We start from the raw sequence: 144,179 nt of genomic DNA on the forward strand, positions 1-144,179 counted from the left end.
CAAAGACAAAACTGAAAAAGGTTCAATAATTTACCTATTGGTCTTATCTAATTTAATTGGTCTCAAACTCCGGCATCTGATTGCTGCAGTTAGAGGACGACAGGGAAAGTTTTGCCACTGACTGTTCCAATGTTGTGTCCTCCCGTTTCCCTTTATCATGTATGTCTGCGTATGTTGGTTACCTTTGTGCTATTTTTGTATTCATTTGTGCTTATATATGTATCAACTCAGTCGCTGTACATTAGTATACATTTATACGTATCCCTGTTTTAATACAGAGTGATGTATTGATGGCTCGTTCTTTGAATGGGACCTTTAGCTTTTCCTCGTATATCTACACACATGGACTTATTCTCATGGAGCCTTTGTTAGACATCAGATCTCTGAAGAGACAATCTTTAGTTTATCTTTAAAGTTGCCTATATATGTGTTCAGTGTGTTTCTAATCCAGTGGTGATCGAATAAAATTGTGTGTTGTACTTGCTACTTTATTAATCATTTGAGAAGTACTTGTGCTTAGACCATAAAGTACTTCTTGTATCAGACAAATTTCCTTTTGTCTAGGGACATGGAGTGTGTTCAGAAAGCACATCATGGATAACAGTATATTCAATTATATTTCTGACAGATTGAATAAGTTAAGTAATGTTTTGTCCTTAATCGATCTACTGGTGTAAATCTGTTTTCCTTAGCGGACATATGCAATTGATTTATAAACTGACTGTTAATGCGTCTTAGGAAGCTGATTATATTCAGGCAATACGTGCAGAGAAAAACATAGCCAGTCCATAATAATGTTACTATTATACAAAGAAAAGGTTTTACTGGTAATGGATATTTATTCCTAAACAATTACCAGTTGCTTATTTAAGTTTAATAACTAACGATAAATCAGTACCCGGATCTCTTTAATATCATGATTTTATTTTCTAGCAAATATGTTCCATTCATGACTCTCGTGCTGTAAATGACGTATAATGAATTGCGTTTGTGTAGTAATTTCGTGCATTAACTATAATTGTTTTACGTAAATCCGGATAAAAATCAAATAGACCCGCCCGCTTAGCTCTGTAGGTAGAGCGTCGGTCTACGGATCGCGGGGTCGTGAGTTCGATCCTCGGGCTGGGCGTATGTTCTCCGTGACTATTTGATAAACGACATTGTGTCTGAAATCATTAGTCCTCCACCTCTGATTCAAGTGGGGAAGTTGGCAGTTACTTGCGGAGAACAGGTTTGTACTGGTACAGAATCCAGGAACACTGGTTAGGTTAACTGCCCGCCGTTACATGACTGAAATACTGTTGAAAAACGGCGTTAAACCCAAAACAAACAAACAAACAAAAAATCAAATACCTTAATAGTTCCTCTTTGTTCCTTGTAATATATTTCTCGATTAAAAAACACGTTATTTTACAAAATAAAACACTTAGCGTATCACTGAAGATAATAAAATAAACTGGAACTTTTGTCTTTGTTACGTCATGACGTACTATCTGTTTTCGAACGTAAAGTTCGCCTGCTTTGTTAATACGCTAATGTAATATGTTGCCTATGGTATGCAAGAAAAGATTCTATCACTGGTTGTAGGTGCACATATGAATATTCAGCTCTCGGGTAACTGTTCACCTGGTAACTCGGCAGAGTCTCGTTATCGACTAAAAAGTTACCCTCGAGCCGAATATTCCCATCTACATCTACAGCCAGTGTAAGAGTTGGCCTATATTCACGTTCGAAGAATGTCATTGTGGTTACACCTCTTTAAAACCATTTGACGTCATCCATATATGAAAGGTAATAAAGCGCAGTACAAACTTTTGTCATGAATGGCTTCATCTCCAGTCTGAAACAGCTGTATAGCCGGCCATATGGAGGGAATGCATTAATATATAAGTTGGCGGTTATTTCATTTATTGTCTTCTTGCACGCAATACAATATACCAATACTTCTGAAAAGTAATCATATGTCATGAGCACTGGTCCAATGTAACGGTGGATATGTAAAATGATTAGGGCTTCAAAAAGTTAGATTAGTCGTTTTGTTGTTACCGTTTTATCAGAGAAAGAAACCATAGTTTTCCATAATTATTTTATTTAACTAAATGAAGCTGGGAAAGTAGCTAAGAAAACGGATGATGAAAGTTATGAATAAATTCTTGATATTCATTAGAGGTCATTTCTTATTTATACTATATATCTAAAAAGAAACACAATAACCAATATATTGACTCGATAGCAGAGACAGCATATATTAAATACCATCAATCAAATGTTGGCTTCGCATTACTTGTCTAGTTTAACATCATCCGATTTCCAATATCATTAAATTGTGTTTATTACTCTTTATGAGATGTGCTTTTTCTTACTAAAAGGGAGAATGTTGAACGGAAAAGCATTGGAGAAAATTTTTATCGATGTTTCATTAAATTAATCTGTCATTGTTTGCTCCATTTTTACATCCTGTTACAAAGGGTTTAATGAAACAGGGTGGAGAAAAGGTAAATTGCGAAGTGACAGTCCATTCTTTTTATCACAGTATGCATTATTGTAAAGATAAATTTACTGTATGGGTCATTGACATTCATAACACGACAATAATGGATGTCTTCACCTAAATACATCCACACATATAAAAGGTTTGCATTTACCATAAGTTGTAGGAAATAATTGATAATGTTCGGGAAAACTCTAAGAAACTATAATCGTTATGCCGTCATATCTGATGTTATGCTGAGATGTTGTTTATCAGAATTGGATATTCATAATTTCAATATTCGAAATTGTTTCTATTCTATGATGTTTGTAAAGTTCTAAGTTCGTCCATTTTGTAGCAACAAGATGTGTACGTTGTTTTTCTTGAATGGAAATTCAGCTTAGCTATTCATGATAAGAAGATACCATTGAGCATATGAAAACTGATTATACGAATTTCTAAAATGATGTAAATTTTGAAATTTAATCAACATTTAAATTTACTGTCTGACACGTCAAGTTGTACAAAGTTAAGTCCTTAACTACAATATTCATGACTTGGCCAGATATGAGCTATTTGCTCCTTTGTATCCGAACTTGTGCACACTCATACTCTCGAAATCTTCTATTCCAATTGTGTTTCAGATGTGTGTATTTACTGATTATTTCATTTCAGTCAGGTTGGCTTGAATAAGAATTCGTACTTGCAATTTCAGGTTAAAATTGTATAATTTCGATTTTTTGTGGTGTTTTCCCTTTTAGATAATGCTTCAAAAGTTTATCTGCAATACAGTATTCAAAATATATTATGGCTATTTAGAAAGTGGTGAAAACAATAATTCCCATTCTGCCTAAGCGGTCCGTCTTTAATTACATATGAGCAAATACAAATTCTGGAGCGTAAATTACGACTATCAACTCTTCATAAAAAGAAGAAATATTCGTGTCCTTCAACTTAAATTCAGATAATATCTATTTTCTAATAAAATGTTCTTTGTTATGATAATACAGGTACAACAGAAAATACACAAAAAGAAATAAAAGAAATATTAATATAATCAAAATCTTAGTAAAAGTCTCTTAGTCAGGTCTTTATTTCAACTCATTTAGATTTGAAGATTGAATACTGCTTAAGCCGGTGCTAGGGGGCGTGGGCAGTGTTACATTTTCCATTACTGCTCATGAACAGACTCAATCAAACCGAGTCTGCAATTTTCACTGTTTGCCTAGTTCTCGGTGCTTCCGATGGATCTACTTTCCAGATTTTATTTATTACTGAGTATGTCTAAAGTTGAAATGAGCCATGTGACTGCATGTTATAAAAATATTTTTTTATGTCAAATTATGCTAGGAATTATTCAATTGACCATCTACAGATTTTAAAAACTTTCTGTATGAATTAACAGTCCCAGTAAACATATATGCTGCTTTGGTGATTTAGAGTCTGAGACTGCATTTAGGCTCGCTATTTAAAGCATTGTTGCTGTTAACACGTGTGTGTTTTTGTATTTATGCAACATTATGCCGACGTGTTATTTCACTGGCCATCTTATTTTGGGGTAATAATAGTTGATAAACGAAGATCAGGTTTATTTACAATTGATTTAGTGATGAAAATGTAATTGGTAAAAAGGAAGCAGATGCGATAGAAGGGTCTGTTTTGTTATTTTAGGGACATTTACACCAATTCATTGCCTGTAAGTAGAAATCTATAGAGGCAGTATCTGTATAGATCCCTGGTTAAGAGAAACGTCGATGAATAATACTTATCAGGCGCTAAAATACTTGATGCCATGTTTTGAGATAGAATAATTGATATTTGGGACTGGTTACCGTTTCCCCAGGCCCATTCCGTATTTATTTTATTTGTACATAGCATTTGGTGGCATGATACTATGCTTCATGAATTCTTAACAGCTAGAAGCATTTAACAGATGTGCAATTATGACAGGTTTAAAATCAAATACCAAATACTTTGCTGACGACGGAACGCATAATGGAATAAAATAGATGACAAAATAATGAATGTCCTTTTACATAAAATATAGCCGTGCAGAAAACATTAACGCAAACCAAAGATTTTTCAAATATGTTGAAAGCAGATACTATTGATAATTTGTTAGAGCTATATCAAGAAATTATACACAACATAACAAACAATATTCTTGTATTCGGTAAATAATTGTTAAAAAAAGTTCAGGCTGAAATTTAACTACAATGAGAAATAGCTAGTTTGACATCTGCGTCCTCCCGGAAAAATGAAATAGTTTATGCAGCCTATGTAAGGGAATCAAAGAGTTGTCTCGGCTTTTATCCACTGACCCTTCTGCACGTATTATGCATACTATTTAAACTGATATGGAATACTGAAAAATGACTGAAAACTGACCTAAACTCTTTCAGAATTATCATTTAAATGCGTCTGGCATAGAAAGAACATTTTCAGAAGCATTGTGACTTTTCCTATTCACAGCCATACCATGTTAAATTAATACATCATCATCTTCCTTATTGCTTGAAGATGTCAATGTCTGGACATTGCTCTTTCAACGCTCTTTCAATTTAATATGAATTTAAATCTCTCTTTGCAAGCTTTTATTTCAATCCTATGTATGCCTGTTTTATAATGGTAATGCATTATAAAATGTTTTTATCTTCTAAAGGAAAGTTTGCCCTCATGTCACCTATTGCCCTCAGGAATATTCCTCCTCTCTGCTCTCTTTTACATTTGAATTTTTGGTTTTTATTACGCTGAAAACGGCAGACATAAAATGTCCATGAAAATAATACTTGCACTTAAGCCTAAACAACAACAATATAGGTCAAGCTTTTATTTCAATCCTATGTATGCCTGTTTTATAATGGTAATGCATTATAAAATATTTTTATCTTCTAAAGGAAAGTTTGCCCTCATGTCACCTATTGCCCTCAGGAATATTCCTCCTCTCTGCTCTCTTTTACATTTGAGTTTTTGGTTTTTATTTCGCTGAAAACGGCAGACATAAAATGTCCATGAAAATAATACTTGCACTTACGCCTAAACAACAACAGTATAGGTCATGCGCATCACTTACATCTTAGATGAAAGCGACGTGTAGTTATTCAGCCAATGCAACAAAAAATATAATAACAAATGTCTATTGTTGTAAAACTCATACAATACACGCATCAAAAACAATCGACATGACCTTGTTAAAGGCAATAATGTTAAACACCTAAGAATGCATACCGCAACTTGATAAAAATCATATAACAACAATATACATTTCAATTAGATTTTAAAGCGGGGAAAGTCACGTGCTACTTTGGAGACTTAATTGTAATAACATTATCTTTTGACCATGCCAATTGTTGCATTAGCAGAAACATGCCACATTGTGATGTAGGAAAAGTACTTTTACAGTAAGTGTCAGTATTATACTTTAATACAGTGTCAGTATTGTACTTTAATACACTGTCAGTATAATAGTGTTATATGTTTTATACTTTGTCGTTGGTTGCCCTGTTAGCTTTAAACTTTGCTGATTTATTAAATTAGTAAATTAAATGCATTTGATGTGCATTTTCTACATTTAAAATTATTGCATGTATCTAAAAGTAAACTATTTTAATTAAAGATGTATATTGCATATCTTTAAACTCGACTGACTTTTCTAACACGAATAAACCTATTCTTTTCAGTTTTGCATTTTTAGTATATAAAAGGTATTTAAAACTTACTTTTGCCTTTATTTCGTTTCGCGTAATTTATTCAATTTCTATAAAATGACGTCATATATGATTGACAGTTAGACTCTTCCTTCATTTCCGTCAATATACTAATACAGTCGGGTTTCCAAGTTGATTTCCCTTCCTAAGTTAAAACCTTTAAGAAGCAACGGATTAATATTGGTCAAGTCATTTACAGTAACGATGTCTTGAATATGATTATTTCAGATATTATTTATTGACAATTATTTTTGTTTTGTATCTTTTTTCCTTCCTACTTTTTTTCCTGTGGTAACGAATAACTTTTCCTGCTTCGTCTTGTCCTTAATGTTGTTTCCTGTGGCGCTCTAGCTTCTGCAAACTCATCGAGTACATACATTTACAGTCCCATGAGTTTTGACTTATATTTCTTTACATGAGAATAATTGTTTTTACAATGAGTTCTTCTGGTCACGTTATACATTTTGTAGTTACTGTTACTGTGAAATCATTAAATTTCGTGGGCATGAAATTTCGTGGTTTTAGTGGGGATATGAATTCGTGGATTTCAACTTCTGAACATTAAATGAATGGGAATTTTACTTGTTCGTTGGGATTAAATTTCGTAGATTGACTCAACCACGAAATCCACAAAATTAGTTCCCCACGAATATTAATGATTTCACAGTATGTGTGTAAGGGCTACAGCTTGCACGTCACACTGTCTTGTAATAAAGAAACATTATAGATTCTATAGTGAAGCTTTGTGCGTGTAAACTAGTTTAAACTCCTCATTGGTGTTTTAGCCCATGAGTGTTTCATTTGCGTTAATGTGTCCATTTGCTCAGCCGCTATATAACTACTGTATATACATTAACACATTCCAATATATCTGTGTGGGTGTCGTATGGCGGCTGCGTTCTTTGAATGTGGCTTTTCCTGTTGAACTTTTGTCCTAGTACAAGTCCTGTTTTACGGAATAAAAGATTTCACTTACAATGGCGCAAATCTTGTTAAGGAACGTGGCTTTCCCTGTTGAATATTCATACTTCCCCCTATATCCGACCCTTTTATCTACCCCTTACCACCACACTCATTCCCCCTCTACCCCATTTTTCTGTACTTTGCATATAATTAAAATGTATTTGTTGATGGATTTTTGAAGCAACATGTCTACAATATTTTTTTCCGTTACATATTCTTTTTGTTGTGGGCATACTTTGCGATGCAGGACTCGATCTATGGCTGTGTTTGGGGTGCTCAGTGCTTCCGGAAAATTTACCCTTACATTTTATCTTTTATATATTTTGAAAAGTTCACTGACTGAAATAAATATATGTATATAAATATTGTTCTTAAACTGTTTGTTTCTCTTGACAGGTTTTGTGTTTATTGTTTTAAATATAATTGTTGGTACTTATACGTTGTATTTGACAATATTTGCCAATCCTAGTACAATACGACCTTGTTAGGTAAACCGACGATTTTGTAATCCTTTATCAATATGATAGCCAACAGTTTTTTCCTCAAGAAACTATAAATCATGACGGCTTTGTGTGTTTCAAACCCAGTGGTGATTTGATATATTGTGTCTATTGTGCTTAAGTACTATATTCATCCATTGAGATGAGCATGTGATAAGATCATAAAATTCTTCCTACATTAGATTAATTTCCTTATGTCCTGGGATATGTAGGCTATTCAGAAAACACACCAGTGATAACAGAATATTCAGTTATGTTTCTGACAGAGTGGATAAGTTACTGCAAATAGATGTGGTCACCATCTACTGCTATAAATCGGTTCTGGTAATGACTTGATCAAGTGTGTTCCGTGTGTCGTTGGAAATTCATATTGTCCAGGCAACAACTGAAAGAAATCCTAGTCCGATCGTATGGCCACGATAAAGCTATTTATATTCCGAGGTAGTATTTTACCGGATGTAGTTTTTGATTTGTTACATATACGCATTGTAAGCAGAGTCAAAACATCTCTCTCTCTCTCTCTCTCTCTCTTTCTCTCTCTCTCTCTATCCTCACTTGATTTTTCCTAGAATCTTACATATTTAAATGTTACCGATTGCCTACCTGCTTGGTGCCTGGCATTAAAATAAATGGGAATCGGTCAATGTATGTAGGTGTCTCATAAGCCAACTTGGCTGGCCTTTTCAGTAGAGGTGACACTATAATAAACAAACACAGTACTTTACTTTTCGACCTGTCAGTTTTGCGGTTATACATTGTATACTCGCCTTTAATGCAACTTCAGTCTTCATGGAAGTTACTAAATAAACTTTTTCCGTGAGTAGAATTTTCATCGTACATTATTTAGGGCATTTCCGGCAGTTGTTACTGTGCACTGGTCCATTACTTTTAGATACAGTTTTTCGTTACCTCTGGTATGTAAGAATGCTCAAATGTAGAGATTCATGAAAACATTTGTTTTCATGTAAATGTTCGAATCTATGATTAATTATAATCTATTTGTGTCAATTATGCAATATTTTATGTACCGCAGACAATATTTAAGAAAATGAAACCATGTCATGTTTATTTAAAGTGTGCTTCAGTTTCTTGGTTTTTATCTTTAAATACCAATTACAAATTGTTTATGCACCTATACTGTTCGTAACGAACTTACGATGGCTGAAAGTGACAGAGTACATACAGAAGTAGATATACTTAGAAGTTTTAAAAAAAAATCTGTTCATAAAAAAATTCTAGGAATTTTCTCTATAAGAAAGTGTTCAAGTGATCGAAGCAATATATCGGTAGTTTTTGTTGTATATAACCAAAGTTAAATTGTAATTCTACGATCAGATCAGATCAGTATACATATTGTAAATATATCAGCTAATGACGTTCGTTCAATTTCTAGTTATAGGACAAATATGACAATACTTAAAATTGGAGCGTGTACTCTCGAATTTTTGCTGCAAACGGTGGTTGAAAGTAAAGTAATTTGTATCCTTAAATTTGATTTCTCGCACTTCGGCTTGAATAACATGTCATGATTAATGACATTTGATGTAAAAGTAATCATTCTTGTAATATAAACTGAAAAGAGGATTAATTAAGAAATAATATCTCATTCAGTGATTTGTCGCTGAATAAATCATTGTTTGGAGTTCAGATGCGAAGGAATTATATCACAAGGGCGCAGCCCGAGTGATATAATAATACGCATCTGAACGACAAACAATGTTTTTATTCAAGAGCAAATCACTATATGAGATATATTTTTCCGATTCTAACACGTTACCAACGACTTTAAAGTACATACTTGACGGCATTCATTAAATAGATGCCCGTTTTCAATTGGTTTCTTTTCCAGCGCGCCGCTATGCCGTTTGACGCTATGACGTAATAATTGTGACGTTAGAATAGTGAATTGTTGTATAATAATTCACTGTTTTCAGCCTTCTTTGTTTAATAGGAAAATGAATCGGATCGTGTTAGAACAAGCAAATTCGATGAATTGGTATCCCCCACCGAAAGGGTTTGTGGTGAGGAATGGCAAAAAAATGTATCCGGCAAAAAGTTGAGGATGTTATTAAAAGAAGCAAATAATTTCATAAGTCAAAATCAATTTAAAAGAAAATGAATGTTTTAAGTGTACATAATAAATGTATGTTATGTTGATCCTGGCTAATGAAATTATTTTGAATGGAATATGTTTACTGTAATAAGCTAAGCTTTTAGAATTAAATGGAGTTATTTGAAATTTGAGCTTGAAGTGTAACTAGAATGAAATATTGTCTTCGTGTAGTTTGGCACCAAGTGCTGCTATTAAACATGTACATTTGAACTTAAAAGAACAGATCTCCTTAAGACAGCGCAATCAAGTAAGATATATTGAACATGGCTGGCGGCGGGGAGGGTGTGGATGTTGAAGGTGTGAACATTTGTTTTAAAAAGGAATGGAAAAAAAAAATTGGCGGGGTGGGGGAGCGGGGAAGACCGGGTGAGGGTACAAAACTTCACATGTTGATTATAAATATTGATGGAAAATAAAAAATGAAAGAAAAAAAAAATTTGTGGGGTGGACGGGGGGGGGGGGGGGAGGGGGTGTGACCAAGGCAAGGGGGTGCCCAGGTGTGGGTATACAACTTCACATGTATATAATAAATGTTCAAGACAAAGAAGTTTAATGAAATTCTACCAATATGGCTCCGGACGTGGAATTTTCATTAAATCAAGGGCAATAACTCTAAGGAAAATTGACCAATTAAAAAAAATGACGGGCATCATCGAAGTATGTTGGTTCATATTTATTTCAAGTTTCATGAAATTCTACCAGCTTGTTACTGGGAAATGGCTGCAGACGTGGATTTTTCATTAAATCAAGGGCAATAACTCTAAGGGAAATTGACCAATCCAAAAAGAACTTGACGGGCATCATCGCAGTATGTTGGTTCATGTTTATTTCAAGTTTTATGAAATTCTACCTGCTAGTTACTGAGAAATGGCTGCGGACGGAGAGACGCACGCACGGACGGACGGACGCACGGACGGACAACGCCATTTCAATACCCCCTCCCGATTTCATCGGCGAGGGATAATAAAGTATACATTACACAGCTAATTTGTTCTCTAAAATGAGTCACACAAATGAATTGGTGCTCGGTATAAAGAAGCGTTATATATGCAAAGCAGCAATATTTCGATAGCAGATATTTCGCAAAACTTATTCAACACCATGCCTATTTTACAGACATATTCATATTACAATCCATGCACCATTGTTTTATACATACATACTTGCCACGTTTAACTAAAATATTGATCCAAGAAGAGCCATGTGGCAAGCATGAAGCAAGCCCTTCAATGACATGATAATACAGTGCACCCGACAATAAAGTACGTTTTCATAAACCGTGAAAACTTCTCCATCAGTCATCATTCGTTTTTTCTCGTGAAAATAGCTGTTATCTCCAAACTTTTCTTGAATTACTATTAACAAAATAATCCTACGTTGTACTTCACAGTGCTTAATTTTGTACCGTTTTTGCTGATTAATGTAATTCGCTTGGAACTTTGTATGCCATGTCAATGGTTTATTCAGAAGGCCAAAGCAAACACAAACGAAATAAAACGACATTCATCTAGCCATTAAATGGAGATTTTAGTCTTACTGTCGCTATAAATTATGTATTACCCAATTAATATTCAGTTCCTCTAGCGTAAATATATCTATCAACTGTTCATCTAGAGAAATAATTATTGCAATATCATCTGTGCCAAAGGACATAATTGTCACCTAAATTCAATTATTTTCGTTACCATGGACACAGTGAATACAGCGGATGTTATGTAATTGTTACTGTTTATAAGTATTCTGTGTTATGAATTTAAATCTAAATATGAGATACAAAAAGTAGTGGAATGAAAATGCGTGAAAAGACTTATACATAGATATTTGGTCATTAAAATCCTAAGCGTCAGATCTTCTGTCAAGTGATGCTTAGTATATCATAGTTTTAATGACTTGAAAAACACCCTATGCTATAGCTCAAAGTGTATATTATAGTCGCTCTGCACGAAATATACAGACAACTATTGTTTTTACTAAAATGCATTGAGTGTCATTTAAATATCTTATTCTGCTAGACAATTATTTATCTGAATATAGCGGTTAATTATTTTCCAAGTGTTTTGGGTCTGAGAATCCCAGACAGCTTTCCGTGTAATTCAAATTGATCTTAGAAATGACAACTTAACTATTTGAGGAAATATAGGATCTATTTCTGAAAGCATTATTTGAGTCAAACAGAAATAAATATAAATATTACTGGAAAAGCTGAGACTTTATTGAAAGCTTAGGCGAATAGTTATTCTAATCTCCAGTAAAAAGAAGCACATTTTACCTTTAGACATGCAAAAAATAATGCATAATTGCTAAGATGGATTTAAGCAGAGCATTTAATCGGTTCGTGATCAGTGATTTGAATATGTGAAGGTCAAATCAAGAAATTTTAACATTTTCTGTAGCGAAATTTATCAAGTTCCAACCCACGTAAGTTGAAAATTGTTGTAAATGTCAAGAAAATCCAGCAAAACAATATGACGACTGTTAGATACATGACATAATTATATTGCATATAACATAAACAGTGTTTTTCACTCAATACTATATTCAGCAAATTTTTTGTTATGAATGAATAAATAAATTTCTCCATTGTAGGTTGATACTTAGCAATTGTTTGGTTCTTTCTGGACTTTTATGAAATATCAACATCGATCTGATTAAACACGTTTCAAAAATCTGCTCATAACATTTTGATAAATGCTCTATATATCATTTGTAGAGAGAGTGCTAATGATATTGTGAAAAAAAATCACAGACTGTTTAATCAAGATCTAAACCATTCAAAACTGGCCATGCAACAGTTTGATCCCTTCGGCCTTTATGCTTCGGAGAATACGATCAAATATTCGATATTTCACGGTTGGCTATACAGAAAGAAGAGTTCAAGAGAGAGAGAAAAAAAAGAAATTAAAAAATTTAAAACATACTAATGTCGCAATAATGGGAGAAACAGCAAGATTCTTTCTTCCTCAATTAGTCCTTAATTTATTGTCTCTTTGCATAAAACAGACATTTCCGCAAAACTTCTCGTAACTTCTAAGAAACAATTACATGATAGAAACATTGGTCGTAAGATGTCCGAGAAATGTAATGAGGGGATAATTAAAATGGGATTCCCTTTTGGAATCTAATTTCTTGTGTTTTTATTTCTTGGACACGTTGCTTTAACGGTATTCGACCTTATTTCTTGTTACTGCGTTATCAGAGAAAAAACTGCCCTTTGTTTGTTTCTGTGGAATAAATGGCGCAAGGGACGTAATGAAATATGAAATTAAATTTCAAAATGTTTTCAATATATTCTTAAGAAATTCCTTGATAATTTAGATTCTCTCAAACAGTGTACAGCTGATATCGTAGGTCTAGAATTGTGTCGTTTAATGTCTGTAATCACCGTATCGTTACTGCTATGTACATGTATTTTTTCTTTACCATGGGTTTCAGCTGAAAAACACTTACATCTATTCATATTTCATATCAGGCATGCCTTGTTTCCTGTAACAGACTAGACGAACTTCAATTTGTTTGATAGGTGACCCGGTGTTCTAGTGGTAACAAGCTTGACTGTCAATCCAGATGTCCAGGCCTCGAATCCCGGTCCAGGCACTGAAAGTTTCTGAGATGCACTTGACTGTCTCCCACCTTAATAAGAGGTCAGTACTGGTTCTTCCCGGGAAAGACGGCTTCGCCTGTATCGTGCTTTACACCGGGCACGTTGAGAAACCAGACTGGCTAAGAGCTAAGCAAAGTTAGCCGGACAGGCTTGAATTTAAAGGATTTCGCTCCCTGTATTCCGGGGGCTTTCTCTCGCCCTGTCCCTCTGGTCATGCCAGATCGCTCTGTGTCTGTTCTAGAGGATGAATTAACTGTCGTCAAAGTTATCGAAATATTCAGATACATAACAAAAAACGCGAAAATATGTATTTTTCAAATCATTCGGAAGATGAAGAATCTGCAGGTAAATCATCTCTTTCCAGAGACCATTTTATATTCTAATGTGTTTTTAGTGTATCATCTGTTGAAAACAGAAATAAGTAATGCAATTTAGAGAATTATTGCCAATGTACCACTTGATGGTCACATTACCGGAAGCAACAGTATATCTGATATATTGACTTGCTTTACAGTGTTTATATGTTTCATTTTAGTGCATTGTTGAAAATAAAAACAGTACAATGCAAAGATTATACATGTACCTGGACGATAAATCTTTAATTCTAACTATTAAGAACGATTCTCTTTGAAAATTGTTACCCTAGCTCTAAGCAAATAGATTTGCGTGAACACATGTCTCAAGCAACGTTATACTAAGCACTATCCAAATATTGACTTCCTATAAAAGGCAGAATTTATAGAAATAAGTTCATTATTCACCATCAATCATTCTCCTTAGATCATAAGTTGACTTCTCTTTTCCTATCATATTTTAAATTATTCAATATCAAAGGTTATTATCTGTATGATGAGTATATATCTCCAGGAAGTTTGCTTTAAAGGAGTTTAATGTTGAAAGGAAATGTACGGTGTTCTTTTAGGATCATCATTGTTTACCCCTTATCCATATAGTGCGACAGTGCGATATGATGTAGCAAAGATACGATGCGATGGCACGATAATACGATGAAAATACGAAAAGAAGGATGCAAAACTGAACTAGGCAAGGGTATGTATTTATCTTCCATGATATTTGCCTTTTATTCAGCATTTTAGAGTTAACGTCAGTACAGAAAATGTATCTGTTATGATGAAAACTTTATTAGTTAATTGTATCTTTTAAGATCTAATAAATTGTTTTCAACTATTTCCTTTTACATTACAGTAAACATTTACAAGATAATCCCAACTAAAGACCTCACAAGGCTTGCAAAGACTTCTGCAATAAATGCGTAATGACATTATGTACATGATTAATCAAACACAAATGAATCTGTGAACAATTTGATAGATGGTTCATTAAACTTTTCAAAAACGACCTCCTACAGATAGGTTATACATCCACTAGAAAGTTTACATCGTAGCATTATAATGTTTTTGGTTTTATTTTTTATACTTCAAATTGAACCTTATATCTTCATCTTTTATATAGAAGAAGATTCTTTGAAGGGTAGAAGACAACCAAGCAAATGATAGCAAACTCGGACTGATTGAGCCTTTTCATGATAGGTAATGAAATGTGCAATATTCCACACGCCCCGTAGCACCGGCTTAATTGGAACTCTGTTAACATTGCATTGAATGTCATTGTCCAGACTTGCAATTATATTTTCCCATTATTCAATACACTGCTTGTATGTTTATCGTTAACAGATCTGGCCATTATGCTATGCAGAAATATCCATGTAAATATTATCTTAGTCAAACATTTATTGACTTACTTGATTTAGTCAAACAATATCTCTTCCGACAAAAAAAATCTTATATCTGCATAAAGCAATGAATAAACTATTGGTTGATCTTCAGTCTAGCTTAACTCGTTACTTTAAATAGGTTGTCTATCTATATCTTCATATAGTATTAGTAAAATAAACAAGATCTTAGATACCATTTCATCTTATAAACTTTTCTTGACAATATTCCAAATGTTCATTGAACAGTAAACATTGTAACGACATGAGGTTTAAGATAAAGCAACAAAAAACGTAAGTCACAAAAAATATGTACCGTAGAAAAGTAAATTGTTCAGTTGTTCATAAGTAGAAATATGATTATCGTAGAAGTACGGACTATGGTAATACTATACAACATCAAACTTATAGCCAGTGGTGAGCTTTCACATAAAGAACAACGATTTAAATAGAAAATAATACGTCAAACTTTATATATACGCCTTCTAATAAAAAACTGTTGAAACAAAAACAAAATGTCTTATGTAATGCATAACTTACAGAACAGTCGCTATGTTGAAAATAAGCATAGAAACACTGTCTAGAATTTTATTCATTGTCCTTCTGCACGCACTATACAGACCATTGTATTTAATGTTAAAGACTGAAAACTAGCCTGAAGTTCTCAGGCCATGGAGTGCAAAAGTGATAACTTTCAACAAGTACCGAGACATACCATTATTAGGAGATTTTGCTATATACTGACCGAAAAGGAATATGACCGATGGTCATACAGCATGTTTTTGAGCTGATTGTCTTTGTTGTTCAAAGATGTCATTCAGAAGTGGCTGATATACCGTCTTACAAATCTGTCATGGAATAAATTCTCCACCAATTTCAAATTGGTACTTTACTATATCATGTTATGTTATGTTACGTGATATTATATAATATTATTAAATATTATATCATCTTATATTATATTTTTTCATGGCAACATGTTAAAAAGTGAATTACATAGAAAGACAACCACCCTAAATGCTAAATGCATTCTTTACTAGTGCAGACACATAGCCTTCTGACCAGAGGGACGGAAGGAGAGAAAACCACAAGGACATATTATGAGAGAGGAATCTGTTCGATACAGATATATACAGTTAACTTAGGCTAGCTGTTTGTTAACAGACAGTCTGGTTTTTAATGATTCCGTTCTATAGCATAACCAGCCCTCTTTCCTGGAGAAAACAGAACAGGAAGCTTTGTTGGATAGGCTATACTGAAGAGGTTCTCGGAAATTTCCAGTTTCCTCTTTTAAGATATCTAAATATCATTAACCTTCTAAGGTGTCTATTTCTTCTTCTTAACCCTTAACCTGCTATATTTCTATAATGGACTGGTCCATCTTTCAATTTGGACAGTACCACTTATTACTCAAAGGGGTTTTCACTGAAAATTTACTGACTGAATAGCGAACAGTGCAGACCATGATCAGACTGCACGGATGTGCAGGCTGATCTTGGTCTGCACTGGTCGCAAAGGCAGAATCATCTGCCGCCAGCAGGCTAAGGGTTAAGGAAGATGTTTTTCTGTGGTAATTGTACAATATGTGATAGTGTTGTTGTGGAAAAAGGTGTGTTTCTGTTGTAATTGTAGAAATATGTGTTTGTATTGTTTTGGGAGAAAAGATGTGTTTGCAGTATGGTAGAAAAAATTGTATTATTGTAAACGAAAGGTGTGCTAATATTTGTAGAAGAAAGATCTGTTTGCATTATTATAGTGTGGAAAGGATTTGTGTTTGTATTGTTGCAGAAGAAAGATGTGTGTGTATGGTAGTACAAGAAGGATTTGTTTGTATTTTGTAAAAGAAAGACGTGTTTATATTGTTGTGGACGACGATTTTGTATCTTTGTTCTGTTTGTAGTATTTGTATTGTTGTGTTAGAAGGAAGAAAAGGATGAATGTATAGGCTTTATTTAAAGGTGCATAAGATCAATAGACATGAACTGCAATGCTCTTTACGACCAACACGTTATCCAGTAACAGATACTTATCTGGGGTTATTTTACTTCCTTGTAACGGTGTGTTTGTATACATATTGAAGACAGATGTATATACTGTTGTGGAAGGAAAATGTATTTGTGAGACCCGTTGAATGTTAGCATAGCATGTATAGAAAAACTGTTTGAGAGCATAAAGACTATACTTACAATTCATTTGAATATGAATTTTCACATTATTTGCTTTTATAATATCTAATAAAACAATCGTAAAGGAACACTCATGTTTTCGTGCATTACCTAATGCGCTAACCTAAAACCTTGGTGATAGTTTACTTATCAAACACAATTGTTATATATCAATATTAAAGAAGAACAACAGTTTACCTGTTAGTCAGACAGAGTGTCTGATCAAAGATGGATAATATTAGATAAATTGAGAGACTTGTGCGGTAAATGCCTCTCGTTACTAAAAGGCTTCTGTTAATGCAACGGAACTTCAAACCAACATCTAACTAAGAAATTTGTATGTAGACGGAACTATCTGGCTGTGAAAGTTTCATTCCTTCGCTTCTAAAAGGTTTCGGCTAATGAACAGAAATCCATTTCAATATTAGTACATACACTGTACTCTTGCTATTAAGATAGCGGTAAATTCACCTTTACAAAATGTTCTTTTCATAAATTATTGCCGAATATCAGTCCTTCTCTAAAATGACCTAGCTTATACAAATTGATAGCAAGAAATTTTCAGACAAATTACGACGTGGTAAAGTATGGCGTTTATCACACTATGCAACATGGTAAAGTATAATGTTCTATTTAATCCTTTTGCATTACTGACTGACAACTGTTACATGTCTCCAGGAACATAAATCACTGTGATTTATCAGTGTTAGATATAAAATGCATTCTAATATTTTCAGCTTATACATGAATCCTCCGGGATGAGCATGTTCTGAGATTCTAAATTTCTTCTTATAACAGATTTATTTCCTTGTCTCTAGAGATATTCCGAGTGTTCCGACAATGCCGCATAGAGAACAGAATATCTTATTCTCTACTAGACAGACTGAATAACTTTCACTGCTAGACAATGAATGTCTTGACCTTGATGTAAATCATTTTACCTTAAACAGACATTTGTAATTGAATCCTAAAGCTAGTTTTCATTTGTGTAAAAATTGGGTGTTTGGAAAACATCTGACTTGAAATTGAGTACTTAATTATTTATCAGTCACTTTTGTTGTTTGTAAATGGATTCCATCGTGTTCTTTATTTACATAAAGATAATTGAAACTGTCCCAAAATTTAGGTTCCTCATGTGTTACGAAATTGGAAAACGTCTTAGAGAACCAAATATATATGGGACTAAGATATTGTGTTTTCAATAAACATATAGCTATATAATTGAAAACATTTGCTAATAGAATGTTGTTTTTAACGTTCCATTTACCTCTATGTCTGCATGACCAAATAATTATACCATTTAATAAACATATGTGAGGAGATCATTTGGAAACATAAAATGTAACAAAGTAAAATAATTACAGGAATTGATGGAATAGAAAATGTAGAAACTTCATAGGCTGCTCAACTCGTAAATAATGAACATGTTGCAGACACGGTTTGAATGAGCCTGTCCCTTTAATGCTAACTAGTACCATCCACGCCCATCTGACGTTTAGAGTCTGAGAGGTAATTGAACGCGCACAGACCCCAGGTCCGATTAAGCAAAACTCTCTATTGTACCATGAGTGTGCACCATAATAACGATGAACCATTAAGTATACCACCACTGAGTCTGAGAAAAGGTTTGTAATGGTTCTATACGCTGTACCACTGTATACAATAACACAAAGGTTTGTTTTATATTATCAAACTGCAAGTTCGAATGTTTATATAACTTACTGCCAATCAGAATATTTCGTCAAGATCTGTGCCAAGTGCCATTGAGTGTTCCTTGTGCGTGTCCAAGAGATTGAAATGACGTTAGGAAGAATCTAATACATTACGGTAATTGACTTCTTCCATGAGAAGAATTTTTGCCGCAAAATATGAGGCTCATTTTTTACGACAAGGTAAAATAAACTTAACGACGAGCCGTCTATTATATCAAACAGTCTATAATGATGAAGTAATATTACATTCTCTAATATGTCTCAGTTCCAAGATCAATAAAAGCTTACGGTCATACTAGAAAGTTACAACAACAAAGAATATATTAAAATGTCAAAGCTGTCTCGTTTACATGTTTAGTGTTAGGTAAGATATTTTAATACTAGTTAACACATTTCTTGCATTTTAGCCAAATTAGATTTAATTAAGTTTTATTTCCTGAAAAGTAATTTAATTTGTGATAAAAGAAATGTCGCCTGATAAAAATGACCCATCAGTGTCTGTTGTTGGCATCGAATGGTTGTTCTCAAACTATTATCACTGTCTTTCTTCCGTCTTCTCTTCATGATATATTTATGCCATTACCGTTTTGCATGTTTAGCATTGTGAAACATATATATCGATGTCTCTGTCAGACATTGTTTGACCCACTTGATTTTTTTCATGCAACATGTTTTTATGTGTCCACATAATTCATCTATCTGCATAAAGTAATTTCCATCTTCAAACTAGTTGAATGTCTTGAGATAACACTGTATCTGATATGGAAATCTGGCTACATTCTGAGAGAACACTTCATTTCATAAAATTGGTATTAAAGTAGATGTCTATTTATTTTGACGTTTATCGGACGGTAAGCATTTCAAAGACATCATGCTCAGAATAATACAGCACAGAATAGGGCAAACGAAAGCAAGAAGAAACATACTTTAGACAAAATGCATAAGTAGAATTTAATAATAAAATGTACTGTACAATATGAATTTATGTCACAGATAGCATTTAACAAATATGAATTAATGTCACAGATAACATTTAATAATAAAATGTACAGTACAAATACGAATTTATGTCACAGATAGCATTTAATAATAAAATGTACAGTATAAATACGAATTTATGTCACAGATAGCATTTAATGATAAAATGTACAGTACAAATACGACTTTATGTCACAGATAGCATTTAATAATAAAATGTCATTATAAATACGAATTTATGTCATAGATAGCATTTAATAATATAATGCACAGTACAAATATGAATTTATGTCACAGATAACATTAAATAATATGATATACAGTACAAATAGGAATTTATGTCACAGATGTTAAGAATTATTATAATAGAAGTCAGGAATATAGTAACGCTATATGCACATTACTTTTTTGACCTGTGACTTTTCAATGGGAAGTGATGCGTCAAATGTTAGATATACGCTTTCCAATAACAGCAGTCTATAGAATATAAAACAAATTCTATGTTGATATAAAATAAGCTTAGAAAAAATGTGTCTATGATTTCATTTTTTGTCCTTTTGCACGCACTATACTGACCACTGCAATAAATATGAAATACTAAAACCCAGCCTAAACATCTCAGTTTATATTAGGTCAATAAATGAGCCCGACAATGATGTCTTTCAATGAGAACAGGAAGCATTATTAGTATTGACAGACAGAAACTGAACTTGTCCCATGTTAATACGGAATGTTTCTGGGCTGATTACCAACATTGTTTTAATATCCCAATAGCTGGCTCGAAGAGGTTTATGAACTATTCTCAAAGTTGTTATGGAATAAATTCTCCACCTGTTTCCAGTTTGTATTTAATTGAAACGTGCGCTTATCTTAGGACTGTAATACATGAATCGTTAGAACATTTTTTTCTTTTACAACAGTGAAGTGATATATAACTGAAACGCAGTCTTTTTTTAGAAGAAATTCCTAAATGGTTCATTTACCCCTTCCGTGGTTTTGCATCTTATTATAAAGATATGTGTGAAATGCCTGGTGTCTTGGTAGCGTTCTATGCTTTCACATGATCTTCTTCCAGATTAAGTTATTATTACATTTCTACAGTCAATATCAGTCTCTAACTGTTTTGTGGCTTCCGTAAAATGTCGTCCTGTTCTTGGAGTCACTGTTGTAATCGTTTTGGCCCTTTAGTATCATGGAGTTGATTCAATGTTATTTTTGATACAGTTCCGCTTAAATCGGTGCTAAGGGTTGTGGGAGGTCGTCAGTTTTTATTAAGTTTCGATAACAGACTACAAAGCGACTTGTCCCGTGTCTTTGGAACATGGTGGGGGTAAGAGTGAGGTTGGGTGCGCACCATAAACAAGTTTAAGCTCCCCAGTGGTGTTTTTGCCACTGACCGTTCCAAGGCGGTGCCCCACTGTGTTCCTTTGTTTGTTCGTTTTGTCCTGATGTGTTGGCTTTGTGTGTGTGTGTGTTCCTTTGTTTGTTCGTTTTGTCCTAATGTGTTGGCTGTGTGTGTGTGTGTGTGTGTGTGTGGTGCCCGCGTTTGCGTGCTGTGGTTTTCGTTTTGTGGAGGCTGCGTTTTTGGTGCGTGGCATTCCCTGTTTGATATTTGTCTTTGTTTTGTATCTATTCATTGAAGCAAAGAAACGTTTGTTTTATTACAATCGTTATCATAACGCATCAACATAGCAAGTCAAACTTCTATAATAGTTTATTATATTTATTGTGAAAGGCAACATTGGTAAATACCAGAAGAACAACATTGTTTGTAGATAAACAAAACAGAACTGACCTAAAATATTGTCACCATTTCAAAAATATTGTTGTTGTTGTTTTTTATTTTTCATTAAAACGTATCTTCACCTTTGATAAGTTATAAATATGTTTATATTGTGTCGGAAGAGTGTTATGTTTGTGTTGTGGTCGAAAAATAAGTTTTTGTAATGCTGTGGAAGCACTTATGTTTTGTATTGTCGTAGAATTAAGCTGTGTCTTTTATTATAGTTGAAGAATGACTTTTGTAGCGCTCTTTTAGATGACAATTTTACACAGAGTAAAGAAAAAACTAACCATTAGGTAGCATGGAGACTGAGTATTTCTGCACTTTGCCTAAAGCACCAGCGAGAAGATGTAAATCGCTTGTTTAACAAACGCAGTCAGGTATATGACACTATTCAATACTTACTTTAAATGGCTAGACCAACATCAGTCCTTCGCTTCTAAAAGGTTTATTCTAATTAACGGAAAACCACTTCAAGATTTAACTGTGATATTAGTACGTAGACGGAACTCTCTGGCCATTAAGGTAGTGATGTATAATACAGTCAGTGTATACGACGTCAGTTTACAGAAGTTGGATAAGTCGCAATTAAGTTCTGTATAGGGAAAGGATCATAGAGGTATTTATGTTTCGTATACTTTTTGTATTATAAAAAGCATTCGATGTTGCAAAACTGAAAGAAAAGTATTCACTAATTTACTACTTCGTCCTTAATAATTAAATTGCGGTGCTGTTATGCATATAACGGTCAGCAATATCGCCTGTGTCATAATATGATGGAGTTTGCAAGTGTTTGTATTTGTCTGTAACAAGAAATGATCTATTGAAGTAAGATCTAATTCACAGAACATACAACTCAAATGGTTTTACTTGGATAATACATTTAGTAATTAATTAGCTACTTTAAGTTATTTTTTTATATGTAAAATTGATTATTTGATTAACCGATTTTCAATCTAGAAAATGTTGTTTCCTGTAGAACGCTACTGGAGAAATTGTATGACAAAAGTCATAATACTAGAAAACAGTGTGTGTTTATGTAACTAGCGCTCAATTGTTACTTCAAATTTCGCTTTCAGCTATCAAGCGGCCTTTGCGGAAGGTCTGTTGTTCTACATCGGTTATTTCATGTGCATGAAGGTTATGCTGGTTTACCCACCACCATTAAAAGTTCCATTTGACTATTCAAATATAAGTATGTTTCTTTTTTGTAGATACTTTTAATAGAGTTACCTTCAGGATCAACAAAATTGCAACGCATCATGACTTTGTTATAAACACAATATTAAGCATTGTAAAGTTAAATGTTTTATGCAATCCGTTATCAATAACGCCAAACCAAGCGTTTTTCTTGTCTAGAAACTTTAAATTGTAACAGGCTTATGTGATTCAATCCAGTGGCTATCTAGTAAAATGTGTCTATTGTACTGAACTTCTTTAACGATACCCGGAGAATGCCCAGAAACCACGAAGTTCTTCTTACAAAAGTTCAATTACCTTCTGTTTAGCTGGATATATTCAGTGTTAAGAAAACACATCATGGAGATCAAAATATATAATAATGTATCAGACAGGCCGAATCACTTTCATTGAGAGTTATGGATGGTTTGACCTTAAAACATCTACTTAAGAAAATGTTGTTTTAACGTTAATTTCCTTCAAAGACATGGACAATTGGATCATAAAATGAGCCGTGCCATGGGAAAACCAACATAGTGGGTGTGCGACCAGCATGGATCCAGACCAGCCTGCGCATCCGCGCAGTCTGGTCAGGATCCATGCTGTTCGCTTTCAAAGCCTATTGGGATTAGAGAAACTGTTAGCGAACAGCATGGATCCTGACCAGACTGCGCGGATGCGCAGGCTGGTCTGGATCCATGCTGGTCGCACACCCACTATGTTGGTTTTCCCATGGCGCGGCTCAAAAAGTATTCAGAGTGGCGCAAGAAATTGATAATGACCAGGAAAAGCGCGAAGGAAATCATGTCCGACGACAGTGCAGCAATTATAACTGACGTTATCCAGAGACGGCATCTACTGAATATGCATTTTTGGAACTGATATTTTATCAAGATACCTAAAATGGATATTTATAAATTGCGTTAACCCGAGATGATGTTTTCCCGGAAATGGATATTTATAAATGACGTTAACCCGGATTTGTATTTTCCTAGAAATGTATTTTGCTGACGTTGATAATTCATTTTCAAATATCCATGGAACTCATTGGCAATGACATAAACTTAGTTCAAATATATTACAAGTTCCCGTACTACTAAAATGAAATATTTAATAACTACTGTTTGACGCTACAGATTGTACAATTTAAGACTTTGACTAGAGTATCCTGGAACAGACATCTGCCAAATGCTTCTAAGTGTCCATGTGCGTGCTCGATTAATTGGAAAGGCGTAATTGAAAGAAACTGGTAAATTAAGCTAATTGACTCTTTCCATGAGAAGATTTTTTATCTTAGAATACTGAACTACAATTTTACGAGAAAGTGGCAGAGTTATCAAACTAACTATTCAGTAACGTTTTTTGTGGGAGAGTGTGATTACCATGTGGCATTACAGTACAAGACTAACTAAACTGTTTCGTCTGTGCAAATGTTGCATATACTCTTATATTTGTTTCACTTTGTCCAGTGTTGAAGTTAAATAGCTTGAGAATGAAAATGAGTTCCAAACAATTGTCTAAATGTTAAAATCCCTATAAATATTTATGACGTATTTCACACCAAAATCGCTGTACTGAGAGACAGCTGCGTTGAAAGCTCTTTATTTAATACATCCTTGCACGCAACATACTTTCTCGCAAAATATTTCAGGGCTTCTATTATGCAATTATATGATTTTAACAATGGCCACATGCAGTGATGGATGCTAAACGATTTAACAACTTTCGGGGAGTTTGTGATTACCAGTATAAGACTAACTAAGTTTGCGTATAAAAAGCAGCACAATAAATTGAATAAGATTAAACCTGATAAGTCCGAAGTTCTAACTATATATTAAGAATAAGTCTCTTTAAAGAGTTTGTCATCCTCTACGCAATAGCATTTCATGAATACATGAAACATTATACAACGCGACTACAAAATATCGACTTTCTATAAAGGACCACATTTATGGAAATAAGTTCATTATATACCATCAATCATTCTCGAAAGTTCTTAGAACAAAAGTTGACGTCTCTTTACTGGCTTGCTTGCTAGCTTTGGTTAAAACAATTTTATCTTCAAGATCATTAAGCCGTTATTTCTATTTATTACACTGAGATGTTCCCTGGACCATGTCCCTTTGTAAGTGGACTGTTGGAAAGGAAATACAAAAATGAGCTGGGTCATGAGCATGATGACGTCTTTGAAACTTCTGTGTTTTTACATTATTGCATTAGAGAAAATAGTATTACATAAACATGGGCTAAATAATGCCGCACTTCTTTCGTACTGTTTGTCTGTTGAATGTCTCACTGATGAAATATAGTTTCCGACTTTAAAGATTTGTGCAAAATTTGATGAATCATAATAACCAAATTGGTACCAGATTTGACGAAATAGTATTACGTCATAGTATAGAGCTATTTAGATTGTTAATTAAGAATATTAAGGCATTTGTGGCAAAAATGTGGTATACATGTATATGTTTGGGGGGGGGGGGGGGGGGGGGGAAAATGTACAGCATATCTGTGTTAGAAGCAATGCTATTCCATCTAGCGAGCTTCGAAAAAGTATTTTGATGAGTGACGATATATTCCAGTATCGCACTTTAAAGCTTAAATTAAAGTACTTTATAGTACTGACTTCCTTTTACATTAAAATATTTTGAAACTCCTTCGGCTGCCTCAAACTTGAAACCTACATTTGTATAATTCGTTCTCTATGCTCCATATCCTTTTACAATTTATGAAATATCTGATCATAATTAGTATATCCTTCACCTCATTGTTTCCTCGACCCTTTTGGCTTTATGTTAGGTACCAGGAATAACAACAGTAACTTGAGACTTATCAAATATCAAGATTGTGGTGAGATTTTTTCACAGAATCTCTCCATTTTCGTGAGTACTCATATGTTGTCTTGAGACCGACTGAAAAACAAACGCTAGTCAATAAAAAGATCCTTTGGAAGCATAGAATACGTTCAAGCAAAATAATAGAAGTGTCTCTTCATGATAACTTGTGAAATATGAAACAATCCTCACGCCCCCTAGTACCGGCTTAGGCGGAATTTTGTTATGAAAGTAAAATTGTGTGGACTTCATGAACCAGAAAATATAACAACACTGAATCCATTAAGGTACTCTGTCTATTTACTTTCCCTTTTTAGCCAACGAAAAGTTACTTTATGATACTAGGTATAAGATAAAAATTATAACACTGGGAGTAACCACTTTTCAAATCCATATATGTAGAAAATATCTTTCAACTTCTTTATAATATATATAGTTTGAAATTGACTGTATTAGAAAAAGATATTAGAAAATAACCAGACAAGTTTCAGTTAATGCCCTTTTGGACCAGTAGTCTCCAAGTACTATGGGTCATGGATATCGGATTATTGTTTAGCATTTTATGCCTACAAACTAAAAATATATTAACTTCCAAGTAAATGGTTGTGATAACAGCAACACAATACCAACTCTTTTTATGTATATATTCGTTATAACAACCGTTTCTTCCGAAATATGTCATATATCAGACCATGTGCAGAGAGGTGTAAGGAATGAATGTTGTCTGGGTTGTTATTTATTGTCACTCTGCACGAAAGAAACGGACAAATGTATCAATTATGTAATTTTTCAAAGTAGGCTTTGTCCTATTTCTGTTAGATAATTAACGTAATCTAACGCGTGGCCTGTTTCCATGTGGTGTATGGGTTGTAAAAGTCCTTTCCATTTAAAGTGATTTCTCGCCTGTCAGTGCTAATTTTGTCTTAGATATCTGCTTTTATTCCTCTAGTACGCCAGTCAGATGACTATTAAAGCAAAGCAATGGTTCAGTTTTAAAAATATTTCTTATTTGAAACCGTCTCGCCAGGTACAATCAAAGAGACTATTAAACAGTTGAACACCATTTCTTAACTTTAGAGTCTCCGAACGCTGATACCTATACAGGACCAGTTTTTCTTATTGTTTCGTATAATATATATTTATCACCTGCAGACTGTACATGATGCAAAAATTTATTCAACTTCCTAAAGAAACGAAGCACAATTTATTGACACAATTTTATTTTGTTTCGCCAATCTCGTTTTCTTCAAAAGCTGAATGTCATTGCAATATTTCCTCTTGAGTTATCAATTTGATATTTGACACGTTTCCTTTTCGCCTTAAAGCATATTTTTCTTCAAGACAACAATGAAGAAAAAAAAAGAAGCTAATTACGTTTGATTCTGGATAAATGATTTACTAGCGCTTTGAATGAGTCACGAACTGAATATATCCCAAGTGAAAGCGAGAAAAATTCTAGATAGTAAGAATATTTAACTAATCAACTCATTAATTCGGGGGAAATTTCAGTTGAAATTTACTATTTCAAATTCCAAGGGATCGAGTATTTTACTTGGAGATAATCGAAATTCGACTTAAAATGATATTTTGTGTTTTCGGGAAATGTCTTCGAGATATACGGAACTTTGTGAAATTCGAGTTCGGCTGTACTTTATCTACCGCACCAACAAAAGGCTTGTTTAAAAATCCTTTAAACTATTTTTATGATGGGTTTCACATATTTCTTAAATAGAAACTCAGAGAATTCTGGGATAATTCTATTCTGGTCAGTTAAGACTAGAGGAGACATGCTTGACAAAATCAGGGCCCACGCTGTCGTTCGTTACTCGAGCCATTTGGCGAATCTGCGAAGAAAGTGGCAAAGAAAAATCGCGAGTGGCGAAAATGAAAAAATCTTCGTAATTTGGACCGCCATTTTGTTTGGGACGTTCTAAATCGTAACCTCCGAGAAATTATGGGGAAAAACAGTTGACTGGTTCCGATAATTTTACCCTATAAAATTAACTTATTTCGGGATAGTAATACCCGGTCTGATTTCACTTTACACATTTAACACAGTGTAATAAACATCTTGACACGCGAGAAGATGCAATTTGCAATCAATTATCAACCAATTATCGGGTAAGAACAATCGTTTTGTTTTGTTGTCATTATGATAGATTTAACGTTTGATGCCTTTAATTTCCATGGATAAATCAATTAATAAACAAATTGGCGAAATAATGAACAGTTTGATGAATTTTAGAACATTGTCGCCATCGTCAGTTTTTAGTAAGTATTTAAAGTAATCAGTGAAGGTGTTTGCGAAATATATTTTTTTAATTGTCATTAGCAAGATCAAAAAGAAAAGTCGTGAAAAATAAGATTTTATGACTTCGACTATAAAAAGGTACAGAAACTTGTCCAAATCGCCACTTGTCAACACTTGTTACAATGGCTTCTTTAGACTCAGACTGTAAGAAAGGTCCGCTCGACGATTCTTTCCAAACACCACCTTCAAAAAAACAAGCTAAAATCACAGGTGCCCGTCCAGTCTTGGTGCCGATATGGGTGCCACCCCCAACCCCTCAAAAAAAGTAAAAAACTACTGTTTTAATCCTAAAACGAAAAAAAAAATATTTTTTTTAAATTTCCTATAATATACTCTTATATGGAAAAGGTGCTTGTGTTGCCGTAACACTACGGAGGTTTACTATGACACGCTGTGGAACAACCAAAATGTCGAGTTCAGTAACAGTTGAGGCTACCTTGCTGCAATTTACACATCATGCATTTATAAAATAGTAAACAATCTTGTTCTGCCTAGTAAACAGTCTTAAATAACTTACATTTAAATTCAAACAAGCCAAATTGTCTAGACACTTGCAAAATAACAGTAACGATCGGCCATTTTGTTTCAAAACGAAAGTAGAAAACCTATTCCGTTGTTGGCGTCTTAGAATTAAAATGTAAGTTATTTAAGGTTGTATACTAGGTAGAATAGGATTGTTTACTGTTTTCTAAATGTCCGATGTGTAAATGGCAGCAGGGTAGCTTGCATTGGTACTGAACTGGACATTTTGGTTGTTCCACAGCGTGTCCTAGTAAACCTCCATAGCGTTACGGCAACACAGGCACCTTTTCCATGTAAGAGTACTATATAGGGAAATTTTTTTTCATTTTTTTTTTTTCGTTTTAGGCTTAAAAGGGTGTTTTTAATTTTCTTCTTTTTTCTTCTTTTTTTTTTTTTGGAGGGGGCCGCACCCATATGGGCACCAAGACTGGACGGGCACCTGTGGCTAAAATCAGACATGAAATGACTGATTTTTAAAATTTCTTTTGGATTTTCTTAGGGTTTTGCACCAACACAGGACTACATTTTAAAATACAATACTTGTTTTAAAGGTATACACACTTTCATTCAAAAGTCCCCCTATATAGCTAGAATATCACCATTTGCTTATGGAAAGTGAAAAAAAATTTCAATGCGCCGCGGGAAGGAAAACCCCTTCAGTACCCTCCTGACCGTTGCCGAGAAAAAGGTGGCTCCAACTTTTTTCAGCCCAGTGTGGGCCCTGCAACATTATATTAAGACTTACCAAATTGCCTGTATTAGTATATATCATTTCTCAGCATATATGTATACTACTCTATTACATAATCTTATTAAATACAAACTGATTGCTCTTTTCGAAAAGCATTTGCTTGAGAGAAATGTTAATTTTTTGCTTATAATTATGGCAGAGCATGTTTACTATAGTAGAACGTTACAAAATGTGGACTTTAGACGTTTAGCAATATCTCACGCTATCTGGACAATACATCAAATCTAATATATGTTCTACACGGCTTCCGTTAAATAAGGCTAACAATAATGATAATAATTATTACTATGACTCTACATCTTGATACGCATCAATTAAGCTATATTTAGGAATGAAGTCGCTAGTTGCATGTTTTATTGATGTACCAAGGCTGCAGTTCGAATAAATTCAGCCCAGTGATGTTAACAGGGAATTAGATAAAGGACTCATGCCGCTTATCACACCCATTTTGACAAACCGCTGACATTTATAATGGAAAATAACGTCTATAAGCATAGTAATAAATGTAAATATTTATGTATTTCATGTAATGTTACCTTGGACATATTATACCATGCATTTTCTTTTTAAACACTTAATGTTATATTTAACATTATTATTCCTAATGCAAAGTAGGACAGGAAGTGACACTGATTGGTGGATAAGTAAGAATTACGGGAAAACCAGAGTTGTATAACGTCATCTATTTTTAGATATAAATAGGGCTATTTTGTAAATGACCGTTGCAGATTAATCCTAGACATTGATAGAAACAGATTAAGAGAAATTGATCACCAAAGACAGGAAGATAAAAAAATGGCTCAGGTATTTTATATTTAAATGTCCTAAGTCTAATAATGCATTTTGTATTACATTATTTATTAGAATAGAGATATTAAGATATAGTAAGATTTAGAAAATCTTGTATTTTGAGAGGCCATCCTAACAATACATATCAATTAAGCTATATCGCTAACTGCATGTTTTATTGATGTACCAAGGCTGCAGGTCAAACAAAACCTTAGAAGAAATCCAGTCCAGTCATGTTAACAGGGAATGTGATAAAGGACTCATGATGGGCTGCAAAACCAATTTTGTGTGCATTTTCGAAAAAAGTAAAGTGTCTATTATGTAACACTGTCTACTAGATTACTCTGGTTAACACTTACTTAAGGGAATATTTTTGCGCAAGTCTGCGAGTTGAAAACCAATTATGAAGCATAATGGATGCCTCGGACAGATAATGGACATGATTATTTAGTCTCGCGGTGTTGATAGAGAATGCAATTTGGTTTTCAAGAGTTATTTTATGGCTTTATCCTTTTAGCTAGTTCAATAGAAAAACCGAAAATAAAGCAATAAAGAGATGTGATGGAAACACAACTGAATACATATGGCAAAACAGACAAAAATCAGGGAGTTCAATAATTACGACAGCAATTGACAACTTGTCCTACTCCCTCACTCAACTTTTCATAGTCCCTCTGACAGCTTGAATAAAATAAATGTATGGAGATCATTCGGAGGAAAAGACCGTAACCGAGCAAACTAATTGATAACTCGGTTTGATGTCATTTATTCAAATAGGCTACACACCGGCGCCGGCTTAAGAGGAATAACATATACTGTGAAATCATTTAATTTCGTGGGCATGAAATTTCGTGGTTTTGGTCAAAACGGCAATTTCGTGGGGATGTAAATTCGTGGATTTCAACTTCTGGCCATAAAATGACTAGGAATTTTACGTGTTCGTTGGGGTTAAATTTCGTTAATTAATTCAGCCACGAAATCCACGAAAATTAGTCCACCACGAACATTAATGATTTCACAGTACAAACATTGTAACATTTTGAAAGAAGTCATTATCCTTAAGTCTGTTGCTGGACACCCAACTGATAAATGCCAGTCTAAATAACAGTACAAATAACAATTCACGGCTAAAACACCGTATTGATAAAAAAACTTATGAAGATTTGTTGCACGCAACAGAAATCAACTTCTAGGGTGAACAAAATACTAAGTAACTGTATTTGCAGTTAAATAGTCAATACTAAAAGGACTAAGATAGTTTTAGCAATGGACCGGTAAGCCATTCAATAACTTTTTAGAAAATGACATAAATTATTAACTTTTGTTGTTGTTGTTGTTGTTGTTTCTTTTTTTCATTTTTACTCATTAGCTCAATAAACATTTGTTGAATATAGACCAGTTTTATAGCACTAACTATGGAACGGCGATTTATATAGTCATGTAATAATCTATTATATTTATGACATACTGAGAGAAGCTGTTACTGGGAAAAAAACACTGGTGCTATTATATTACCTGTCCCTTTGGAATGATAGAGTCTAGACGATGTTCTGCTTATGCCCGTGCTAGGAACCTAAAGAGCATTGCACATAATTTCATTGGCTTAATCAAACTAAGTATGCTATTTCTCTTGGTTGCTTCTATGCTTCCCTGGGATTTTCTTTCAGCTTTTATTATATACCGTCGCTCACATGAAGGCATGTGTACCTATGCTTAAGCTGATGAGCATCTTGAGTGTACTTTGTACCTCTGATGTTGATGTTAAAGAATGTAAGGACACTTAAGGGCTTCATCAGAAGTATGTTTAGTCTTTTAGTTTGAATAGAACACAGCTAATTACAACTACTGTTATTCAGCAAAATCAAACTGAAATATATACACAAATATACACATGTACGGAAATTGAATGTGTATCAATAAATAAAGGTATCATAAGTTCAATAATCAGTCCTAATCATGGCTTTGACAGATAGAATTTAAGTAAACATATCGCACACGACAGATATAAATCCATTTTCGGGTATATAAAGTACTCCATATTTTATATATTTCCACCACAGAGATTACGGTGACAATTAACAGGTTGCTCTATTCCCTATTTGTCTCTCTGCTAGACTTTGGCGTAAATGCTCCCCAAGATTCTGCATTTACGCATTTTTATATTTTTCATAACAAATAAGAATATGCAAAAAGTTTAAACATGAACTTTTATATTGGGACACCCTGCAAGACAGGCAAAGACAAAATCTTCGATTACCTTAGTGGCTAATGTTGCATTTTGACACCATTTTCTTCCGTGTTAATTAGTTTCTATTCTTTAAAGAATTCTTCTAGTGCTTTTCAATTAATGTTGTAATATGCTCATCTTGAAGTTATTTTTTATCGTAAAAAACTGATTCAATTCTTGAAAATCTTCATCACACACTTAACTTTACTTTATATATAACCTAAATCTGTAAGAAGAGCTGCAATGTTAGATAAATGTGACCTAGAATCAGTCGTTCGTTTAAAAAGACTTCCAGTATTTTACGACATTGCATATCCACACTATGTTGACATAAACATATGTAACGTTTTAAACCTTACATACAACTCTCTTTTACACACAAAACCTTTGTAATATTTCGAAATATCCTGCACACCACTGCCGTTTCTTAGAGCGAATACTTCACAATAAAAATAGTTAATATAACAAAATGAGTATGACTTAAAAGTGATCCATTATAAAAGAAAGAAAATTTTCAGCTTGTAATAAAATACTTAACTTTGATATGAGGCCAGTCAAAAATGTTTGGTTTCGATTACCTTCAGTAAAAAATAAAAGGCAAGGGTAGATTTCTTGGACGCTTAGAGCACCCCAAACACAGCCTAGGAAACATAGCTAACAATAAACTTTACAGCCTTGGTAGGAGGAGCCGAGTTAAAAGACAAGTTTCAAGTTAATAATTCATTTCTATTGGACTGAAAATTCAGTGAGGAAATATATGCATACGTGCATTAAATTGGTGACGACTAATGTTTATAAATAATGAGAAATGAGCGGAAATGCTTCAGGACAGACTATAGTTTTAATAATAGGTTACACAATAGTAAGTCATTTTTATATAATCCTTTAACAGTAGTAGCACAACAATATCATATTATTTCTTCAGAGACTTTAAGTCAGTGTTTTATTTGTTTTAATTTATATGTTGATCTTATAAAAAGTATTAATGTATTAAGCAACTATATTAATCCGCCAGGAAGAGCATGTTGTTCTTACAAAGGCTTAAATTCCTTATGTCTGATAAGAAAACGTCCTAATGGAGAACAAAACGTTCAATTATATACCAGGCAGACTGAATCACTTTCATTTAATTGATTACTGCCATAAACAGACATTTGTAACTGAATCATATAATCAGTCAGGGATATATAGTGTTCAGAAACCAGAACTGGCTATTGAATCATATATATATGTCTTTTTTTCCTATAAGTGGAAATTTTATAAACATGTTTATATTATTCTTTGTATGATTTTTTTGGGGGGTTTAACATTATAGGTCATATGGCGACTTTTTAGCTTTTGGTGGTGGAGGAAGACACCAGGTGATCCTCAATGCGTTATTTAATTATGGTCGGGCACCTTGGTAGAACCACTGACCTTCCGCAAGCTATCTGGATGACTTCCTGATTATTGTAACAGAATTCCGCTTAAGTCGGTGCTAGGGGGCGTGAGGGGTGTTGCATATTTCATTACCTTTCATGAACAGACCCAAGTCAATCAAACCCAGTCTGTTATTATTTTGCTTGGTTGCTTCCAAAGGATCTTCTAACAAACTTTATTTCCTCACACGAAGGATTCAACCCCGCCCTGAGCGAGGCTTGAAACCATATCGATGAGGGGCAAGTGATTCGCAGTCAGCGACCTCAACCACTTGGCAACGGAGGCCCCTTGTACTATTCTAATTAAACGAGTTATTATTTTCATAATCAGATACAGGATGAACGCTGTCAAACCATTTTGGATGAGGTTTCTGAGGCAGTGGATATCCCGTAGCCGATCACCAGCAAAACACGTGACGAATTGTTTCGCCAACTACACTTTACTTCGTTATTTAAGTTGTTCACTAACGACTAATCGGACTACACCAGTCGCATGGCAAGGCAACCATTTTATTTCATCCAACATCCATAATAAACATACGTAATATATCGGGTTAGCAAGTGACGTCTTTTGACCTATTAAAATGCTGGAGACCTGGATGAAGCGATATAATTTTCCACTTATGTATAACGACATTGGTCGCAAATGACTTACAGTTTCATTTCGTCAATGCCTCATAGTGAAAAATAATATATCTTATATCTGCATAGGTTGATAGAGATTATCATAAATCATACTCAGTCTTGCCAAGAATACGCCATATGGTAAGTTGGTGATATAATACAATAGTCTCTAGCAAAAGCACTAACGAAGTTGTTTAACACAAATCGACAACATCATATAAACATTAATTTAACTTAATATATGTTGTTAAAAAGTCATTAAAAGGAACATAATAATCTTAGTTCTTACCATATCCCTAAAGCAAGTTGCAGTAAGAAAATTATATTGCAAGATTAATTCAAATATGTCAGTAAAGAGAATTCTAATGTTACGCGATAAAAAGGAATTTAAATCACGACTACGAGGGATTCCTGATTAGATTGAAAATCTGGAGAAATAAAATTAGATTAAAATTATAAAAGAAGAGATTCTGAAATTAAGAAATTTATACGAAAACCATTCAAATGCGAATGGAAGAATGTAATCAAGTTAAAATTACATCAAAGATTCTTGAAGAAAAAAAAACACATGAAAAAATAAGATGATTTTACATTTTGAAACGAAGAAAGTTTAGGTTTAAAAAACAGTTAAGAAAAAGAATGGTTATACTTGATGCAAAGCTGATATGGCCTTTTAAGTTTACAACTTTAAATTCAAAATATTAAAACTAGACTTTAGCGTAAATTACTGACAACATTTATTGATCAATTTTTTTTTAAAAAAAAAGGCCAAAGGCACTTCTTAAGTCTTAATTCGAGAGATGTTAAAATACCTTGAAAAGAGCTGTAATGTCTCCATTTCCGATCCGTAAATATGATAAATTATACCATATTAGTATAGGTGTGAATACTTAAAGTACAGGTTTCAGAATCTGAACTTTAGTTATACACCTTTTCTAAAGCATTGTCACTACCAGTGAAGTGTCCGGCGCCATTATGACACAGTCATAACAAAATAGAATTAAACAATTATATTCTTGATTACTAATGGTTCGGTGTTTCTCTCCATAAAATGCACCTTCTATACCTTTCTTTGAACAAAAACAAAATGTGTTTGTAAAATATTCCTTTGGTATTGATATAATAGGACACTGTACCGTGATGCACCGATCCTTATCAAGGAGCCCTTTAATATCTAAACGTGAATAAAAACGTAACATTACTGTCTTCGGATTGAATCACAAACCATCAGTATGACTCTTATGGCCACTTTCAAGCCTACCATAACACTGACTAAAGGTTCTTTACTTCAGGAGCGTAGCATTTATCTCCTTTCTTGATATTTGGTTCAAACCACAAACTGTTATCGCATACCTCCGTTCAACATTTATTTCAATGCGATGGTAAACACAATATGCCAGCCAAATATTGTAATGACGTCGCATTAAAATTTTAATGTAATTTGGCGTAACGCTAAATATTCATTTCAGGGAAAAACTAAAACGAAATCAAAACGGTTTAATGACCTTGTAGATTTAAATATACCTTGAAAAATTAGTTAAACGGAAGTAATGTTTGAGCGAATGGATGACGTCCCACGACATGCCACGGGAACAAGCACTAATTATTATTTGTGCAAAGAAAATATTATCTTGACATATCAACTGAAAATTCTCTTTACTACATTATATACCAGTTTCATTGATTTTCCATTATAAATCAGGAAATGACAGCACTATTCCGGATATTTATTGAACACCCCTCATACTTCTTACAGTTATACCATTTGTCAATATAATCAACATACAATTATGACAGATCATAAATCAGAGTGCAAAACGATTTACTGAAAGTCAGTAGTTCAGTTTAGATTTATAACGTCTTTCACGCCTACGCCGTCATACTAAAATATCTGGGTTAAGGTCTACTTATTTACTGCTTTGTTCCACGCAACATATTTCCACAAAGTAGTCCAGGATTCCTATTATATAATTACAAAATGTATATGGCATAAATGCTGGTCATAAATTAAGACATGTTTCAATGGAAATGTCCATTTTATGTTACTTGCTTGCCTGGGTTTCTGTTATACCTGCTGACATAACTACGCTAAAAACATGAAACACCAGTTTTAATGTCTGAAAATAGGTGCAATTACTACATTTAACTTCTAGTTAAAAACTCGAAAAACTGATCCATCAAACTGTATAAGATGTTGTGTCATTTCCTCAGCCTAGTATTTTCTGCATTAGCAATATTTTCAGCTTCATGGCACCACATGGAGAATGATAATTAAAAATATTTAGAACGACTCTCTTTGAAAAGTGTTGTTTTAATACTACGCATATAGGTTTTAACGCAAAAATTCAACGCAATATTTAGAAATTGTCTTTCTATAAAAGGCAGTATTTGTGGAAATAAGTACATTATGTACCATCAATCATTCGTCTTAGATCAATCGTTGGCATCCCTTTGGTGGCTTTTTTTAAATTCTTCTACAAGGTCATCAGACCGTTTTGTTTTTATATTTACTTTTCTCTGCCGAATGTTTATTTCAAATGTGACCGTTCTAAGAGGATTTTGGGACAGGAAATATGAAGATTAAATGGACAATGAACAGGATGAAGTTTCTATGTTTTGATGTTTTTTAGCCTTTTGACTTTACACTTATAGGAGTAATGATATTAAGTTGAGACTTTTGAGAGATTAACTTTAATAATCTTTGGAGTACGTTATGCTTTTTAGTTTGTTTTCATGAATAATATGTCTTTAGACAAATAGTAAGACAAGTAAGACTGCCACGTAATTTTTTAATTTTAGATTTTACGAATGACATTGTTGCATTGTTAACAGGCTTATGATTCATAATGGTCGGTTTGTCAACATGCTGTTTCAAGAAGGCTCCTTGCCGTATTCCTTCATCATATTTGTGTTTTTCTCGTGCGCTACATCTGTGTTTAAATCATTAGATTCATTGTGTATATGTATTCACGTGTTGTCAAAGCAGCGCTGTTTTGGTGGATGCTTTCTTTAAATGTGACTTTGGATATGTTGTCAGCTTTTATAATTTTGTCTTTTGACATTTTCTGTGATATGCAGGCTCTATAACACTGATAACCTCAGACCCCCTCTCTAAATTGTGGTTTGTTTATTTCTGCCCATTGTGTTCTCGTTTAGGGCCAGTTTATTATATTAACCGAGGACTACACGCCGCTTTTTATGGAATGTGTTGTCATTTTCCATGTTGTTTTATAATGGTAAAAGTATCTTCAAATTAAAGTAAATTACATGTATTATTATTTTTAATTTAAATGACATTTTGTTAATATAATGTTTCGGTTTTGAAACTTTCCCGTCAGACAATACTAAAAACAACGCATATCCTTAGGTAGTAGGTTTCACGTTTCTAGACGTTGATAAAATTATTTCTCATGTTGTGAATATTTGATATGACTCTCAGACTGTCCATGGTGATACTAGAAGTATTGCAATATTCTGTTTTCCCACTTCCTGAAAGAACGGGCACAAATCGTTGCCAGGAATTAATTTTTGTACCATCAATCATTCTTCTTTATCAGAAGTTGAATGTCCTTGCAAAATTTCGTCATGTGTCACCCATGTAATATCTGAGATGATTAAAACGCGGTTTCCTTTTTATCTTAATACGTGTTTCTGTTCGAGAAATCTAACAAAATAGGAGTACTGAAGACGAAGTTTGAAGATAATTGTGTTTGATTCTGAATACATGATTTACGAGTGATTTGAATATTCTACTAATTCAATATATTCCAATATGAAGCTGGAAAATTTCTGAAGTGTCAGGTTCCAGAAACCGTTAGTTAATTTGATTGTTAGTCAATAATGAAATACTTTTAAAATCAAATCAACAATGTATTTTACAATATGATATACAGGAGTGCTATCATTTCGATGGATGCTTTATTTCATTTTTATCGTCGTATTTTTCATATTTTCCACCAGGATGTGGAGCCAGTTCAAGGGAATGCTTAGAATGTTTAACATCACTATTGATAATAGTGATACTGTCATTTTTATTTCAGAAATGGTCTTGGGATGACATTTCCAGAAGTAAATTGGAAAGGCACTTAAGGACTTGTATCACACATACGTATATTAACAACTTCACGTCTTACGGTTAAAACAATTGTCAATTGATAAAAGCATTAGACGATCAAAATCAATGCCAAACGATTCAAAATCAATAATTCATTAGATTTATACGTCTTTCAGCTACGCGTCATACTAAAAACTGGGTAAGGTCTACTATTTACTGCTTGTTTCACCAACAATTTCACAAACACGTAGTCCAGATCTATTATATAATTACAAAATGTATATGGCATAAATGTTGGTCATAAATTAAGACATGTTTCAATAGATATGTCCATTTTATGTTACTTACTTGCCTTTTTATGTTATACCTGTGACGTAATACGCTAAAAATTGAACAGATCTGAAAGTAGTGCAATACTACATTTGAATTACGTCAAATACCGAAAACAAATCAATACAAACTTTATAAGTGTGGTGTCATTTCTCAACAGGTGTCTCTGCATAGCAACTTTATATTAGATCGACTTTTTTGACGTGCGTCAGACTACTATAGGTTTTAATGTGTATACAACGCAATATTCAACGAATATTTAGATATTGTCTTTCTATAAAAGGCAGTATTTGTGAAAATAAGTTCATTATGTACCATCAATCATTCGTTTTAGATCAATCGTTGGCTTCGCTTTGGTGGCTTTGTTTTAATTCTTTTACAAGGTCATCAGACCGTTTTGCTTTAATGCCAAATGTTTATTTTAAATGTGACCATTCTAAGAGGATTTTTGGACATGAAATAAGAAGATTAAATGGACACTGAACAGGATGAAGTAAATGTTGTTGTTTTTTAACCTTTTGACTTTACACTTCTATGAGTAATTTGAGACTTTTGAAAGATAAACTTCAATGATCTTTGGTGTACGTTATGCTTTTTAGTTTGTTTTCAGAATAATATGACTTCAGACAAATAGTAAGACAAGTAAGATTGTCATGTAACTTTTGAATTTAAGATTATACGAGTGACATTGTTGCATTGTTAAACGGCTGAAGATCTATAATGTTTGTTTGTTTTTCAACATAATGTTTCAAGAAGGTCTTTTTGGCAGTGCTGTTTGAGCGATGCTTTCTTTAAATTTGGCTTTGGATACGGCGACAGCTTTTTTAATTTTGTCTTTTGATATTTTCTATGATATGCAGTCTCTATATCCTCAGATCCCGCCTCTTTATTCTAGTTCTACTCATTGTTTTCTCTTTAAGGACTAGTTCATTATTTCAACTCTGGACTTATTTAAGGGGACCGGTGGTCTAGTGGATAAGGTGTTGGCCGCTCAGGGGTCGTGGGTTCGAGGCCCATTGGATCACGACCATGACCTCTTACATGACACCAGTACTGGATTTTCCAGGAAGCGGACTCGGTAGTGGTTCCAATAAGCTTGAAGCTCATCACAATCGAGCTTAAACAAATTAGTATAAACTAAACTAACTCTGAACTACACGCCGCTTTTCATGGAATTGCGCACTGTTGTATCATTCAAGATTCTATATACACCGCCATATGAACACATCTGTGGATATTTCTAAATTGTATTTTTGTACCTGTAAAATGGGCAAATGTTAAGTTTTGCTCAATCCGGGTCTAGAGGGCGTGGACCGTGGTAGGTATTACAGTTACAATTTGCTATTTAACCTGGTTATGTAAATTATGTAAAATTAAGATACTATCTAGTCAATTAATATAATGGGAATATTCAATTATATAAATGAAAAGGCAAACTGAGCCTACAACATTCTAATCTTTGTCGTGTTGAATGATCTGTGAAATTTCCATTTTTTTTATATTTTCCAGTTGAACTTTTGCCTTTAAACTGCTCCATCTGCTTCAACGATTAGGACTAGCCGCTTTTTATGGAATTGTGCTCTATTGTTACATTGAAGATTCCATATAAACCGTCGTATGAACAAATCTGCGGATATTTCTAAATTGTACTTTGTTACTTGTAACATATGCAAATGTTGAGTTCTGATCAACCCGGGGCTAGAGGACGTGGACGGTGACATGTATTACAACTACCGTCCATTACCAGGATCAGTCAAACTGAGCCTGCAACGTTTTTATTTTTGTTTTGTTGGATGACCTGTGAAGTTTCCATTTTTTATATTTTCCAGTTGAACCTTTGCCTTTAAGCTGCTCTGTCTGCTACATCTTTCCATTAATCCGATTTGATATCAATTCAGACGAAGGTGTGGTTGTGATCTGTTAGCTATGCTCAATATTTAGATCCGAATTCCCGAACTACGAAGTTATTATAACTGCGCTTTAATTTATGCTTACAAACTAAAATAATAAATTGATTATCACTAACATTGCAGTGATCGGTTTGATAACAACACTGCAATAGAAGTCATATATTTTTCAAGATTAAAACTAATGAATTTTATCCCAGTTTCGACATGTATCAATCCCCCTGTGGATATCATGCTGGACACGACTGATTATGCCTTTGCGAACAGTGTAGATCATGATTAGACTGCACATCCGTGCAGTTTGTTCATGATCTGCGTTGTTCGCCATTCATTTAGTATCATTTTTCGTAAGCACCCCGTTTAACAGTTAACGGTACTATCCAAATTGAAAGATGGACAAGTTCATAACAGAAATTTAGCAGGGTCAGGGTTATGGATAGAAATGACGTGTAGGATTCCTTTTATTGCCATTCTGTACGAAAGATATGCACAATTATATTTGTTTAAAGGTTTAAAACGGACACTGTATGCTCTATCTGTAAGATGATTTATTGCAGCTAATGTGTTGTTATTTTCCATATTGTATTAGAATGGTAAAGTACCGTCAAATTAAACAAATTATTTTTTTAATTTAAAGGACTTTTTTGGCTTATTCTGGAGGAGTCAGTATAATTTTTCATTTTGGAAACTTTCCCATTAGACAATACTAAAACCAATTCATAACATTGAACTATTATAAGACTAAACACCAACCACTTCTTAGTTTCAGGTTTCCAAATGTTGATAAAACGGGAGCGATATTTCTAATGTTGTGAGTATTTGATATGCTTATGACTTTCAGACTGTCCATGGTGATAGCAGAAGTATTGCAATATTCTGTTTCCCACTTCCTGAAAGAACGGGCACAAATCATTGCCAGGAAATAATATTTGTACCATCAATAATTCTTTTTATCAAAAGTTGAATGTCTTTGCAAAATTTCGTCATGTGTCACCAATGAAATATTTGAGATGATTAAAACGCATTTTCCTTGTCATCTTAATAACGTGTTTCTTTTGGAGAAATCTAACAAAATAGGAGTGAAGACGAAATTTGAAGATAATTGTGTTTGAATATGAATGCATGATTAACGAGTTATTTGAATATTCTACTAATTCAATATATTCCAATATGAAGCTGGAAAATTTCTGAAGTGTCAGGTTTTAGAAACTGTCAATTCATTTTATTGTAAATCATTAGTAAAATACTTGTAAAATTGAAATCAACAATATATTTTACAGTATGATATACAGGAGTGCTATAATTTCGATGAATTTCTTATTTCTATGTTTTTTATTTGCACCGTGGCATCTACAAAAGGTATCTCCTTACTCAAATATTTTCGCATTTACTGCTTTTTAACCAGGTTTTCAACGAAAACCTGAGTTATTAGATTGGGGTATGTCGTTGGTCGGGCGGGCGGATGGGTGGGCGGATGGGCGGCGGCGTCAAACTGGTGTTTCCGGTCAATAACTTTTGTTTCGGTAAAGATATTTGAATAAAACTTGGTATGTATGTAGCTTATATCAAGACAAAGGCTGGGATTGATTTTGGGGTTTCTGGGGTCAAGGTCAAGGTCACTGTTACTTAAAATAGAAAAAGGGTTTCCGGTCAATAACTTCACTTAGGAATGAGCTATCATGATGAAACTCGGTGTATAGAAAACTTATATAAAGTTGTAGCTTGGGATTGATTTTGGGGTTTCTGGGATCAAGGTCAAGGTCATTGCTACTAAAAATAGGGTTAGGGTTAGGGTTAGGTTAGGTTAGGATTAGGGTTAGGGTTAGGGTTTAGGGTTAGGGTTGTGCTTTAAAGTGGTGCTCTGTGATTCAGTATACTTTTTTATTCTTATGAAAAGTGTTGAAAACCTGGTTTCGTGGCATTGCCGCGTTTCTTGTTTTGTTTATTCATATTTTATTTTTACATAAATGTATATATAAAGTAATTGTCATCTTTTCAGAATATGAATTTGGGTCTAATATATTTTTAAAAGTCAACAAAATTGTAAGTATCAAATGAAAATAGAAAAAAGCATCTTCTTGAGGCTATTTACAGCATCATTTTTATCGATTTTATGTTGTCGTTGATTATCTGTGTGTGAAGACGAAAACTGAGTATTTTGTGCTGGTGTAAGCTCTTAACAATGCAAACAATTTAATACCATCTAAATAACCATTAAAAATAACAACATACTCGGTTTGACTGGGTCTGTTCACGAAAAATAATGAAATATACAACATCCCTCGCGCTCTCTAGCACCGACTTAAACGGAGTTCTATTTTAGTAACAGTGAATAAACTCAATGAACCAAAAGGACCGGGAAATATCACAACCCTGAGCCTGTTCAATAACTAAAAAAATATTTAAAGCGATGTATGTTTTTGACATACACGCCATCTATCTTAACTACCATATAACTATGATTTTACGTTCTGGCCAACTATCATAATTACCATATAAAAAGCTAAAATATTATGCTTTTATGTTCCTGGATATGAGAAAGCACTGTAGGCCAGAAAACATATAGAATAAACGAGCAAATATGGACGATTTCATAAATGTTATATGGTATAAATATTCGCGTAGACTTTGTTGCAAATATAGTGGGTCATTGATTACAAACAATATTGTATTGGAGCAAGAAATTGAAATGCGACTTTACAAAGTAAAGTAAAGACACCTAAGAAAGGAATAAACGACTGAAATTATCTTGAATAATCTTAAATTAATTTATTAGCAGATGTTTTTACTATAAATAAAAGTAATATTTTGATGATGGAGAGTAAAACTGTACTTTAACGTCTTCAATGTTGTTAGCTTTGTTATCTCTTTTTTGGTAGTAACGTTGATTTGTGCGTTCCTGTTAAGAATGTTGATCGTTTTTAAGAACAACCGAAAAGAATTTCAAAAATTGTACCGAATAAAGGCATCACCTAAAGAAACGATACCTGTCTTATTGTGATGTTTTTATGCAAGATTACCTTCAAAGTCCAATGAACTTCTGCAGACGTTACTATAAATAAACGTGTTAAATATCCCTTTAGCTATATAATGATTGATAGTGACATTATTCTTATTATTTTGTGGATTTCTTGACTTTAAGTAATGCTTTTCTCCATGTCACGCACATCTAAAAGCATTGTCACAATAAATTGCAACTAAAATTAGTAAAATACATCTGTTGTTTGTAACTTTTGGCTTTACATCTCTGGGCGTGTCGATATTGAACAAAAGACGGGTGAGGCTTGTACATATTTCCGTGATCGTAAGTATCGACAATCTGCCTAATGACCAGTTGTTGAGAAATATGACATTTAAGTTCACAGTCTGTTATATCGTGTCATTATAGTCGATGCCAGAGCTCTGCGTTAAGGCATCGCCACAGTCGCAACTCAGTATCAGTTCATATTTTCAGGCCGAGTATTTTTCCCTTGAAAATTGCACTAAAGCCTTAACAGCTGGTCAAATTATCATCAACATAAGAAGCATATGATGATTTATAGTACATATGCTGCATGTAAAATGTTTGAGTCTCGTTTAGACCGAACGTTTACCCCAAAATATTGAAATTTTATGTGCAGTCAAACTCCAATATAAAAAATATTACAAAGACAAAATTTAGTTAATTTTATAGTACAATATATATACTGCAAACTCTTATGGAATTTTGTCGAAATTGTTCCTGGTTATTGCATTAGACACAAAAAGACAACCCCATGTAAATTTAAGGGGACGCATATTGCTACATTCACAGTTCATACAGCAATGCGGAAGGGGTGCATATTCAAGAAATTGATGGTGGGAAAATAAAAAACATATTCCTAAACTGATATAATACTGATGGACACCTGTAATATTCAGTATTTTGTGGATAAGGATGTGGTACTACGAATGTAATAGGAAAACAGAGGTCTTTGTGAAAGTACATTCAACACAAAATATTAAGCTTTTGTATAAGGAAAATACAGGTTTTTTACAATAACAGTATTCCAAATAATGTTGAAGGGATGAGATTTTCTTTCTAACACACCAGGTTTGCTTAAACATGTAAAAATTTAACGCCACGTCTGTTCATCTCGGGATGGACGCCATATTTCTCATTGATAAAAAATGTAAACAAAAAAATCAGAGTGGGATTAGCATTGTAAGGGCATAACATGACATTCTACACAATGAATACCTTAGAACAGATATCTAAGATGCTACACAGGTCAGGCGGGTTAAATGCATAATGTCGATCACTTGAAATTCATTTTGAAAAGGTGGTTAATTTTAGTTTGTTTACATGGTTTTTAATTTTCCCACGACTTCTCGGCGATTCACTGCAAATGTATTACTGCGCCGGACGAAAGGTAACTCTAATAAACAACGGGAGACAACTTAGGTGTCAGCACGTGTACGATTTTTAAAAAAACATGTCGATGATTATAATTTCTTATCAAATAATGAATCCTATTCAGATATTCGTCTTTAATATTAGAAAATTATTAATTTCTGTGGACATTTGTCAAATAATATTACTTACAATGGACTACTTTGCGCATCAAACTGGTTTCCGCTTCAGTTGTGAGGCACTTCCGTTATACTTTTTGACAACAATAACAAAACACAAAATGAATCAATAAAGTCACTTATAAACCGACTGCTACTTAAATCAGTGTAAGTAAAGTTGTTGTTACAACATTATACATGTTCGTTACGATATGAGATAAAGTTTATCTTGAACTGCATAATCCATTAATTACGTTTAGATGATATTGCATTTACAATTTATTTGACCCCGTTTTTTTACGTGAATGACAGCATTCTCGTGCAACTCGTGCAAACAGAGTTATGAAAAGTATGGTGGAGAATTCAAGGACAAATTATAAATGACATTAAAGTGAGGATAACTGTATATTCGTCCAGTTTTGATCATTGACATGCCTGCTGTTTATTAGTAACTTTTGTGAACAAGATTAGAATGTTGCTTTTGCACATATACACATTGATTGGACCTCTCAACCAAATTTCATACCTTATTTTAGGGATTTTTAAGACAATACATTTTCAAAAGTTTGTTGAATGTGTTTTGATATTTAAGTGCATTGTAGTTCATGAATACCAAGTTAAAAATTAATAATGGCAACATTTCTAGGCCTTTATTGTAAGCCACTAGACTTCTGTAACGATAAATGTTTAATGTATTAAGGGGAATATACTCTTTTAGTTTTGTAACGTGGCATTCCTTGACCACCGTATCTTTTCTTATGCACTACTTTGTAAACAAACTAAATAATGCTTTTAGCTCACATATGCGAAATGAAAAGCAAGACAGTGAACTTATTTCACATTCTTTCTTTAAATTAGAATCTGTAGGACATTGATAAATGTTTAGACAAAGTGAAGCACTATTATTTTCGCACCAAAAAGTCTTAATTGTTGACTTTGAATGTACACAAGAAGTCTTACGTAATTCAACAATAACTTTCTTGTTTCAGTTTTTCTCATTTTTATTTTAGTGAGCAATCCTTTGTGTACTTATAACAGTTGAAACAGTATTCATTTCATTTACCAAAACCTTGTACTTTTTTGCAGGTAAATTTTATAATACCCCACCCACTTTTTTTCTAATTTCAAAGTATGCGTCCCCTTAATTTAAAATGTTGTTTGTACATGCATTACTGACCACAGGTAGCCAGGTAAACCTATACATAATCCTATAATATCACCTGTTTATATACATGTAAATTATGCGTGAACAGATAACACAAATTGGATAAATTGATGGTGTTGGGATTTTTGTGTATAATTCAGTAACCAGGTAAAATTTCAAAATAATTTCTGAAGACTTTATTCTTCACGGTCTGCTTTACAATTGGCTGTAATTATCTTTGAAATGTATTGAATATATATTGAGTTTGACTGCACGTAAAATTGCAAAATTTTGTCATAGAAAAATATCGAATAAAGGTATAATAGAGGTAGTGAAATGCACATCCTTTTACTTGCATATGTTCACATAGATATTTAAAACATAATTATGACAAATTTATTGACTTTATTGTTACCACTTAGTCATCTTTTATTTTTATGAAAATTTGCATGTAAAATTTTGAGTCAAATGGCCGCCACTGTAGGCGATGCCTTAAAACTAATCCTAGTATCTATCTAATTCACTAATTACGTGAGGTATGTGTGAATTCTGAGAATGGATTTCAGACATAATCACTGTTCATGGACAGATTAGGATAATTACAAAAGTTTGTTCGTATTGATATAGGAGGACATTTTATAAGCTATTTATGATTTTCTGAAATATTTTTCTATAACTAAGTACCATAAAATAGAGACATAAAACACGATTTAGATTGTGTGGAATGTAATGAAAGGAATTCGATGTTAACAGGCTAATTGTGAACATTCAGCATATATATTAACAGCAGGACTAGTCATACACTAATTGGATCCATTCTTTGTTGTAAACTGGGAAAACTACAGCTGTTTCAAACAGCAGTCGAACAAAACTTAGACATTATGAGCAGTGTCATACGCTTGTTTTAAAATGTATGTTTACAAACTGAATATATCATAAACTCAGATATTGAAATCTTAGTCACAGAAAATGTAATTGTAATAACAAAGCACTAGCCATCCATTCTGTGTAGTCCAAAATGAAAACTAAACTGTTCTATCCCAGATGTGACGTGCGGCGTGAGATGTGACCTCTCATGAACAAACTATTATTTTGCGTGGCTAAAGAATCATTTAGTCTCAAGGGTGACTCCGAGCAGGGTGAAGCCGGCACACCGCATTCCCTCCCGAAAAAAGAAATCTAGCGAATTTTCATTTTTGATATCCTTAAATTGAATTATCAGTCATATTAGTCAAAATTGCTTCGCTCGCAAACAAATGTATCAATGGCATTTATAATAACTGAGGTGGTTTGAGCAAAAAATAGTCAAGTCATTTTGGTCAAAATGCAATCTTTTTTGAAAATTTACGAATTTAAAAGAAGACATTATCTCTCAGATATGTCAAATATACGTCGGATTGCACCATTTTAGGTATACTTGCCAAATAATTTCCGACGGGGTGGGGGGGGGGGGGGCATTCGCCTGGACCCCCCCGTCTAGAAACTCCCCCCCCCCCCCCCCCCCCCACACACACACCCATTTAACCCAAATCCCTGACGCATCTCTAAATCTCCTAACATATTTTGTTATATATCATCCCCTGTGTGAATAAGATGGTGTCTTGGATTTTATCATTATTCTGCACGAAAGATACAGACAGTTGTATCTCTTTCCAACATCTACAAAGACAACTTTACGCTCCTTCTTGATGATTTATTACACCTAACGTGTACTGTATAGGTTGGGAATTGAAACATGGGATTGAAAAGTATTTTCAATTTAAAGTAACGTGTCACATTTAAAGGTCATTTTATGTGAGGTGTCTGGTTGTTCACTTTTGTGCACCATTCTTGCGACTGCAAAATCAAAACAACTGATATGTTCATGTAATGTTTCGTATTGCAATAAAAACACACAGTGTTCAACTAATGAATGGTGAAAAACTTGTAGTTTCAGTTCTACGAATTTTAATAATTAATTATGGAACCGGTATTATATTTGGTTGAATATTTGATGTTTTTTTTATGATTTTCCGGTTGCATTCACAGCGAGAATTAGTTATGTGATATTCTTTATTTCAACTGTTTAAAAGAACAAAACGCAACTTCTTGTCATTGATTAATTTTGTACCATCAATCTTTTTTTTCCATCGAAATAAGTTGAATGTTCTCGCAAACATTCCACTTGTGTCACCCATTTCACATCTGAGATTATTAAAACAGTGTTAACTTGTCGTTTTAATACGTGTTTCTCTTCAAGAAATCTTACAAGAAAAGGAGTGTTGAAGATATAACGAGAAAAATAATTGTGTTTGATTCCAAATACATGATTTACGGGTGCTCTACTAATTCAATATTTTCCAATTAGAATCGAGGAAACTTCTAGAGCGTAAGGTATTTAAGGACCTGTAAATTCATTTGAAGAATGAAGTACTTTTACATTGTAAAAGTGGAAACTCCACAGGTCGCCAAACACGACAAAAATGAAAATGCTGCAGGCTCGGTTTGATTGAAAACATATTTGACAACATAAAAATATAGTACGCAATAGTCCATTCTTATTCTATAATTGCAACTATTTCCTATCTTTACCTTGTATAAGCTATAACTTTATTCATTATTATATATAAAACTATCCCCTTCAAAGACAAATTTTTTAAATGCTTTATCGATTTTAATACTTGATTGATTGATCGATTGATTGATTTGATTTGATTTGATTGATTGATTGATTGATTGATTGATTGATTGATTGATTGATTGATTGATTGATTGGATTGGATTGGATTGGATTGGATTGGCTGGCTGGCTGGCTGGCTGGCTGGCTGGCTGACTGACTGATTGATTGATTGATTGATTGATTGATTGTAATGAAGAAAGCCAGCGATTTTTCATAAAAGCTAGCTGGTAGGATTACGTTTTTATTAGTATTTCTCTTTTATGCGTGAGGAACAATTAGAGATACGTTTTCAGTATGGTTTTTGTTTAAATGAACCGTTTTTGACACAGTTACGACTTAACGTTTCAAATCTGTGTTGTTTAATCTGTCAAATCTAACAGTAATTTAAAGACACTTTTATATCAACACCCGATTCTTATGCTGATGTTCTTTACAAGCTCCTAAGATTTTTGGGTCATGACATTTATCCGTTTTTGTATTTGGTAAATTTTTAAACCGTTTTATAAAGAAGATATAACCCGGCTTTTTGTGACAGTCTGGCGTTAAACCGAAAAGATTCACGTTAACTCGTGCAAATTTCACGATACAAAGCAATTAACCTATGCTTATGTTGTCATTCACAACTACGTCGTAGTATTAATGAACAGATCGCCTTATTGATGAATGTATGTATCTGAATTTTATTATTTATTGTTTCGTTACACGCAACAGAAATCAACTTTGGGATAAAAAATCTTCCAGAAATAAACCTAGTAAATCGGACTCATATATGCTTGTGCGGTGTTAAATATACAAACTTTCTGGCTTTGAGTCACATTAGTTCAACCAGTGGTATCAGACATTTGACTAATTGCAATGTTAATGCTGTTAATTAAGTTAACTAAATGACACAGCATGCCAAGTTTCTATATAGTGAGTAGGCAGTAGTAAGTTTGACCAGAGAAGAGTAACCAGCAGTACCTGTCACTTAAATTCAACTTTCTGGACATAGGTTCAAATCAAATCTAGTACGTGTCTTTTCTTTCCTATGTGCGATGTTTAGTTTTACATTTCGTGTGATTATAATATGACTTTAAGTCAATTTTGAATTAGAATCTAGGCATACTCTGAGACCATGCACTGGGGTTTCTGAACCTACCCTGCATCGTTTACAAATGAAATGACCAAAGAACAAGAAGAGACAGTGATGGTTATTCTAGATGACTTCAAGAAATAGTAACTAAAAAGATATGTCATCCCTTGTAAATACCAATTGCGCCATGTTTCCAATAAAGAGTATGTTAACACTATTACATCTGATAAGCCGTTTCTAGTGATGCGCATTCAAGTTATAAAAACAAAGTTGCAATCACTATCTGCGTTTGGAAAGTTAATGTGATTTTAGATTCATCAAAATGTGCAAGACGGCATGAAAGATCGTTGATGTGCCGTCTTCTTCATAATTAAATTCTCTAGCCTCTTAAACATCCAATATCGCAAAAATAACTTGAAGCACTCATGGTTTGTGTTAATACGGGAACAGTCAGTACAAACATTAATGTATTTCCCTTTGGGGTAGGCAATGGAACTTAAAATAAAAATTTTAACTAGTCACTATTTATTTAAGATAAATTTGTAGTTATCTGCATTAAATTGCACAGTCTAAAAAAATACTTAAATTATCATTTTCTGGAAAATGTGTTACTTGAACCGAAAGCAATGATCCTGGCTAAAATATTTGGAAAAAACTTGAGACAACTCCGCTAAAACTTTAGTGTAGATGACTATGTTCCTATTATATCTTGCAAACCATGCACTTTTTACCTCTATGTATGAAAAAAAAACATGCATAATTACTGCAGTGGTCAATAATGTGAAAAGAAAAATATGTATTGTTCAAATCAAGAAATGCGCTGGGGAAAGTTTGGACCTTTCTTTTATAAAATATGTTGAGTAGGCTACGGCTGGAAAGAGAAAAATTTATGTCACCTATATATATAAGCGTCAAAGTATGGGGAAAATATCTACAAATATGTGAAAATCAAAGAAAACAATTTCAGGACTGTTAGGCACGTAATTGTATTATCCTTTATAGCAGGTACCATAGATAGATTACTTTTCCATTGCACTGAAATAATATGGATCGGATTAGTATTGACAAACGGTGTTCACTTGTAAACATATTGTTTCCCTTGCGTAAAGAGGGTTTACGGTAAGTCTCTACTCGGGGAAATTTATATTTTATAACGACAAATCCTCACGAAAGAGTGAATCACAATACTCTGGATATGGACTAACTTTTTCATTTTTTATGATCAGCCTGATCGTGAAATCATCATTACTGGCATATATATAAACGCATTCGACCATCTCCTAAGGGTCACAAGTGGAGCTCAACGGTCAAATTTGTTAGTCATGTTTTGTGTACAGAGCGTTACTAAATATCCAGTCAAGATATTGACTTCAATCTTTGCAGTAGGGAGGTAATGAGGCGATGTGCAGAGCGCAGGAATGGCGTCCGTAGGTCAAAGTCAAAAGCAGAAATGTTGAAAAAAAAACTGTCTGTCATATTTCAATGCTGCAGAGTAACTTAATAATTATTCTAGGTATTGACTCCAATCTCGGAATATTTGGAGTGCGCCAACTTTAAACATTTTGTTCTGGTGCGTTGTGCCCGCACAAGGACGACACAACGAAATGTGCTACATAAAACGCGCGCACGTTAACGCGACATAACGAAATGACCTCAATCGGCAACCATAATAAGCTGAAACATAAACTAAATACATTTACTCAGGTACAGCATGATAGTTAGTGGAATATTCCTTTCATAGTGACCAGACATGTAAATTTAGCTTTTCTCATAGATATATACCCGTTGTCTCAACTTCTGACGCGGCGTCTTTAGATTCCCCCTGATCTAAAAGTTCGGGCGTACGTTGTCCCGTTTTCCAGAGCTCTTGTTTCTTAATCAACAAATTCAATTTTCGTGGACATCAAAAGGTTGAATTTCTTCCTTTAATTCTGTGTTTCTCGAGATGTGATTTTATGAGAGAACATTTGATTAAAAGTTCGAAAACATGATTAACGAGTATCTTAATGTTTTGCAGCATGCTCAGTTCAAAGGAGAATAACCTTTCAATATTTTAAAATTTCAGGAGAAGGAAAGAATAGGAACAAACGATAATAATAAAATGGCTGGTTAGAGAACTACATATCATACATTAATTTTGCATTGTGTCCCTTTGGATACAAGGTCTGCAATTGAAGTATCCAAAATGTTTCTTTACACAAACGACCAAATTCGTAATTAAAAATATCAAACGGTACGAGCGAAAAATCCTCAATGTTGAACCATTGAAATGCGCTGCAACGTGAGAAGAGTAATTTGGATCTGAGAAGTTTCTAATATCATAGCGATGGATATTCATACGTCTCGAATATTGTAAATGAACGGTAAGTTTTTTGATAAAAAATACTTTGAATAAAAAAGACACAGGCGCTAAATTTCGTTTTTCATGTTATACATTACAGGGGCTGCCACTTACTAAAAGCAGATCAAACATGACAGCATGTGATTATCAGGAACACTAACTAATACAGATATTTGATTTCTAAAACAATTTTACAATTCCGTATTGAATTCTTCATCAAAACTCCGCCGTCCCATCTTCAGTTTTAGCCACTTTACACCATAAACAACTTTTATCGCACAAGTGAACTTTTGAAATGTTTTAGTAAGAAAAAAGGACCTCATTTAGCTTATGCTGCAACAGACCGCCTTTATGTCATGTATTTTGTCATATTGCGTTACCATTTCATTGCATGTGCATTCTATTACATTTACACGCCTATGTATTTCATTTCCGAATGAAAACTCAAAAAATCGCATTTCCTTTGATAATCGTTTACTAGATTGAAGTAATTTTGATAACGTTTCAAATTCATGCTAAAGTAATATATACGAGTGATGCCCAAACAAGATTAAACATATCATGTGATACTGAAATGGGTATACAAAGGCGTTAGCTGTGGTGCCAGATGATAACATGGCGCCAAGGCGATATTAAACTTGCATGTTTCACTAAATTGACGGATGAGGTAAAACTTAAAGGGTGTCATTAAGTTTGGATTGTGAGATTCAAAGATTTATTTTGTTGCGTTTAACGTCGCACCGACACAACTGTAGGTCATATGGCGACATTCCAGCTTTGATGGTGGAGGAAGACCCTAGGTGCCCCTCCGTGCATTATTTCATCACGAGCGGGCACCTAGGTAGAACCACCGACCTTCCGTAAGCCAGCTGGATGGCTTCCTCACATGAAGAACTCAACGCCACGAATGAGGCTCGAACACACATCGATGAGGGGCAAGTGATTTAAAGTCAGCGACCTTAACCACTCGGTCACGGAGGCCCTATAATGCAAAGAAGAGGTAAATTAAGCGTGTGTCTCTAAATGTGGGTATTTATAATACCAAGACTGGATTAAACCTTGTTGTTTGTGTGAAACTAAATTGGGCATATCTGATTTTAAAAAAAAAACGAGGTATAAAATAACACGTTACATTAAATTGTGTAAATTTGACGTGGTAAAACTTTACGTTTGACATAAACTGGGGTATATATAATGATAGCACGGGGTAATCTAACTTGTGTCACCAACTTGGGTAACTGTGATACTATTACGACGTAACACGTAACTGGCTAAATGTGATGCCAAGACAAGATAATACATTACGTTTGTTTCTAAACTGGCTAAATGTTAGCCAAAACAAGTAAATACTAAACGTTTGTCAATAAATGGCTAAATCTTATGCAAATACAAGGTAATACATTACGTTTGTCTCTAAACCGACTAAATGCGATGCCTAAACAAGTAAATACTTAACGTTTGTCTCTAAACTGGCTAAATCTAAATTTATATATAATAAATGCAAAGACAAGACTGTCGTTAAAATCGCTAAATGTGATGCCAACACAAGGTAGTACTTAACTGGCTAAATGTAATGCAAAGTAGAGGCAATCAATGAATAGGGTGTACGGGATACCAAGATGAAACCACGACATTTTACAGTACGGTACGTTGTCCCGAGCCTGGGAATCATTGTAGAATGAAGAGATAAAACAATAAAACAAAAGTAGTTGAAAATTAATTTATTTATGCATCATTACAAACAAATATAACATAAAACGACAAGAATGGGAAGGTTATCCACATCTTTTCAAGCACCGCACCGCAGCTTTTTAAAAGCACCGCACATCATATATACCGGATTTATAAACATCACGTCAACAACTCAAGCAGCAAACAAAATTCTACACCATTTTCTAATACTTTCCTGAAAGAGAAAAGGCAAAACTTTAAAATCAAACTGTTTTATTTGCGTGAAGAATTTTATTGATTTAACGTTAACATTTTTGGCATTGATCATATCAATTTTACAAATCGTTATAAATATCGATAAAACAGAAGATGTTCTTCGCATCAAATAATCAACAGACGTTTTTATGATACCGCCAATATTTTCTGTCCTGAAAGGGTATAAAATGTTTTCGTTGTCCTAAAATTTTTAATGATTCCGCGTGGGCAACGGCAGCACAAGTTAAACAAAAAGAGGTCCAATGAATAGAGGTTGATTTAAATGCGATCTATATACGCTTAATTTTAATGCGTCCAATATAAGGTGGATTTTAATGCGCTCTATATATGTTTTATTTTAATACGTCTTATATACGCTGGATTTTTAATTTTCTCATACATGTCTGGTTTTAATTTGCCATTTATACGTTTGATTTTAATGCGTTCTATGTACGATGGATTTTAAATGAACTCTATAATTGCTTGTTTTATTGCACCCAATGTACGATGGATTTCTAACGCTTAATTTTACTACACTCTGTATACGCTTGGTTTAATCGGCCTTTACACGCTTGACTTTAAATGCATTTTATAAACGCTTGATTTAATGCGTTCTATGTACGCCTGATTTTAGTGCGCTTCATTTATGGTTGATTTTAATGCCACCTACGTACGGCTTTATATATGCTTGATTTAATACCGTCTATGTACGCTTGGTTTTAACACTTAATGCGCTATGCACACACTAGATTTTTTAATGAGCTTCACGTACGCTTTATCATCAGATATATTTACCGAAACACACATTAGACAATTATCTGGATAAAATATGAGGAATTTGCATCTTAGAATTAACCTTTGCCTGATTTTCTTCCAGAGTTCTGCATTCCACCACCGTTTGGCATTCCCCCGCCATTTGGCATTCCACCACCATTTGGCATTCCCCCACCATTTGGCATTCCTCCACCCTTCGGCATGCCATCTACAAATACAGGTATGATTTTAATTTTGTTTCTCACTAACTGGACAAGAAGGATGATATTACTAGACATATTTGATAAAGCTTTTAATTACAAAAAAAAATTCTTAACAATTATTTAGATACAAAATGTAGGGTCAAGAATTTACTAATTATCTACATTGAATAACTGTTGTAAGAATGGTAAGATTGTATTATTGTTTTTTATTACACGGACTGACGCACGGCAAGAATTATTGCATCGACCTACTTGGGTAACAGTCAGGTCCATGTACCGTCATTCCAGGCATACTCGGCATTCCGGGCATACTTGGCATACCGGGCATGCCAGCTCCACCTTCAACAATACGGTTGTTAGAGGGACCAGATACGGCATCGGGCATGGTTGGAAGCATCACCATAGCATTTCCTGCTGATATATGAGATCAATCGAATCATACAATGCTTCCTCAAGTGTGATTAAATTCAAAATACAATTGGAACCAGACTCTTTGTGATTAAGGTTTAGCAGTATATCACAAAACAACAGAATTTTTTTGTAAACGAACAACATCTTGACAAACAACTTATCTGTCCAATTCTGTCCCACAGAATTGGATACTTAAAATATTCTAAAGGAGTTGTCCTCCTTTAAAAAAGAATGCCATTTGCGAAGAAATATATATATGAGTAAATTGACAAGGTTTTGTAGAATAATATACATGTTTGATACGCCGTTTAATTTTCATGTAAAACAAAGCTTTCTTTCTATGATTTGGTGATGTTCGAACTTTTTTCTCCGAAACATGGACCTAACTCTTAAGGACCGGGAATTGTATGATCTATCCTAGTAAGTGTATGATTTGTCCGAGGAATTACAATATGATTTTCCCGTAAAATTTTTATAGTGATTCACAAACCAAGTTCGTCAAGTTTTAACAATAGAAATAAGTATATTATCATTATATACATATGCAACGATGTCAAATACTATTCTACAATTTTTTTTACCGCCAGCAGCTGAAATACCTTCCATCAAGAACACACTGAACTAAGACTGTGACTCAATGCAGACTTGGAGCGCCGGTATAAACTACAGACTCCGTTATATACCGGATTAACTAAATTTGAACGAAAAATATCTTAAATGTATATATTTTGTAACCATGGTGATACTAACCCTAACCTTTAGTCAGTATTTTATGCTTATTATACACTAAATGCATGCGGACATGCAAAAATATGCATATTTTTGCCGTGCGCTACAATTGATAATCACTTTCGGGCATGCGCAGAAGACCGCTCCAACTCTGCAATGAGTTACATCGCTGAACGAATACCTAACTCGCCACGTGAAGCTAGTCTCCCGATAAAGCTCCTAAAACGTTCATCCAGTCACAAATAGTATTGCAGATGAAAACTAATAATAAATTCTCTCTTAAATTTATAAAGCTTTTTCAGTTATTCATTCAAAATTCAACCTCTAGGTAATTAAAGAAGAACTAAAATATTATATTGTCATTTTTCCCTACCTGAATTAGCGTTCCTCAGCATATCATCTAACTTCATTTGCCCTCCTGCCATCCTATCATCAATAGTACCCGTAATGGCGTTCCCAGCGTTTGTATTGAGGCCATTGGTGTTGAACAAGCTGTTCCTATTAAAGCCATTGTTATTATTTCTGTTGTTTCGTCCAAATCCATTATTGTTGTTGTTTCGGCCAAAACCATTATTGTTGTTGTTTCGGTCGAAACCATTGTTGTTATTGAATCGGTCGTTGTTATTGTTGTTGTTGTTTCGTCTAAATCCATTATTGTTGTTGTTTCGGTCGAAACCATTGTTGTTATTGAATCCGTTGTTGTTTGCAAATCCATCGTTAAGGTTGAAACTGACCATGTTCATGTTGGCGACATTTTGGTCCGTGCTAATTCCATTTCCATTTGCACTAGCGACGTTCATGTTATTCAAGTTCAAAGCAGCATTCATGTTAGCGGCTTCAATTTTAGCTGCTGCTTTCATGGCGTTCATAGATGCTGCCTCCATATTTGCTGCATTCATCCCAGCGTTCATATTTGCTGCATTCATCCCAGCGTTCATATTTGCTGCATTCATTCCAGCGTTCATATTTGCTGCATTCATGTTATTCGCGTTCATTGCAGCGTTCATTGCAGCGTCCATTGCAGCATTCATTGCAGCGGCTTCCATTCTAGCGGCTGCTTTCATTGCGTTCATCGTACCAGCGTCCATGTTAGCGTTTGCCCCGACGTTCATGCCAGCATTCATATTAGCTCCATTCATGGCTGCATTCATATTGGCTGCATTCATATCAGCTACCCCCATATTACCTGCATTTATTCCAGCGTTCATATTGGCTCCATTCATATTCGCAGCATTCATGTTATCAGTGTTCATTGCAGCGTTCATTGCAGCATTCATGGCCGCGGCTTCCATTCTAGCAGCTGCTTTCATAGCGTTCATCGTACCGGCGTCCATGTTTGCGTTCGCACCGGCGTTCATGCCAGCATTCATGTTAGCTGTATTCATATTAGCTGCATTCACGGCTGCATTCATATTAGCTGCATTCATGTTAGCTGCATTCATTGCTGCGTTCATATTTGCTGCATTCATGGCTGCGTTCATATTAGCTGCATTCATGGCCGCATTCATATTTGCTGCTTCAATCTTAGCAGCTGCTTTCATTGCATTCATGGTGCCGGCGTCCATGGTGGCTGCATTCATACCGCCGTTCATGTTGGCTGCATTCATACCGGCGTTCATGTTAGCTGCATTCATTGCCGCGTTCATATTGGCTGCATTCATGGCTGCGTTCATATTTGCTGTATTCATGGCCGCATTCATATTTGCTGCTTCCATTCTAGCAGCTGCTTTCATTGCATTCATGGTGCCAGCGTCCATGTTGGCTGCATTCATACCGGCGTTCATGTTGACTGCATTCATACCGTCGTTAGCTGCATTCATACCGGCGTTCATGTTGACTGCATTCATACCGGCGTTAGCTGCATTCATACCGGCGTTCATGTTGACTGCATTCATACCGGCGTTCATGTTATCTGCATTAATACCGGCGTTCATATTTGCATTCATGGCCGCATTCATGTTAGCTGCATTCATGGCCGCATTCATGTTAGCTGCATTCATGGCTGCATTCATATTGGCTGCTTCCATCTTAGCAGCTGCTTTCATTCCGTTCATTGTACCGGCATTCATGTTGGCGGCATTTATCATATCATCGATTGTTGGGGCGTTCATGTTTGCTGCATTCATTCCTGCGCCATTGGCTGTCATCATGGTGCCCATTGCATTCAGCATAGTCATGCCGAATCCATTGTTATTCCTGTTGTTATTATTGTTGTTGTTGTTATTAAAACCAATGTTATTTTGTCCTATTGGAATTATATCAACCAGCCTGTTACCCATGTTCACGAGATTTCCATTCATGCCGTTACCATTGGCGTTCATGTTGGTCACCATGTTAGAAGCGCCATTTGCATTCATTAGCATCATGGAGTAGTATGGAACCATGAGGGTCGCTTTGAAAAGAAGTATAAGCAATTACAGTTGTTGCTTTTTTTCATATGAAACGGTGGCCAGTTCACATAAGTGTTTCTGTATTTTGTATGGGTAGCCTTCACAAAAATAACCAATAAACTTTCCTGTATGAAGCAGAATTGGGAGTTACATGAAAACAAACATGTTGTAGTCTGTCAAACCGCCATGGAGATCAAACCGCTCGTGCTCCACAAAAGCAATTAGAAGTTTATATCAACAGGTTATAAGGTTTCTACGAAGAAGTATCCTTGAGTTATGCAGTGGATATTTTGCGCATTTTTCTCGTGGAAAAGCTTATAATATTTCTTAAATAAGCGTTTACTCATGTGAATGCAAGAGATCTTCAATGATTTTGCTCATTAGGTAAAAACAGAATTGAAAATATCGACGTTTCTATGAACTACTTCACGAGTCGACACAAACAAAAATAACGTCAAATAACGTCAAACTGGAAAAATATTGACGTTTAAAGCTCTATTGTAACTTTAGGGAGCTTAAAACTTATCATGCAATAATCTATATTTCCTATCAACTTTAATTTTGGTCTTGACAAATGCATTATGATCAGTTTATTTCAAAAGTGTTTGCCACCGACTCGATATAAAAAAAAGTAAATTATGAAACGAGTATAGATTCTAGTATGTCTCTTCGTACATTATTTACAATGCTATTTGTTACGTGTACATGTTAAGATTATGCAGCTTCAATTTTTTACGGCCTTGAACTAGATTTTACAAGAATTAGAATTAGCTTCTCGTTTTTTAAGAAAATTGTTTATAAAGAATACATTAGAAAACGTTGAAAACATTAATAAACAAAGAACATCTCATTTTAAAGACGGCAAAATATGTTAACGGTATTTTGATGGTATTAATCTACTGATTTCTTCAAGTCCGAAAAAAAAACCTGTTCATCACCATGGTCAACTGGTTTCTTCGACTCCAGGTAGTAACACCAATTTACAGAGCAATATTAATAATTTTTCAGATGTGAATACGAATATTTCTAATCGGCGTTACGACCGCGAATCGATGTTACCGGTTATACACGGTGTTCATAATATGGTGTTTAAAGGTACATACCAACGCTACCGGCGTTACCGGCGTTACCGGCGTTCGCATTGTTAGCGGCTTTACCGGCGGCTTTAGCAGCGGCTCTAGCAGCAGCCGCTATCTCCAGGGCGTCATCCATTGGTTCAGTAGGGCTGAAATTATACCAAATGTATGTACATATAACTGATCTTAGTTTGAATCCCACATAAGAGGCCGTAATATTAAACAGCAGGAAATAGATAAACGTTTAAGAAAAAAATGTCAACACGAATTTTACTGAGAAAATTTGTGTCCTCAGATTTATTAAGTAATTCATTCAGTACAGCCTGTATATAACCTTACATCTACAGGTTTCTGATCTATATTTTCTAAATATTTCCATCTATTTTGGAAAATAGCTGGCTTTAACTTCTGTCAAATATTGACGACCATGGTAGACAGTTGATGTTATATGTAATTCCACATTATCTTCTATACAAATAACTTATTTGGTTTACAGACTGTCTGAGGACAGTTTTAATACTTCGATGCATAAAACAGACGACTTCAAATCCATCAATTTTCTTTCTTTGATTCCTAAATACCAAAACCAATAAAACAAATAAATGACAAAATGTCTATTATATTCTTAATTCCCATTTACATGGTTTGCCATTAGGGTTTATAGAAAGTCTTCTTCGCTCGATAAAAATGCTTATCGATAAAAATGCTAATCGATAAAAATGCCAATTGATAAAAATGTTAATTGTTGAAAATGCCAAAGCAAGAAAATAGTAGGTTTTATCTCTGTAGCCGGAATACAGTATTATCAGTCCAAACAGCTGGGTATGTTCATATAAAAGGTTCCGTTTCCCGTCACTAAAAATGGACTTAATAAAAATATATGGATAGGAACATAATGGACATCATTTCTCTAACGCACATAAAAGCCACCTTAAAAGATACTGGTGTATGGACCGTTTTACTTTTTTAGACATTGCAAGGTGTTCTAAAAACTTTGATTTTGTGGTGTACATGTGTAGGAATGCCTCTTTGATAACATACTCATAAGAAACACAGAACTTTGTGTTGATAAATGTCTTAGATGCCTATGTTAATCAAAACGTTATCGGTCCTGTCAAGTCGGATGAAAACCTATATATCGTCACCTCAGTGCAAAAGGTGGATAACTGCATTGACTTAAAGAAGGACTTATTCACTTTTTGCGCTAAGGTGACGATATACAAGAGCACTTTGCGAAGAATTTTTTTGGCTTCTTAAACAAAACTAGGAAAAACTAACCTGACGGGATTTCCTCCGCCATTTTTTGCACCGCCATTATTAGCGCCATTTGCAGCGTTCTGATTGGCCGCGCCATTTGTATTCGTGTTCCCAGCGTTCATTGCCATATTCATTGCCGCCATGAGACCTGTAAATCAATTTCACAAATGACAACCTCAAAATCGTTTATTGTCGTCTTAAAATGTTTTATTGAATTGTTATTGAGATTCTCTCTTGGTGGAAATAAAGTTTCTTAAAAGTTATCATCCCTCAAGATTATTGTTAAATTTAAGCGAAAGTTTGATCGATAAAGGAGATTTTTATTACGCGATTTGTTCCTGAGAAACATTTTATAAGTGAGGGAAAAACTTTGAAAAGAGATTATTTTCCGAAACTGAATTTGAAATGTGTGAAGGAAATAAATTTCACTCTAGTCTCATCCAGTTAATTCGTTTGAATTGTCAAATAGAATTAAAAGATTCGATATCAAATTAGCACCAGGACACTACGGAGATGCTGAATACTCAAAGAAAAACCTGTGCCGAGAAATTCTTCGTGTTAAACATGGTTTTCAAAGAAAATGTGTACCGTCACAATAAAAATGATTGAAAGAGCATTGAAAACGTTTCCAAATTAAGAGCTTTAACTTCTCTTACTTTTCATTTCTCATTAAAAACCAAATACGTGACGTATTAGATATTCATCAGATAGAGGGAAATCTATTTCAATTTAACTTTTGACAACCGCGGGCAAAATCTGACAGGACAAAAGAGACTTCCTTTTCTAAGACACAACCAAGAGACTACTGCCTGGTCCATCTAATCCGTCACAAAGTTTTTCGTGAAGTGCGGCATTATTTGGCAAAATCTAGCTATAAAATATACATCCTCATTAGTCTCCGAGGATGATAGTAAGACCCTTTTGAATTCATAAAATATCGTTAATTATGTCAAGTTATGGTCAAAATGTATTTTCTTATTGTAAACACAGGCCAAAATCGCAACGTCGACAAATATTCTTTTAGAAATTTTACAAAAGAAAAATGCATGGAAATTTTGCTTTTACGCTAACCAAGATATATATGGTTTCATACCAATCCAGTTACGAAAATTTACAATGGAAAATACCCCATGAGAAAAATCTTCTGAGGATAAGTTTAAAACTATGACAAGATAATTTGAAAAAAAAAAATAAAAAGTTCCTACAATGTCCATTCGAGTTCATTAAGATAATGGGATCGTTTATATTTAAAGAGAAATCAATGTCAAGCCTTTTTAATGACAATGGTATATGTTTCAATTTTACGTTGTCACACCTAATATGTACGCGAAACGAGATGACTCTAAATTAAGATGCATAATTATGTTTTCTCGACAAAATTGCGTCGGTTTACAAGAAAAACAAAGACTTACAAAGTCCCTATATATTTCATAGCGGGTTGATTCTCAGCTAGACACTGACAAGCCCTGATAGTCACTTTTTTGACTTAAAACTACTTTGAAATCACTTACCACTGCCGCTTTTGCCAGAACCAAGACCAGTAGTGCCATAATTAATAGGCACAGCCAGGGAGCGAAGGGAGAAAACTCCGAGCAGCAACACGGGAAACGACCACATAGTTCTTGTTCCTGAAATAAAAGGCGTCAGACACTACAGCCAGCTGTTTTCATGTTTTCATTTTCTGCATTTAACTCATTAGTGAATATTTAACATTTCATTAGCTATCAGCAGAAAAATTTAGAATAAATAGATATTTTCCTTAGAAAATTCTTATAAAAACGAATAAATGAATTTATAAATTAACAATCAAAAATGTATTGTTTTATTTCTATGTATTTCTTTTTTTTTCGGTTGCATATACTGTAATTCTCCTCAGTACTTGATGAATACGGCTAGAAGAATGAATACGACGACAAAATGATATTCTTTAGAATAAAACACCATTAAACATCAGTGTTTTCATTCTTTGCATATCTAAAAAAAGAATTTTGTAGAAGTAGATCTAATACTCAAGGAAAAAAATTAATATTCCTCTAAAACTTTTTGAACCAGTGCTCCTTTCCTATACAAAGCTAATGTGTGCGACAATTTATCAAAATATTAAATAAGAATAAAACAAAACTAAAGCAACAAACACTTTAATTATTTCATTTTTAATACTAACAACAGCGTTTTAGAAATTTAGATTTGTATAAGTGATTTTAAGTAAAACTAAATGAAAATATATATATATACCTCTCTCGGGATAATCTCACTAAAGAAAAATGAAAAGAAAAGAACGAAAAACCTTCACTGAAGAGAAATGCAGAAATCTGTCCCTTATATACCTTTTATACGTTATGTTAGGGAAGCGTGAGAAGTATTACGTAACACTATACGAGCAAAAAAAGGTGGTTTTCATAAAGAACAAAAAATAGGCATAACCAGCCGTGAGACGATTTGCAATTAACAAATTTATTGTCATTTCTGACCAAGCAGGTATTAAAATGCATGTACGATGTAACTTCAAAGTGTCTGATCATTTGTTGCTTGGATTTTACATGATATAAAATACACGTCTTTGCACCGGATGTGAATAACTGCAGATTTATCACTGATGCATTTTGGGGAATTTTATTGCTTCCGTGACAGGTATGACAAGGAAAAATATGTTTGATATTAATTTTATATGATAGAATCGGTGTTTCTGTTCCGCTTGGTCATAAGTGTGGCGGTGATGTAAAAGAGGGCCAGTAGGGCAGATCAGACTACCGTTGTTCAACTGGAAAAAGTAAATCTTACATGATTCAGTATTAGCTAAATGATCATTAGGAAATGCCTTTTCACTTTTATCTTAAACAACCTCAAAATGCATGTTCTCGAAGGTTCAGTTTTATAATCATGATGACTACTTTTTACCTCTTTTGAGAGAGTACTAATAAATTACTAGTTTTTTTATCATTGTTCCGATAAAACTATCTAACTATTCTTGCTGTATACACAATGAGAAGAAGTGACTTGATCTTCAAAGAAAGGTCCATTCTGTCACTTGCAAATTGTGCTTTACTGAAAATTCTATAAAACTCGGACATTGGTCAAACGCCGTAACATTTTGTCTCGTCGGGGAATCTGAATTATCGTGCCAACAATAATCATATATGCGTTAGTGAATTTCAGTCTATGACCGAAATATACATTACTAAAAGGATACTTTGTTTATAAAACTTACTTATAGTTGCCACAGGGAATACATATGGGTGGCTCCACCAGGAATCTGTTATTAATATAAGTGGGAGAGTGCAAGACGCAAAAGACGCTCCGATTCCAGAAGCTTTCCTCTAGGTGTAAAGCACCCATACACGAGACTCTTATCCCAGTGTTAATAATTCTTAATTGGAGGAGCATGAAATCGAATTCACGATTACTGGTTTTATAGTCAGCCAGTGTTAGGCCTACTACTTTTTGCCGTACTGGTGCGCTAGTTTCCGTTTCGGCATGTTGACGTTTTTGCGCCCTTCAACGCGCCAACACGCCAGAACGACATGGCAGAAATCTGTCACCATACTTAACATGACTGACCTCAGGGCCTATTTTGTCGAATGTTTAAAGTCACAAGTCCCAGACTGCTAGCTAGTGATTCGGGCCTTGTGCCACTGAAATAATAAGAGGCCATCGGTTCTACTCCAGCAGCACATTTCTTTAATTACTCCAAACATTCTTTAGATACTCTAAGTCAATGGAGTGATAAAGAGTAGCAACCTTCGCGCAGGAATACTGTACCGAAAGGGGGAAGTAACACTGTGTTGGAGTTTGAAAGAGTAGACTTCTGGAACTTTTAGAACGTGTGCAGACTGTTCTAGACGGAACAGTCACGTGATACATATTCACGACAATTGAAATAGCAGGCCTCTGTTCCTACCAACTACGGATAATCAGAATGGTGCTGGGTACCAGGCTAGTGGACTATTCTATTCCTTTGACAACAATTAGAAGATTACTCTTCAATTTTAGGTTCTATGTCAAAAGGAATATGGCCTAAGTCAGCAGTCACGGTTCCAGAGCGTTGGAACGTATGCAGACTGTTCTTAATAAAACCTGATGCAGACAAAATAGTCACGTGATAAATTTATGCAACAATGGAAAATTTGCAAGTCCGCTATGGATGGTCACAATAGGGCTGGGTACTTGTACTGGGTTCTGTACTCTCAAACTTTACCATACTGTTCTGAGATGTCAAGGGAATATGGACCCCAGATATTGCCGTAGGCTGAAATAATGTCCAGTCACCATTATAGCATGAAATCTCACGCCTTTGCGGTTGGTGTGCATTTAAAAAAGACAAGTGTTGACGTATCATTTGTAAAAATCAGCGGTATCAGTTTTTGATTTCTTCATTTTGTTATTTTGTCACGCTTTGTGTAATGTGGTAAATTGTACATATGTACTACATGTCGAATGCCCTTTGAAAAAAAGACAGTCTAGACTTGTAAAACAACGTATATATTAATCAGATATGCACATTATAATTGCCTCAACGATGAATAATGAAACATATCCGCTTTGTATAAAGGTCCATGTGCTTTTGGAATTCTGGTAGGGGTCTCTGGCCTCATTAGGCAAGGCACGAGAACACAGTTACGGAGGTGTTCTAACTTTCTTTGTTGATGTTAACATAAGACCAACGTATATTCGGTCGTGCTTTAATTTTCAAAATTTGGAGAAAACGGAGAATATGTACATGTACATTGTAATTGAAAATGCATGTTAATTTCACGCGAAGACGCACAAAATATGTTGTTCTGACAAAATAAGAGCAGAAGGAGGCCTATTATTTCAGTCGAGTTATTTTTCATTGAATACCAACACGAAAATTATTTGTAAGCTGTCATATCAACAATGATCATTATGATCTTTGATGATAAATAGTTCAATTTTAGTCACGAAAGGTGTTTTAACGTGTGTAAGGAGTGTTTATCTACACCGTTTCTAAATAGTCGGCACTGGTTATGGACGACCATCAAGAGGATGATTCTTGGTTTAAACAATATTTATTTTCCAAATATGCATTTCATATCAACATATATTAATGTGAAAGGATTGAGGAGTAAGCTAAAAGCTTGTATTAAAACCTCTTTCCTGTAGATTGAGAACTTAGTAATACATATTTAAGTAACGACAAAATTTTCAAACTAATTGCAAAATAGTACACGTATGATGTTGTAAGCAGTAGCTCTAACCAGGTAATATAGTACTGTAAGACATATGTAGAAAATAAAATATTAATATACATAATTATAGGATGATTCTTGAGTAAAGTATGTAGGCAGCAAGTAAACTTCAAGAAGATTCTTTAGTTCCATGGGCCTCACCTCGCAGACCCGATGTAAAGTAGCAATAATTATACACAGGGATCGCCTACTAGTAATTTTTCACTGGAGGAGTGCAAGCTGAAACTCGCGACCACAGGTTTCGCGGTCGTCTGTTACCACCTGTAACAGATCCGACCTTGTTCATAATTGACAATAATTGACATCTATGCTTTCTGTGACAACATTTTCTCATCAGACGGTAATGAAACAAGTGGCAACCGTTCCGACAGAATGACATTTACTTATTTCTCTGTGCCATCGCATGCATATAAACTTGATCACAAACGCTAAAAAGCTGGTTTAAGGTAGTTCTCGCAAATTTCCGTTCAACGTGTTCTCCGTAAGCGACTTCGGCATTCTCCGGTATGAGCTGGCATGGGCTACAATATCGTCTGAAGAATGCCTTAAACGCCATTCAAGAAAAGGCAACCACAGGGAAATTACCGACTGACATTACCGTTATGGGTCCATTATTTTAATTAAGTAACTGAACAATGATTTTATTTGTCTTGAAATTGTCTCTGAAAGATTTGCTGTATTTTATTGACGCACAATGAATCTTTTTCCTCAAATATGGAATATCAATGCAAATTTGTTTGAAATCGACCGTAATTTTGAACAAGTTTGATGAAAAATACATACTGTACATTGTACCCAATATCAGTACATCAAAACAAGTTAGATTCGTGATTTTAATATTCAGAACGCTGGTAAAATGTGCAAATTCGTTGCATCGCCCGTAGACTGTATATTAGTCAGCTGAGTGTCGTCCGGCCTTTAGAATATATTTGATGGATGATCTTAGCGGAGGATGTCATGTTGCAACTTTCCCAGCTTTTTGGTGGTGAAAAAAAACCAAGATGCCCCTCTGAGCATTGCTTCACCTGGGTAGAACAACTGACCTTCTGTAAGCCAGCTGGATGGCTTCCTCACATGAAGAATTCACACCCGAAGCGTGGTTTCAACCTGTATGCATGACAAGTGATTCGATGTCAGCAACAGTAATCACTCAGTCACGGAGGTCCCGTATGATTCCTGTTGTGACATTGCCAATGAATAGTACTGGAGAACTTAAAATAAAATAACAACATAGTTTTACTTATTTCAGTTTTATCATCTATAGTTTACAAAGAATATTTTACAATGAATATTTACTTTGTGAAAGTAACCAAACAAAATGCAATAACTATTATCCACTTCAATTCTAGAATCGTCTACAACAAACAGAATTCTTATTTAAATAGAGCATCACACAAGCAACTTTTTCACCCATCTCATTACAATTACATTTTCTTTGAAGACTGACACAATGGTTAAAATATAAATAAAAAATACTGGTAAAAACAAATATGATACATTTGGACAGAGTACAAGATGACATATATAAAAAGAATGTTATTCTTACAGATATACTAAAACATATTCTGAGAGAAAAATTAAAAGGCAACAGTAAGCAGTTCAGATAATTCATATACTGTAAAACACTTAAAATTCGTTCAAACCATATTTTGCAGTTTCAAGTTTAATTATTCTTGTAATGTTGAATTCATGAGAAAAGTGAAACTGGAAATTCAATGGAAAAAAAACAACAAAAAACAAGTAAATATTGATAAGCGCATGTCCATTTTTATCTTCTTTGTGACAAAGTTGAAATTTGAAAGGGATGAAATTTGCGCTAAACTTGCAAATATTAGTGAAAAAAAGTTCTTGCAAAAAAATGAAGTGTTTTACAGTAAATATTTGCCATACCGAAGTAAAACATTAAATCATATAAAAAAGAAGAGAAAAACTACCAGTACACATGATTTCTGAAAGCAAATGCATTTTATAAGCACAGTATTTCAGCTTCATAACATTACAATGTTACCTTTCTTTAAGAAAAAAAAAAACCAAAAAAAACAGTCATGATTTAGGATACCAGTATTTCTTTGGTTGCAGAAGACCTGGCTTAATTCTTTGAAACATTCTTATTTTAGTGCCGGATGTGCAGGTATACAGTTTGTTGAATTGGCAGCAATGACTGAGCATTTTGTAAGAAAAAGTCTCTTTAAACAATAAATATATGACAGAAAATATTCTTTAATATGCTTATCTTCATGCGATACTTTTTAATAAAGATGATGAAAAACTTTTGGGGTTGACTGAAATCCATATCCACTGACTGCATACTACGAATTCATTAATATTCATAGGGTAGTAATTTTCAGGGATTTCCAAGGTTCCATCATTCCATGAAATTAAGGACAGTTGCCGCAGTTTTGGGTCAAAAATTTCCCAATAATATAATTTGTTCAAACTTTGTATATGAACACACTGTCATGTTAGAAACAGAATTATGAAGAAAAATCGAAGGTCACCATGCTTGTTCAAGAGTTATCTGCCCTTGAATATACAAATTTGAAGAAAAATCCAGTTTTAAGGGCAGATAACTCCTAAACAAGCACGGTGACCTATGATTGTTTTTGCATTTTTCTGTTTCTTACACGAGGCTGTGTTCATATACGAAGTTTGAACAAATTCTATTATTGGGAAATTTTTGCCCCATCCCTCATACAAGAAACTGCAGCGAGCGTCTTTAAATCATAACATACAAAATTCCTAATCATTTTATCTTCAAAAGCTGAAATCCATGAATTTAAATCTCCAGGAAATCGCCGATTTGACCCAAACCAAGAAAGTTCATGCCCATATATTTAAAGGATTTTGTAATATTATGACCCAAAGTTTTCTAGTATTATTAGAGAGATGTGTAAAAGACTTATGGATTGTTGAGGTAAGTTTATATCTATTAATAGTGAAAAAGATTTGTTCACAATGCAAATACAGTATGTTTAAGGCACACAGTATCAGTCACTTTATAGAAAGTTTTCGAGCTAAAATTCTACACTAAATGTCAATTTTAATGAGGTACATGTTTGGACTTTTTAAATACAGATTGAAGACACAGGGTGCATGCTGGTGCAGTCAGGGACTTCAATAGAACAAGACTAAGCTGTGTACAAAAATGAAGCTAGTGTCATTAAAATAGTACAAAATGTTAAACATTAAAATATCTAGCATGCCAAGTGTATTCAGAAATTTTGTATAACACAAATTTAGAATAACTTAAAAAATAAAATAAACTGATCGGAAGAGTTGACTGGCCAGCTGTTATTTACAACCATTTGTGTGACCTCACTAAAAGAATACTTGTAAATTAACATTCCCAATACAGTAAAAAATGTCTTTTTTATCAGTATATTTTTAAGATGCAACCTAACTGATGAACCATTTATATTGTGTTTTCACTATAGCACTCTGTGATACTACACTTAATGCAAGTTTCTCATAGAAGGCCTGCCTTGAATCAAGATTGTCTTTAGACTAACTACTGCACTAACTACACTTGCAAAAATAAATAGAAACACTAAGACACATTGCATTGAAACATCATACTCAACATTAATATTAAACTTCCTTTCAAAATTTAGTAAATGCAATTAAATTCATTACCGTAAAATAAAATCAACAATAACAAGTGCGCAGATTTGCTGTTTAAAATGCTGTTGTCAGAAAATTCATCATTTGTCAGAAACTGCCAATATATATGATTGTGTACAAAGCCTCAAACTTAAGAAAAAAATCTAACAATATCTTTTGATTTCTTTACAATATACTTAATACATATGGCCATAAAAACAATTACATTCAGATTTTTACTGATGGTTGTCTTAGAAACATATGAAGATTATCAGCCCCAATCTGTGACCAGCAGTAACCAGTTCTTAATTTGTTTGCCATTCTTCTAGCAAATTAAAAAGTATATTGTCAAATATTTTAGGTTGTTTTTCTTCTTTTAACCGGACACCACTTGTTGAATTAAATGGACAATTCATGACAATTGATGGTTGCTGACAAATGCTGCATTAAATAACAAAAAAAAAATGACAAGAATATGCTGAGAGAAACATTTAAACAACTTAACAAAGAAATCTTATACAGACATAACTAACAAAGAATACAGAAAACAGTCACATGCTGCCATTTTTTTTACATATTATGGGATATTTTTATTCATAAAATTCCATTCTAAGTTTGATCAATTTTTTTTAAAAATTAACATCTCCATACCCCAATAATAAACAAGTTATTTTGCTATCAGATTTGTTTTAAACAGGAAGATACATCTTGGGAGATACCACAGTCTATTAGATAAAATCTATAATATACTTCTGAAAACTTTTGGTACTTTAAGTATTATTTCACCTTCATCAAATTAACATATGTACAAATTAATTTGAAACTTCTTTCCAGTAGGAAACATATGCTTCAACGAGAATAAAACCAGAAATGCGAATCCATGCTTTATTGTAAACATGTTCTATTTCAAAAAAGTAGTAAATTTGACTATACCAATGTAGCACGGTTCTGAATTATGCGACATAATAGTCATAACTTATATTAAAACTACATAAAACTAGACAAAACACACTGACTGAAAGAAGAAATGAGGTATTTCAGGAGAAAATTGCAAGAACATTGTAATGTATCTGTTTATTTCATTTTGTATGTTTTTTGATTAATACATATATAATATTGCTATACAATACATCAGATTAGAGCTCCTTTTTTGACCACCAAAAGAGTTTTTGTGTCAGTCTTTAACAAAACAAGGATTTTCTGAGTGGAGGTTGTGTGTAGTTATCTCACAACACAGGTTTACTTTCATCTGGTTAACACTGTGTATACTTGAATTTAATGCCAAACTTCATATACTATGTAAAATTTAATTTTGATGATTTGTTCTTATCATGTCAACATGAAATCTTACATATGTTGACATATGTGTACATGTATATATAATGAACATAGTTTGGATAGTAAAATGTGTAGACAACAACAATATTACATTATATTATGTAAGGTATAAAAATGTATATTAAATTGTCATAAAAATCTCATGCATTTATAATTATGAAGTTTATTTTTGGAAATAAACACACAACACCTGATTGCACTTTAGGTATTTCTCAAATTTTAACAAGTAACAGGTTTCCTTCTACAATACAAAAACAGACTCATCCAATGCATGATAGAATCAAATCTCACTTTACAAAATGACCGGGGCTTGGGAAAACTGTCGTCCCTACATTCCACTAATGGACAGATCTGTAACATACGATCAAATAGTCTACGTTACTAGAGAAGGGTGATCAAGGTATACAAAAGCAGTTAGATGATCTTGACTACATGATGAACTGATTCCTTCCACAACTGCCTTTCATAATTATCTAACACTTCCTTGTTTCAAACATTATGTCAATGTTAACATGTGAGAAATATCTGTACACTGGAGCTCACTGAGTGACCCTGATAACGGTTTCTTCAAAACTGTTTCCAAGGTGACTGTGTGACCTTGACCTTACTCTGTCTACGAAGTCTGTGCTCCAGGAACCTTTGTCAAGACCTGAAATAAAAGCACAGTATACTACCTCAGAAGTTGCATTCTACAGTTGTTTTTCAAGAAGACTGATCTATTGGATCTACAAAATATTGTACCAGCAAGACACAATCTTAAAACTGAATATCTAACACCAAAGGTTTGATAAATCTATAATTGCAACAGCCTTACACGTAAGAAATATTGTATGTGATTTATGGCAAATAACCAGCTTTAAAGGTGGATGAAGACCCAAGGTTCCCCTGTTTCACCACAGGCCAGACCCTGCATAAAATGCCAGCCTTCTGTAAGCCAGAAACAAGACTTAGTCAAAAACAATGATTCTTTTTCCTGAGAAGAGTCAAGTCCACAGTGTTTTCAGGCATATCTGAGCTCATGACCACCTAAAAAGTAAAACCACAATTTCACCTGCCAGTAATGGCTGCTGGTTTCTTTATCCATTCATCCAAAGTGAAAATATATCTTTGTTCAGACACCTTTTGCTGTCAATACTATGTTTTTCATTTCCTAAGGACTGTCTTCATATAAATGTTTGATTGTACCAGAAAATCATTAATCACTTGACCTTGATGATCCCTAATTCGAAAAGCTTAAAAAACTTACCTTAGAAAGGTCAACCCCTGTGAGTGCCTGAACTGCTGGGGGTAACTGACTGATAAGCCTGCTCACTTCTGAGGTTGTACGGTCATCTCCCACCAGTACAATCTCGTCTGTACGTGACAGAGGGGCAGAAACTTCAGCAGCAATCTAAAATAAACAGAAAACATAATTCTACATCAAAACTGCCATATACACATAACTGTGACACAGTTTCCAGCATGAGTCCTAGATTTGATCAAAAACATTCTAGCCATGTTTTATACAGATCAAGTACAAAGGGTTTTTCAAGGATGTGACCTAGTGACTTGGTTTTAGACCATTAAATAACTCAGTTTCATAGTTTCCATCATAGTAAACATTTTAAACATTTTAACCAGATTTCATATAAATTATGTAAAGACATTGAATCTAGTGTGTTAACATAGATCTATGGCTTGACTCAATGATTGTATGTGACTTTTACAAATCTTGGTCTAAAATTTTTGAAAAACATTTTAACATTTGCCTTTTATATGATTCAGGTTGGAAATTTTGATCTAATCTAGTGACCTAGCTTTTGATCTCAGCTTAGAATGTGTCGATATTTTATTACAACAAACATTCTGAAAAAAAAATTCCATTAAGACCTTGCCAAAACCACTGGCACAAGATCAGAAAGAAAATGCCTCCGTACGTGTTATACCCTACCCTTAGGTATTCTATAAGAACCATGGTCGTGAACGGGAAAATATACTAACCCATTACTGAACTGCGTGTTTTAGGTATGAAATACGTGATTGAAATGGGTTAGTATATTTTCCAGTTCATGACCATGGTTCTTATAGAATACCTAGGGGTAGGGTATAACACGTACGGAAGCATTTTCTTTCTGATCTGGTGCCAGTGGCCAAAACAGTGTCCTCTAGAGTGATTGATCTGTCATAAGAAATTTACAACTTACTTATAATATTACAATTCAAGGAGGACACACAACTTCAGACATATTGTCTTTAGTGACACTGCAGCGGTGACTGCCATAGAAAATACAAGAATCAAGGTCTCTTATTTCAACGGGATAACAACATATATAAAACAGAGCCCTGTTCACCTTGGGTAATGTTTCAAGAACCAGACTGAGCATGGCAGCATCTCCATACTGTTTGTAAGCAGAAGCTTTAAGTCTCATCCTCTCTGCCTCTGCCTTACCCACAGCCTCAATAGATGTGGCCTCAGCACCACCAATCAATCGAATCTTCTCAGCCTCGGCTCTAGCAACTTCCACTGTCTGTGTTCTGTAAATAAAATAAAAGAAATATTTTTGTCCCATGTCATCAACTTTCAATAAAATTCACACTATACATTGATTACACCACGTCATCAACTTTCAACAAAATTCACACTATACACTTAACACAAACCTGGGAACTACTGATGTCTCAATTTCTTATTTTCAAAAAGTAAATTTAACTACTAAATTTATCTTGAAAAATTCTCTTTCTTTTTTGGACATTCAAAGTATTGTTTGTAAACAAATCTTATTCCCATATCACACCATCAATATAAAGCCCAGCTGCTATTTCAGCTTCTGTTTCAGTCTTGGAATACTTTGAAATATGGAACACCTTTTGGGCGACTGACACAGCTCTCTTTTTATTACTGTCAAGTACCTCTTCAGTTTCAAAGACAGGTTTTAAATATTTCAGAAGCAATATTTAAGATAATGTCATTACAAAGAATCTTTACCAGAAAATTTCAGCATTAAATTTTATTTCATTCTCTTGGCTTTAACATCGCACCGACACAATTACTGTGAAATCATTAATATTTGTGGGGGACTAACTTTCGTGGATTTCGTGGTTTAGTCAATCCATGAAATTAAATCCCAACGAACTAGTAAAAGTCCCATTTTATGTTCAAAAGTTGAAATCTACAAATTCATATCCCCAAGAAATTGCCGTTTTGGCCAAAACCACAAAATTTCATGCCAACGAAATTAATGATTTCAGAGTATAGGTCACAGGGGTTCCACTAGACCTGAAAACCCAAGAGTCCCAGGACCTTTGGGCCCAAATTTTGAAGGGTCCTTTTCCAAAATACAGGAGTCCTGTCCCAACACGTCCATATAATTGACTATATTTTTTATTTAGTAATACGTAGATCTTTACCTAAGAAAACAATAAACCCAAGATCATGTTACAGCATACCGTATTTTCCCGAATAGACGCCCCCGGGGGCGTTACATTTTCCAAAGAGGGGGCGTTCATTTGAGGTAAAAAAATGAAAAATTAAAATTTTTACAAAACTTAAAAACATCGTTCAAACCAACTGTAAAGTGTTTCTGTGTTGTTAAATTCCCCCAAAACATAATTATTTGGCATCCAATTTAATGCAGTGTGTCTTAAAATTATGCATTTAAATACGGTACCTCATGTATTCCGTGACACGCTCGCGACATTACACATTACGTCATCATACCCAAACAGCTGTGTACTCCGATAATATTTTCCTTAGTACATACGGGTACTGCAATACACAATGTCAGTGGTTTGACACGCTGCTTATGTGCCGGCTTTTAAATTAAAAGTTATTAGAACTGCCGAAGAAAAGGTTAACACTTTGCCGCAAATTTGTTTAAAGTCGACAGGAAGCTTGTGCGCGGGTGGTGCAAAAACATATCAAAAATGGATTTACCGTTTAATTTTCTATTTGATGATTGGATACGTACCGTACTTAGTATAAACGTTTTGGATTTACGGTACATGTACTGTTTAAAAGTGTGTTTAATTCTTAATACATTGGATACTTACTGTAAATTACTTATTATGTGGACTTATAAAAATGAGGTAGGTGATTTTTTTTCGTTCTTGTTGACTTTTTTCCCCCTCCAAAACGGGTGGGGGGCGTTAATTAGAGGGGGGGCCTTAATTCGGGAAAATACGGTAATAAAAATGTCAGTTTCAGGTCATATATTGTAAACTAATATTTATCAAAATTCATGTTATTTTGATTAGGTTTTTCTTCTATGTTTCATTTAGTTTTTAATAACAGAACAGTGCTATAACACTATAAAAATGTACCCAAAATGTACTGTCCGGATACTGGTACACTTTCGGAATGTCATCGGAAAGTAGTTTTTGCTCAGTTTACTTGGCCAACTAAGCTAAATCAGAGATAGTTCCTCAAATAATGATGCTACTTATCATTAAAAACTGCATTGAAAGTCAGTTTTTTTAAGGAATTTTGGAAATATGCATATGACATCGGGTGTAATTAGACTCGTGAATGGACATTCTAAACTTATTTTTGATTTCAAAATTCATCAAAATTTGTGAAGCTTCTTGTTGAAATTACGGTATGATCACTAAGCAATGGTCTAATTTAAAGTTTGCATGAAAAAATCTTGCAGGGCACTTTTCACATGCTCGGTAATCAGCTGCTTACGATAATTTAATAATTGGCGCCTTTTTTGACAGTACACAGGATCAATACGCTTCATCAATTAATTTCAACACTTCATTGATTCTTGTTACCTATGTGCACTCGCCGTGACGTAACTTGCTGATAAAAAAATCAGCGAGGCATGTCTACAGGAGAAAGGGCGGGATTTAGCAGAAGATCAAAGGCAGGAGGGCATGACCGCGAGTGCTTATTTTGGAATACACGTGACTATCATGGAAATAGTTTTACTGAAGGAAATGAATGATGAGAGAAAGGATTATTAAAGGAAAATGCCTCCGGGTCCCGAAGGACGCACAGGCAAGTATCAAGCCCGGTCCTTTGAGCGTCTTTTGAAAATCTCCCGGGTCCGGACCCGGGGTCCAGGGTCAAATGGAACCCCTGGGTCATATGGCAACTTTCCAGCTTTGATGGCTGAGGAAGACACCAGGTGCCCCTACGTGCATTATTTCATCACAAGTGGGCACCTGGGTAGAACCACCAACCTTCCATAAGCCAGCTAGACGGTTCAGTATTTATAAATAATGCATTCACAATGAAAAATGTATATTTTCTACCTACCTTTGACCTTCAGCAATGGTCTCGACCTTGTAAGCCTGTGCCTCGGCAGGACGTTTCACCGTGGACATGAGTTCCTTCTCCTTCCTGAGGATTTCCTTCTCTTCAATGTCAATCAACTTCTTCCTCTCGACCACGTCAATCTCGATCTCTTCAGCACGGATCTTCTGTCTCTCCTTCGCACTCTGCAACTCGTACGCCAATCGTGATTCTGCTCTCTATTCGAAAGTGTAAAAAACAATTTACAGTTGAGATATTATACATTAGTCTATTAATGCAAGTTTCCATTTGTTATGTGCAAAAATTTCTCTTTAAATTTTCATAATATTTCTAAATGCCAAAATTCTATGAAATGCCACAAAAACAGTATTCACACACACACAAATATTAAAGCTAATTCGTTAACCACAAGATATAGTCAGAGGCACAAAATTTTGTTTCTCTTTAGTGGACTCTTTTCAACAACACACCCTAATTACTCTGGTAACACGCATACCTTTAAATTCCAGCCATTTGAGCAAAAATAACATTCTAATGTTTGGATAACATTACTTTGCTGTATCATAAAGAACGGTTGGAACCCGAACCCATTATCTATAATACCCATAATATATTATAAGAAATTCTGTAGATGATATTTATCAATAAACAAATGTATGTTACCGATATTCCAGCACAAAATGTGTAAAAAAAAGTCATCATAAATTATGTGAATTAGCATTCATTTCCCTTAGACAGATTTAGACTGGTTATAATTATGCATTACTGAGCCAATGACGATGCACAGATAAAAATGTGTTTTAAAAGCAGTTAATCTCCTTGTTAACACATGCTTACTCCCCTTGAAAATGACAATAACGGCACTCTTATGCCAGAATGTTTATACTCATTACTTCTATTGAAGGTCTGATTCTCAGTGCTTTTTATCCGTTTTCTGGATTTTATTCAAGCACTTGGGTTCAATCATATCTACGCTGCAGCTACTTTCATTTCTGCAGACATTGATTCATATTTAATTCATAGACTTGAAAGTATACAGCTGGAATATAATCAAAGGACCATAGACACACTGTGCATAAATTTATCTCAGTTGATTAATTATCAAATACGTAATTTCACATTTTAAAGAACAGAAACTAAGCACAACAGTTTGTAAAACTGATTAAGTTTCAGTTGGGTTAAAAGTTACAGGTCAAAATGATCTATACTGTAAAATCATTTAATTTTGTGGGCAAGAAATTTCGTGGTTTTGGTCAAAATGGTAATTTCCTGGGGATATGAATTCGTGGATTTCAACCTTTGAACATAAATGAATGGGAATTTTACTTATTCATTGGACTGACTCGACCACAAAATCCACGAAAGTTAGTCCCCCACTTCACAGTATTTATGAAATTAATCAATAATTAAGCCTACAATGTATAATATAAAACTAGAAATGTGTCAATGGGACACAGATGCCCCCACTACATGACATTAAAATGACAATTTTTTCCCAGGTCAGGGGCCACAACTCCTACAATACTGAATGAATCCGGATGCGAAACCCCAGGTGCACAACTGCACATGCTGACCAACATTCCTGTAAACATTGGTGACTCTAGGTCAAATACTTTTGGAGCTACGCACGACACAACATTAAAATGACCCATTTTTAACTAAGTCAGTGGCTATAACTCCTACACAACTGAATGAATCCGGACGCGAAACCCCAGGTGCACAACTGCATATGCTGACCAACATTCCTGTAAACTTTAGTGATTCTAGGTCAAATACTTTTGGAGCTATGCGCGACACAACATTAAAATGACCAATTTTTTACTAATTCAGGGGCCATAACCTCTACATGACTGGATGAATCCGGATGCGAAACCCCAGGTGCACAACTGCACATGCTGACCAACATTCCTGTAAACTTTGGTGACTCTAGGTCAAATAATTTTGGAGCTATGTGTAACAGAACATTAAAATGACCAATATTTTACTAAGTCAGGGGCCATAACTCCTACATGACTGGATGAATCTGGACGCGAAACCCCAGGTGCACTACTACACATGCTGACCAACATTTCTGTAAAGTTTTGTGACTCTACGTCAAATACTTTCAGAACTACGCGCGACACAACATTTTCGGAAGGACGGACGGAAGGACGGACAAGAGCAAATTTATATGCCCCCCACAAAGTGGGCATAAAAATTCAACATTAACGTTCTCACCTGTTCATTTACCTTAATACTTCAATATTTAAGAGCTTTCTTTGCAAAGTTATAACATTTACATGTATATAATATTTCAACAGCTACATGTATATATCTTTAGCTACATGTATACTGGGCATTTGACATTTGAGCAGACTTTAATCAATACATTTGCACTGCTAAAAGCGAATGATATCTAACATATTTTCTAACTGAAACCAAAAATTTGTCCACAGGACACAGATACGGTCATACCCCCACATACTGCACCATCCTCTAAATAGCAAAGTTTTTAGTACAGTCCATTTTAACATTAAACATGCGAGACTAGGCCCCGATTTCACGAAAAAACTGAAGTAATTACTTAGTTAAGTCTGTTATTTCAAAATTATGCTATTGCTTAATTTATTGTTATTTCATGTTGATTTTTTCTATAACAATGCATTTGTAGCTAAATTATACTATGGTTAGTAGTTTTTGTCTGCAGTACTTATTTCAGTCAAGCAAATATCACATTTCTACTTAAGCACGTTATAACGAACTTAAGTATTTTCTTAAGTATATTTCTTATTTTTATACTTCCTTTTCTTTAAAATTCAGATTTTTTGTCTTTTAATTTATGAGTCATATACGGTTCTGTTATAGCTAAAAAAGTCAACATTAAACACACATAAAGAGCAAATACAGGCATTTAAAATAACAGACTTAGCTAAGTAATTACTCAAGTTTTTTCGTGAAATTGGGGCCAGAAGTTTGAAGCAAATTGTATCCAGACAAGGTTGTGCATCTGAGCAGTTTTTAATCCATTCCTTCAAAAAGTGTATGAGGAGTTGAACACACCAACTTTCTTCACCAAGGCCTATTTTGTTAAATTAAGAAAGGGCTTAATTCTAGAAACAAGAGGACCATGATGGTCCTGAATCGCTCACCTCTTCCCACATGACCCAGTTTTGAGTATGACGTCGTTTTTTCTATTATTTGACACAGTGACCTAGTTTTTTAGCTCATGTGACCCACTTTCGAACTTGACCTAGTTATTATCAAGATAAAAATTCTGACCAATTTTCATGAAGATCCATTGAAAAATATGGTCTCTAGAGAGGTCAAAAGATTTTAATAATTTTAGACCTACTGACCTAGTTTTTGATCGCAGTTGACCCAGTTTCAAACTTGACCTAGATATCATCAAGATGAACATTCAGACCAACTTTCATACAGATCCCATGAAAAGTATGTCCTCTAGAGAGGTCACAAGGTTTTTTTATTATTTGACCTACTGACCTAGTTTTTTAAGGCACATGACCCAGTTTCAAACTTGACCTAGATATCATCAAGGTGAACATTCTGACCAATTTTTATGGAGATCCATTCACAAGTATGGTCTCTAGAGAGGTCACAAGTTTTCTATTTTTAGACCTAATGACCTAGTTTTTGACCGTACATGAACCTCTTTTGAACTGACCTAGATATCATCAACATGAACATTCAGACCAATTTTCATACAGATCCCATGAAAAATATGGCCTTTAGAGAGAGGTCACAAGTTTTTCTATTATTTGACCTACTGACCTAGTTTTTTGATGGCACGTGACCCACTTTCGAACTTGACCTAGATATCATCAAGATGAACATTCAGACTAATTTTCATACAGATCCCATGAAAAATATGGCCTCTAGAGAGGTCACAAGGTTTTTCTATTATTTGACCTACTGACCTAGTTTTTGAAGGCACGTGACCCACTTTCGAACTTGACCTAGATATCATCAAGGTGAACATTCTGACCAATTTTCATGAAGATCTCATGAAATATATGGCCTCTAGAGAGGTCATAAGGTTTTTCTATTTTTAGACCTACTGACCTAGTTTTTGAATGCACATGACCCAGTTTCGAACTTGACCTAGATATCATCAAGATGAACATTCAGACCAACTTTCATATATATCCCATGAAAAATATGGCCTCTAGAGAGGTCACAAGGTTTTTCTATTATTTGACCTACTGACCTACTTTTTGATGGCACGTGACCCAGTTTCGAACTTGATCTAGATATTATCAAGGTGAACGTTCTGACCAATTTTCTTGAAGATCTTGTGAAATATATGGCCTCTAGAGAGGTCACAAGGTTTTTCTATTTTTAGACCTACTGACCTAGTTTTTGATGGCACGTGACCCAGTTTCAAACTTGACCTAGATATCATCAAGGTGAACACTCTGACCAAGTTTCATGAAGATCTTGTGAAATATATGGCCTCTAGAGAGGTCACAAGGTTTTTCTATTTTTAGATCTACTGACCTAGTTTTTGATGGCACGTGACCCAGTTTCGAACTTGACCAAGATATCATCAAGATGAACATTCTGACCAACTTTCATAAAGATCCCATGAAAAATGTGACCTCTAGAGTGGTCACAAGCAAAAGTTTACGGACGGACGCACGCACGCACGCACGCACGCACGGACGACGGACGACGGACACCGCGCGATCACAAAAGCTCACCTTGTCACTTTGTGACAGGTGAGCTAAAAATAGGCACTGAAAAAAACTTCTGTGAAACTTTCAAGCATATCCTTTCAACAGTGTTTGAGGAGTTGGACACAAAAGATTTTTCTCTATATTCTATATAGAAAAAGTTATCAAAGGGCCATAATTGTGATAAAATAGTCAAAGCAGAAGTTCCTTTCTTTATAGTCACCTGTACACCAAGCTTGTTCATCTGTGAATTTGTTTTAAGCCAATCAGGCTAATTATACGGGAGGAGATGGACGCAAGATTTCCGGATGTATGTACGCATGTATGGACAGCAGCAATGTTTTATACCCCCACACAAATGTTGGGGCATTAGAAGTAGAGATCAAACCATACTTACTCTAGCATTGACTTCCATATCAAATGCTGCTTTCTGCATTTCAAACATTCTCTTAGAGTCAGCGATCTTGGTGTCAGCAGAGTATTTCGCATCCATGCGCAATTTCTCACATTCAGCTTCCTGTTAAAGCACACAAAATCATTTACCACTTTATTATCAATTACAAAATCATTTGCTACTTTATCATTCAGTACAAAGCAACTTAGAACTTGCTTTTTTCACTCCATTAGTTACCTTTTGCTAAACAAGAGGGCCATGATGGCCCTATATCGCTCACCTGATATCAATGCACTTGAGGACAAGAAGGTCCTCAGAAAAAAATATCTAAGTCCAAAGGACAGTACAACAAAGGGAAGAAATTTAACCAAAAAGAAAAAAAATCTTACAAAGTACAGATATGTCAAAATACATGTAAAAATTGGAGGTACCATCCATGTTGTACCACATAAAAGTGGTCTCGTTTTTTCCCTAGGGCCAATAATAAAAAAGTTACGAAATATAAGCTATTTTTAGTAACGTAAAAGGAAAGTAATTAAAAAAAAATTTATTTAAGTGAACAAAAGAAGGATCTGCCAAATAAATCTGTTGACATAAATGAATTTTAAGATCAGTATCTTCATTAGTTACGGAGATATACCCATTTTAATTTGAATAAAGAGAGGTAATTTGACATAAAATCAGTCCATAGTTATCTACCCTCATTGGCTCAGTCCAACTAATGACAATAATGAAATTTCAAATAAGTCCTATAAGTACTTACTGACATAAATCCATTTTTATTACAATCAGGGGAGGTAATCAGATATAAAATAACTCTGAACCTACACTTGGATCTGATTTGTCATGGAATCAAAGAATTATTGTTGTTAAAGTTATTTTGGAAGTTTGTATCAAATAAAACCATAAATGAAGTCTATATGGCTGCAAACGCCAAAATAGCCAATTTTGGACCTTTAAGGGGCCATAACTCTGGAACCCATGACGAAATCTGGCCAGTTCAAGAAAGGAACCAAGATCCTGTGGTGATACAAGTTGTGTGCAAGTTTGGTTAAAATCGAATTAGAAATGAAGCTGCTATTGTGCAGACAAGGTCAAAATAGCTAATTTTGGCCCTTTCAGGGGCCATAACTCTGGAACCCATAAAGGGATCTGGCTGGTTCAACTAAGGAATCAAGATCTTATGGTGACACAAGTTTTGTGCAAGTTTGATTAAATTCAAATCATAAATGCAGTTGCTATTGTGCAGACAAGGTCAAAATAGCTAATTCTGGCCCTTTCAGGGGCCATAACTCTGGAACCCATAGTGGAATCTCGCAAGTTCAAGAAAGGAACCAAGATCTTATGGTGATACAAGTTGTTTGCAAGTTTGGTTAAAATCAAATCATAAATGAAGCTGCTATTGTGCAGACAAGGTCAAAATAGCTAATTCTGGCCCTTTCAGGGGCCATAACTCTGGAACCCATAAAGGAATCTCACCAGTTCAAGAAAGGAACCAAGATCTTATGGTGATACAAGTTGTGTGCCAGTTTGGTAAAAATCAAATCATAAATAAAGCTACTATTGTGCAGACAAGGTCAAAATAACTAATTTTGGCCCTTTCAGGGGCCATAACTCTCGAACCCATGAGGGGATCTGGCCAGTTCAAGAAAGGAACCAAGATCTTATGGTGATACAAGTTGTGTGCAAGTTTGGTTAAAATAAAATCATAAATGAAACCACTATCGTGCAGACAAGAAATTGTTGATGGACGGACGGACGGACTGACGACGGATGAAGGGTGATCACAAAAGCTCACCTTGTCACTATGTGACAGATGAGCTAAAAAGGTAAGTCCATTTTATTTCCTAGGGGCCTCCTTGACTATAGTTGCTTGCTTTAGATCTCTAGTCCTTTACCAATTATGTGTGGGAGTACACTTTTTTATGTGAGGAGGCCACACAGCTGACATGTGAAAGGTTAGTGGTACCCATGCCTAAAATAACCTTACCAAAACAATTTTGAGTTTTAAGAATGTCATATATTATACAAGAGCTGTCAGTGGACAGCGAGCTCAACTATTCTCAGTGCTTGATAGTATAATATAAGCTATGAGTAAAACTTTAACATAACAGACTGTTGTCATGATGGTAAACAAGTATGCAAAGTATGAAAGCAATATCTCAATGGACTTTGAAAATATTTGGGGTGGTACGCAAACTTTAACATTAAAATAAGCATATTCTAAGTCGAAAAGGGGCCATAATTCAGACAAAATGCTTGACAGAATTGTCTGCTCCTGTTTACAGACTAGGGTCATGATGGTCAACAAGTATACAAAATATGAAAGCAAAATCTCAATGGACTTTGAAAATATTTGGGGTGGTACGCAAACTTTTAACATTTGTGTGAAATTCACGCTAATGCTCACGCCGACAACTTGGGTGAGTAGGAAAGCTCCCCTATTCTTTGAATAGTCAAGCTAAAAATTGTTAGCAAAGATCCCAAAACTAATGACCCTTAATGTACAGAAAGTAGCATTTACCTTAGTCTTAAAGCTCAAGCCTTTTTTCAACAAAGTATCTAGAGTATCAGACAAATCATGGCAGTCTATTTTAAAACCACATTTTAAATCTCCTGACATTTCTCATTTGAAACCAACTTATCAAATGACTGACAATTTCCTCACTGTGAAAGGAACAACACTTATCTTTGAAGAGGGATAAAATTCAAGATCCTGCAACTTGTAACCAGAACTTCTAACTTCATATTTTCCACACAATAAAGAACATGAACACATACCCTGATACCAGCATCTCTGTTTGCCTCGGCTACACCGATATCTGCGTCACGTTTCACATTAGCTGTCTGAGCCCTACCGAGAGAGGAGAGGTATTCCACGTTGTCGTAGATGTCTTTGATGGTGAAGCTGAGAATCTCTATACCCATCTTACCCACATCAGGGGAAGCAACTTCCCTCACCAGCTGAGCGAATTGGTCACGATCCTGGTAAATTGCCTCGACACTCAATGTACCTGCCAATACAGTGCAAGCATAACTATATGTAATCATTATCAACCTACAAGATTACACTATCGTTTCACAAGCTCTATGAAATCTGGTGAATACCTATGAAAACTTGCCGGTGCTTAGCCATCATGTAAATTTCACAAGCTGTAGCAATTATACTTTCTTACAGCCTGGAAACAAAAAAATTACCAGATAAAAAAGTCTGGTCCCTGTGAACTTGACCTTTTAGCAACTGACCCCAAAATTAACTAGAACTGTCACAGGAGTGACTCATACCCCCACCATACGGTCTTGTCACAGAAGAATGGCAACCATAAGAAATCTTAAAAATACTTTGGAGTACTTCATCCTGGGCTTCCACATATAAGTAATACTAGTATAATACTAGTAAAGTAATACTAGTAAATATATTAAATCTCTAATATTAGAGATACACTAAAAGTGAATTCAAAAAAGTGTCTTACCGACCCATGTTACCACAGAAAAATGTTTTTACTTTTTACATAGGACTTATAATAAAAAAGTTAGAAAAATACCTAAAATATTGAAAATCTAAAAATAGGATTTCTAAAAATAGACTAATTCCTGGAATTTAAGGGGAAGAAACTCAGTACAAAAGTTAAAAAAAGGTTACTTCCCTTTGGCTCCAAGCCAATCAGAATGAGATATAGTGAAAATACATTAAAATTAACCTTAAATTCTAAGTAAAAAGGGACATAATTCATGAAAAATTGGTGTCAGAGTTATGCACCTTATGTCACATGATGTGGGTGATGAGGTGGAACATCTATTTTAAGTTTGAATCAAATCCATTTTGTAATGATTGAGATATAGTGAAAATACATCAAAATCAACCTTAAATTTAAAGTAAAAGGGGACATAATTCATAAAAAAAATTTTGTCAGAGTTAAGCACCTTATGTCACATCATCTGGGTGATGAGGTGGAACAACTATTTTAAGTTTTAATCAAATCCATTTAGTAATAACTGAGATATAGTAAAAATACAACAAAATTAACCTTAAATTCTAAGTAAAAGGGGACATAATTCATGAAAACTTGGTGTCAGAGTTATGCACCTTGTGTCACATGATGTGGGTGATGAGGTGGAACATCTATTTTAGGTTTGAATCAAATCCATTCAGTAGTAACTGAGATATAGTGAAAATACATCAAAATCAACCTTAAATTCTAAGTAAAAAGGGGCATAATTCATAAAAAAATGGTGTCAGAGTTATGCACCTTGTGTCACATGATGTGGGTGATGAGGTGGAACATCTATTTTAAGTTTGAATCAAATCCATTTAGTAATAACTGAGATATAGTGAAAATACAACAAAATTAACCTTAAATTCTAAGTAAAAGGGGACATAATTCATGAAAACTTGGTGTCAAGAGTTATGCACCTTGTATCACATGATGTGGGTGATAAGGTGGAACATGTATTTTAAGTTTGAATCAAATCCATTTGGTAATAACTGAGATAATAGATTTCGGGACACGACGGGACGGGACGGGACGGGACGCGACGCGACAAAACTGACTCCTATATACCACCCTCAAACATGTTTGGTGGGGGTATAATAAGGATCTTCCTCTAGTTTTGCTTTGTCATTGTGTAAAGTCTGAAAGGCAAGACTGTTGTAATTTATGACTCTACTTACTTTGAGTCCAGGAACAATTTTCAGTCTCCAGGTCACTGTGACCTTGACCTTTGACCTACTGGTTCTAAGATCAAAAGAGATCCTTCTCAAGTGGTGCTTAGTCATCCCATAAATTTTGAAAGCTTCAGCTATTATACTTTCTGACATAAAGAGTCCAGAAACAGTTAATAACTAGAAAATGCTTTTGTAAAAAAGCGCATGTCTCCCCCAGTGCAAAGTCCTATAGGCAAGAAGTCAATAGGGGTCAGGAGCTAAAGTCAAAGAGACACTGATGGTTGGCTGCAATAGGGATTATCTACTTGGCATGTCCAGTCATCCCGCTAAATTTCAACACTCTTGGCCTAGTGGTTCTCAAGACACTGTTCAGGCTCCTGTGACCTTGACCTTTGATCAAGTGACCTCAAAATAAATAGGGGTCATCTACTCTGCATGTCCAATCATCCTATTAAGTTTCAACATTGTAGGTCAAGTGGTTCTCAAGTTATTTCCAAAAAATGATTTTACACGAACAGGCCACTGTGACCTTGACCTTTAATAGACTGACCCCAAAATCAATAGGGGTCATCTACTCTGCATGTTCAATCATCCTATGAAGTTTCAACATTCTGGGTCAAGTGGTTCTCAAGTTATTGATCGGAACTGGTTATCAATGTTCAGGCCCCTGTGACCTTGACCTTTAATGGAGTGACCCCAAAATTAATAGGGGTCATTTACTCTGCATGAACAATCATCCTATGAAGTTTCAACATTCTGGGTAGAGAGGTTTTCAAGTTATTGATTGGAAATGGTTTTCCATGTTCAGGCCCCTGTGGCCTTGATCTTTAACAGAGTGACCCTAAAATCGTTAGGGGTCATCTACTCTGCATGACCAATCATCCTATGAAGTTTCATCATTCTGGGTCAAGTGGTTCTCAAGTTACTGACCGGACATGGTTTTCCATGTTCAGGCCCCTGTGACTTTGACCTTTCACAGAGTGACCCCAAAATCGTTAGGGGTCATCTACTCTGCAAGACCAATCATCCTATTAAGTTTCAACATTCTGGGTCAAGTGGTTCTCAAGTTACTGACCGGAAATGGTTTTCAATGGTCAGGCCCCTGTGACCTTGACCTTTAATGGAGTAACCTCAAAATCGATAGGGGTCATCTACTTTGCATGTACAATCATCCTATGAAGTTTCAACATTCTGGGTCAAGTGGTTCTCTAGTTATTGATCGGAAATGGTTTTCCATGTTCAGGCCCCTGTGACCTTGACCTTTGATGGAGTGACCCCAAAATCAATAGGGGTCATCTACTCATTATGACCAATCATCCTATGAAGTTTCAACATCCTTGGTCAAGTGGTTCTCTAGCTATTGATCGGAAATGGTTTTCAATGTTCAGGCCCCTGTGACCTTGACCTTTGACGGAGTGACCCCAAAATCAATAGGGGTCATCTACTCTTCATGACAAATCATCCTATGAAGTTTCAACATTCTGGGTCAAGTGGTTCTCTAGTTACTGATCGGAAATGGTTTTAAATGTTCAGGCCCCCGTGACCTTGACCTTTGATGGAGTGACCCCAAAATCAATAGGGGTCATCTACTCTTCATGGCCAATCATCCTATGAAGTTTCAACATTCTGGGTCAAGTGGTTCTCTAGTTATTGATCGGAAAGGGTTTTCAATGTTCAGGCCCCCGTGACCTTGACCTTTGACGGAGTGACCCCAAAAACAATAGGGGTCGTCTACTACAGCAGCCCTACAACCCTATGAAGTTTGAAGGTTCTAGGTCAAATGGTTCTCCAGTTATTGCTCGGAAATGAAGTGTGACGTACTGACGGACGGACGGACGGACGGGGCAAAAACAATATGTCTCCTGGGGGAGACATAACAAGAGCTCCTAGAACAGGAAATGCCCCCTTTGATGCATTCAGTAATTGCACAAGGAACAGAAATTATTTGCTCACTGTAAACAAAAGTTCTACTGTTCTGGTTCAATGTGACCTTGACCTTTGACCTATTGACCTCAAATTCAACAGGGGTCATCTGCTGGTCATGATCAACCTCCCTATTAAGTTTCATGATCCTAGGCCCAAGCGTTCTCAAGTTATCGTCCGGAAAGTGTTTAACTGTTCCGGGTCAGTGTGACCTTGACCTTTGGCCTACTGATCTCAAAATCTTTAGAGGTCATCTACTGGTCATAACCAATCTCCCTATCAAGTTTCATGATCCTAGGCCCGAGCGTTCTCATGGAATCGTCCGGAAATGGTTTAACTGTTCCGGGTCACTGTAACCTTGACCTTTATCCTACTGACCTCAAAATCAATAGGGGTCATCTGCTGGTCATGGTTAACCTCTCTATCAACTTTCATTTTCCTTGGCCCAAGTGTTCTTCAGTTATCGTCCGGAAACCGTTTAATTGTTCCTGGCAAATGTGACCTTGAACTTTGACTTAATGACCTCAAATTCAATAGGGGTCATCTGCTGGTCATGACCAACCTCCCCATCAATTTTCCTGATCCCAGACCCAAGCGTTCTTGAGTTATCGTACAGAAACCGTTTTACTGTTCCTGGTCACTGTGACCTTGACCTTTGACCTACTGGTCTCAAAATCAATAGGGGTCATCTGCTGGTGATGACCAACCTCCTTATCAACTTTCACGACCCTAGACCCAAGCATTCTCGAGTTATCATCCGGAAACCGTTTAACTGTTCCGGGTCACTGTGACCTTGAACTTTGACCTACTGACCTCAAAATCAATAGGGGTCATCTGCTAGTCATGACCAATCTCCCTAACAACTTTGATGAACCTAGGGCCAAGGGTCTTTGAGTTATCATCCGGAAACCGTTTAACTGTTCAGGGTCACTGTGACCTTGACCTTTAACATACTGATCTCAAAATCAATAGGGGTCATCTGCTGGTGATGACCAACCTCCCTATCAACTTTCATGATCCTAGGCCCAAGCGTTCTTGAGTTATCCAGAAACGGATTGGTCTACATACCGACCGACCGACTGACATCTGCAAAACAATATACCCCTCCTTCTTCGAAGGGGGGCATAATTAATGAACGGACAGGACATGATTATTACGTAACATGTCCCATTTTTCACCACAGGCATACAAAAGTCAGAATACATGTATATCAAAAATAAAACAATCTTTATTCAAACTTTAAATTTCAAGTAGACATTACCTAGGATAGCTCTAAGATGACCCTCTAGTGTCTGCAGAATGACTCTCTGTATGTGATCAACAGACTTTCCCAGGAACTGTTCGCAAGCTGTCTTCAGTATATCTGGCTGCCTCATAATCTTACACTGTGCAACCCCCGTCACTGTCACTGGTACGCCCTCTGACGTCTCCACACTCTCGCACTGCGGGTTCAAGGTCATTACCTCCAGAGATATTCTAAAAATAACAAGAAACGTGGAAATTTCATGAAAACCTGGTTTTCAATTGCATCACGCCAACAGGTTCTTTAAAACAAGACGGCCAAGATGGCCCTAGGTCGCTCACCTGAGAAACACACCATAACAGTGTAAACATGTTAGACCTAGTGATTTCATGGAAACAAATATTCTGACCAATTTTCATTAAGATTGGACCAAAAATGTGGTCTCTTAAGTGTAAACAAGTATTTTCTTCAATTTGACCTAGTGAACTAGTTTTTGAGCCAAGATGACCTACATTCGAACTTGACCTAGATTTGATCAAGGCAATCATTCTGACCAAATTTCATGAACCTCAATTGAAAAATACAGCCTGTATCACATACAAAACGTTTTTCTTTGATTTGTCCTAGCGACCTAGTATTTGACCCCAGATGACCCATATTCAAACTTGACCTTAATTTCATCAAGGCTATCATTCTGACCAAATTTCATGAAGATCAACTGAAAACAAGAGGGCCAAGATGGCCCTAGGTCGCTCACCTGAGAAACACGCCATAACAGTGTAAACATATTTGACCTAGTCATTTCATGGAAACAAATATTATGGCCAATTTTCATTAAGATTGGACCAAAAATGTGGTCTCTTGAGTATTTTCTTAGATATGACCTAAAGACCTAGTTTTTGACCCCAGATAACCCATATTCAAACTTGACATAGATTTTATCAAGGCAAACATTCTGACCAAATTTCATGAAGATCAATTGAAAAATATAGTCTCTATCGCATACACAAGGTTTTTCTTTGATTTGACCTAGTGATCTAGTTTTTGACCCCAGATGACCCATATTCAAACTCAACCTAGATTCCATCAAGGCAATCATTCTCAAATTTCATGAAGACCAATTGAAAAATACAGTCTCTATCGCATAGACAAGGTTTTTCTTTGATTTGACCTAGTGATCTAGTTTTTGACCTCAGATGACCCATATTTAAACTTGACCTAGATTTCATCAAGGCAATCATTCTGACATAACTTTATGAAGATCAATAGAAAAATACAGCTTCTATCACATACACAATGTTTTTCTTTGATTTCACCTAGTGACCTAGTTTTTGACCCAAGATGACCCATAACTGAATGTGACCTAGATTTCATCAAGGTAATCATTCTGACCAAATTTCATGAAGAACAATCGAAAAATACAGCCTGTATCACATACACAAGGTTTTCCTTTGATTTGACCTAGTGACCTTTTTTATGACCCCAGATGACCCATATTCAAACTCGGCCTAGATTTTATCATGGCAATCATTCTGATTAAATTTCATGAAGATCAGTTGAAAAATACAGTCGCTATCGCATACACAAGGTTTTTCTCTGATTTGACCTAGTGACCTAGTTTTTGACCCCAGATGACCCATATTCCAACTTGGCCTAGATTTTATCAAGGCAATCATCTCCACTAAATTTCATGAAGATCAATTGAAAAATACAGCCTCTATCACATACACAAGGTTTTTCTTTGATTTGACCTTGTGACCTAGTTTTTGACCCAGGATTACCCATTTTCGAACTTGGCCTAGATCTCATCGAGGCAATCATTCTTACAAAATTTCATGAAAATCAGTTGAAAAATACAGCCTCTATCGCATACACAAGGTTTTTCTTTGATTTGACCTAGTAACCTAGTTTTTGATCCCAGATGACCCATTTTCGAACTTGGCCTAGATTTCATCAAGGTTATCATTCTGACCAAAATTCATGAAGATCAATTGAAAAATACAGCCTCTATCGCATACACAGGGTTTTTCCTTGATTTGACCTAGTGACCTAGTTTTTGACCCCAAATGACCCATTTTCAAATCTGGCCTAGATTTCATCAAGATAATCATTCTGACAAAATTTCATGAAGATCAGTTGAAAAATACAGCCTCTATCGCATACACAAGCTAAATGTTGACAGACGACAGACAGACGCCGGACATTGAGCGATCACAAAAACTCACCTGAGCATTGCTCAGGTGAGCTAAAAAGCGCATGTCTCCCCCAATGCAAAGTCGTATAGGCAAGAAGTCAATAGGGGTCAGGAGCGAAAGTCAAAGAGACACTGATGGTTGGCTGCAATAGGGATCACCTACTTGGCATGTCCAGTCATCCCGCTAAGTTTCAACATTCTTGGCCTAGTGCTTCACAAGTTACTGTTCAGGCTCCTATGACCTTGACCTTTGATCAATGACCCCAAAATAAATAGGGGTCATCTACTCTGCATGTCCAATCATCCTATTAAGTTTCAACATTCTAGGTCAAGTGGTTCTCAAGTTACTGTCCGGAAATGATTTTACATGACCAGGCCTCTGTGACCTTGACCTTTAATAGACTGTCCCAACAAGAGCTCCGCCAAGCGGGGCAATATACGCCTGAAGGATTACATCATAGGATGGGAGCAAAATTTAAAGAACTTGACTGTTGTAGCCCAAAGGAGTGGAACAACAAAAGGAAAACTTCAAAAACAAATCTAAGTCCACAAAAAAATATTCAAAGTCCACAAAAAAACAAGAGCTGTCTCCATAGGATGACACATGCCCCCGATGGCACTTTAAATGAATAGTTATGGCCGATGTTAGAGTTTAGGACCTTTGACCTACAGAGCTGGGTCTTGCGTGCGACACGTCGTCTTACTGTGGTACACATTCATGCCAAGTTATTTGAAAATCCATCCATCGATGACAAAGATATGGACCGGTCACGCCCATCAATGCACTATCCTTTAATGTCTAAGTGTGACCTTGACCTTCGAGCTACAGACCTGGGTCTTGCGCACGACACGTCATCTTACTGTGGTACACATTCATGCCAAGTTATTTGAAAATCCATCCATCGATGACAAAGATATGGACCGGACACGCCCATCAATGCACTATCCTTTAATGTCTAAGTGTGACCTTAACCTTTGAGCTACGGACCTGGGTCTTGCGTGCGACACGTCGTCTTACTGTGGTACACAATCATGCCAAGTTATTTGAAAATCCATCCATCGATGACAAAGATATGGACCGGACACGAAAAATGCGGACAGACCGAAAGACCGACAGACTGACAGATCGACAGACGGTTCAAAAACTATATGCCTCCCTTCGGGGGCATAAAAATCCTTATCAGGTACAGGTATGTAAAAATACACCTAAAAATTAGAGGTACCATCCATGTTGTACCACAGAAAAGTGATCTCTGTTTTTCCCTACGGCCAATAATAAAAAAGTTTCAAAATAAGCTATTTTATTTAGTAATTTATAGTAACATAAAAGGGAAGTCATTCAAAAAAAAAATTACTGTAAGTGAACAAAAAAGAGATCTGCCAAATAAAAACAACAGCACTGCAATGCAGAGCAATATACACATAGCAAAGTCATATATATGACCTTTGACCCTTAAGTGTGACCTTGACCTTGAAGCAAGTCATCCGGAACAAGCGCTCTGCACATCATCTCAGTGTGGTGAACATTTCTGCCAAGTTTCTTTGAAATCCTTCCAGCAGTTCAGGAGTTACAGAGCAGACACAAAACAAACTGATATGACTTTTGACCTCATGGTGTGACCTTGACCTTGAAGCGAGTCGTCCAGAACATGCACTCTGCATGTTGTCTTGGTGTGGTGAACATTTGTGTCAAGTTTCTTTGAAATCCTTCAAGGGGTTCAAGAGTTACAGAGCGGACACGAAACAAACTGATATGACCTTTGACTCCTGTGACCTTGACCTTGAAGCAAGACATCCAAAACATGCGCTCTGCACGTCGTCTCAGTGTGGTGAACATTTGTGTCAATAGGGGTCATTTACTCTGCAATGTTCAATCATCCTATGAAGTTTCAAAATTTTGGGTCAAGTGGTTCTCAAGTTATTGATCGGAAATGGTTTTCCATGTTCAGGCCCCTGTGACCTTGACCTTTAACAGTGACCCCAAAATCGATTGGGGTCATCTACTCTGTATGTTCAATCATCCTATGAAGTTTCAACATTCTGGATCAAGTGGTTCTCAAGTTACTGATCGGAAATGGTTTTCAATGTTCAGGCATCTGTGACCTTGACCTTTAACAGAGTGACCCCAAAATCAATAGGGGTCATCTAATCTGCATGACCAATCATCCTATGAAGTTTCAACATTCTGGGTCAAGTGGTTCTCAAGTTATTGATCTGAAATGGTTTTCAATGTTCAGGCCCCTGTGACCTTGACCTTTAATAGAGTAACCCCAAAATCAATAGGGGTCATCTACTCTGCATGACCAATCATCCTATGAAGTTTCAACATTCTGGGTCAAGTGGTACTCAAGTTATTGATCGAAAATGGTTTTCAATGTTCAGGCTCCTGTGACCTTGACCTTTAACGGAGTGACCCCAAAAACAATAGGGGTCATCTACTATGCATCAACAATCATCCTATGAAGTTTCAACATTCTGGGTGAAGTGGTTCTCAAGTTATTGATTGGAAATGGTTTTCAATGTTCAGGCCCCTGTGACCTTGACCTTTGATGGAGTGACCCCAAAAACAATAGGGGTCGTCTACTTCAGCAGCCCTGCCAGCCTATGAAGTTTGAAGGTTCTAGGTCAAATGGTTCCCCAATTATTGATCGGAAATGAAGTGTGACGTACGGACGGACTGACAGGGCAAAAACAACTCTGGGGGAGACATAAATACAGTCTCTATCGCATACACAATGTTTTTCTTTGATTTGTCCTAGTGACCTAGTTTTTGACCACAGATGACCCATATTCTAACTTGACCTAGATTTCATCAAGGCAATCATTCTGACTAAATTTTATGAATATCCAGTGCAAAATGCAGCCCCTATTGCATACACAAGGTTTTTCTCTAATTTGACCGGGTGACCTAGTTTTTGACCCTAAATGACCCATATTCAAACTCGACCTAGATTTTATCCAGACAAACACTCTGATCAAATTTCATGAAGATCCGGTGTAAAATGCAGCTCCTATTGCATACACAAGGTTTTTCTTAGATTTGACTTAGTGACCTAGTTTTAGTGACCCCAGATAACCCATATTCAAACTTGACCTAGACTTCATCAAGGTAATCATTCTGACAAAATTTCATAAAGATTAGTTGAAAAACAGTGATACAGTCTCTATCGCATACACAAGCTAAATGTTGACAGCAGGAAGACAGACATCGAGCGATCACAATAACTCACTCAGGTGTGCTAAAAATGGTCAAATTCTATTTTACATATATTTTTTATTATAACTTTGACCATATTTTTCTATTTTTAGTTACCCAAAGGCATTAAAATGACCTTTTTGTCACAAAAAAAAAAATGAAAAAAGAAAAAAAAAATTTTTTGAATTTCATCGAGATTTGAACCGACACCCTTCCATTCCACAGCACAAACAAGAGCACCGCCTTGCGGGTGCTGACGCTCATCTGATTTTTTTTGTGTAATAGAAATATTGTCCTACCCATGATTTTCTAAGTCTAAAAAGGGCCATCATTCTTGCAAAAAGCAGGTTAGAGTTATGTTTCTTGATGTTTAGTGTCCACTTATGATGGTGAAAAACTGTTGCAAGTTTTAAAGCAATAGCTTTGATAGTTTATGAGAAAAGTTGACTTAAACATAATACTCAACCAAGAAAATTATTTTCTAAGTCCAAAAAGGGCAATAATTATTGCAAAAAGCAGGATGGAGTTACGTTGCTTGCTGTACAGGGTCAGCTTATGATGGTCAACAAGTGTTGCAAGTTTCAAAGCAATAGCTTTGATAGTTTAAGAGAAAAAGTTGACCTAAACATAAAACTTAACCAAGAAATCTGATATTTTCTAAGTCCAAAAGGGGCAATAAATCTTGCAAAAAGCAGGATGGAGTTATGTTCCTTGCTGTACAGGGTCAACTTATGATGGTGAACAAGTGTTGCAAGTTTTAAAGCAATAGCTTTGATAGTTTAGGATAAAAGCTGACCTAAACATAAAACTTAACCAAGAAAACTGATTTTCTAAGTCCAAAAGGGGCAATAAATCTTGCAAAAAGCAAGATGGAGTTATGTTTCTTGATGTACAGGGTCTGCTTATGATGGTGAACAAGTATTCCAAGTTTCAAAGCAATAGCTTTGATAGTTTAGGAGAAAAGTTGACCTAAACATAAAACTTAACCAAGAAATCTGATATTTTCTAAGTACAAAAGGGGCCATAAATCTTGCAAAAAGCAAGATGGAGTTATGTTTCTTGCTATACAGGGTCAGCTTATGATGGTGAACAAGTATTCCAAGTTTCAAAGCAATAGCTTTGATAGTTTAGGAGAAAAGGTGACCTAAACATAAAACTTAACCAGGCAACGCCGACGCAGACGCCGACGCCGACAACCGCTCAAGTGATGACAATAACTCATCATTTTTTTTCAAAAAATCAGATGAGCTAAAAATCTATCTTTTATTTCAAATATGACCCCATTTTTCTGTTTTTAGCTACATTGACCTTGACCCTGATCCAAGTGACCTCAAATACATTCCCAACCTTTTGTGTTTGATAAAAGCTATCTACACACCAAGTATACTGACAACAAGAGCTGTCCGTAAGACAGCGCGCTCGACTTTTCTCAGTACTTGACTCTGAATTAGAGCCTTGCCAGTAAAAAAAAATCCAAGTTAAAAAGGGACATAATTATGTCAAAATTAAAATCAGAGTTATGGGAATTGTGTCTCCTGGTGTAGACTTTGATAGAAAATAACTATTTTGAGTTTCAAGTCAAAAGCTTTAATAGGAACAGTGATATTTGACTTTATCAAAATTTTTTTTTTAAAAATTCTAAGTTAAAAAGGGGCATAATTCTGTCAAAATTCAAACAGAGTTATGGGAATTGTGTCTCCTGGTGCAGACTTTGATAGTAAATAACTATTTTGAGTTTCAAGTCAAAAGCTTTAATAGTAACAGAGATATTTGACTTTATCAAAAAATTTAACAAAAAATTCTAAGTTTAAAAGGGGCATAATTCTGTCAAAATTCAAACCAGAGTTATAGGGATTGTTTCTCCTGGTGTAGACTTTGATGGTAAATAAGTATTTTAAGTTTCAAGTCAAAAGCTTTGACAGTAACAGAGATATTTGACTTTATCAAACATTTTAACAAAAAATTCTAAGTTAAAAAGGGGCATAATTCTGTCAAAATTCAATCAGAGTTATGGGGATTGTTTTTTCTGGTGTAGATTTCGATGGTGAATGGTGAATAAGTATTTTAAGTTTCAAGTCAATAGCTTTGACAGTAACAGAGATATTTGACCTTATCAAAAACTTTAACCAACAATTCTAAGTTAAAAAGGGGCATAATTCTGTCAAAATTCAAACCAGAGTTATGGGGATTGCTTCTTCTGGTGCAGACTTTGATAGTAAATAACTATTTTAAGTTTCATGTCATTAGCTTTGATAGTAACAGAGATATTTGACTTTATCAAAAACTTTAACCAACGGCAACGGCGACGCCGACACCGGGGCAAGTGCAATAGCTCTACATTTTCTTCGAAAAGTCGAGCTAATAAGTGTTCCCAAACTAAAGATATTGAGTGGAAGCCATTTTTCTATTTCTAGTAACAGTGACCCCAAATATCATTCAAAGCTATGTTTTCAGATAAGCTTGCTGTACACAAAGTTTGGTGGCAGTAAGTGAGTCCAAATTAAAATTATAAAGCGGAAACCACCCTTTTTGATGATCACACTGAAAAAAAATCTATTTTTAGTAACTGTGACCTTGACCTTGACCAAATGGCATTAAAATGACCTTTTTATTACAAAAAAAAAAAGAAAAAAAGAAAAAAGAAATTTTTGAACTCGGTAGGATTTGGACCAACGTCCTTCTGTCCCACTGACTAAAAAGTAGCTTTTGGCCCAACGCTCAAGACCACTGCGCCACCGTGGAATTTTCTAAGTGTGAAGATTAAATAAGTTATCCTGACCTTGAACTTGACCCCAATGACCCCATATACAATCCCAACCTTGGTTTTTCTATAAGCTATATATAGGTCAAGTTTAATTTCAATGTATACATCAATGCAAACTAAAGTTACCGATATTGTGCGGAAACCAATTTTTTCTATTTTTAGCAACAGCGACCTTGCCCTTGATCCAAATGACCCCAAATGCAATCCCAACCTTCGTCTCCTTACCATCTATCTACAGGCCAAGTTTGGTGTCTATAGCTTGTTCCAAACTAAAGTTATTGTGCGGAAACCAAGTTTGACGCCCGCCTGCCCGACGACATACCCCAATCTAATAACAGGTTTTCTACGAAAACCTGGTTAATTATGAGACAAAAGTAATGTGTGAATCTAAATAATTTCATCAATTTCCAGTGACTGGGAAACCCATGAGACATGAGCCATAGTCACATAAAAATGAAAAATGTCTCATAAGTTTAAGTGCTGATGAGCCCTGTGTCACATGGCTAAATTGTATTGAATGCAAAAGGATGAAACTATTTAATAGTGCAAATCTTTCACAAATGAATGTATTCAATGTGCAGATTCAAAGTGCTTCCAGTGTTTAAAAACATGTTTTAACATTGTATTTTATTATAGACTTCCATTTTTTGTCAGTTTTCAATAATTTTCTTTATTGACAAGCTGTTACAGTTTTAGTTACTATATTTGTTTTTTACTGAGAGCTTCTTTAATATGAAATGTGTACATACTACAATGCCAGTTCTTAGTTTACAAGTCGCAATTGTCCCATAGAAATTTCTGAATGTCACATAAAATTTATAAATGTCACATAATTTATTGTGTATGAGGAGCCATTGTCCCATGGACAAAATTTCTTTCCCAGTCACTGAATTTCAAATGTCAACGATTGAATTACTCTTTTCCTTTATAATGGATGTATTTTGAACTTGTCTGGAGAAAAACAACTCATTAGGGGTTCAAACTGGTTCATATTTTTTTCTGAAGCAATGAATGCCCGCATTAAAATGTCATTTCAGTATTTTAGTGATACAGTTCTTAAGTCAACATCATTTAAGCCATTTTAATAACACTGCAGTCAATGGTTAAAATAGCAAATTTATGTGCAGTGAGCTCTTAAATATTCCAAAACAATCCATAAAAACATTAAACTATTATGAAAACAAAATGGCATGCACATACCTCTGAGAATCTGTCACACACCACCAGGCCCAACCCCATCCTCCTACGATTAAGCTACGTCCAGTCTGCCCACAACAGCCACCTGAAATTAACACAATTACATGAAAAAAGTGACACTACAGTTAGCTTTTAAAATGTTTTATTCATTTTAAGATTGATTAACAGTAAGTGGTTTAAATCATAAATTGAAACCAACCACCCACGATTTCCTGCATTATTCTAAAGGGATTATTGGCTTATCTGGGGTTGCTACACTACTTGGTCATTATGCATGTACATGTGAACAGCCCCTCTAAAACAAAGTTACACATTTTACTAGGCCTCTGCAGACTAAACCTCTACAGATATGTAAATACTGGGAAAAAATGTGAATTATTCCAATGGCCAGGGCATTTTTTCATCTATAGTATGGAGGCTCAGAGCCTCTAGCCCTTAGGGACTTTTTTTCAAAACATGCCGATTTCCCTCAAAATTGACTTTACATCAGGATTTTTATTCGACTTTGCTAAAATACCAAGCTATTCCCCTACCCCAAACCAACCCCACCCAAATAACAGGCCTTGGCTATTCCCCTTTCTGAAGTCAAAAAAATATAAATTCTTTTTCATTTTTATCAGTGTACTAGTCTGAAAAAAAAATTAGAAAAATGACTGATTAATATATATGTTTTTTGGCAAAGATGAAAAAGTTAATATGATTTTTCTTTTTTTCAGTCTTGCTTTTTTTTCAATAGAAAGAAGGCAACCCTATGACTTCTCACATCTTATATTGGCATAGGAAATAGAGATCAATATGATTGCACCTTTACTTATCCTACCTATTCTGTATTACAAACGTGCTTCTAATGTAACATTTTGATACAAGTAAAACTGTATTATCACATCTACCTGCACTTTAAAGAACTTACTGGTATTTCATTTTATTATCGACTCGTTAAAAGTTAATTTCTACCGTAAGTTAGCTGACAAAATCATATGAAGCAGGTTTAAGGGGTAATTCAAGCAATCCTAAATTTTTTGTTGTGCAAAAAGGTGGGATATTGTGTCTTAAACTGTTTTCATTTTCCACTCAGTTGTGTGTAATTGCAAGGGAAGTAAACTAATAGATATCTCTGCTTATAAGTACTGGCCTAAGGCAAGAGTTGTCATTCTTTGCAGATCACAACTAAAACTTCTGTAACAAAACTATCATAAGTTTCACATTTGTAAAATCATTTTTGGTTATTTCAAGGACTTAGAAATCAATTTCTATATTTTATATTTATATGTATTTCTATCGTTGAAACTTTTAGGGTCTATCTCTATCTTATATCTAGGAATGTTTTAGATGTATTCTATCCACCAGTAATAATTATACTATAACACAAATCCAACTGGCTGGGAGGCAGCAAAAGTTTATCAATACATTATAACTGCTATATAATGCTGAACTGGGAAATAATGCATATATAACTGCACATTAACTATAAATCAGGATTGAGTACAATCTCATGTACTTCACTTCCTGTTTGTCCATACCGAAAGTGAAAGACCTCGGACATTTTCCTATTCAGATTGCCTATCCGATTAAGGAAAACTTGACACAGGGATAGACTTCTGAAATTGCATAGTTATGATAGTTGAAGACCATTTCTTGATAAATGCGACTTCAGTTTACAAGTTTATGAACAAAAAAGAAGACTCTGTAGACATTTCTCATTCTCTTTTCTATTAAACTATGAACATAAATCATTTTTACGTTTTAAACATCTTTTCCACCAGTGACGCAACAAAATAGTTCACATGCCTTTGTAAATAATTATTATATACGTATGCTGCAAAAATGACACTTGGTCACGGGTGGGAAAGTGTTTAAAATTGAAAAAAACTACGTACAGGGTGTCAGCAAATAAATTTTAACATAAATATTTGACACTTATTGCATGTGTTTCCTAAACCTTATATATATACACAGTTTATTCATTTTTGTAAATATTTCAAGCACAGAAAACACTAAACTAAATAAATAGGGGACATAGAAAGTGAAGCTAGAAAGCAGACAGATCTTTATAAGTATTTCTTATGAATTTTGCAATCAGATCTGTTACCTCTTGACAGTCTAAGTCCATCGATTGAGTGTTATCAGGATTGAGACAACTGCATCTGTCATAAGTCAAGAACCAAGCAAGTGGCTTCGATATATTACATAATGTGTCTTCAACGTAAAGTAGACAAAGAAATACAGACGAACTTTTATGGGAATAGTGCCACTTAAGTACAATTTTTTTACCTTTTGTTGAAGCGAACATAGAATGCATTTTAAGAGCAACATTTGTTTTTATTTGATCCAGCATCCTATACCCTAACAAAAACTACACCAGACACCATCACATTAACTAACCTAATTGCTTCCAGAACTTACACTGACACCCATAGAACTATTACTGACTCGCCCATAACTAACACTGACACTCCCAGAATTAACATCAATTCGCTCACACATCTGAAACTTATTTCAAAGCCAACCGAAATACTAGTAAGGACCTCAAAGAACTAACACAGACACCCCAAGAATATCTATATAAATAAGGTTGATACTAGCTAGTGAAGTTCCACTGATATAAAATGCTAAAAGTAAGGCATCCCTGAACCCCTAGTGGAATAGGCAGTCCCCTGCACCCCTCCGTTTCAACTGAAAAAGGCCAACTGCGCCAATGTATGGCCAGCTACACCACTGCATGTATTCAAAAATAATCCTCCACATAAAGACCGGTCGGTATTGTACATGCGTATAAATACAGTATAGCAATTGCTGTATAGAAAACAAACAATAGGATATGATCAATGCATCAGTGTTATCATGGGCACTCGGGTGGAAATAACTTGAAGTACAGTTAGGGACCAAATGTTTTGTTCCACTCTTATTTTTTCCGTTTCGTTTATTTTGAAAAATGTCAATAAAACTGATAATCTCTATGGTATCAGTTTATTTATTGTGTCAAAATATTTAAATTTTTTCAAAAATATGACCATTAGTTACAAACTGTTCGAATTTCAAGAAAATGAATATAAAATAAAACTATTTTTTGTGACAGTTTGATAGGAATATAACTTATTTATCAGTATTTGAAGCTGTTATATAAAACTATCAGCTACTGAAGTCAAGAAATAGCATTAACTTAGGGCAAAATCCCTAGCATAATGTCCGATGTCCTTGTAAGTCTCTTATACTACAAGTACATATTTGCCACATTTCTAGGACAAGGTTTTTAAAATAAATTAAAGACAATATCATTCATATTTTAAGTTTGTAGGAAACATGCAGTGCCCATTGTTACAGCTAGACAGGTACTCAATCCAGGTAAATAAATAAATAATGCCACACCAGAAACTTAAACATATTAAAGGCATACGCTAGAATTCCCTGTATATGAGATGGGCGAAAATTTTCCCGATAACAGAATTTCTTTAATCTTTGGATATTGAAGGACAATCATCTAAGAAACAAAAAATGCAATAAAAACCATAGGTCACAGTTATCGAAAAAGAGTTATCTGCCCTTGAAAACGTCATTTTTGGGGGAAGCATACGTCCTTAAACACAATCAGAAATAATAAAATACACCTTAAAGTGTATTGTATCATGATTGTTTATACAAAGTGAATGTGTTAAAATCTAAACACCTTGAAATTCTCATACAAATTATGCATTTAGCCTCTGTAAGCATGTTTCTATAAATACTAAAGTAAGATTTAAACAGACTGTACCTGATGTCATTAAAGTTGCAAATTTCAAGTGGCAATTGAAGTATTTTGAAATTTCTGGTTGTAATAGTTGCTATTGTTTCAAAATAATCTTTCTATGCTTTTTTATGTGGAAAATAAATTTACAAAAAAAAAGGCAGATGAAGTATTTTGAAATTTCTGGCTGTAATAGTCTCAATTGTTTCAAAATAATCTTTCTATGCTTTTTTATGTGGAAAATAAAAACAAGGAAAAAAAAGGTCTTATATCATGATTCAAGCAATTTCTATAACTGCCTTGCAAAAAAAAATAACAAGGCACTACACTTAACAATACATTCTGTCAACATTGTGTTATAAAGCCTGCAATGTTACAAAATATATAAACAGTATAAAAAAAGTTTTAATTGGTTTCACAATGTAAATCCTAGTACTGTATATTAACATTTGTAATATTAGATAGACACATCATTTAAGGTACATGTACTAGTTTAAAGTTTCTCATTACCTGACACATCAATGTAAAATCATGTTTGTGTGACCTTTATCATGTTTATTGAACCTCTGGTTTTGTATTTCAAAATGTACAACTATTTATATATCATATAAATGATGCTCTAATAAAACAGGTATAAAATTGGGAATTTTGACAAAAATGATATTTGATGAAATTACTGAATTCTATCTCTAACAGAAAACCTCAATTGCCATTGATAGTATATAAGTATTGTCAGCCACCAATATGTCAATAGCTTTAAGACTATGGTTTAGTGATTGTAATTGTATTCATTTTGCTGGTTCAAATAAACACCACTAGATACGTATTTTTTTCGTTATCTGTTCTTTCTTCTACTTTTTTTACATTCTAAAAATAAAATTTTGATAATTTTTTAGCAAAAATTTATAAGAAAATCTGTAGTTTTTTCCAATTATAAATGATAACTAACATATCATCCCAGGATTTAGAAATCTGTTAGTTGCTCATTTTAAATATGATTGAAAATCTACATGGTAAACTTTTCCTTTTTTTTTCATAAACAAGTTCACCTATACTTTGACATGATACTATATACTGCCAAATATAAATGGAGGATGAAATACCTTTATCAAAGATTCAAACACTAATTTAAATTACTTAAAGGTATTCAATCCGACTTTGATCAAGTAATGGATTTACATAGATCTGATCGTTTACTGACTTGTGTAGTCTTAGTCCTTTAAGCATTTGTTTTGCGAATAGAAAAATCAAATTTAAACAAGAGCACTGCAATGCTGAGCAATATACGTCGGAAGGTATGAACTTTGACCCCTTAAGTGTGATCTTGACCTTGAAGTGAGCCATCAGACACATGCGCTCTGCACGTCGTCTCGATGTGGTGAACATTTGTGTTAAGTTTCCTTCAAGCAGTTCAAGAGTTATAGAGCGGACACGAAACTAAGTCATATGACCTTTGACCCCTAAGTGTGACATTTACCTTGAAGTGAGCTATCCAAAACATGCGCTCTGCGTGTTGTCTCGATGTGGTAAACATCTGTGTTAAGTTTCTTTGAAATCATTCAAGGGGTTCAAGAGTTACAGAGCGGACACAAAGTTGCTAACGGACAGACAGACACCAACTTCATAACATAATACATCCTTTTGGGCAAATTGCTTAAAAAATTTCTTCTTTATTGACATCTTTATTTTACATGTGATTTTCAGAACTCTTTTTATCAGGGTTGGCAAAAACCCTGTTTTAAGCATATTGCCCAGCCCAGTGGGTTTTACTGGGAAAACCTGGGTTTTACAGGGCAATATGATTTTTTCAGTTTTTATTAAATGGCAGATGTTTATAAAAATAGTACTTTTTAAAGTCAACAACAATCTATATTTCTAAATAACTTTTTAAAGGGGTAGAAAGATTTAATAAATACAATAATTTCTTGAGTGGTACAAGTACTTTGGAACTCCTGCAAAAATGTCACTGCTATGCACTTCACTAGCTAAAACAATTCAGCTTCAGAGATGTTATATGCTGTATTGGATCTCTGAGCTGAAACAAACCCTGTATTGAAACCTAAACAGAATTTTGTCACACTGTAATTTCATGAAATCAAATGCCAGTGACTCACCTTTTACTTTAAAGTTTAATATATTTCTAACCCATTTTTCTTTTGATCTGACATAAAATGAACCACGGAACACCATTTGAAAACAAGATATACACAAAAGTTCAAACGGGTACCACTGTCGGCAAGATTTTGCCCACCACTGCAGTTGTCGCGTGATCGAGGAACTCTTCATTTTGAAAACAAATCTGGTGGTAAAGAATCATTATTTATTGGATTTTTTTTGCAAATTAAAACTTTCTAAGGTATGCTGTAATGAACTTTGTTAAAAATGCCTGCATTAATAAGTAAATTAAATTCATTAAATAAGAAAAATGTTGATCCTCATATTCAAAATTAACCATGCAGAGCTCCAGATAAGCTGCATATTTGCGTATTTACGCAATTAAAATTGCAGTAAACCCAAATGAATTCATACAGTGTGCGTAATGAAACGCAAGTAAAATTCCTAATACCCAATTCATAAAAAATAGCTTGCGTATCACATTTTCCTTATTTCTAGAACGGGTACGAGACTTTAACGCAAGATTTGACTGACTGGTTATAAGTTACCGCAGAACAGGTTGCAATTTATCGGAACTAGAAATGTGTCCATGGGACACAGATGCCCCCACTACATGACATTAGTCAGGGGCCAGAACTCCTACAATACTGAATGAATCCGGATGCGAAACCCCAGGTGCACAACTACACATGCTGACCAACATTCCTGTAAACTTTGGTGATTCCAGGTCAAATACTTTTGGGGCTATGCGCGACACAACATTAAAATGACCAATTTTTTACTAAGTCAGGGGCCATAACTCCTACATGACTGGATGAATCCGGAAGCGAAACCCCAGGTGCACAACTACACATGCTGACCAACATGCCTGTAAAGTTTTGTGACTCTAGGTCATATACTTTTGGAGCTAGGCACGACACAACATTAAAATGACCAATTTTTACCAAGTCAGGGGCCATAACTTCTACATGACTGCATGAATCCGGACGTGAAACCCCAGGTGCACAACTACACATGCTGACCAACATTCCTGTAAACTTTGGTGATTCTAGGTCAAATACTTTTGGAGCTATGCGAGACACAACATTAAAATAACCAATTTTTTACTAAGTCAGGGGCCATAACTCCTACATGTCTGGATGAATCCGGACGCGAAACCCCAGGTGCACAACTACACATGCTGACCAACATTCCTGTAAAGTTTTGTGACTCTAGGTCATATACTTTTGGAGCTAGGCACGACACAACATTAAAATGACCAATTTTTACAAAGTCAGGGGCCATAACTTCTACATGACTGAATGAATCCGGACGCGAAAACCCCAGGTGCACAACTACACAATCTGACCAACATTCCTGTAAAGTTTTGTGACTCTACGTCAAATACTTTCAGAGCTACGCGCGACACAACATTTTCGGAAGGACGGACGGACGGACAAGAGCAAATCTATATGCCCCCCCCCCCCAAAGTGGGGGCATAAAAATCACAGGACCATTCAGTCGGCTGATCGGTGTTATTTGGATACTTTGTAAACAATTTTACGCCGATAAAATGTAAAAGAGTTGAAGAATAAACATTGTTGCAGCACAAACTAATTAGTGGGATATTTTGCTGTTCAACAATGACAGTTATTTGTTTGTGACGATGTAGTGTCACCAATACTGGATGATATCTTTTGGGAGAATGCACATTGTGGTGACCACATCGTTCGGGATATTGTGGATGAACTGATCTCCGACTTCATTCAAAGTGAAAAAGAAAACAAACGTATGGAACATACATTACAATTTTAAATACATTTTTGTATTAAACATTGAAGGGCGCCATTAAAGTACTTAGCTACTTAGTCAATCCTGTTCAATGATATATACCATGTATACTGTAAGCAAAAAATACTCAATTGTTAGTGCGAGATTGGTAAAATACCCAATTGGTTTTAGCAAATACCCAATTACTTCTGAAAAGGCTGGGTAATGATATTATTGTTACCCAATTCAAATTTCGAATACCCAATTCAGACAAAAAGTGATGGGTAAATACCCATTTGCACCAAAAGCTTATCTGGAGCTCTGACCATGTGCTACAAACTTCGCATGACCTCATCAGTTTCTCACAAAGTCAGTGCTCAAATGTTGCAGTTCGACCTGGTTAGGTAAACAAATGGGGTTATGACCACCTGAATATAAAACTAGTGTTAGTTAAGTTAAGGTAGCCAGAAGTAACGCTTTCAATGTTTTGTTGTTTCGAAAAAAGCAGCGGCTCAGAGAAAAAATACCCAGTGAGATCTCTGTATTTGATATCTCAATTTCCACAAATAATCTCACATATCAGGATTAATGAGGTCTTACCCACAGACAACCCCTAAAAAGTATTATACATTTTATCAAGAGGTTATGACCCAACAGTTTCGAGACAAACATGTTTGGTGTTTAACCCTTTTACAGTTGGATGCCACGCTTTCCTCTTTTGATTGTGTCTGATGGAACAGGTGGAGGACTCTATGATAGGTAGTTCTTAATGTTAAATCCCAACGGGACTGAGCTATTTTGATTTCTGTCTTCTGGCCTGTTTTGTAGGGCCCTTAGGATGCTTCCCTTGTTGCCCTGTCTTCCGCAAAGGCATTGTGTACATGCATTTTAGGTTCTTAAGGATTGCATTTATATAAATACACAAGAGCATTTTTGTGTTTTACATTACATGTCTTCTGTTGCCTTTGCGTATGTTAGGGTTTTACCTGGCGGGGATAACTTTTATTTAAGTTGTCCTGGGACTTCGGAATATGGTAGGGTAAGAGTTAGTCCAAATAATAGGACGTTTCAGGACAGCTTAATAACTTTTGACTGTCGCTGTCCATTCACATCCAAACTTATTCTGCATATATTTCTGTTAGGAAATCCCCAATGAAATACATTGGGAACATTTTCTGGTACATGTACAATGTATTTTTAACGATTACATCTCTAAAATGAATTTATGTTGACAATAAAGCATAAAGTGGTCTCCCTGACATTTTTTGAATGTATATTTTCAGGGATCATCCTAGGTCAAAATTTTAGGGAGAAGTGACTTCTCCCTCCACAGAATTTAGGGAGAAGTTGGGGAACTCAAGGAGAAGAATCGGCATAGCATTCAGTTTCCTGCCTATATATATCCACTTTCTGTGGGTCTAGCTGTAACTTATAAACAGTAATTATTTAAGGAAATTGATTCTTGCCTTATCATTTTCATGAATTTCTAAATAAAGTGTAAACTTAGCTATGAAAAAGTCGCCTTTAATTTTTTATCCGAAATTTACATGTCCGAAACTCGTAAATTTAACTGGTGCACGATCAAAACGCCGTGAAAATTTTCATTCATGTTTCGATTCTTGTGCTTTTATAATGCCAGATTTTTGCATCAACTTGTTCAGATTTATACATTTAATTCATTTATTTATTTTTTTTTAAAAATTGTATCAAACTCGTCGATAATGGCGATCTTTTTACAATATTTTGTACGGCAGTTCTGACGTCCGCGAAATCATTTTTGGTTGCGGGTTTATCCCGCAACCAAAGTTAAAGTGTATTTCTGACAATCATAGCATCTTTATTTGATTCCAAACCACATCCAAAGGATGTTCATGTGCTACACAAAATAGTCCCATTCATGAACAATGCGGATGAATTATCAATAAACAAGTAGTTCTTATTCAACCTGTATCCACTCACACTGACCATTTAGATTATATAAGATCTATCAATGATAAGGTATTCAAGCCCATGGTTACATCACAAGCTGGGTCAGGCAGAGTTCATCTTAGATATGAGGCACATTAACTTTGTATTTGTTTCTCATTCATGTATATTCATAGACTGGCATTTAAACAGAAAATAAATCTACCAAAAACCCGCAACCATCAGACATTTCAAGGCTTTCATTTATCCCCAGTACCCGAGCAATTCATTTACAGAAATTGACCGTAATCATGGTAATTGAAATAATTTCTGAAGTAATTTTTAATAAAATGAAAGAATAATATACAATTGTTGCATAAGATCATGCTCTCGTTAAGTTTATCACCTTTTTACACGCCGATTGAAAATTTTCAAAATGGCGGCGGCTTACAATATTATTGATTGACACTGTGGGATATTAACGCTACGATTGGCTGGAGTTTGACAGGCAAGTAGGCGGAGTTGACTATCGATGGATTTATCGATAATTCAATCTAGAATATGCATCAAGTTTTATAACTTTATGTAAACAGATAATAACTCGCTGAAAAACTTGGCGATTTGGATTTCGCCCGGAGGTGATAATTAGGCGAAGTGGCCGACTTAAAAGCGACGATATCGCTCAAATCGCCTTGTAGGATGATCCCTGATTTTGTGTCTGCAATTTAGTGCTATTGGCAGTCCGCAGTGTATTGAAACTGCTGTCAGGGTAGGTATCTCCTCGCACCTGTTTACACATATTTTACGAATTTTTTTAAATTATGAGCTGAATTCAAGCCATTTGAAGTTTCTATATGAATATTAATGTTTAATTTATTGGAGCAAGTAGGTTTGACCAGCATTTTATGACTTTTTTCAGTGATTTTTTCCTTATACAAATGGCACCAAATATCGGATCCGTTCACAATTGCAAACGTTTTTTTACAATTTTCAAATTGGGTGTGCCGGACGCATTCACAATTGGTGTGAAAACCTCTAAAAATAGTAGAAAAACATAAAAAAAAAGAGCTTCAAGTCTCAAGTTTATTCACAAGAACATAAAAGGCATTATTTTATGGAGGCTGCCATTTTTGCATTGCCTACTGGTTGTAATCGTACAGCATATTTGCACTGGGAAACACCGTACAATGATTAGGCGAAACTTTCCGCCAATCGCGAGATAGGGCTATAATCGGGAAGTAGGATCCATCAGTCTAAAGCATGGTAAGAAACGGGGTGCGACACCTTATGTACCAGTCACTTTATGTACCACTTTGACACTTAGTGTAGCACCTATATAATACATAGTAATTGTATCTCATTATGTAGCACTGTCAATATGTGATAATAACCTGTGAAAACAACTTTGATTTAATTAGCTTAAGTCCATAGAATATGATAGAATGTTGTTAACATTTCTATGTGCATATAATTTTACCTTATTAATTATGACAATTAACATTTAAATTTAGTAAAAAAAACATTTCAAGTAACATAAAATATAACATTTTCATCAAATCAAATCAAAAATGATCATCCACTATATATCACATATATATGTGGTACATAAGGTGTCCAAGTGGTACATAAAGTGCTAGTACATAAAGTGACCATAAAAAAAGTCATCCCGCTAAGCCAAATAAGTAAGTCTAGGTAAGATTGCAATTAGGTGCACCATAAACTGGGGAGGTGTAGTGATAGTAGATTTATAGACCACTTCCAACAGCCTTGCTGTTGGGTTAACCCCTTACCAATGTGATTAGTCCCTCTACCGATCAAGAAATCTGGGGTTCGAGCCCCAGTTGGGACCATCACATTCTCTCTCAGTGTTTATTTTACAGCCATGCAAATCAGGAAATAGAACAATCCTTTTTTTTAAAAACGATAAATAGTTTTAGAGGGACGGGATTAATACGGGAAAACCGAAGGTTTTTCCGTCTATAGATAATGTGTACGTGTATATATGTCAAAGTAAACCTATATACCGTTCAACTTGGGAATATGTTCTATACCTTCACCGGTTTTGTTGTTGTTGTTCTCCCATGATTCTACCGGACCTGCTGCCGTGCTTGCGCAATAAATAATTTTCAGGACGACATTTGATAAAATAAAATTTCTTATGAACAATCGGGCGCCGCATTATTAAAACAAAGTATTCTATCCAGTTGAAAATTCGCGGTATCAATAGAAATCGGTGTTATTCGGGTTTCTTCATGAAACGAGTTTATGGATGATTCAAGCGGCCCGCTTTTTGTTTCCAATAATGAATTATGATGTAAGCTACATTACTGCACTGTTTGAATAACAAAACCATTGTTTATTTATTTCTTTGAATGTAGAAAAGCCAATAATTTCAAAAATGTCAATGTAAAACGAATATAGACACGCTGTCCTAACAAAATTTAGGCCCAATTTAATTTTTTTTCTTTATATTTATCACACTTTTTTCAATTACTGGAACACAAATCAATAATAAGTATAGTTAACCAATGTTCTGTCTGTAAATTTTGAACAAAATATTCGAAGGCATGGAAAAGCATAATTATATCGATATTGCTTATCTCCCCTCCCTTCCACAATCTTTCACATACATTGCAACTACTTTCTAAAAGTCAATTTATTGACTAGAGTTTTAGTAAAATTACACTTGGAAAAAAATGTTGGCTATAAACTTGAGAGGCTCACTACGATCACTATCAAGCTAAGAAATTAACCTTAATCATATTCAAAAAAAGGTCCCAGACTGTTAGCAGTTAGGTAAATTAAATTGAATTTCGACCAAGAGTGTTTGTGTTATATATAAAATTCTGGTCAAGAACTTTTTACAATGAATTTGAAATAATAATTTCACAAGTAAATGGTTGTTTGTCATTCTCACATACACGAGTTTTACCATAGCTGTATTAGTGGAACACAATTTGTCCTAAAAGAGTGTCATTTGACAATAATGGCATTTAAAAGAATTAAAATAGTCCGTGTTTAGGATAGCAGGATTATGTAAGTTCCGGTATCTATACTACAAAAGAATATCAGAACAAGATGATACTGAATGTGATGTTACGCAGGCATAATGTGTAAATTGTTGTGTTTTATTTTTTGGATTGTTTTGTCGTTTTTAGAAACTATTTGTTTGTAACAAATGAACTGAAAAGAATATGTGCATTTCCGGATTCAGAAATTTGTATTAGAGAAACAAATTGATAGCAAAGGCATGATCGTTTAAACAGAAACAAAATTGGTAATATTATGTATAAATAAATGACTTGCATTTATCTGTATATAATAAAATATTTATCCAAAACTACTGAGGAAGAGTGTGTTTTACGCATGCTCACTGACAACACATAAAGGCCTGATATTGGGTCACTTTTGAATGACTGTTGCATCATATATAATACTATGAGGAAAATTTTGTAAATGACAAAGTGTTCGAATTTATCACTGTTCGTACAGCCCCCATTTTACATACCCCTTTCCGGCGCTTACTTCGTGTGAGTTAAAATTTGCTTACTAGATATAAATTTGAATTATGTAAAGTTTTCAGCAAAAGCATTATTTTGATACCAATAAATAATAACAATTTGCAGAAATAAAAAAGTGACAGGTCAAAAATCCCCCGTTATCTGTCCGGGTTTATGCAACAGTTTCGTTTTTGTCGTGTTGAGCGACATGTGAAGTTTCCACTTTTCTCTATTTTATCATCAGTACAACTAATGGTGCATTTTGGGACTAGAATCTGTGCACCCAAATATCACTATTATCTTTAACTCATGAACACTATTTTCCATTGTCTGTATAGTCTTGATACATTTGAAGAAATGATTAGATCTATGTTCATTTAAACAAAACTTTTTAAAACATTTCCCCTTCTTATTTTTATAACAATAGCAAAACCATCAGGCTTACTGTCAAAACTGAAAGCCAAACAGAAAATATCAGAAAGAACAATTTAATGCAGAAAAAAAGAAAGAATCCGTATCACTATCACTAGGTTTTCCCGTCAGATAGGCAGCGCCTAATTTCATATTAAAATAAATCCCAAAACAGAGGCAGTGGCCTTGACATGACTATGATCAACAAACAAAATAAAACCTACCTGTTCAATTCACTCCAACCTTCCTAAATCGTTTATAATGCAAATTTCTTGAAATTAACGAAGTTGCCTACCTGATATAACAAGGGCTTCATTAGGACCTACGGTGTGAATGTTCCCCATCCTGAATCTGCAAATTCTTCTGTATTTCGAAATAAAATTTACGATTTCCAAATTCAAGATGGTGGATGTGATCGGAACCCTCGGCTATTGCACAAGAACTACCGAAAAGAAAATTATACACCAAAAATTTTATCGCGAGTTGTACCTTTTCAAACCTGCTGCAGATCGTTGTACTCGTTCAATTTTGTATGTGAGGGATTTTTGCCAAGGGTGCCATATAGAAGAGCAATATTCAAGCTGTGGGCGGACAAAGGTGTTGTAAGCTGTTTCTTTTACTTTTCTGTTGTTTGTTTTGACATTTCTTTTGATGAATCTGAGTGAATTGTTTGCTTTTGATGTGATGTTATCAATATGTTTTGACCAACTGAGATCTTTACTTAGTGTGACGCCCAGGTATTTAGCAGCTTCTGTAGTTTTTAGTGCTATATTATGGAGTGTATAATTGTAGATCTATCTATCTTTATATACGGCTGGACTCCCCTCACGGGTATAATAGCCGGGTTGCGCGTCACAACCAGATAAAAGTTGGTTTAAAAGCAGTGAAAGGAAGGCTTCAAAAATGAAGATAGTGAGAAAGAAGATAAAAGTGTGAAAGTGTTAAGTAAGATGAAATATTCACAAGTTAAAAGGGGTTAAAAACATCCGCTTTGTGAGTTCAGGGGCGGAAAGAGAGGACGGAGGGGTCAAGACATCGTTTGAACCCCTCAAGGTCAGGTTGGAGTACAGTTTGAGAAGGCAGGTGGTTCCACAACACGACAGAATAAGGGAAAAAGGAGTATTTGAAATAATTTGCTTCAGTATGGACTTGACGGAAGAAGAGTTCATACATATGCCGTGACATTCTCACAGGCCTTTCTAAGTAAGATGGAACTGGTACCGCAACTAAACCATACATGATCTTATAAAACATGGTCAGTCGGGCTAGGTCACGTCTGTCCTGTAAACTCTGCCAACCCAACTCGTTCCGCATGCTGGTGACACTGTCATAGGTAGAATAATTATTTTTAACCTATCTAACTGATCTTTTTTGAACTTTTTCTATTTTATCAATGTTGGTATCTGTGTGGGGGCTCCAGACTGTAGAGGCATACTCTAATTGCGATCTTACCATGGTCTTATAGGCTGTTTCCTTAATATGTTGGTTTGTAGTCTGGATATTTCTACGTAAAAATCCTAATGTTTTGTTTGCATTGGATGTTATTGGCTCTATGTGTTGATTCCATGAAAGGTCTTCAGATATATTGACTCCAAGATATTTTGCACTGGGTACTGATTCTAATGTTTGGCCATGTAAGGTGTAATTGAATTGAATTTTGTATCTGGTACTTTTAGATATATGAATGACGACACACTTGCTTGGATTGAACTCCATCTCCCAGGCATCCTCCCACAACACAAGTTTATCTAGATCCTGTTGGAGAATGGAACAGTCTTGCTTGTTGTTGATCACAAGGTAAACGGCAGTGTCATCAGCAAAACGAAGGACCTGTGAAGAGAGAGATTCAGGAAGATCATTAATATAAAGAAGAAAGAGAAGAGGACCAAGTACTGAACCTTGGGGGACCCCTGATGTAACCGGGACTTGATTTGATGATTCTCCAACCAAAGCGACTTGCTGAGTTCTGCCTATGAGAAAAGAATGAATCCAGTTGATGATAGGTTTTTTCTTTCGAGTAATCCTCAATACCTCACACTTATCCGGATTGAACTCCATTGACCAGTCCTTTTCCCAGGCTTCAAGAGAATGGAGATCATTTTGTAAAGATTGGGAATCAAAGGAGGATTTAACCGTCAGATAGACAATAGTGTCATCTGCAAAAAGTCGTGACTTACTTTTAATGGACTCTGGGAGGTCATTAATGTAGGCTAAGAAGAGACAGGGGCCTATGACTGACCCTTGTGGAACCCCAGACAGAACAGGAAGTTCATCCGAGGTGAAGCCATCCACAAGTACTCTTTGGCATCGGTCCTTCAAAAACGACTTGATCCACTGGGATACTAATGGGTGGACTCCTAGGGTATCGAGCTTATGAATTAGTTTGTGGTGGTCAACCTTGTCAAAGGCTTTACTGAAATCCATTACGATGACGTCAGTTTGTTGGCCATTTTCAAGATTGTCAAATACCTCTTGTGTGAAACTTATAAGTTTGTTTCACAGTTATGCTTTGACCTGAAGCCATGTTGATATTGGCTAAGGAGATCATTTCTGTCAAAGTTGGACATTATATTTGAGACAAGAATATGTTCCATTAATTTAGAGGCAATACATGTTAGGGATATGGGCCTATAATTGCTAGCCTTGGATTTTGGACCTTTCTTATAGACTGGTGCAACGATTGCTCTTTTCCAGTCTTTTGGGACTTGACCTGTTTCAAGAGATAGTTGGAATATCTTTGTAATGATTGGGGCTATCTCTTGGTGAAGTTCTTGTAGTAACCTTGGTGAAATTTCACCAGGACCAGAGGCTTTATTTGGATAAAGCCCCATTAGTAACTTGTCCACGCCCTCAACAGTTATGAGGATCGTTGGCATCTCTGGTGCTGATTTGGCATTTGTGGCTTTTTTTGCTGAGTTGTTTCAGGCTTAGGGGTTGGGGCATTGAAAAGACAGATTCAAACTGTTTATTAAGGATGTTTGCCTTTTTGACCGGGTCGGTATGAGTTAGACCCTCATACTTCAAGGGGGCTACACCACAACTCTCTGTTTTGTTATGTTTAACAAATGAGTAGAACTTTTTGTTCCTACCCGGTTGGGAGTCGCCAGTAAAGATGACCGATACCAAATAAGACCAATAGGAGGTTCTTATTTCCTTCTGGATCCTACATTTTAGCGCCTTAAATGCTTGGACAATGGTTGATTGTTTACCTTTCTTTTTCATGTTTGAATACAATTTGTCCCGTTTGCGTATAAGTCTGAGGATTTTGGGGGATAACCAGGGGAGGTCCGCACGTAACTTACTCAGTTTTGTTGGGATGTATTTATCACTCAGCTTATTTATTTCTTCTTTAAATGCATTCCATGCGGAGTTGGGGTCTGTATGGTTTGAGTTGGAAAATTGAGCTCCAAACTCAAGTAGGTCTGATTTGAATTTTGACCAGTTAGTTTTCTTATAACATTTAATTGATCTTCTGGGTTGAACTGATCTTCCTATGTTAATATTTAATTCATGAAATACTATGTCATGGTCTGAGGTACTAAGGCTTGGGAGGGTTTTAGTGGCGTTGACTTGGGCATGATAATTAGTGAGAAAAAGATCAAGGATATTTTCTTTCCTAGTGGGGATTGTGACCATTTGCTGAAGGTTAAAGTTCACAAGGTTGTCAAGAAAAGTGTCATATAGGTCTCTGTATTTGCAGTTGGCCTTTGGGGATTCAGATGACCAATCTTAATCAGGGATACTGTAGGGATGAGGTATGTGAGCCAGGGTTCAGTTCGATATCTGATGCTTGGCAGGCTAGATATCTTCGTTTACTGCTTAACTCCCCTTTCGGGTATTATTAGCAGATGCGCAGCCAGTGCAAGAGAAAGATCTTTACAAAAGTATTTGACAGTGAGATGTCAAAGTGAGAAAGTGAGACTGAAAACAGTTTAAAGTGTTAGATATACAGACAGGAGTAGTAAAATCAGGTTAAAAACGCACTTTGCTAGAACTAATTGCATGTATGTTGGCATACTGCCTGCTTGAAAGCGTAGAATCTTTCAAGCGTAGACAGGAGAACAATTTCAGATGGAAGGTTGTTCCATAAGACAGAATACTTGGAAAAAAGGAAAATTTATAATAATTGGAAACTGCATGTATGGATTTGTCTATAGGCCAGGATGTGTGTGTGTGTGTGACGAGTCAGTCTCCTTGGTCTCTCAAAATATGCTGGGAAAAGAATAGCTACTAATGAATGGACAGTTTTGTAAAATATTATTAGTTTTCCATCAGTTCGTCTGTTCTCCAAAAATCTTAAACCGAGAGAATTTTGCATATCTGGGGCACTGTCATATGTGGAATAGTTGTTGTATATCCATCTGATTGCTCTTCTTTGTACTATTTCTATCTTATGGATATTAAGTTTAGTGTAGGGTAACCAGACTGAGGAGGAATATTCTACCTGAGGCCTGACAAGAGTTTTATATGCTATTTCTTTAACCTTCTTGTTTTTAGTTTGGATGTTACGTTTTATGAAACCAAGTGTTCTGTTTGCTGTTGTGCAGATTTTGTTAATATGAGTGTTAAAGGAGAGGTCGTTTGTTAGGTCTACACCAAGATATTTTGCATTTATTACAGTTTCAAGGATCTGGCCATGCAATATATAATCAATTTGTATTGTATGTTTGTTTCGTCAGATGTTAAGAACCTGGCATTTACTTCGGTTGAAGTGCATTTCCCGTTTACTTTTCCATTTCTGTAGGTTGTCAAGATCATGTTGTAACTTATTGCAATCAGTTGTATTATTGATAGTAAGATAGACAGCTGTGCCATCAGCAAAAAGTCGGACCTGGGATTTTACATGATCATTAATATAGAAGAAAGAGGAGAGGCCCGAGGACAGACCCGTGGGGCACAGCAGATGTCACAGGAACTTCAACAGATTTCTCGCCCTCGAGAACAACCACATGGGTTCTGCCTATTAAGGTAGGTCTGCACGTTTGATAAACCGGAAGTGATGGTGTAACGTCATTTATCCGGAAAACGTAGAATAAATAAAATCTGGAAAGTAGATCCCTCGGAAGCACCGAAAACAAGGCAAACAGTGAAAATTGCAGACTCGGTTTGATTGAGTCTGTTCATGAGCAGTAATGGAAAATGGAACACTGCCCACGCCTGGATAGAAAGCCTGGATTCGGCGTACGGAAATGAAAATCATTCTATGAATTAATGGCAACCCGTGAGTAAATGTATTACAATGGCACTGTTACTATCTTTCTAAAGTTAAAATATGATATTAAAACATCTGACACGTTAACTAATTCAAAATAATGTCTTAAAATTAGCTTGAAATGTGCTGTTCACTTTAATCATGGCCAAATATCTAAAAAAATAAGTACACGGACCTATACATTTTTTTTCCACCACATTATATGTCATATGTTTATTTACGACTGTGAGAAGTTTCATTAAAATCTACATTGTAGAAAAAGTTCTATTCGCGAAAATGCTATGAAAGTTGTGATTTTCCCATAGACTCCATTATAAAAAAATTGCGTGAGGTCCAAATTTTTCAAATCAGTCTAGCAAAAAAATCAAGCACACGACCCTATCTTTTTTATTTGCTGAATTTTCTAAGTATATTCTGAAGTTTTGAAAAATCAGGGTTTTATCAAATTCTACATTGTAGAAAAATTTTCTATCCGAACGTGCAGAACTACCTTAAGAAAGAACGAATCCAGTCAAGAGTGCAACCTCTGATACCATGCTCATGAAGTTTGTTAAGTAGTTTAGTGTGACTAACTTTATCAAAAGCCTTGCTAAAATCAAGGAGAATAAGGTCTGACTGCTGGCCTGCAACAAGGGTTCTGGCTAGGTCATCAACCAATTGATGTTTTACCTAGTAAAATTGGAGGAAATATTCGATGCAATAATGTGTTCTGTCAGTTTACAAAGAATACAGATTAATGTGATAGGACGATAGTTCGATGGATCACTCTGGGGTCCTTTCTTGTATAGAGGGGCAACATTTCCTTTTTTTCCAATCTGATGGCAAAGTACCAGAGTCAAGAGATTATTGGATAAGTATTTGAAGGATAGATGCAATTTGACAACGAAGTTCTTTAAGGACAATTGGTTTGATGTTGTTAGGACCAGCAGCTTTATCTTTTTTAAGATTTGCTAACCGTTTGAGGATACCATTTAGACTTACAGAAATGTCAGACATGGTGGGATACTTACTTTTGATATGAAAGTGGAGTTCTGAATCGCACAGTTTGACCCTGATAGTATGTAGGCGGGACTGACCGAGAGAGAAAGAGAGAGAGAGGATTTAATGGAGTGAAAACAGATTGAAATTGGTTATTAAGGATATTTGCTATGTCAGTGTTACCATATTTCAGTGAGCCACTGGAATTTTCTAATAGGGGTGCAATACTTTGTTCCTTTGGAACAGGGTGGGGGTAAGAGTGAGGTTGGGTGCGCACCATAAAACGGTTTAAGCTCCCCAGTGCCCAGTGGTGTTTTTGCCACTGACCGTTCAAAGGCAGTGCTCCACTGTGTTCCTTTGTTTGTTCGTTTTGTCCTCGTGCGTTGGCTTTGTGTATGTGCGCGTGTGTGTGTGTTTGTGGTGTGCACGTCTGCGTGCTGTAGGTTTCGCTTTAGGGAGGCTGCGATTTTGGTACGTGGCATTCCCTGTTTGATATTTGTCTTTGTTTATTTTTTTGTCTAGCATTTTTATTTAGTGAGATTTTTCTTTTTGCAGATTATGATCTTTGATCAGGATTGTTACAGTTAAGGCCAAGGATATACTTTCTAAAGTAGTGTTGTAGGATTCTTTAATCTTTTGTTTTATCAAATGTTTAAGTGCTAGATGTCTTTTAGCCAAATGTCCCATTCCAGTATGTTTAGCAAGTCTAAATAATTTATCTCTTTTTCTAATCAATCTTTTAATTGCCATGTTTATCCAGGGCAGAGATCTTTTTTGCACTGATACGTTTAGTTGGAATAAATTTTGATAAACCTTTTTTCTATAAGACTTTTAAAACTAACCCAAATGTCTTCCACAGTTTAAGACTCATGATCAAAAATTAACTGCTGGCTCTCTTGTTCTATACTGTAAACCACAGTAACACAAACACGCACGCGCGCGCGCACACACACTCACGCGCACACGCACATATTAAACACGTGGCGTGTGTAAGTGGCTCAAAACAGTTGGGTCATATCTTCTGTTAATAAAATATTGTATAGCTTTACCTAGGACACTTGAAAAATTGCCATGACCTAAAACTTTATGGAGTTTGTAAACAACATCTCCATAAAAATAGTTTTGATAAGCCTTCTCCCTCGCCAAGCAAACATTGTAAACATAAATCATGTCGCTTTAATAAAATCTGTAAGAAGATCCCTTAGAGGCATAGAATGCAACCAAGCAGAATAATAGCAGACTCGGTTTAACTGAGTCTGATCATGAGAGGTAATGGAAAGTGCAACACCTCTCACGCCCCATAGCACCGGCTTAAGCGGAACTCTGTTACACATATATTGAATGGACTCCATGATCCCAAAGGACCAGAAAATACAACAACACTGAATCCACGTAACACTTATTTAAAGATACAAGTGTATTTAAAAAAGGTGTTGATGATGATAAATCACATTAACAGTCGGTGATTCCCATGGGTTGATTGAAATGTGAGTGTTACATGGAATGGTGATTTATCGCCTAAAAGTCGTTGATCGGGCTGATTGTAGGAATGAACAGTTTAAAAGCAGCTTAATGCAGTACAAAGCAAAGCACGTGAAACAGCACACAAGAAACATCAAAGTTAAAGCAACTAATATTTGAGCAAATGAGAGCAGGCCTAGGGTTCGCTGTAAAGCATTTGAAAGAGCACATAGGATAACCATAAGCTAGTAAACATAGAATAAGGATTTGAACAACATGCAGAACTCACTACAGTGAGGAGTTGTATGGAACAAATTTGCAATCCTTACCATTCCAGAATGACTAAAATTTGTTGTTTGTCTGAATTCAAATGGCAGTGAGTTCGGCGGGACTGGAGCAGCATTATCTGAAAATGTGTTATCTGTAAAATATTAGAATATCTAAAATTATATTGTTGACGGATCGGTTTCATTGACCATAAGGCTATATATACAAATAAGCAATTAAATACAGACAACACAATCAACACTTTACATTGTATATTTAGGCTTTGGTTCATTTGCTTAGATGTTTGGAATAATTTCTCCATGCTTTATCATTCTTCAGACAGACAGCCTATTTGTTTATCTGCATGTATTTTCCCGTGTGAAAGTGAAAGGATCTATTTCAGAAAACCCATGAAGTTTTCTAAAAGTGCAATATGTATTGACTTTTAGTAAATATTATTATCATTTTGCTGTATTTAAAATGTTAGAAGATAAAAAAATCTTCCCGAAACTTGATTTTATAAAAATATTTTACTTGCGGATGGTGTCTCAGTCAAATTGTGACCCAGTCATATTGTCTTGCTACTTTGTAGCATTTAGAATATATCGTTTCCATTTTTTAAAAGTTAAAGTTTTTCTAATGTTTTTCGAATGTTGATTCTTTCTGATAGGATTTCTTAAAACCTACAGGAGTGAAAGAATTTCAAAATTGGCTTAAAAATAAGAAAGTTATGAACATTTCAATATTTGATCAAAATGGCAGCCATTCTGTTTCCGTGGAAATGTTAAACAAAATGGCGGATTTACTAGATTTCTAGATACGTATTTTGAATTGTGTTCCCTTATTTTTGTACAATAGTTTCACTAATTTTTCAGTTATAATGAAAGAAACTACCACGTTTACATCTTAATCACAGTAAACATTAGAAGTTAGTCTTTTTAAAAGGTTATTTGCTACATAAAGAAATAATCCCATAAACACTCTAAAATGGCTGCTTCTTTGATCAACTATTTTCAGTTTCAAACTGCCATTCCTTTTTTCAGTAGGGTCCGATTTAAAAATTCTTTCAACGTTATGAAGGGCCTGACAATAACTTTAATTTAATTTAACTTATTGTGAGGCATTCCTTGTTCTTTAAAAAAAAAAACATTTCAGCAATAGCAACAGAAGGCATGGTATTTAAAACACAAAAATGCTCTTGTAAATTTGTATAGAAACAATTGAAACCTTAAGTACAAAACAAAGCATGTACTCGATGTCTTTGCAGAAGACAGATCATCAACGAAAATATCCTTAAGAGCGCGACGAAACAGACCAGAAGACAGATTTTAATACAGCTCAGTCCCGACTGGATTGATGAAATACCTACCATAGACAGTGACAATGACGTAGTAACCAGTCGTTGTCTTATTTCCACAAGAAAGTGTCTGGGGTACGGACCCGCCCCTCTAGAATGTGATTCTAGAGGTACGGATCCGCAACCCTAGACAACCCTGTTATGGATTGTGTAGGAGTACGGATCTCCTTTTCCATCTACTATGGGTTATTTACATCTTGAATTGTTTTGCAAATGAAATAGTAAATAAGATTTATTTGCTATGTATTTGTTTGTTTTGTCCTAGTGTGTTTGCTTTGTGTGAGTGTGTGTGTTTGTCGTGTGCAGGTCCGCGTGCTGGGTTAAGGTTTGGAGAGGCTGCGTTTTTGGCTGCGTTTTTTGGAACGTGGCTTTCCCTGTTGGACATTTACCCTTGCTTTAAAGCAATATTCAACTAAAAGTTGACTTTAAATTGTTCGCAGTTACCAGCATTCTCTTGATTGTTTAGGGACATAAAAGGACTGAAAGGCCATGGTACATATATTTATTATTTCCGCACATTCGGTGACCAAGCGTTACGAGATACAAGAGAAGAGTGCACAAACAATTCCTACTCAACTGATTACATAACAAACAGTTCCGTCCCGGTTAAATAACACCATAAATGGTACACGTGTCTTTTCATATGGTAAAGTTTGTTTTTATCAATTTTCAGCTGAATTTCAAATATAATTCATCAAAGGGTTTGATACCCTTATTAATCTTATAGAATAAATTAACCGACACGGAACAATATATATTAATTTGGTGTTCCTTGTTTAATTTCGTTTCGAAAGAAAATGTAAACAATCGAGTGAACGCTGTATTTGTGAACAATTTAGAGTCAAGTTTCAGGTCAATATTGATTAAATCTTATTTTATATTTCACATTTGAAACCAGCTTGAAGATTTAAATATCCCGCAATATATAGAAAAAGGGATCGTACTCCTAGACAATCCCTAACAGGGTTTTTGTCTAGGGGTACGAATCCGTATTCTACAGATACGGATCTGTACTCCTAGCTACTTCCTCGCCACAATGACGTAATTAGCTGTTTGATAGTTTTGGGAAACGATGTTTTCTTCAGCAAGACTATCGTTATTATAAATTGCGTAGATATTTTGCTAAATTTTACTATCGTAATTCAGATATGGTTTTAAAATTAAGTAGTAATTTAAAGACACCTCTGCGAGAAGGTATTTCAAAACCCGATTTTTATAGGGATGTGGTTTACATTGTTTTCTCGTTTAGCGCAAACCCATTATTTTAACTGGGGACCATACGCCGCTTTTCATGGAATTACACACTAGTGTAGCATTGAAGGTTCCATGTGCACCGCCGTATGAACACATCTGCGGATGTCTCTAAATTGTTTTTTGTACTTTTAACATGTGTAAATGTTGAGCTCTGCTCAACCCGGGGCTAGAGGGCGTGGACGGTAGCATGCATTTCCACTACCGTCCATGAACAGGCTCAATCAAACCGAGCCTGCAACATTTTCGTTTTTGTTGTGTTGAGCGACCTGTGGAGTTTCCACTTTTTCTATTTACAAATTCGTAAGATTTTGATTCAAGGTAATTTTCTAACTGTTTTGTTAACATTATAAAACGTTTTATTAAAAGAGGTTTTGACCCATCTGTTTTAAGACACACCACATGTTTAGTATTCAACCCTTTTACATTTGCCCTCCTTGATTGTGTCTGACAGAAGAGAGGGAGGAATTTACAAGAGCATTTTTGTGTATTATATGTCATGCCTTCTGTTGCCATTGCGTGTGTTAGTGATTCACTTGCATTTACATTGTCCTGTGACTTTGGAACATAGTCGGGGCAAGAGTGAGGTTAGGTGCACACCATAAATCGGTTTAAGCTCCCCAGTGGTGTTTTTGCCACTGACCATTCCAAGGTGGTGCCACACTGTGTTCCTTTATTTGTTCGTTTTTTCCTCGTGTATTTGTTTTGTATCCGGGGAGGCTGCGTTTTTGGAACGCGCCATTCCCTGTTGCATATTTATTCTTGGTTTTAAGTATTTGAGTGTCAATGACTTTACCATACTTACCAACCTTGTTGAGCTCAAATTTAGCCTGGCCTGTTTAGATTAATTCTACAAGGACACAAATTCACCATCATACAGAGGTCATAGAGATGTACCTATTGACACGACAATCTTAAGTTTGCCAAAAACTAATTTTACTATCGTAATTCTAATTTGGTTTTAAAATTCAATAGTAATGGTATTTCAAAACCCGTTTTTTATGGGGATGTGGTTTACAAACTTCGTAAGATCTTGGGTCATGGTAATTTTCCAACTGTATTTGGTAAAATTATAAAACGTTTTATTAAAAGAGGTTACGACCCAACTGTTTTGAGACATACCGCATGTTTAGTGTTCAACCCGTTTACTGTTGGACACTATGCTTCCCTCTTTGACTGTGCCTGACGGAAGAGGGGGAGGACTCTATGATAAGCAGTTTTTCAATCCCACCAGGACTGAACTGTTTTGATATCTGTCTTTTGGCCTGTTTTGTCGAGCCCTTAAGGGTGTTTCTCTTGTTGCTCTGTCTTCTGTAAAGGCATTGAGTACATAAGTTTTTGGTTCTTAAGGTTTGCTTTTATGATATCTATATACGAGCATTTTTGTGTTTTACATGCCATGCCTTTTTGTTTCCATACGTGTGTTAGAGATTCACCTGGAGGGGATTACTTTTATTTACACTGTCCCGTGTCTTTGGAACATGGTGGGGGTAAGAGTGAGGTTGGGTGGTGCACCATAAACCGGTTTAAGCTCCCCAGTGATGTTTTTGCCACTGATCGTTCCAAGGCAGTGTCCCACTGTGTTCCTTTGTTTGTTCGTTTTGTCCTCGTATGTTGGCTTTTTGTGCGAGTGTGTGTGTGTGTGTGTTTGTGGTGTGCACGTCTGCGTGCTGTAGGTTTCGTTTTGGGGAGGCTGCGTTTTTGGTACGTGGCATTCCCTGTTTGATATTTGTCTTTGTTTTTTACGTTAGAGTGGAATTAAGATAACCCCCTGTCTATTCCGTCAGACACAATTAAAGAGGAAAACATACCATCAAACTGTGATAGGGTTGAACACTAAACATGCGGTTTCTCTTAAACAGTTGTGTAATAACCTCTTTAATAAAACGTTTTATACCTTTAATAAAACGTTTTATACCTTTACCAACTACAGCTGGAAAATTGCAATGACCCAAAATCTTACGAAGTTTGTAAACATATTCTAACATAAGTAAGGGTGGTCCTATTAAAGTCTACAGAAGGGTAAACTTATTGTCATTGTGTTTCCATTCCATGTTAACCGTACCTCTTAAAGGCATTTACATCCTCTGCTCTGACTATTTATTCTTCCAATAATTGATAATAAAATCTACCAAAATCGATTTTGACTCAGGACGTTATTCAAAACAAAAAAAACCCCAAAAAACAAGGATAAATATCCAAGAGGGAAAACCACGTTCCAAAAACGCAGCCTCCCCAAATGTTAACCCAGCACGCGAACATGCCAACCAACACACACACTCACATAAAGCAAACACGCGAGGACAAAACGAACAAATAAAGGAACATAGCGGTGCACCGCCTTGGAACGGTCAGTGGCAAAAACACCACCGGGGAGCTTAAACCGGTTTATTGTTCACCTAACCTCATTCTTACCCCCACCATGTTCCAAAGTCACATTCAGGACAGTGTAAATAGAAGTTATCCCCGCCAGGTGAATCCCTAACATACACAATGACAGCAGAATGCATGTTATGTAAAACACAAAAGTGCTCTTGTAAATCTATATAAAAAGCTACCCTTAAGAACCAAAAACGCATGTACTAAATGCTTTTGTAGAAGACAGAACAATATGGGAAACACTCGAAGGGCCCGACGAAACAGACCAGAAGACAGAAATCAAAGTAGCTCAGCCCCAGTGGGATTTAAAAACTACCTATCATAGAGTCCTCCACCTGTTCCTCAAGACACAATCAAAGAGGAAACTGTAATTTTAAGAGTTGAACACTAAACATGCGGTGTGTCTCAAAACAGTTGTGTCATAAGGGTAGTAAACACGCAATCCAATTTCTGCTGGGAATATCCTTAAAATGGGTTGTGCGACATCCAGTGCTGGTGTTGCGCATAAGAAGAGATGAAAACGAGGTGATCTGTCATACGGAGGTGAAGGCCCTGCGTTTGATTCCTGGCTTATCTATCTATTTATACTACCAGGTCCTCTTTTCGAGTATTACGTGCAGGTGCGCGTCTGTGCGAGAGATTTAAAAGAAGAAATGTACAGGAGGGTAAATGTAATACTAATGTATTCGTGAAGTGTTGAAAATCAAGATGACAGTGTTATTAAAAAGAAAAGTATACAGTTAAAAGATATTAAAAACAGCATTTTTCACATTAGATCGTATGAGAACATTTGGTCACTCCCTGTCTGAATTGTTCCAGGATAGGGACCTGCACAACCTCGGTTGGAAGAGAGTTCCATAGAATTATAGTAGCTTGGAAGAAAGAGAATTTGTAAAAATTACAGGGTGTAAGAATATGCTTGTAAGACAAGGGGTGCATGTGTCTAGTGAAGCGGGTAGGGGGTATAACGTAAGGGGCATTGGCTGTTGGGTTACTCCCATTGTGTTGTGTCCTTTGGCAAGGCACTTTATCACTATTGCCTCAGTAGTCCCAGCTGTAATATGGGTACCACCAAATTGCTTGGTGTAACGTATATAACTGCTTTTTTAATCCCCCGCCGTGGCGGAGGGATTATAGGAATGCTCTGCGTCCGTCCGTCCTTCCGTCCGTAACAAAATCGTGTCCGGTCCATATCTCCTAAACCCCTTGAAGGATTTTCATGAAACCTGGGTCAAATGATCACCTCATCAAGACGATGTGCAGAACCCATAAGTCAGCCTTGTCGGTTCAAGGTCAAGGTCACAACTCAAGGTCAAATGTTTGAGCCTGCCATTTTGTGTCTGCTTTATATCTCATAAACCCCTTGAAGGAATTTTATAAAACTTGGGTCAAATGATAACCTCATCAAGACGATGTGCAGAACCCATGAGTCAGCCATGCCGGCTCAAGGTCAAGGTCACAACTTAGGGTCAAAGGTTTTGAGCCTTTCATTTTGTGTCCGCTCTATATCTTCTAAACTCCTAGAAGGATTTTCATGAAACTTGGGTCAAATGATCACCTCATCAAGACGATGTGCAGAACCCATTGGTCAGCCTTGTCGGCTCAAGGTCAAGGTCACAACTCAAGGTCAAAGGTTTGAGCCTTCCATTTTGTGTCCGCTCTATATCTCCTAAACCCCTTGAAGGAATTTTATCAAACTTGGGTCAAATGATCACCTCATCAAGCCAATGTGCAGAACCCATGAGTCAGTCATGCCGGCTCAAGGTCAAGGTCACAACTTAGGGTCAAAGGTTTGAGCCTTCCATTTTGTGTCCGCTCAATTCTAAACTCCTTGAAGGATTTTCATCAAACTTGGGTCAAACGATCACCTCATCAAGGCGATGTGCAGAACTTATGAGTCAGCCATGTCGGCTCAAGGTCAAAGTCACAACTGAAGGTCAAAGGTTTGAGCCTTCCATTTCGTGTCCGCTCTATATCTCCTAAACCCCTTGAAGGAATTTTATAAAACTTGGGTAAAATGATTACCTCATCAAAACGATGTGCAAAAATTATGAGTCAACCATGCCAGCTCAAGGTCAAGGTCACAACTAAGGGTCGAAAATTTGAGCCTTCCATTTTGTGTCCACTCTGTATCTCCTAAAACCCTTGAAGGATTTTCATCAAACTTGGGTCAAATGATCACCTCATCAAGAACTCACGAGTCAGCCATGTCAACTCAAGGTCAAGGTCACAACTGAGGGTCAAATGTTTCAGCTCTGTATCTCCTAAACCCCTTGAAGGATTTTCATGAAACTTGGGTCAAATGATCACCTCATCAAGACGTTGTGCAGAATTCATGAGTCAGCCATGTCAGTTCAAGGTCAAAGTCACAGCCTTTCACTATCCATGGCAGTGGCGGGGGATTTAGCTGTCTTTCAGACTGCCTTGTACATTTTAAAATAGGATCGATCTAAAGCTCTGCACCGCTTATGTTTATTGTTGAGGACCCTGTTGGAAATAAGCCGCAAGGCTTTTACAGGTTATCCTGTGTTTTTATATATGTCATAATTGTGCACTAGTCACCAATAATGTCTGTGATATCCAAGCTGTGTTAATATATTATGTGCTGTATAAATTCAATGTATGTGATAATTGTGTCAATGTGATGTATATATTTACACGAATAAATCTATCTATCTATTGTTTCACAAAGTGACGGTAAATACAATTTACGCTACTTTGCGGTATTTTATTTCATTGTGGATTAGAATGTTTCTCTCGCGAGACTTTACGAGAATTCAGTGACGCAAAGCAGGGATAGTGTTCTTCGCTGATAAAATTAATTTAGATATTTAGGTAAAAACAAAGTTTCATTGCTCATTTTAAATTGTAAAGACTTTCAAAGTTTTAAATTTAGGACATTTTGTTTACTGATAACTTTGATAGGGAAGATGTAGGTTATTTTTGTTTGTCGTGTTTGTGTTGAATCATGTTTTGTTTTGGATGTCGTGATGTTCCCAGAGGTCTGATATATGGATTTTATACTTTAATGCTTTGTTCAGATTATTCAATGTGAAATAAGGCAATGCTTATTTGAAGGGAAAACATACTCGTGAATGGTAATCTTGGTCCTTTCCATTCAGATAATTTTTAAGAACGTGTGAATCTTTTTTTTATGGAATCTTTTGCACTATCTACATCTACATATTTCAGCCAACCGTCGATTTCCGACTATCACTGGGCTGTTGTAGTGATTGTAGGTATATAGGCCACTTCCAACAGCCTTGCTGTTGGGTTAACCCTTTAGCGACATGGTTAGAGTGTCTGCCTACAGATCGCAAGGTCCGGGGTTCGATCCTCGGTAGAGACTGGGGTATTTTACTACAATGGCGACAAGGATGTTTGACAGACTCATGCATTTGGATGAGGCTAGAAACTGATTGATAGGAGGTTCAGTTGATGCCTTGGGCAAGAAACTGATAGGAGGTTCAGTTGATGCCTTGGGCTAGAAACTGATAGGAGGTTCTGTTGATGCCTCGGGCTAGGAAACTGATAGGTCCGGGTTTTCGATCCTCGGTAGAGACTGGGATATTTTACTACACTATGAAAATTAAGAATAGTGTCTAAAGGCAAATCTTTCACCCATGTATTTAATTATATGACATAACCATTTTTCTTATGGCTGTTGTGAAATGACCATGTCTGTCTTTCAACATTTTCTTTTCCGGACTCCTAAATCAGGAAGTGTAATTACTACCTTTTTCAAACTTTACGGCCTTATACAGGATGACTAAGCATCACTTGAGAAGGACCACTATTGTTTTTTGGGTCAGTAGGTCAAGGTCACAATGACCAGGGACTGAAAATCTTTTCCAGACTCTAACTGAACAAAATATATCACCTGCAGCTTTATAAATTCACACTGTGATAAAGTATCACTAGAGGAAGCTCTCTATTTGTTTTGGGATCAGTAGGAAACAGGCGACTTTACTTAACTTCCGGTAATTTTAATTTTTTATGTTTCATGTAGGGATTTTTCTAGACCTCTAAAAAGGGCAGGGTGCATTTTGCGCATTGCGTATCTTTGTCTACGAAAATCCTAAGGTAGATTTCCATGGTTTTTGTTGTAATGTCTACATTGTAAGGTACTACAGAAAGATTTGCAATGAATCTGAATGTCAGGAAAAACATTAATACCTGTTTGTCTATGTAACATGCTTATCATTTATAAACACATGCAGTTTGTTTTATGTTTGCATAGTATTATTACATTATTTTTGTCTTGGAAGTTTTCTTGATTAGAAATATACCATAAAGATACTTTTGAATAATTTAATAATTCTGGTGCAAATCTGTCATTATACATTCATTATATTACTAAACATACCGTTGATACTCGTGTATAAATACACATTTTTTTACCCCGGACCCCCACTCCGAATCGTGGGTGCATATTATAATTATACAAAGGTGTAGACGATATTCCAACTTCAAAATAACTTTGTTTATTTTTTTTGCGCCATTTTGGTAAAGGGAAACTACTCTACGCGCTGACTGTCCACGCTAAATTCTGAGATTGCTGTTACATTCTGTAAAAGATCGAGTGGTTTATTTTCTTTTAAACAAAGTTAATATCATACAAATTAAATAGTATTTTGATGAAATAAATATAACAAAATCATAGATATTCTGATAGGCAGTGATACTAATTAAAGATCGACTGTTATCTTCAACCGAGATCAAACTGTGAACAACAAAATTGACACGAGGTGCCACGCTAATTGCCGATAATTACTGGCCATTAGTCGGCATTTAATAAGCAGCAGACTTTGTTTTAAGATGTTGTTTTCTTCTTTTTTATTCTGTTTTGCAGTTTGCTTTAATTGCTGACCTATCTAATTGTTGTTTATTACGATTTGGTCGGTCGTCGTCTGCATACCGATACTGCATACATGCCTCGGGCAAATACACAGCACCTGTGTATAGTCGGTGCGTGTCATAACTTCGTATGGATTGACAATTATTTGGGATGGTATTTTGACAGATGATTGATGGGCAGTTCGTTTAGAAATACTAAATTAATGGTCAAAGGGGCGGTGCTAAAAGGGCAAAGGGGCGCTGAAGAAAGGCAAAATGGCTGCGATTTTGGGCAGAAGACGCTAAAAATTGGCAGGGCGCTGCGCCCTGCTATTCCGCTCTAGAAAAATCCCTATCATGGCTCTTAAGTCACAAAGTAATGATATAACTTTACAGGAAGACTATCGCTTTAGGAGGGTCAATAGGTAAAAAGTCAGCGGTTTCTAACTTTCCATGGCCAAATGGTTAAGATAGCTTACTTTGAATCACTTGCCCCTCACTGATGTGGGTTCGATCCCTGCTCTGGACGTTGAATTCCTTATGTGAGGAAGTCATTCAGCTGGTTACGGAAAGTCAGTGGTTTGCATCGTGTCCTATAATTGTGTCCATGAGACGTTAACAACAACAAAAACAAAAAAAAGGTCAAAAGTTAAGTCACTATTAACCAGGAGACTGGAAATGGTTTCCAGACAGTAAGTGATAAAGTACAACAGCTACATCTTTCAAACTTTACACAATGAATAAATGCCACAGGAAGAAGGTCCCTATTGGTTTTGAGGATCAGTGGCTCCTCAAAGTCACAGGGATACCCCTTCCCACCCCTTGATTTTTTTTCACTTTTCAGTTCAGTTTCTTTATTTTGCACCTTAGCATCCTTCATCCACATCCTGCCTCCTTTTATTGCCCTATTCCAGTCTGCTTGCGAATAGGCTTGTTATGCCCCATTAGGCGGGGCTCTTTTTCAGACATATCATTGAAGGATGTAGTAAGTTAAAAAAATTCAGCTTAAGATATGTTTGTATGTTGTTACGAAACCTAACCAGAAATCTGTCAAGCATTAAAAGTTTAACTTCATCAATTAAATGCCATAGGCATAGTATTTTTTTATGTTTTGAATCCATTTTTTTATCAGACAGTTTTCATGTGATCAAGGTGCTCTTCATTTTAAAAACAAATAGGCAGTAGTAGAATTATTTATGGACTTTTTGGTGAATTTATTTATTTAAACTTTCTAAGGAATGTTTTATGAACTTTATTGAAAATGCTTATATATATGATTCAATTAAATTCATTAATGGATGCGACCATCAGAAAATAAAAATAGCCTCAGTAAAATGTTGGTAGCCAGAACTATGAAGGACCAGAATAATGATGAAAACTGGTGACAGGTGTTCATGAGTTTTTAAAAAGATATTAGATAATTATATTCACTAGAAGTCACCATTTAGAAATCTTAATTTGAAAAAAGTCCAGCAGAGACCCCCAGGGCTTTTTTTTCTAATAAAGTTACCACCCGTAAAAGGAGGCAATCCCAAAGCAAAAAAGTATGTCTTTTTCCCAATGCTGAACTTAAAATTCCCAAACCACTGTTACTGCCTAGGTTTTTTTGCTTTTCAGTAATTTAGTTTTGCTATTTTGTAAACAGTTACTCATACTAGATTAAGTTAACAGTTATCAAAATGCTATCACACATATGTTTAAGTTTCCATTATTCCCAATGAAGACACATTACAGAGGTATTTTCCCAATTGAACCGTCCGGTGTTGGTGGCATTTCCAAAAATATGAGAAAATGTCCTGACCCTTAACCCCATTTACAGTAGGGGGATTCACCTTCTATGTCAAAACAAAACCATGCTGAATTATATTTCAGTTAAACTGCATGTCCTATCCCACTGATTAGAGATGGTACCCGAAAAAATTCAAGTTCCTCTTTATAGGTTTTTTTCAGACTGAAATGATAGCTAAGTGCACCAATTTTCTAAATATATTCATGGTTTTCCTCTTCTCCATGTCAAAAATAGAAATATTTGATATCTAAAAAATGACTTTCTCAAAATATCTGAAGCAAAATGAACAACTCTTGTATTGACCGTTTTTCAAAGATTTTAGGACTTCCCCAATTATAGTCTATATCAAAAGCTCCCACAGCTAAATAAATTCAATAGAGTATAAGGTAAGTTTACTCTACTTTCAACATTTTGAAAGAGCCTATACTGAACTTCCTTTTGTCTTTTAATAAAGTCAAATTCCAAGACTAGCCAAGAGTCTAAAACGCTTGAAAAAATTCTGAGTGAAAGAGAATGACATGCTCTTTATTATAAGCTTACCAAAACCATACCAAAAATGTACCTTAAAGAAGTTATTAAAGATTTTGTATTGTAAACAAACCCCTACACCATTTTACTATCAATATTTTCCACTCATGAACGCACTGAATTCAGGTGATAATTGTTGATATATTTGTAAATGACAGGCCCCAACAAAAACCTTTTTCAAGTTGTGTAAACAGTATAAGTATTAAATTAATGTTGATATCTGAAATTATCTGATTACTTTGTTTTCAACAATAAATAAAACACCTTTTAGTTTGTTTAGGGTAGTTGACCTGTAACGAAAATCATCAAATAGAGTAATCTCCATATACTTTTTCAGCATTTATTCGTTTTTCAAGGAAAGCAAATGATCGTGCTAGTTCCCTCCAGAGAATGTTTAAATTGCGAATTGCTTAAAATACATTACATAGAGTCATTACCTGTCAGCTACCTTAACATGTAGTAATTACAACCACTACCTTAAAACATTGTAATTATATTTGACGACAATGAATTTTTGTGTTACCAATTTAACTTTTTTTTGTTTTTTTTTCTCTTTGTTGGATATATACATTTTACATTTTGATATATAAATGTTGTGTAAACCAATGTATCACCATTGAGAACAATAAATAAACAACTTTGGCTAAAAGATCAAAACTCAACGTTTCTTAATGTCGTTAATTTTCTTCAAAGGAATGTATGCATTATTCTATATAATCTTCATGCATTACTAAACTTTCTATCAGGGCCTCACTACAACTTACAAAATAACTGTCAGTGTAAGTCATGAGAAAAGCATACATATTGTATATTGAATACAAAGGGATTTAAACAAATGTAGGTCATATTTTGTCTGCCTGATAAATTGTTTGAAAAAGGACCTATCTGATTTTTCTTTCACTTTTGATTAATGTTTAATGTTGGCTTCAGTTTATTGATCAATTCAGAGTTGTCCCCCTTTGATTTATTTGGGTAGGTACCATCTCTACACTGATTAAAAATGAACAAGAACATTTTTTGTTTCTGGGGAAATTGACCTCTGTTCTTAAAAAATGTATACCTTGACTAATTCAGTGCCAGTCAAAATAAAAATGTAGGAGGAACAAAATTTTAAAACGGAATTATTCATTTTATATTGTAAACAGTAAGATACAAATTTTGTCACTTATTATTGTCTATAATACAGTGATACAGTTAAACTACAAAAAGTCTTCAGTAGAAAAATCAGACTGGTCCATAATTTTTAAGGTGTGGGCCAGGTTGACAACTTGCATTTGACAGTCAGCTACCAGCTTCACTTGGATGTATACCATTTGTAATTTTGTTTAATCAAAACAAAAAGCTTCTTTCATGTTCTAAATCTTTATGAGACAGGGAGAGGTGTTAAAACAGTTTTAAGTAAATGTCGGTTTGTTCTGTTTTTCAGTTGAATTAAGATGACAGACACTAGTGACTTAGATAGGTAAGCTAACTTATGATATTTATATATTTTGAAGTCATCATGCCCTAATTAAGAGAAAAAAATCTGAAATTATTTCAGATTATGTCTAAAGTCACAATTTTGAGTCCCAATGCGGCTATTATTATGTCTCCCACCACACAGTGGTGTGGGAGACATATTGATTTACTCCTGTCTGTCTGTCTGTCACAAAGCTTGTCCGCACTCTAAGTCGAACATTTCTCATCCGATCTTCACCAAACTTGAAAAAAATGTGTGTGCCAATAAGTCCTCGGCCAAGTTCGATAACTAGCCAAATCGGCCTTGGCACTTCGGAATTATGGCCCTTGAATTACCGAAAAACGCTCAGATTGCATGCGCATTCCTGGAGCCAAAAAAACCCTATACTACTCGTGAGTAGTATAGGAGTCCTTTCGGCTTCAGGAATGTGCATGCAATCTGAGTAGTATAGGAGTCCTTTTGGCTTGTTGAATGTGCATGCGCTCTAGTAGGGCAAGTTCAATAATGAGCCAAATCGGTCCAGGCACTTCGGAGTTATGGCCCTTGAATTACTGAACATTTCTCATCCAGTCTTCACAAAACTTGAACAAAATGTGTTTGACCATAAGTCCTTGGCCAAGTTTGGTAACTAGCCAAATCGGCCCAGGCACTTTGGAATTATGGCCATTGAATTACCAAAAATTAGCCTTTTTACTCTCGTCCACGCTCTTAAGTCCAACATTTCTCATCCGATCTTCACCAAACTTGAACCAAATGTTTTTGACCATAACTCTTTGGCCAGGTTCATCAACTAGCCAAATCGCCTGAGGCACTCCAGAATTATGGCCCTTGAATTACCCAAAATCAGCCTTTTTACTCTTCAAAGGTATATTTGTAGTGAGTAAACAGTATATAAAGACTGACTTGCTATTTAGATGATTAGGCAGTTGTGGGAGACATGCGCTTTTCTCAAAAGCAACTCTAGTTTATATTTATGTTTGTAATTCTCCCAGTCTTTATCATGTTTATAGCTTGGAATTATTTGGACCATAAGATTCTTCAATTCAAGATTTGATTAGGGTCACAACCACACCTCAAAGGACACCACTACTGGTTTTCCAGGAAGCAGACTCAAGTGGTTCAGATAAGCTTTAAGCTTTCATCACAATCCAGCTAAAATGAATTATTATAAACCAACATAAGATTTGATTGTATACATTATTTGAATGGGTTTTTCATGTTATCATGGAATACTTGTATAATATAATTTCTTACAGACAAATTGAGCAACTACGACAGTGTAAGATTATCAAAGAAAGTGAAGTAAAGGCTCTCTGTGCGAAGGCTCGGGAAATTCTTGTAGAGGAAAGCAATGTCCAGCGAGTTGATTCACCAGTCACAGTTAGTATTGAAATGTTACATTTAATGTACAGTTGAATCTGCCTTAGGGGCCACCTGTATTAAGCAATCCCCAATAATAAGGCAATTTGACTTTTTCTTTTAATTTTAACTTATCTTAAGCAGTCACTTGCTTTAATTTAAGGTCATGGACCCGTTTATAATGACAGTTTGCGAATTACATATTCTCCATATGTTATTTCGGCATTCTGCGGTTTTAACGGAAAGTCACATGCACATTGAGCTACATTTGTATATTTTTATCCAAAGAATGTGGAATTACCTAAGGAGAATACGTAATCATGCGGAAATTGCTTAGTGTCATTACTGGTCCACTACCCTTAGCCTGCTAAATTTTTAAAATGGACTGGTCCATCATTCAATTTGGGCAATACCATTTATTATTTCAAGGGGTGTTCACTGAAAATGACCTGATTGAATAGCGAACAGTGCAGACCATGATCAGCCTGCACGGAAGTGCAGGCTGATATTCTTCTGCTCTGGTCGCAAAGGCAGAATCACTTGCCGCCAGCAGGCTAAATGTTAAGCAGCCAGATTGTGTTGCTTTCTTGACTGCCTGTTTGATACAGGTTGTATAGCACATTTACATGTAAGTCAGTTCACAATCAATTACTTTGACATATATGTTGCGAACAAGCTAAATTAAGTGAAAACCAGTAATCAAAGCCACTGATTCACCAGGAGTAATTTTCAGGCTTGCTCTTGGTTTGTGCATAGAAACAAAATGGGTGCCTGTTACAAGGGTTCTAAATGCATGAAATGTGATTGCTGTCCCTCTGAATAAATGCAGATTTGTAAATTTATAATAAAGTTTCATTGAAACCATGTCTTCAGACTTTTTTTGTAGATCATATAAAGTACCAACATGACATTAATGACGATGATTTATGGACATTGTATGTGAAATTAATACTGGTTCAGTTGAGTTTAAACACCACCTCGTTAGTCTAATGAGAGGTCACACCTTATCTACACAAATGGCTTGTGATTTCTGCTCTTGTTACTTTTCTCATTTTATTCCTGTATAAAAAATGATAATAAATTTCAGGTGTGTGGAGATATACATGGCCAGTTTTATGACTTGAAAGAATTATTTAAAGTGGGTGGCGATGTACCTGACACTAACTATTTGTTTATGGGAGATTTTGTAGACAGAGGATTTTACAGTGTAGAAACTTTTCTACTTTTATTAGCTTTAAAAGTAAGTATAGACACTTTGCACATACTGTGAAATCATTAATATGAGGGGATTAATTTTTGTGGACTTAATGGTTACATCAATCTATGAAATAGATCACAACAAACATCAAATTTCCGGGGTTTTTTTTATCTTGATAAGTGGAAATCCACAATTTCATATCCCAACAAAACAGTCATTTCGGGAAAAACATTTTATACCCACAAAATTAAATGGCTTCATGGGAGTTGAAAATCATATAATTATGATATCTGCAATTTTAAAGATGAGTACTTTGCTGTTCCTGGTTTGCTCTCCAAGGTTCACCATACCATCTTGAGGTGCGAGTTCTGTCAGAATGCCCATAGTTTTCCCAACCCAAGGATTTTGAGTAGGCATGTTACATGGGATACCACAGTCATATTTGGTGTACATGTAGGGCTGGAGGAAAATCTGTTCACAACATACTTTTTATTTTGATATAGATGTATAGAGAATTTTCAAGTGTAGGCAGTGTCATACAATGTACTACTATAAAGTGGTAACTGTTATAAGGTACTGCCTTAAAAAAGGCATTTCAAATGAGCCAGTAAGTAACAACCTGCAGACACTTTTACATGTGACTTATAAGAATTTTCATTGAGTATTCCTGTTTTGCTTGTGTTTAAATCTTAACTTTGTCACTGAAAAAGAAATCCTACTAAAACTTTCAGTGCTTTAAAATAAAGATTTTCATGTTGGTTGCATGTTGTTTGTAATTCAGGTTCGATATCCAGATAGGATAACATTGATACGAGGGAACCACGAGAGCAGGCAGATAACACAAGTATATGGATTTTACGATGAATGTTTGAGAAAATATGGGTCAGTAACGGTATGGAGATACTGCACAGAAATATTTGATTACCTGAGCTTGTCAGCTATAATTGATGGAAAGGTAATTATTTCTTGCATTTCTTTTTAAAGATGTGTACATAAAGCCATGAAAGGACCAGGGACCCCTGCTATAGTGGTCTAAAGCCCCGGTTACGTTTTCTTTAGTAAGTAAAGTTGTAAATGGAACTTCCATCTGCTACTTCAGTAGTTAAAACCCCTGATATAATTATGTTTCCACTGTTGACAGAGATTCTATTTTGCCCACTATTCTAATTTACTGGCACTGACTTTAATGGAGGGACTGCTAATCAGAAGGGGCATGAGTTTGAGACTCATCTTGGCTGTGATTTTATAAGCAGCCTTGTGTCCAGAGTAGTTTGACTCTAGTGTCACTGATATCTTATGTTGCACATCATTATGAACAGGAATTTAGGAAAACTGTCCTTTCAGCTGACATTTTGTATATAACTGATAAACTGTTTGAACTTTGAAATGTTGATAAACACAAGTAACTGATAATTAAAATGCTGCTTCAGGGACTAAATTCTCTTTTAAAAGAGAAAAATTATTTCGGCCATTCAAAGAACAGAGAGCTATTCTGCTCGCCAAAGTGTTGTTGCTAGCATCACACTTCAGTTAAAGTTTTTGCATGCAAGTTCATATCTCAGTCACCATCTTACATTGGATTGAAACTTCACACAATGCTTCCTAGTCATCAAACCTACTGAAATAATCATAATTTTTCAAATTTTGGTTAAGGTTTTTCCTGCAACCATCAAGCTTTATCTCAACTACAATTATATGTATCAGATTCAAACTTCACGCATGTTTCCCAGTCACCACACCAACTAAAATAACTGAGTTAGACAACTCTTGGTTGAATTTCATATAAATTACCGGTATTGGCCCTTTCTGAACTTAAAAAATTCTGTTAAAGTCTTGCTTGCCTTTTTCTGTCTATCGAAACTTTACTAAATGCTATCCAGTCATCAGATCAACTGAAAACACCAGACTCTGTTGAATTGAATGTAAATTATTGTCCTTATTGAACTTAAAAGCTTTTGTTAAACTTGTGCATACTGATTAACTGTATCTATGTAACAATATGTATCAGATTGCAACTGACCTTTTATGATAATTTAGATAACTTTTGATTGATTTTTGATAGGAATCAATGGCCTTTTTCGACTTAAAAATTTCATTTAAGTTTTGCTTGAAGATTCCATTTAAGTTTTGCTTGAAGATTCCATTTAAGTTTTGCTTGAAAATTCCATTAAAGTGTTGCTTGAAAATTCCATTAAAGTTTTGCTTGAAGATTCCATAAAAGTTTTGCTTGAAGATTCCATTAAAGTGTTGCTTGCAACATACTGTCCAGCTTTATCTCATTGTATCAAGTACATGATATTGGATTGAAATCACACACAGCATCCTTCTCTTCAAACATACTTACATAACTAAGTTGGAGAACTCAAAGTTATACAACAGTTGGCCTTATTTCAATATTTGACTATAATGAAAGTTATGTCCCTTGGTTGACTTTAACATTGTTGAGTTGTGGAGTTCACTGTCTTTTTGACAGCTGTTGTTATCAGTAGTGTTATGAGAAGTACTTGGATCAGTTAATTCTGTCTATAATTATTTCTATTGTTAATTGTATATTTATTGTAACTTGTGTATTACAGATATTTTGTGTACACGGCGGTTTGTCACCGTCCATACAGACCTTAGACCAAATTCGATCTATAGACAGAAAACAAGAGGTTCCACATGATGGTCCAATGTGTGATCTACTCTGGTCAGATCCGGAAGGTATATTCTTTATGTATTTAAACTGTTATAAAAACCCAGGAAGTGCCTCTCTGGCCGAGAGGTTTAGGTTGCTGACTTTGGTAAGAAGCCTTGCTTGGGGTGTATAAATCTTGCTTCAGGTGTATGATTCTTTCAGATGAAGAAGCTATCCAGCTGGCTTACATGGTTGGATACGAAGGTTGGTGGTTCTAACTAGGTGCTTGCCCTTGATGAAATAATGCCCCCATAAGTATTCATAATTTAACAGTATGCAAATAATTCATTTGAAATTCAGATATCCAAGTAATTTACATGAAATGTAACTTGTGTTTCAGATATAAAAGTAATATATGTGAAATGTAATTTATTGTTTCAGATATGCAGGGTTGGGGTGTTAGTCCACGAGGAGCAGGGTATTTGTTTGGTAGTGATGTAGTCTCCCAGTTCAACCAAGCGAACAATATAGACCTGATATGTCGAGCACATCAGCTCGTCATGGAGGGTTACAAATGGCATTTTAATGAAACAGTTTTAACAGTATGGTCAGCACCAAATTACTGCTACAGGTGAATAAGTCTTACTCTTTGTTTTCTTTGATGTCAGACAGACAGTTACCAGTACTGATATGGCAATTTTTACATTTAACTGATGGCCCCTATAGACACTATTTTGATGCAGAGGTCCACCCATTTCCACAAGCTATTGTTGTAGTTTTCCTTATTTATTAAGATAATTCATATTTTAAAAGATTTTGTAGAGTTTTTCTACTAGTGGTTATAAATAAATAATTTGGTAAAAACTTTGACCTTTTCAAGGGCAAATTCTGACCTCCCTTTTGATTTGTATTTAATTATAAAATCTGCTTTTACATGTCATTGTCACAGTATCTCTTTTGACAAATATAGCAGTTCATAATTGATTTCTGAATATGTTTCAGATGTGGTAATGTAGCAGCAATATTAGAACTAGATGAACATTTACAAAGAGACTTTACAATATTTGAAGCCGCCCCACAGGTAAGCAAATTGGAAGTTTAACATGAAACAATATATTCATTTGACTATCCCAGGCAATCTGCACATAGTACCTTTTTAAGTCAGTGGAGTAAAAAAGGACAGTGAATGGAATGATTGGAACTTGTATGGACTGATTTGAATTCATGTAAAACCTGATGCAGACAGTTCACATGATAAATGATTTCAACAATAAAAATATTTATGTCAAGATTCCTATCTACAGATGATATCAATAGCTTTGTGCTGGCAACCACCACAGAACAATGTACTATTTAATTCCATTGACATTTATTAAGAACAACTTTCAAAATTACTTAGTAAATGAAAAAAGTTTAAAAAAAAAATTCAGCTTTAATTTTTTCTCGGGATACAATTTTACCAAGTGAAACAGTATTGAATACAGTTTTCAATATTTACCTGTCAACTTGTAATATTAACAAAAATGTCACTCTGCTTGCAGGAATTACGAGGTATACCTTCCAAAAAGCCACAGCCCGATTATTTCTTGTAGTGAACAAAGAGGAGTGAAAAGGAGATGATATAGGACTAGACTGTTGTTAAAATAGTAGGGTGCCTTTATCTAAAAAATCTCACAAAGGTTATCTTAAATATCTGACCATTTACAAATAACTGTGATAGTTTACCCTTGTCTTTTTATTGTTTATTTGGACAAACATGCCAGCTGTAATGTGATTATTTTCTCAAGCTTTAATGAGAAATGTGTCTGCAATATTGGCAATCCTTTTTTTCCTAGAAATACCAAATATTTTTATCAAAGTAAACATTTTTTAGCGAAAGGTACCCAACCATTTTAGCATTATTGAAACAGCTTGGTGTTCACCATTAGTTGTTCTGGACATTTGAATACAACAGTTATGAAAGTTGAAGAATTAAATCTGACAGATGAAGGATTCATAAGTTTTTACACAGCAGTTTTGTATCACACTCTTCATGTATCAGCTGGTCAAGGACATTTTCAAGTAAATACACATCATCAGACAAAAGTGAACACAATTTATGTGAAGAAACTTTTTTAACAGCATCCCCATACAGTTTCTGTTGGTTTTTTTTTAGAGAAAAGTAGGCTTCTTTGTAAAATGTATATTTTGAAACTGAATTACACTTTTATAAATTTTGATTGAATTTATAATAAATTTTCAGCAGTTTTTTATTTTCGTTGAATGTGAAGAGCAAAGCACCTGTCATTTTTTATTGAGTTTCAACAAATAGGGCAGTAAGAGTATAAAGTAATGGGGCCATGTTAAAATGATGTTCTAGATGTTCTGAGAAATAATCTCATATGCACGTATGTGTGTGAAATGAAAAATCAAAAGTATTCAGTTTGTTCAGTTTGAAAAAAAAATTAAAGTAACTTTTAAATATCTTATAATAATTGAATAAACACTGTAACTTGAAATCAAACTTATCTTGTCATTTAGGAAAATAAAGTGAATGAATTCTCTCATGAATTCTGTCTCATTTGTCATACATGTATATATCTGATTGGCTCTTTGAACTGAAATATTTTGTTTTGAGAACAGAATGGATAAATGTCATTACTTGTTGAATTTGGATTTCACTGTATTATCATTCATGGTAGTTTTCTGTTAAGCCTTCAGTTTGTATACATTTTGACATTGGTATGATGTCATAACTTATTTCCAACATCTTGAAGGCTAATATGGAATTTTGTTGTTTTTTTTTCTTCTTTTTAATCAACACCAACACAATATTAACAATAATTTAACAGCTTATTTTGTCGACATTGTTTCTTTTCTGTAAATTCAAAGAGGCTAGGATGTATTCCTTAAGCCATTAATTTACAAATTGCTTTAATACAAGAGAGAGAGTGTGAAGCATGAATTATGGGAAAGTGATCAGCTGCAGTATCTTCAACCACAGTATTACAACTTACAGATATACATAGAAACATTCATGGATATTGGTCAGTAGTTCGAACCAGTATCATACAGAATAAGAATCAGTTTTAACATTGGAGGTTGTTAAGACACTGTAAATAGTGTAGAAATAAGTTTTTATTGTGTTATAATGTAAAGATTTGTTGTCATATCTTTCATAGCTGTTAACATTTCTTGGTAGCAAAATATTTTTGATTGACCTTAATACAAGACAAGGGTACTTTTAATTTGTCAAGGAAATGGGAATTAGTCAAGCCTTTTGTTGGCAGTATAATATTACAAATAAGATTTTATTTCTTGTGCAATTGTTAAGAGGAAAACTTGCATACATAGTGGAAAATTCAGTGTTCCGAAGTTATTACCAAAATATGAGGTTTGCTTATATGAAATGGTCAGAAGTGATGCCATGTATGAGTCTATGGTTCAGGTCTATTTCTAGACAAGTTATTGCGTACTGTGTAATTTTCTGTAGGATGACTGGTGCAAGACTTTTAGAAAATTAACAAGTTTTTATTTCAAGATAGGAAAACAGCATTTTTCAGGAAAAAATCTTCATTCCTGAAAAGTCGAAGGAATTGCCACAGTGTTAAAATTGTTATTTTTACATACAGGATTAGGCATAATAGTTTTCTAAGAGTATATTTATTAAAACAGCTAAATATATTTCTTCTTGAAATGAATATTTGAAAATAAAAACAAGAATGTGAGTAGCATTTAGTCACTTAAGTTTGTTCCTTTCATTTACAAAATTAGAATGAGACCATGTGAGCCGTGCCATGAGAAAATCAACATAGTGGTTTGCGACCAGCATGGATCCAGACCAGCCTGCGCATCCGCGCAGTCTGATCTGCATCCATGCTGTTCACTAAAGGTTTTTCTAATTGCAATAGGCTTTAAAAGCGAACAGCATGGATCCTGACCAGACTGCGCAAATGCCCAGGCTGGTCTGGATCCATGCTGGTCGCAAACCCACTTATGATGGTTTTCTCATGGCACGGCTCATGTTTTTTGTAGTATTATTTTGAATTTACTTGTACAGAAAATTTTGTATATAAAACTTTATGTCTTTGATTTGCTTTTATGTCAACAGTAATTTATTTCTTCCGAAAACAAATTTTGTCAAAATTAGCTGAATATGTGAACAAAATTTTATCTTATACCATTGCTATGATTTAAAGTGAATTGTAAATAGAACTTGTAAGTAAATATCAGATCTGTCTAGACCTGACTCTGAGAAACTGATCTTTTAAAGAATAAAGATGGCTGAATGTGAAAGATACTGACTGCAACTGTTTTGCACTCAGCTGTGGTATAGCTCCTGAGTTTGAATTTTATTGTAGAGGCTATACAATATTTCATAGATCAAACTGTTTTTATCAAGCAATATTTGTTTTAATTCTGATCTATGAGGCCTTTTGTAAAATGATGAATTTGAATAAATTTTCATGAATAAATATATTTGTTGCTATTTATTACCTTTAAGCCTTACCTGAGCACAAAGTGCTCAAGATGAGCTATTGCAATCACCCTGTGTCTTTTGTCCATCTTGCATCCTCGTCAATATGACTGTTAACACTCTAAAGGTCACAATTTTGGCCTGTCTAATGAAATTTTGTCTAATGTTAACCTCAATAAAATCTTCTTGGGTCATCTGGGGTCAAAAGCTAGATGACGAGATCAGTTACATTTTCTACCTTGTCTTCATAACTTTATCAAAATGTTTGCCAGTATGAAGTCTGTCAGTTTTAAAACTGGGTTACCTGAGGTCAAAAACAAGGTCACGAGGTTAATTAATTTGAAAACGTTAACACTTAAGAGACCACATTTCCCATTTGATCTTCAGAAAAAAACATAGATTGTTTTTCTCTATGAAGTCTAGGTCAGATTTATAACTGGGATAGCTGAGGTTTTAAACTAAGTCACCAGATCAAATATTAGAAAAACCTTATTAGCACTATTTAGGTCACATTTTCTATTTGATCATAAATCTTCCCCAGAATGTTTGTCTTTATGAATTGTAGGCCAATGTTTAAAACTGGGAAACTACGTCACAAGTGAGATCACAGAAAAACCTTATATACACTAGACCACTCCACATTTTCTACTTGGTTGTCAACTCTTACAGCGTTCATCTCCATGAAATATATGTCCAGATTAAAATTGAGGTATCAGAGGTCCAAAACTAAGTCACTAGGTTAGATCATAAAAATATCTTAACATTCTGGAAGCTACATTTTGTACTTGATCTCAGGAGTGTTTTTCTCATTGGAATTCAGG

The 144,179-nt window shown here is 35.1% G+C and overlaps 3 protein-coding genes across 5 annotated transcripts; 1 reads left to right on the forward strand and 2 right to left on the reverse strand.

Moving 5' to 3' along the window:
- Positions 1-54,122: 54,122 nt before the first annotated feature.
- LOC128547206 (putative uncharacterized protein DDB_G0286901) lies at positions 54,123-63,622 on the reverse strand. 3 transcript variants are annotated; one of them, XM_053519101.1, is made up of 8 exons: positions 63,418-63,622; positions 62,694-62,810; positions 61,204-61,330; positions 59,953-60,074; positions 56,833-58,851; positions 55,572-55,730; positions 55,199-55,324; positions 54,123-54,322 (listed from the first exon to the last, which is right to left on the reverse strand). In XM_053519101.1, the coding sequence occupies exons 2-8, from the start codon at positions 62,797-62,799 to the stop codon at positions 54,312-54,314; spliced, it is 2,670 nt and encodes an 889-aa protein (XP_053375076.1). In that variant the 5' UTR covers positions 62,800-62,810; positions 63,418-63,622; the 3' UTR covers positions 54,123-54,311. The 3 variants fall into 3 exon arrangements, with proteins under 3 accessions (XP_053375076.1, XP_053375077.1, XP_053375075.1); XM_053519102.1 differs by having other exon boundaries at positions 55,572-55,733; positions 59,980-60,074; positions 63,418-63,615; XM_053519100.1 differs by having other exon boundaries at positions 55,572-55,733; positions 63,418-63,612.
- A 4,001-nt stretch (positions 63,623-67,623) lies between these two features.
- On the reverse strand, positions 67,624-112,658 carry LOC123534900 (flotillin-2-like). The gene is made up of 9 exons (XM_045317363.2): positions 112,507-112,658; positions 98,814-98,895; positions 89,478-89,692; positions 84,409-84,641; positions 81,631-81,750; positions 76,567-76,781; positions 73,658-73,841; positions 72,574-72,717; positions 67,624-71,976 (listed from the first exon to the last, which is right to left on the reverse strand). Exons 1-9 carry the CDS (start codon positions 112,553-112,555, stop codon positions 71,941-71,943), a joined length of 1,278 nt encoding a protein of 425 aa, XP_045173298.1. The 5' UTR covers positions 112,556-112,658; the 3' UTR covers positions 67,624-71,940.
- A 15,190-nt stretch (positions 112,659-127,848) lies between these two features.
- LOC123533701 (serine/threonine-protein phosphatase 4 catalytic subunit) lies at positions 127,849-143,358 on the forward strand. Its single transcript, XM_045315484.2, has 9 exons — positions 127,849-127,951; positions 133,696-133,731; positions 134,985-135,108; positions 136,175-136,327; positions 137,067-137,240; positions 138,862-138,988; positions 139,344-139,533; positions 139,905-139,983; positions 140,444-143,358. Exons 2-9 carry the CDS (start codon positions 133,706-133,708, stop codon positions 140,492-140,494), a joined length of 924 nt encoding a protein of 307 aa, XP_045171419.1. The 5' UTR covers positions 127,849-127,951; positions 133,696-133,705; the 3' UTR covers positions 140,495-143,358.
- Positions 143,359-144,179: the final 821 nt, after the last annotated feature.

The sequence above is a fragment of the Mercenaria mercenaria genome, chromosome 12 (assembly GCF_021730395.1).
Source record: "Mercenaria mercenaria strain notata chromosome 12, MADL_Memer_1, whole genome shotgun sequence".
In the NCBI taxonomy this organism is placed as follows: domain Eukaryota; kingdom Metazoa; phylum Mollusca; class Bivalvia; order Venerida; family Veneridae; genus Mercenaria; species Mercenaria mercenaria.

What these genes read in the sequence shown, in the direction of transcription:
- LOC128547206 (XM_053519100.1), bottom strand. Translation starts at nt 62,799, where the DNA reads ATGTGGTCGTTTCCCGTGTTGCTGCTCGGAGTTTTCTCCCTTCGCTCC. An exon ending in GGCGGAGGAAATCCCGTCAG is followed by an intron (nt 60,075 to 61,203) that starts GTTAGTTTTTCC and finishes GTATAATTTCAG; the next exon opens with CCCTACTGAACCAATGGATG. An exon ending in CGGTAACGCCGGTAGCGTTG is followed by an intron (nt 58,852 to 59,952) that starts GTATGTACCTTT and finishes TTCTTTTCAAAG; the next exon opens with CGACCCTCATGGTTCCATAC.
- LOC123534900 (XM_045317363.2), bottom strand. Translation starts at nt 112,555, where the DNA reads ATGGGGAACATTCACACCGTAGGTCCTAATGAAGCCCTTGTTATATCA. An exon ending in TGAAGCCCTTGTTATATCAG is followed by an intron (nt 98,896 to 112,506) that starts GTAGGCAACTTC and finishes TGTTAATTTCAG; the next exon opens with GTGGCTGTTGTGGGCAGACT. An exon ending in TTCTTGAAACATTACCCAAG is followed by an intron (nt 72,718 to 73,657) that starts GTGAACAGGGCT and finishes TGTTTATTTTAG; the next exon opens with ATTGCTGCTGAAGTTTCTGC.
- LOC123533701 (XM_045315484.2), top strand. Translation starts at nt 133,706, where the DNA reads ATGACAGACACTAGTGACTTAGATAG. An exon ending in GACACTAGTGACTTAGATAG is followed by an intron (nt 133,732 to 134,984) that starts GTAAGCTAACTT and finishes AATTTCTTACAG; the next exon opens with ACAAATTGAGCAACTACGAC. An exon ending in CAGCTATAATTGATGGAAAG is followed by an intron (nt 137,241 to 138,861) that starts GTAATTATTTCT and finishes TGTGTATTACAG; the next exon opens with ATATTTTGTGTACACGGCGG.